This window comes from Eptesicus fuscus, chromosome 18 (assembly GCF_027574615.1).
Source record: "Eptesicus fuscus isolate TK198812 chromosome 18, DD_ASM_mEF_20220401, whole genome shotgun sequence".
Classification (NCBI taxonomy): Eukaryota; Metazoa; Chordata; class Mammalia; order Chiroptera; family Vespertilionidae; genus Eptesicus; species Eptesicus fuscus.
In genome coordinates this window covers 6,355,305-6,469,258 of record NC_072490.1, presented here as the reverse complement: position 1 = coordinate 6,469,258, position 113,954 = coordinate 6,355,305, and the positions used below count along the sequence as shown (strand labels likewise).

The following is a 113,954-nucleotide window of genomic DNA, read 5'->3' as shown; positions in this document are numbered from 1 at the left end:
CAGAGCAATGCGAACAGAGGAATTAAAACTACAAGCAATATGGATGCATCTCATGAACCTAACGCTGATCCAAAGAAGCCAGATGCGAGAGTCCATACTATGTGGTTCCATTTAAGTAAATACCAAAAAGAGGCAGAACTAACAGGGGGAATTCTATGCGAGTATAGTCGTTAACTCTGGGGAAGTGGTGGTGACAGGAAGAGGGCTGAGGGAGGGGATTTCTGGGGTGCTGGTGATGTTTGGCTTCTTGGCCCGTGTGCTGATTAGTGGGACGTGTTCAACTAGTGGCAACCCTTGAGCTGAACACGCAGGGCCTGTGCACTTTTCCACATGGAGGTTAAACTGCAATAGAAGTAAAACAAATAGAAAAGCCTGGGGCGGCGAAAACAGAAAACACAGAGGCACAAACAACATTAGTACACACTTTACAACGATGATGCGTGCAAAGTCAAAGGCCTGCTTTGCCTCTTAGAGGGGGTGCCTGTAGGGGGACGGGGGGGACATGGCAGTGAGGTCACGGTAGCAGGGGAAGAAATAAAGTGATACCAGAGAGGCGTGCTGTACGGATGCGCAACGACACTGTGTGTAACCCAGCTTTGAACCTGAGGTCGGGCCAGGGTGGAATAAAGGAAACACTGGTCTGAAAGGCCTTTGATTGCTCTCTGACTGCTGAACGCGTGCCCCCGCTTTAATTAAGTGGGGTCTGGGGAAGAGAAGGGGGTCGCCCAGATCTTGGCAAGAGCTCCTTGTAGGGGGTGCCCCATCTCAGGCCATTGCCCTTCCCTGCCTCCCTGAGGCCCCTCTGACCCCGAGGCTGACTGTCCATGGGGTCAGAACTCTGGTTCCTCCTTCTCATGGGCTTCTCATCTAAACCTCCTGCTGGTACTATCCCAGGGCTCAGCGCTGAAGCCCCCCTCTGCTGGCTGAAGATGAAGCAGGGTGCTAACGCCCACCCCCAGCTGACTCCCTTCTACCTCCGTCTCCTGCTTGGCCCAATGTCCGTTGGCAAGTTTGAGTCTTCATCCTGGGGCCCAGAAGCCAGTGGTGGAAGACCTCAGGGAGCACCCCAGTTCTACTCCCCTCTCCTCCCACCTGGGGAGGTGTGAGCTCAGGGAAGACATACCCACCAGGGTTAAAAATTTGACATTGCCTGCACTCCCTGCTTTGGCCGCTAGTGGGAGATGCTGGCCAACCCGAGGCCCGTCAGCCGGCAGGCGATTCAACTATCCAGCCTCCAGCTACCCCAGAGGCAGGGCCAGAGAGGGTTCTGGGTCCTGACCTTTCCTGTAGATGATTCAAGCCTCAGTGTCTACGTAAGGCCCCCAGCGGCCCCTGGAGCCCCACACAGGGTCCCAAAGGGCGGTGGCTCCCTGGTGACCTCTCCAAGATCCCAGCAATGGAGGGCAGGACAGAGCCTCTGAGCTCCCAAACTCAGCAATGGGCGCCCTCTAGACCTCAATGCCGTTTTACCCTCCAAGAACAACTCTTACTTCCAGGAGCCTTGAAGATGTGTCAGGAGAGAGAGAAATGCTGCTGAGAAAGAGGTGTGTGTGTGTGTGTGTGTGTGTGTGTGTGTGTGTGTGTATAGACGCGCGCGCGCACACACACACACACTCCTGGGACCAGAGTGCAGAGTAATGCATGCCATCCCTTCCGAGGATGTTACTGCTCTGTCAGCAGAAGATGGTGGTGGCCTGTTTTGGTTAGAGAAGGAGCTGTGTTCCTGGGTGTTTCCCTGCCAGTCAGCCTGGGTGTGTGAGCAGTGGTGACTGCCCGTGTCCGGATCGCCGTGTCCCTGTGTGAGAGACGGTGTCTGTCTCTCAGGGTCAGCGTGTGAGTGTCTCCAGGTGTCAAGGTGTGGGTTGCATGTAGCTCAACGGGGTGAGTGTGAGTGTGTGTGTGTGTGTGTGTGTTTCAGTGTGGGTGTCTGTGCGTGTTGGTTGCATCCTTCTTTCTGGTCAGGGTGTGTGTTTCCACAGAGCATGTGCGCCAGCCCGTGTATGTGTCAGCAGAGGTGTCTACCCTTGTGCAGACTGTGCTGTCTGTGCGTGTCTCTCTAGGAGAATGTGGGTCTCTGAGTGTGTGTGTCTGTGTCAGTGTGTCAGTGGATGTGTGTCTCTGAGTCGTGTGGGTGTCCCTGAGTTCGTCAGAGCGTCTACCTCAGTGACACTGTGTCACTGATGTGTCTGCCTGTGTGTCCCTGTGGGTGTCTGTGTTAACGTGTGTCTGTGTCAGCGTGCAGGTGTGCCTATGCCGGGTGTGTCTGCCCCAGCCTGGTTGTCTGGGTGTGTCTGGGTGCGATGTCCGTGTGTGTCCGTGTCTGCGGGGGAGGGTGTCTGGCGTAGGGTCCCCAAGTCAGTGAGGACGTGCGTGTGCGCTCTGGCCAATGTTTGTTGGCGTCCGCGTGGGTGGCTGTCTGTGGCAAAGCGTCACCAGGTCGGTGTGGATGTGCCCCACGGTGTGTGCCAGTGTCTGCTGTGTCTGTCCGTGTCCGCGTGGGCGGCTGTCTGTGGCAGGGCGCCCCCGGGTCAGTGGGGGTGCGCGCCCCGCCGGGAGCCGCGGTGTTCTCCCTCTGAGCGGGCGGAGCGCCACGTGCGGATCCCCGGGCGCGTCGCTCTGGGGCGGAGCCAGCCCGGGGCCCCGAGCCCCAGGCCGAGCCCCGGCGGGGCCCGCCCCCGACCCCGCCCCCAGCCCGAGCCCGCGCCGCCGGCTGAGTCCGGGAGCCCGAGACGAGCGGCGGAGCCGAGACGGCGGCGGCGCCCGTGGGATGCGGGGATCGCGACCCCCACGCCGCTGAGCCTGCGCCCAGTGCCTGGAGCCCCGCACCGAGCCGCGTCCGTGCCGAGCGGCAGCCCCCATCCCGGGGCCCCGGCCGGGGACCCGCAGGTGAGCGAGCGCCCCCGCGCCCGGCAGCCCCGGCCCGGCCCGGGCACCCTTCCGCCCGCCGCCACCCAACTTTCCTCCCCGAGGGTCGGAGGCGCCAGCCCTGCGCGATCCCTGCCCGGCCCCGTCCGCCCGGCGGCTGCCTCCCCCATGCTGCCCCCGAGGGTGGGAAGGGGAGATGGAGGGGCGCAGACCAGCCTGGCCGAAGGGGATCCCCGGGGGGAGGGCGGCTCGGATCGCCGCGCGCCCCCTCCCCTCCCCTTTCCTTCCGGGTTTCCCGGTGCGCTGTCGGGGGCCGGGGAGGAGGAGCTGCGGCCCCGGCTTCCCTGCCGACCCCGGCGCAGGCTCGGGGAAGGTATGGGATTGGGACCCGGATTCCCGAGGCCGGAGACCCCAAGGTCAGAGCGGCGACTAGGCGCGCAATGAGTGTGGTTCCAGGGAGCGGGGGAGCTGACGGACGGAGCAGGGCTGGGCTGGGGGAGGGGGCCAAGCACCCCCTTTCTCTGGGCCGCGCAGAGCGGTCCGCCCGGGGAGTCCACTCTGGGACGAGATCTCTGCCCGGGCTGACCCGGGACGGTTCTCTGTGCGCCCTGAGCGGGGAGAGAGATCTGTGTGTGTTCTGTCTCTGCGTGCTGCTACCACGAAGAGATCTCTGTGCCCTCTGGCGCCCTAAAGGGGCGGCCGCTGGTCTCCGTGCGCTCTGAAGGCGGAGAGATGTGCGTGTGCTCCCACCAGGGGAGATCTCTGCGCGTGGGGACTGGGGCGCGTCCTCTGCCCTCCTGGCTCTGACCCGGGCAGACCCGCGTGCCCCACGGGAGGCGGCTCCTGTCCTCTGCGTTATTTGACCATCTTGGGTGGCGCCTTGGGAGGAAGCGGAGGTGCCTTGCCTTGTGGGGGCTGGAGGTTTGGAGAGCGGGAATGGTGGGGGGAGTGCTGGGGACAAGGCCCTGGCCCGTGGCCCTGGCCCTAGGCCCGCTGCGTTGAAACACCTGTTGGAGGACAGCGCCGAGCCCAGTCAGGAAGCCATGGCTGAGGTTGTGGTAGGAGCCGATCTTGTCTCCTTAATGCCTTGAGACCAGCCCTGGGTGGTGGGATCCAGCCTCTCCTCTTGGGGTCCTGGGCCGGCATTCCCTTCCCCGAGCGGTCTCCTCGCCTCCTGCTGAGACGCCCAAGCCTCAGGGAGCCTAGACAGCACCATGAAGACAGGCACAACATATGATCCCACCATGCCAGGCACCACAGCCCTCTCCGGAATTCTCCCCATCCCCAATCTCACCATCTAGGGACCTCGAGTGGCAGGGGTGGGGCCACCGTGGCCCAGGCCCTTGCTGCTGCCTTCAACTCTATCTCCTTGCCCTCAATTCCTCCCAGTTCGCACATGCGGGGGGGGGGGGGGGGGTGTTGGTAATGAAACTAGAAGGTGGAATGAGGGTGGCACAGGCCAGTCGCCCAAGCCAAGCTGCAATCACAGGGGTGTGAGGAGGAGAGGGTCAGGGGACAGCCAGCGTGCGGAACATGGATTTGTTTTGCTAGAATGTCCAGCCCTGTACTGAAAGGAGCTTCAGGGAACTTTTCTTCTAACTCTGTCACCACCCTTTGCGTTGTACAGGGGGACATTGAGGCTGAGAGGGGGTCAAGGACGTATACAAGGTCACTTAGAGAACCAGTGGATTTGGGACACCACTCAAGGTGAAGATTCCTTGAGATCAACTTTGGGGGGCCAAACGGACCTAGGACTGACCAAAGGGGGTCTGAGCAGAAGGGAAACTGGCCCCCACGGTGCCAAGAACCAGCCTGCAGCCAGCCCAGTTGTGGCATGGGCCGCTGCTGAGCCTCTGGGGTGCTGAGCCCAGTCTCCGTGTGGTGATGGAAGGTCCCCTGGGAAAATTCCAGGGTTGACTCTCTCAGCATGAAGACTGAGCTCAGAGGAGAGGCGTGGTAGGGAGCAGCAGAGACAGCTGGGAGTGAGGGAGCAGAGGAGGCTGTGTCCAGGCAATGCGAGGAGAAGGGAGCCCTGGGGGCAGCCTGTGGTCGAGGGCATTCTCTGGTCTGTTCACAGGAGGCTAATTCCTGCTGCCCTTGGGAAGGCGATTGGAAACGTGTGCAGTGATAGAAGCGCATCTCCATGGCCCATTCAAAAGAGGAGTGATTACCTTTGGCCAAGAGATTCAAGGGTATCTATCTAACAAATACAGCCTTTCAACTGGGTTTTGAAGGATGAATAGGAGTTTTCCAGGTGAAGAAGGTACAGTCCACCCGTCAGGACTAGCATGTGCCAGCCGTACACAGAGATGTGAAACAGCACAGTTGTTAGTTCGGTGACCTGGTAGGTCCCATGGTAGGAGGGAGAGAAGAGTAGAAGCTAACGCCAAGGTCACAATCCCAGGGGCCTTTGTGAGCTCTGCCCAGGAATTGGGAATTTACCCTCAGTAATGGTACTAAAAATAGCCAACATTCACCGAGCGCCACTGTCGGCCGGCCAGGCGGAGCGGAGCACTAAGCACTTTCTGAGGCCCATCTCACTGAACCTTAGCATCAACCCCGGAGGTAGGGACCCTGCTATTGGCCATTCTGCAGGTGATGAAACTGAAGGCCCAGAAAGCTTAAGTCACTCGTTCACTGTCGCACATCCCTAAGTAGCAGGGCACGAGTGTGAGCCCAGGTGTCACCATATCTGCTCCGCGGGATCCTCCCTCTCCGGGCAGACCAGCGGTGCCACCAAGTCTTACCATTGAAGGAGAGGGGCAGGCAGATTCCCACCGCGCTAGAGCCTTCGGTGTCCCAGCTGCCTCCTCTGTGAAGGGCTATGCCACCCCTAACTTAGATTGCTCACTCAGGGGGGCACCTGCCCGCCCTGTCACCCTGGGAAAGGGGGAATGGCCCCGTGAGGTTTGGGTTGGCAAGCCTGATGAAGGATGCTTCAGGGCTCTGACGTGAAGCTGTGGTCCTTCCAGGGGCCATGTCCACACCCTGTGTCAGTTGGACGGGAGGGCCCAGCATTCAGGAAGGAGACGTGGGCCGGGGGTGGGAACTTGCAAGCATACACAGAGGCTGGTCCTTGGGGCCATGGCAACGAATGAGACTGTCCAGCCAAAGTCAGCTGGTCAGGCCTTCTCAGCCCTGGTGACATTAGCATCACCTGGAAAGGTTGAAGAAAACCAAAGCACACCTACGCCCAGGCTCCACCCCGGAGATTCGAATTCATTTGACTCAGGTGAGGGAGGCTTGGGCGGCAGCAGCTTCGAAAGCACCCAGGTGACCCTAATGGGGTGAAGGGGGTGAGAGAGAGAGAGAGGAGGGTGGAGTCCCGAGCCCTCGGGCATTCTAGCCAATGAGGCGGGAGAAGTCGGGCCAGGAGGCTGGCGGGAGCGGTTGGAGGGTGGGAAGAGAGCCAGGAGTGGAGGTGCCACCGAAAGCAAAGAGGGAGCCCGGCCCAGAGGAAGGGTGCCTCGCTCTCTTTCTGCCGAGAGAGCTAACCAAGTGCGTTCTGTGAGTTCATGGAGAGATTTTTTTTTTTTTTTGAAAGGGAAGGCATAATTTCTAAAAGAATGTCCATTAGCTACGGTCAGGGTACGGGTGACTTTGACAACAGAAATGTCCCTCTTCACACCCACAAAATGTGGTGCCCGGTACCGATTCTTGAATGAATGAATGAATGAATGAGTGAATGAATTGGTGAGAATGGAAGGCAGTGTTGGAGAGGGTTGAGGAGTGAGCGGGAGGTGAGGACGTGGAGACAGCATGTGCAGACAGCTCTTTCAAGGAGTTAGATGGTTGAAGAGGGAGGAGAGAGATAGAGGGGAGCTGGCGCGGCGGGGGGGGGGGGGAGTCAGGGAGAGTTGTAGGGAGAGCCTGGAGTGGACCCGGAGGATGTGGGTGCCCATGCAGTGCACCCGTGTGCAGGTGTTGGCAGAGAGAATGCCTCTTCCTCACAGCGAGGGGCTGGAGGGCTGGAGGTGGAAGTTGTGGGGGGGGTCTCGGGATGGGGGGGCGGTCCCGGTTGCTCTGGTTTGCCCAGGGGGTCGGTCAGGAAGGCCTGGGCTGAACTGGCTCCTGCTGTGAGGCTCTGAGGGAGGTTTGGATGGCAGAGGGTGTTTCCTGCTGGGGGTGGCGGCAGCAAGGGGAGGGAGATCCTGCTCTGAGGGGGGAAAAAGTGTCCCGGAAAGCGATGTTTGGGGACAAGATGAGGTCGTGGAGAGCAGGTATCCAGGAGTAGGGGGGCTGGGGTCCTGCGGCTAAATGCCCAGCATCAGAGAGAGGAGAAGGCAAAGGTAGCGGCAGCCTGTGGACAGAGGCCGGACACTGCAGGGAGCATGAGCAGCCTCAGGGGTGGCCGGGGCTGCAGAGGGAGCCTGGGACTGGAACCCCGCTGCCTCCTTCTGCCAGCCCAGACGGGCCTGAGGCCGAGGCCCGAGGCCGAGTGCAGCCTGGGATGGTGGGGAAGAGCCTGGGTAGGACAGGCAGCACCTACTCTGTGCCATGGAAGGTTCTAGCAGGTTTACACTGCAGATACAGTAACTGCTCTCATGAAGTCTCCTAGTCCATACTATTGGGGGAAAGACAGACTGGATACTACTAAACAGCTACAGAGGTCATTTTAGATAGTGACCCATGTGATGGAGAGAGGAGGGTCACTCTGGACTGGCTGGCCAAAGGTAGGCCTTCTTGAAGGAGGACAATGAACTGAGACCCAGATAACAAGGAAGAACCAATCCTGAAGAGGCTTGGGGAAAGAATGTCTTGTAGAGCGAGAACTGCAAGTGCAAAGGCCCTGGGGCAGGGACCAGCTCCCGAGGTAGGGTTGGCTGCTGTAGCCGGAGCAGAGGAGATGGGGGTAGGGATGGCCTGCATTTCCACCCCCACCTCTCGGGCATCTGCCCCTTCAGGCTGCCCCTTTGGTTATTCACACCACTCGACTCAGACTGGCAGCGATTCCTGGGGATGAGACTATATTTAGATACAACTCTCCTCTCTGTGGGCCTAGAACATACCGTGTCTTTTTAGGATGATCAATATGGAATGGGTGCTATTTATAGAGACTCCATGTCAATTTCTGGGGCCTGAGACCCTCAGATGGGGGAGGGAGTCCGGGACCAGGCTTTGCAGGGGTAGGGACAGAAGCTGGCACCACGCTGGAGCCATCTGACTCATGGACTCTTTGGAACTTTTGTCACCTTCCCAGCCTGCCTGGCCACCCTCACCCCTGCAGAGTCCCAGCCCTGGGCTGGGGAGCTGGGTGCCCACAGCCTCCCCACCTCCAACTTCATTTCCTTGAGGGGTATCGGGTGTGCCCCGAGCCCAACAGAAAACTTGGTTGTGATTGTGGAAGCCAGAGCCCAGTGGGACGGTTATCCATCTCTCGTGTTCGGTCCTCGCTCTGTTTACTACTCTGGGTAGGCAGAGAAGGATACCGAGGACCCTCGGGGCCTCTCAGGTTCTCTCCACGCACCAGAGAGAGATCTGCCCAGGACAGAGACAACGCCAGGTTGGAGTCAAGAGCTCATCCTCCCTGGTGGGAGGTAGTGTGTGGCCCAGAGCAGCCAGGGGAGGCTGCCTGGAGGAGGTGGGATTGGAGTCCGGCCACGGAAAATGCACATAGTCTGGAAAGGTGGAAGGGATCAGATGATGTTTGCCATCCTGTTGTGGGAAGTGAATGTTTCTGCGTTGAGGCTAGATTTCTCTCTCTCTCTCTCTCTCTCGCCTTCGTTTTCTTCTCCTGATTAAATCTCCAGGGAGGCAGTGGAAAGTTGAGTTCCCACAGGGGTACTAACCCCGTGGAAGGACCGAGCTGCTCTCCTGGCATCCGTGTGAAAGTCCCTCACCCACTCGGAGATTCCCCCTGTTGTCCTTGATCCCCTCTGACAGCCCTGGGAAGCTGAGGACCAGGGCTGGCCACCCCATAGGCTCAAGGTCACACAAGGATGCAGGTGGCCCTAAACCCAGGGCCCTGTCTGCCTGGCCCCACCCAGGTCCTGCCCAGGCAGTCCCCATGCTTTCTGGGAATGGATTTTGAGCAGTCGAAAGGCCCTTCCTGGCATCGGGAGGGTAGTAAATGCCTTTCTGGCAGGTATCGATTCCTCGAAGGCCTGTTTGAAGGAAGGACCTGGCTCAAATGGCAGTTTTCAGAGGGATAGCAGGTCAAGGAGGGGTAATGTAGTTGCAGGCACCAAACCAGTTCTCAGGCTACCCCCGGGCCAGGCTGGGAGGTGCCCTAAACCGTCTAAGATGAGGGGGAAATCAGACCGTGGGAGGGACCGGCCCAGCTCAATCAATACCTCCTGCATAGCCATCAACTCCCAGCCTCATGGACCCGGGCTGATAGCTGGCAAGTGGTCCAAACAAGCCCCTAGGCGCCCAGGTACCCACCCTCTGCTGCCCAGCGCTGCTGCCCGCCGCTCGGCCTCTTCCCAGGAAGATCTCAGTCCTGAGTCCACTCCCTCCTGGCCCAGGCCCCACCCAAAGGGACACCCAGCTGGTGTGGGGGTGCAGCAGGCCAAGGGACAGAGGCCTGCCCACCGCGCCCAGAACTGAGTGGGAGGCAGCCCAGGGCCCACCGGTGCGGGGTCAGACGCAGCACAGACCGCCGGTGAAATAAAGCAGCAGCGAGTTGCTAGCAAAATTGGAAACCCAGGGAAAGCCTCCACTCGCTCGCTTGCTGGGCCTGCGTGCCTATTAGCTGTGTCATTGCTGAGCTTCTGTTTCAGGAAATGTCTGAGGGAAGGAGAGAAAAACCTCCCGGAGGATCCCCGGGGGCCGATCATGCCCAGAGATAGCTGGACTTTGGGTCCCTTCCAGCCCTGGGCTTCATGATTGGATTAAGGACTTGGCCCCAGATGGGTCACTGGTGTCCACACGGTGCGTCGCACAGGTGACTTCGATGGCACTCGCCCACACACAAGGCACAGCTCTCCAAAGCATTATGTGGAGCAGGAACAGTTGACACACAAGAGCCCATGCATATGATCCCATGTATGTGAAGTTCTGGAACAGGCAAGACCAGCCCGTGGTGGTGGGAATCAGAAGAGCTGATTGGAAAGGGACAGCAGGGCGCTTTCTGGGATGAGGGGAAGGTTAACCATCTTAATTGGGGTAGGAGTTACATAGGTATACACATGTGTTACAACTCACCCAACGGTACACCTCAAATCTGTACATTTTCTCATATACAAATATATATATATATATATATATATATAAATATAGAGAGAGAGAGAGAGAGAGAGAGAGAGAGAGAGAGAGAGAGACAGAGAGAGAGAGAGAGAGAGAGTGTTTATATATTGTTAGATTGGCTTATCTTCCTCTGGGGGCAAAGAAACCCTGGAATGTAAGCCTCTCAGGTTTCTTCAGGGGTATTTCTCCCTCTCTCAGTGCACACAGTAGGTGCCCCGTAAACACCTCGGTTGCCATGGCATCAGCACAGTTTCCCTGCGAAGTCTTTTTTTCAGCCCAGATATTGAGAAAAGTGAGTTGGAAGAAACTGGGCTAGAGACTTAGGATGCTGATTGCTGTCTCGTGGGCACCCGTGTGCCAGGAAGGGCATTTCCTGAGCCTGCGGTGGGCACCTTTCTGGCCCCACGTGTGTACTGGGGGGGGGGGGGGGAGGGTAGATGGTCCAGGGTCCGGAGCAGGCCCTCTTATCCACAGTTTCACTCTCTGTGGTTTCAGTTACCTGTGGTCAAACACAGTCTGAAAATATTAAATGGAAAATTCCAGAAACAAACAATTCATAAGTCTTAAATTGTGCACCAAAACGAGTAGTGTGATGGAACCTCAAGCCGTGCCCTCTGTCCCACCGGGAACGTGAATCGGCCCTTCGTGCAGCCTCTCCACGCTGTGTCTGCTCCTCACCCTTCGTCACTTCGCGGCAATCGCCGTGATCAGAGCGAGAGAGACCACACGGACATCACTTGTACTGCGGTATATTGTCATAATCGTCCTATTTTATGATTAGTTCTTGTTGCTAATCTGTTGCTGTGAGTAATTTTTGGGTTAAACTTCATCATCGGTGTGTATGTTTAGGAATAATCATTGTACATACAGGGTTGGGTACTGTCTTTGGTTTCAGACTCCCACTAGGGGTCTTGGAACGGATCTCCCGAGAATAAGGGAGGACTACTGTCCATCACCCGGGCCCACACCCTGGAGTCGCAGGGCCCAGGGGCAGTGTTGGGGCTTGATGGGCAGCTCAGTGCCGCTCTGCATAGCATTATAGACCCCCCCTATGCAGGAAGACTGGAGCTTGGGGAGAAGGGGGTGCTCTGTGCCCTGTGGAGGCCTGGTGAGATGAATGAGCAGCTTCCAAGCCCCCCACCCCTGTCTTACTGTGGAAAGTGGGGGAAGGGGGATGAAAAAGCAAGGGTTTGGGCTGAATCCAGGGCTCAGGCCAAAGGTGCCCCATTCCATCTCTCCTCTCAACTTTCACTCTGGGGGTGGGGAGGGTGTCTCTGGGACCCCGTTTCATCCCTGCCTGGGAAATCACTTGGGCAGAGCCAGCCAGCGGGGTTTTCTGTCAGCTGAATTTCCCTGGGCTGCTGGAGTATTGGAATGCATGAGATGCAAATGCATGTATATGAGGGCATTCCCCAGCTTCCCGGGGTGGGCGTGAACCTCCGGCAGGGCTGGGGGTGATTCTGCAGATGCTGGGGGTGGGGACGGGGATGAGAGAAGGAAAGCCCCCTCAGGATCCCCCCCTTCACGAGGACCCAGCTCCGGCTTGGCTTGCACAGGGTTAATGCCTGTGCCGCCTCAAAGGAGTGGAGCTGCAGGGCGCTGGTTAGCCGAGGCCCCGCACAAGGACGTGCCTTTGATCTGGGAGCAAGGACCTGAATGCACAGGCCACGGGCACCAGCTGGCACCCCCGCCGAGCCTTTGTCCAAACCGTTACCCCGAGAGAGGGCCGGGACTGTGCAGATAATTGCCTGGGCGGGAGGGATGATCTGAAACTTGCTGTCAACCTCAACCCCTTCCCCCGCCCCCCACCATCCCAACCTATGTCTTGAGCCTGCGTGACCACGCACAGCCACTGCCAAAAACCCGGGTGGCCACTTTCTGGTCTGCTGAGGACAAGTCTCCTTCTGCCCATCCCCCGCCCCTCCTCCCCCGGCATTTTCCGCTCCCTCCCCTGCCCCACCCCCAGGCTAGCCGGCCATCCAGCCACAAAGCAGGTGCAATTTTTTTTTAATCTTCAGTAGCCATCTTTTACAAAGTAATAAGAACCAGATGAAATGAACTTTTAACACATTTTCTTTAATCCAGTATGTCCAACGTATCACTAGTCTAAATGGCAGTCGATATTTAAAAGTTATTCATGGAAGAGTTGACATCCTTTATCATCCTAAGCCTTCAAAGTCCGTGTGGATTTCCAACCACACATCTGGATTGTCTCTAGCCACATCCCAACTGCTCGCCAGCCGCCAGCCACACGTGGACGGGCAGGTCTGCAGCGCCTAAGCTGGAGAGAGAAACTCCTGGGGGATCCCTTCTGTCAGGGAGGCTGCTGACTCTGGGTGCGGGCAGAAATCAGGCACGTCTGTCTCCCTGGGAGCATCTGCCCATTCATGGGCACAGCCAGGCTGCCTAGCGGGAGGACCGGCCTCAGAGGAGGCCCACAGGGCTGCCCCGTAGCTTTGAGCAGGGATCTCAGACACACTTGGTCCAGGTGGGCAGGCCACAGGTAAGCTCTGCCCCTCCCTCTGCACTCCGGGTGCCCTCCGAGGTGGAAGGCAGTGTAGTGACTGGTTATTCTCCCAGGCCTGGCTGCAGACCAACGGGGTCTTCCTCCCTTAACCCCTCAGCATCAAACCTGTAAAGCGGGGGTCATAGCACCCCTCCTTCGTAGGGTTGTTGCCAGGGTAAAGGAAGTTGATCCACACTTAGTGCAACCCCTGCTGGGACGACCCACCCCCTCGCTCACGGATGAGGAACCTGAGGTCCAGAAAGCGGGGGAGGGGATATGACATTGTCCAAGGTCACAGTGTAGGTTAGTTGGCTGGGCAATCCGGCTAATCTGGCACTCATTCATTCATTCGTTCATTCCTTAGTCCACCAGTCCCATGTAGGCACTCTGCTGGCTTAGACCATGCTTGGGGAGCTCAGGACACAGCCCAAGGGAGAGGCAGGTGTGGCAATAAATGACTTGCCCTGTGATGCAGCTTGTGTGGGAATGCAGGGGTGCCAGGAACACCGAGAAGGGAGGGGCCGGCTGGCAGAGAGGGCAGCAAGGAAGGCTCTTCAGAGAAGGGTTCCCTGAGCTGGCTTTCTTAGGAGGAAAATAATGACAGTAACCTCAGCCATGATAGCAAGTGGCATTCTTTGAACACTTCCTGTGTGCCCAGCATGTACACGTACTAATACATGTATGCCTCAAAACAACCCTGTGAAAGAAGGTCTATTATAAACCGCATTTTACAAATGAGAAAAATGAGGTAGAGAAACATCAATTAACTTGCCCAAGAACGCATGGCAAATAAGTGGCCAGGAACCGGGTACACAAGCCATCTTGCTTTCAAGCCACAGATCCAACCACTTCCCTATCCCACATAGGAACAGGCATCTTCCAGACAGGGAGCTGTGTGTGAGGGGACCCGGGGGCGGCGGGGGGGGGGGCGGGGGGGGAAGAGGGAGCAGAGCTGGACACAGGGCTGGGCTCTGCGGCCCAGGGCATTTCCTCATGGCCAGTCTCAGCAGACTGAGTGGAAATTTCCTTATAAGCCACACGGAATCCCTTTGCTGATGGCTTTTCCTCATTTCCCTGTCATCACCTGTTGACTCGGGATCCATCACCTGGGGAAGAAAAGTATTCTGTGATGTCATTTGTAAGCACCCTCTCCACAGCGGGTGCTGATTACCTGTTGAATGAATCACTCGGTTAATAAGATGAGTCCACAAGTTGAGATGTTAATGAGTTCTAACGTGTTCTCCTCGAGAAAGAAATGAAGTCCCTCCTGGTGCCCTTATGTCCACCTCTCGGGGGTGAGCCCCTGCCTCAAGGGCTCCCACTCCCTCCTCTCTGAAGGTGAAGTGCAAGGCAGTGCTACAGGGCCAGGCCACAGGCGGGGGGAGTGCCCAGGGTTTTGGGTGCTCCAGCCCGAGGTCACCCCAGACTGCAGGGCAGGAGAGGGGTGCCCACGGAGGAAGCCAGCTGAGATAGTCTCGGAAGTCGGCCCAGAGATTTTCTAGGAAGCCTGGGAACCACTTCCACGGGGCGCTTTGCATAAATTTACATGGATTTCCTCGGCGTGCTGTGTTCCTGAGGCTCCGACTCCAAGGAGACCAGAATGCCAGCCGTGACTCAGGATGCAGGCCTTCACCTGCTTTCTGATAGGCAGGAAGGGGCTGCGAGGAGGGGTGAGGCTGGGGTCGCCGTCTCACGCCGAGGACGACCAGGTGTCCTGGTGTGTCCGGGACTGAAGGGTGTCTCTGGAGGCAGGAATTACATTCCCTTTCCGTGTCAGGGCATGCGACCACCATCGATTGAGCACCAGTCACCAGTGTGCCCTGTGTGTTCAGGAAAATCTCCCTTCAGGAAGAGACGAAGAGAGGAGACAGTATAGCAGAGTCCATTTTCGGGTGTGAACAGTCAACATTCTGCCCCCCTAGCTAGCATCTCTGCCCTGATGGGGATACCCATCCATCCTCAGTGACTCACAGGCTTTCAGGCTGTTTGGGGAGGCCAGACTCACCTGACTACTGTCAGAGGACAGTGGGGACCAGGAAGGGGTCAAGGGCTGCAGGCTGGGCTCAGCCTCCCGGCCCGGAGGAGGGAGGTCAGTGTGGGTGGGCAGTCAGAGAAGGGGTCCCGGAGGCAGTGGGGTACCGTCACACAGGGCAGGGGAAGAGTTTGGGGATGTCTGAGCTGGGGAGTGGTGGGAGATGCACGGGGTGGGGTTGGGGGGGACAGGAGGGAGGAGGAAAGAGGGAGCATGTAGGTAGCAGTGAGATATCTGCTGGGACCAGCTGGGACCAGGTCTGTCCCTGGGCAGTGGCCCTGGGGGTGGAGACCATGATGTTTGGTGGGGTGGGGGTGTGGCCAGTGTCAGAGGAAAGGATGGCAGTTGGAACCAGTCTGAAAGGGGAGTTCACAGTTTGCTCCTATGGATTCTTGGGAGCCAGCAGAACTTACGGAGAGATGTTCTCGCCAGCCAGAAGCTGAGGAAATTGGTTCAGGATGGAGTGGGGGCGGGGGGGGGGGTCCCTAGAGCAGGGAAGACTGGCCCGGGAGCAGGGGGAGCTGGAAGGAGCTGCCCCAGCCTGGGGAGGAGCTGATGGAGAAGCTGGCCCGGGAGAGAGAAGAGTGTCATGGAGGCTGGTATCGACAAGAGTAGCTGTGGGCTTTGGATCAGATCAGGTCCACGCTCCCCAACATGTTGGAGCAAGAGGGGCCCCCTGGTCTTCCCCAGCCGGAGGTTGGTCCCCCCCCCCCCCCCCGGAAAGCTGGGGACCTGACTGGCTGGACCTGAGCCTGGAGCGCCCTCAGACCACCTCCGACCTTCGTTGCCCTGGCATCACCGGAAACCTTGCAGCCAGGGCTCAGCCAGGCTCAGCCAGCGCTGGGCGTGGGCCCTGAGCTGCTGGAGGGAGGGCCGGGCCAGAGCCAGGTGCAGGAACAAGGGAGAGAATGGGTCCCGCCCGCCTACCACGAGCCGCCTGCGGCCCCGGAGACAAAGGACACCCCGGCTGGTTTACTTTGGAACCTGAGGCTGCCTGGCTGCTGGGGGGCAGGGAACTTGGTCTGGAATCTGGTTTCAGAAACCACTCAACCCCAAGGGCCGTTCCGGAGACCCAGGGCCCCATCCTCAGGGCCTCCTTATTAATGTATCAGACAATACGCTGCAGCAGCGGGTCGATGAGTTTTGTAGTTTTGAAGTATCGATGAGCATTAACGATAGTCGAGATGCCTGCCGTGCCTGTGATGGGCAGGGACTCAGCCTCAGTCTCTAGTGGCCGTGGGTACTGCTCTACACTTCCATTTTGCTGCCTGCATTCATAAGGGGAGGAAATGCTAAGTTTCAGGGAGAGGCTAATGAGAAGGAGATGCAGTTCCCCCCCCCCCCCCCCCGAATTCTTTCATTCTTTCCCCATCCCTGCCAGAGGTCTGTTAGGAGCTCGTGAACTACACAGACGGACGGATGGGTGAGCAAAGCTAATCTGTGCTGTTAGCGGTCAGAACAATGGTTACCCTTGGTGAGGGGGGGGGGGGGTAGTTAGTTAGTGACGGGAAGGGAACTCCAGTCTGAAGGGCTGGGAGCAATTTATTTCTTGACCTGGATGCTAGTTACCAAGAGTTCAGTTTGTGGAAATTCATCCACCTGTACACTTAGGATCCGTTCACCGATCTGCATGAATAGTTGATTTCAATACAGATTTTAAGAACACCTTCCCTGCCCTGGCCGGGTGGCTCAGTTAGTTGGAGTGTTGTCCAGGACACCAAAAAGGTCACAGGTTCAATTCCCGGTCAGGGCACATGCCTACATTGCAGGTTCGATCCTGGTCAGGGCACGTTCAGGAGGCAACCAATCAGTGTTTCTCTCTAGCATCTCTCTCTCTCTCTCTTTTTCTCCCTCCCTCTCTCTCTCTCTCTCTCTCTCTCTCTCTGCCTTTCTTTCTCTCTCTCAAAAAATCAATTAAGAAAACATCCTTGGGTGAAGATTAAAAAGAACAACAACAAAACCACCTTTACTAGAACAGATGTATATGCAGGTGTGAGCTTGCGTGTGTGTGTGTGTGTGTGTGTGTGTGTGTGTGTGTGTACCGGTGAGCCTCTGCAGGTCCATGACATATGCGTCTCTCCAGAACCGTTGCAGGCGTGTGAACACAGATGGATACAGTGAGACAGGGGCAGAGACACTATTTTTAGGAAATAATTCCAAGCAAAGAGGAGGTTTCCCGACTTACGGGTCTAGTGGTGGCTCACGGTGGCGAGGACTGCCTTGCGTCCAGGCGGGCTTGCTTTTTATGTATGTATGTATGTATGTGTGTATGTATGTATGTGTGTATGTGTGTATGTGTGTATGTAAAAAGAATACTGACTTTATTGTTCTCCTAAAAACAATACACGATCCCCACCAATAGTTCAAGCACTGAAGAAAAGCACAAAGGTGAATATTTACGATCACCCAGGTTTCCACACGCCGAGAAAAGAAGCCGCCATTCCCATTCAGGGACGAGGTAGACAGACACAGGCTTTCATCCAAGGGAAACCTCCTTCCTCACCTGCGACTCTTAACAAAGAGGCTTCTTCCACTTGACTTGCATGGCAGGAGGCTGGGGATAGGGTGGTTTCAAAGCGGGGGTCCCGGGACCTCCAGGCCCTCCTGCACCGGCCGCATACATTCCGGGTGAGGCCTGCCTGTGCTGTGTCTGCTCGCCGTTGACCTGTCACCCGGCCACGTGCCCCGTTCACAGCCACCCGCAGCGCTTGGGGCTGGGCTCCTTGGAGGGCTGCGGGCAGGGCAGCAGCTCCTTGGGGTCCTGGGTGGCATGGTTCGCAGGAGGAAGAGCCAGGCCACGCCGGCCCTTGGGTGACAGAGAGGGATTCCGCCCTGGCCGCGGTCTCCAACAGGTGTCCACCCTGCCCTCGGAGCCGGTGCCTGGCCAGTCCCCGGGCTGATGTAATTAGCGACACCGCTTCCCGGCCGTGTCCTCGTCAGGCGCTCTGCCGGCCACATCCTGTTTTGGTGGGACCGTCGGGAGCGCATTCCTTGGGCGCTGTGTCATGGGCAGAGCATGTTCACACCAGGTCCTGGATCATTGGAGGCCACCTGGGGCCACATTCTCCCGGTTTGGCGTCACATGCATGTGCCGGCTGGACGACCTAGTGGATGAGTGGCCACCACTTTCCGGTCCTGCTGTCACTTGGGATCAGCCCTGCTTTGTTCAGACTCGGGGGCGGCGGGGGGGGGGGGGGGGTGGGGGGTGGCGAGCGGAGTCTGAGGCGCCTGAGGTGCTCTGTCAGCATTTCCGTCTTCGCGAGGATGCCTCACGCTAGGGATTTCATTGCAATCTTCTCAGCGGGGCTCCTCGGCAGCTGTGTACCCCCGGGTGCCAACATCTGGATGACACCTCCGCGCTTGTTATCCAGCTGTTCCCAGAAGCCCACGGGATTTGCCTGGGTCTCTTGGCAGACACAGACGCCCCCGCCTGTTGCCAGATGTTGGCACCTCCAGGCCTCACGCGAAGCCTGGGCCCCCCTCCCCCAGGCAGGCCCATGGTGCCGTGGGGAGACCAGACAGAGTGTCCCCCACTCTGCGGCCCACCGCCCTGGCCGGAAGAGAAGCCCAGCGTGTGGGCTGTGGTCCAGGAGGCGTCTGATCACCCTCCCAGGGCCCCAGGGTTTCCTGGGGAAGGGACAACCTCGAGAGGGGGCTGCCCTGGGACCTCCTGATGCCCTGGCCCCTCCCCGGAGTGTTCTCTATCGCTCCGTCCACCACTCATTGGTTCCGGACCAGCCCCGCCAGAGAGCTGAGATAAAGGGATGACAGGCCCACCCCTGCCCCCTGGGGTGTCCCTCTCAGTCCACAGCGTGTCACACACTTGTGAGAAGTGTCTCAAAGTGCACGTGGGCCCAGCCGCGGTGGCTCGGTGGTTGGACATCGACCTATGAGCCAGGTCACATGCCTGGGTTTCGGACTTGATCCCTAGTATGGGGCATGCGGGAAGCAGCCAATCAATGATTCTCTCTCATTGATGTCTCTCTCTCTCACTCTCTCCCTTCCTCTCTGAAATCAATAAAAATACATTTTTTTAAACATTTTTAAAAAGTGCGCCTGGTGAAGGAGCCAACAAGTGCCAGTGTTTCCTCTGAGCTGAGGGGGCAGAAAGAGGAGCTTTGATGACGCCATCACTCTTGCCCACTTGCATGCAGACGTGCTCTTTGGGGTGTGAGGGGTCACCGTCCTGTGGGCCCCTGGGCACACCCACAGCCTGCAGGGCCTTACCCAGGCCAGCCACCAGGTGACCTTACCCTTCTCCCCTCCGCCAGCACAGCCACTCCCCCGCAGGCCCGGCACCCCGCCCTCTGGCCCCGGGCGCAGCGTCAGGCCTGGCGTCTGTGTCTTCCAGCTTCCCCGCCGGCAGCCGGAGGACCGCCTGGGCCCCAGAAGCAGGATGAGAAGATGGCAGACTTCCTGTTTCCTCGGGGCCCCAGCAGCTTCCACAGGTTCACCCGGGAGTCCCTGGCGGCCATCGAGAAGCGCGTGGCGGAGAAGCAGGCCCGGGGCTCGGCCACCCTGCAGGAGAGCCGCGACGGGCTGCCCGAGGAGGAGGCTCTCCAACCCCAGCTGGACCTGCAGGCCTCGAAAAAGCTGCCGGATCTCTACGGCAACCCGCCCCGAGAGCTCCTCGGGGAGCCCCTGGAGGACTTGGACCCCTACTACAGCACCCAAAAGGTGACTGCCGCCCGCCCCCGCTCCCCCTGCCCGCGCTTCCCCGCAGCAGTTGGGGACAGGGCCTGGCCGCCATGCTGGGCTCTCTGGGGCCGGCTCCACTGGGCGTTGCGGGAGTGAGTCATCAGTGATCTATATTCCAATCACCTTTCTTTTGGAGTTCCAGAATAAAAGGCCAGACATATGCAGCCCGAGATTGCTCGGTGTTAGGAAGACAGAGAGGGCAGCCACAGTGACAGTCTTGCTACCTGGGGGAGCCCCTGCTTTGGGAGTTGTCTGGGGTTAGCCTCCACCTCCGGAGCTCTGCACCCCATCCCCATGGTGTGAACTGGAGGCGGGCCCTGAGTCCTGTCCTGGGTTGAGTTTGGGCCCCAGAGCATGGCTCCCCGCTCCTAACTGGGACAGGGGGCAGCCTGGGAGGACTCGCTGGGCCTCGGCTGGCAGTGGGACCACGCTGGCCCGTGGGACGTCTGAGGGGTGGGGAGGGGCTTGTCCTGCCTTTGTCCCTCCTCAGTGTAGGAAGGGGAGGTAGCTTTACCCACTGGACAGGGTGCGTCAGGCTCCCTCCTCGTATAGATTTCTATCCAGAAGGTGAACTCCCCCGTCGGGGTCCCCACCCTGACCTCGCCTCTCAGGACTGAATGCCCAGCCCTGCACCCGGCCAGACCCCAGGCACGCAGGGCTCCTGCAGGGGCCTGGTCCCCCAGCCCGGCCACCCACACTTCAGCCTCACTGCTGGAGGAAAGTGGGTTTGACTTGGGAGACAACTTTCCCCGGAAGGCAGGGACCGAGGACAGTGGCTGCTCACAGCACGGCAGGCAGCACAGGGCCATGGCAGCAGTGAGCGCGGCCGGGACCCGTGCTCCCGGGGCGGGCACAAGTCCATGGCGGGTGTAAGCGCTGTGTGTCTGTGTCACCAGCACCTGACTGTGCTGAGATGGCATTCAGGAGACTAAGGGGCTGGGGCCGGGCGTGGTTCCAGACGGTCCCCACGCGTGAATGCTGGTGTGAGTGGGTGAGGGTGAAGGGGAAGCCACGCAGTGTGTGGGCGCACAGGTGGGCAGGGAGACCTTGAACCTGCCCCGCTTCCCCCTGGTTCACGGGACTCAGGCGGGGTTCAGGCTGGTGGCTGGGGCCACAGTTTGGGTCAGAGGGAGGCTGGACGCTGGGATTCGTCAGGGTGGGTGGGCGTAGGTCGTGGCTGGTCAGAGCTGGAAGGAAGAATTAGGGTCGGGGCAAGACCGCAGCCGGTGGCAAGTCACAGGGCGCGTCCGAGGGGCGGTTAGGTTGTAGTTCGCTGGGACAGGGACAGGCAGCGGTCGTGGCGCGGGGACCCAGCGGCCGGGCTGAGCGTTGGGGGCTGGTGGCAGCCGAGCCTGGAAGGAGTCAGGGACACTCTCTTCTGTCCCTGTGACCGGGAATACTTGAACCGAGGCCCAGGTCTGACTCCGGTCTCTGACCTCTGTCTCTCCTCTCTGACCCCTGCCACGCTGCCCGCAACCCACAGGGCGAGGCGGGCACCACAGCAGCACTTCGGGTCCTGGGATGTCTGGTCAGCTCGTCTCCCTGCCCCGAGTGAACAGAGCCTCGTCTCACCAGCGACGGCAGCCTTAGAGAAGCGAGGGCCCAGCGCCGCGCCCCCGCGGCCGCGCCACCGCACAGCTGGGCAGGGGCACGCCCGCTGGGCTCCAGGGCCGGCCCAAACACCCGCTTGATGCGCCTGAGGCTCGGCCACAATGCTCATGCCCCATCGTGCTGTGCAGACAGTGTCTTCTGGAAGCCTGGGGAAGGGTCTACCTTGGGCTGCTCACAACCCCTCCAGGGGAGACACCATGTCACCGGATGGGGCCGACGTCTGTCCTGGGCTCCGGGAGACAGGGTCACGGGCACGCTGCTCTCTGCTGGGCTAGGGTCTGCCCTTTGCTCACCCCTGCTCTTCACCCCTCAGTCTTCACCCCCCCCGTGGTCCAGTGGGGAAGCCACACCAGGCGGGGAGGGGTCCGAGGGAGAAGGAGAAGGAGGGAGCAGCAGCTGGGCCGGGGTCAGGAGCGTCCCTTCTTGTTGGGATGGCCATTTTGAAAGGGAAGGAAATCCCACCCACCCGTGACATGCTCCTAAACTTGACCTCACCCCCTCCCGGCCGTGGTGACCCCGTGAGAGTCCAGTGACCTTCAGAATATACTGCTCCCCCCTCCCTCACCCCTCCCTCAGGCCCTCTTTTCTTGCTACCCCACCCTCCTTAGCCACGGCTCTAGGGTTTTGAGTCAACACTGCCCCCCCAAACCTGTCTCCACAAGGGCCGAGGGGCTGCCACCCCGACCTAAAGCAGCTCTCTGTCCACAGACCTTCATCGTGCTGAATAAAGGCAAGACCATCTTCCGGTTCAGTGCCACCAACGCCTTGTACGTCCTCAGCCCCTTCCACCCCATCCGGAGAGCGGCCGTGAAGATCCTGGTTCATTCATATCCTTTGCGGGCAGTGCCTGTGCTGTGTGCCCTCTGGGGCCCACGTGGCGGGTGGACAGGGCGGGGCCAGTTCCTGGCCAGTCCTCAAGCCAGCAGCACGGGCATCAGCCGGGGGCCGGTTGGAAATGTAGAGTCTCCCACCCCAGCCCAGACCTGCCAGCCAGCACCTGCATTTTAACAAGGTCCCAGCGGAGTCCTGGGCCCATGGAAGTTCGGGGAACCCTGCTCTGATCTTTCAGGGGAGAAATGTCCTAGGAGCTAAGCTGCTGAGCGTGCCAGAAGGAAGGAGGCCTGTCAGTGTCCCCTGGCTCTGGTACTGTCCCCAGGTGTCCCCTCCCCCCCCCGCACCTCCCCGCCCACTCGCAGGGACCTCCAGCAGGTCACCCCGGCTCAGCCAGGGAGAAACCACTTTCCAAGAAAGAGGCCTCTGGCTGGTCGGCACATGGGCATCTTCTGAGGGGGGCAGCGCTCGCTTTTTGATTAGGTGTTGACGCGATGTTTGCACTTTCGGAGTGTCTCAGAGAGCTCGGGTCAGCGTTCAGTTATATAAACCGCAGCCTAAAAAAGCTGCGGCCGCCCAGGAGAGCTGTGGAGTATGGGGGACATGTACTGGTCTTGGACCACCCATGGGACGGGGTGCCAGCATCCAGGCACAGCTGCTCTCCAGACTTCAGGAGAGGGGCCCCACAGACAATCCTCCGAGGGGGCAGAGCTGGCTGCAGAGTCCCGGGCGTCCATGCTGCTGGGCTCAGCCATGTGAGTAGTTGTGGGTGTGGTGGGCTGGTCTGATGGAGCCCCAAAGGCCCCCCATAGTTCCCCACTCTGGAGGACCAAAGGCAGAGATCTCACCCATGAGCCTCTGGGCGGGCAAGAGGCTCAGGAAGACAGCTGCCCAGTGAGGGACGGAGTAACCAAGACCATTGCTGACCGCTCAGGGGTCTTCCTTCCCCGGGCAGGGCTGAGGATTGCTCCCCCGGGGCCTCATGCCGATCCTCACCCCAGGGGTTAGCAGGAGGGGCTCAGTGCTGCCTCTGTTCTCTGCTTGCAGGCCCTCTCTCTCCCCTCCTCCGCTCGCGCCTGCCTTTCTCAGGAGGTGGCTGAGACACGTGGAAGGCCAGGGAAATCCCACACTTGGGCTGTGGCAGCGGCATCAGCTGGGTGGGCAGACACGTCCGTGGAGAGGGGCCGCGTTCAGGGGGCAGCCTGCCATGCACAGCTACATCTTACTTGGTGGGGCGAGAGTGGTTCTAGATTTAATTTTGGGCCATTCTGCCACTGGTCCCAAGCGCCCTGTAGATGCCCGGGACTTTGCTGGGCACCCTGAGGGTATTAAGCTGAATAGGACCCTGTTCTTGCCCCCTCGGGAATGTTATAGTCCCCTAAGAGGGTGAGACAGCTACAGGAATAGCTGTCATTCCTGCAGGTGTGTGGGCACAGCCTGGCGAGAACAGTGGGGCGGGCAGCGGACAGGAGAGACGGACCGGCCGCCTCTCTTGCTCTGAGCCTGACTGCGGCCTCACTCCAAGGGCGTGGCCTCCCTGGCACCTGCTCGGGGTCCCCCCTGGGGTTTCTCCTCCTGGTATCTAACCAACCCAGCACTGCTTGGCAGCGCCAGCAGCCCCCAGAGATGCGGCGGCAGCCCCAGGGCCCCTGCACAGCCCTGGGGGGAGGGGTGGGGCTGATGAGGCCAGGGAGGAGGTGGGCCGGGGAAGCGGTAGGGACACTGGAGGTCCCAGCCTAGCCAGAGGGTCCACTGAACAGTGGTTCTGAGGCTGGGAGGTCCTGGTGCCACCCAGCAGGACTAGCTCTGAGGGCTCTGAGCCAGCCTGTATCTCCCAGGACAGCTGCCCCAGGGAAGTGGCTCAGCATGAGAGAGGCCCTGTGCTGGGCTCCTGGCGGCTGCCTTGGCACTCCACTGCCTGGGGGTGGGTGGGAGCCATGGCAGGCCCTCAACAGCGCCCCTTAGTGGGCGCAGGGGGCACTGGCCAAGAGGAAGGGGCCTAGATCTGTGAGGTTTGGGAGGAGCCCCGTGCCCTGAGCCTTGCCATTTAGAGTGTGGTACACCCACCAGTGGCATCAGCATCTCGGGGATCTTGTCGGAATTGCCAGATCTCAGGCCCAACTTGCAAACGTTTTAGCAGGTCCCAAGGATTCCTGACCAATTCCTAGGGCAGCGGTCGGCACACCGCGCCTCGCGAGCCACAGGCGGCTCTTTGGCCCCTTTGAGTGTGGCTCTTCCACAAAATACCACGGCCTGGGCGAGTCTATTTTGAGGAAGTGGCGTTAGGAGAAGTTTAAGTTTAAAACATGTGGCTCTCAAAAGAAATTTCAGTCGTTGTCCTGTTGATATTTGGCTCTGTTGACTAGTGAGTTTGCCGACCACCGTCCTAGGGCAGTTGTTTCCAAAAGCCAGTCTGTGAGGGCCGCCTCAGTCTCACCTGGAACACTTGTTAAAATCGCCTCTTCCTACCCCTTTCCAGACCTCCGTCACCTGTGTGAGGCCTAGGGCTCTGCAGCTCTTCCATGCATTAAAAAATAATAATAATAAAGATGTAACGCACGTACCAGAAACGTCACCACCCCAAGCAGCAACCCCCTGCCCGTTAGCCGTCACTGAGCATGTCTAATGCTCACCGATGTCATGTTTTGAATTATGAACTTCCTCTCTGCTTACATTTTTTTATTGCGTTAGAAAACACATGAAATGTACCTCCTTACCCATTTTTAAGTGTGCAGTACAGTGATGTCACCCATATGCACGTTGCCGTGCCACAAATCTCTAGAACTTCCTCAGCTTGCGAAACTGAAACTCTATACCCGTAGCGGGCTTAGCTCTTTCTATCCATTCAAACACCTAAGAGCTGGCTGTGCAGAGGTCCGTGCCAGGCCCTGTGGGAAGGGCGGAGGGGCAAAGACAGGCTCAGGAGGGGGCAGGAATGCAGCCCCTGCTCACTTGCAGCCACCCGGGCGTTCACAGTGCTGTGCTAGCGAGTGCACGCTGATTCAGCTCAGCCGTGCCCTGGGCGCCACGCTGGCAGTGCATGCTGGGAGGGTGCCTCAAAAGTAAATATGGGCACGTTGAATTATGTCTCCCTATGTATTTCTGCTGAAACGCTGCAGGATGTGTTCCTGCTGGGATTAAATAAAAGGAACCGACTGAACTCCCAGTCCCGCCGCAGTCACATGGAGAGGCCTCATGTTCACTCCAAGAGGCATTTGCTTTCCCGGGCGCCCAGGATCTCTTCACAGATCCTCCCACGTCTCTCCAGCAGATTCAAATGGGCAATCAAGCCGCATGTTTGTGTGTGTGTCTGTGTGTGTGTGTGTGTGCACTTAATAGCACAAATCTATGAAAACAGCCGCACCGTTCCTTCCCTTCCCTTGGGGAGTCGACTCCTTGGGATCCGAAGGCAGGCAGCCCGAGTCTCAGGCATTCCCCACAACCCTTGGAGGCGGTCCTCGCTGGCTTTTTAATCAGGAGGCCGGGCGTGGGTGTTTGGGGACAATGACATGACAGGATGGAAGATGTTCCGCTGGGCTCAGGCCTGGAGAGCTGGCCTGTGCTTCTGCCCACACGCCGGGCCAGCTCAGTCATCGGCCCGAAAGAACCAGGCAGTGCAAACAGGTGTGGCCTGGCCAGGAGTGCGCCTGACTCATCTCTCTGGTGCTGGCTCCGGGCTGGGCTCCATGGGGGGCCTGGGGACGCTTTGGGCAGAGCCCCATGGACTGGAGGCTCAGTCTAGGTAGGAAGTGGTTACACACACACACACACACACACACACACACACACACACACGAGTGGCGGAGAGTAGTGGAAGGGTCGTCCTCAAGGCCAGGAGAGCCAGCAGCGTTTTGAGCATCAAGTGGCAGAGACTAGAGTCTGCTGTGCCCAGCAGACTCTGTGGGGCCCCGGCGGCTGCAGGACCCGGGGGCTGTCTGCGCGGGCTCTTCCCTGAGTCTGGCTCTCAGAGTTCAGCTCCGCTCTGTCCGTGTCCAGGCAAGTCCTGTGGGCCAAGGCGGCCTGTCCACCCTGCTGCTTCCTGCCAAGGGCCTTCTCCACTCTAGGGAGAGCTGCGAGCGGCGCCCCCACAGCCAGGAGAGGCTTGGCTCCCCGGAGGGGGGTCTCCCCCTCCTCAGCCCACCCTGCTTTGCCATGACCGCTGGGCTGACTGATGGCTAGGGGAAGCCTAGCCAGCCCCCAGGGCCTGTCTGAATGCCTCCTCCAGGAAGCCCAGCCGGAGGCAGGGATTGTTTCTTATAACAGCCTATCTCAGAGCAGCTCCGTGGCTCCAGGGCCTCCCTGTCTCCCACAGAGGGCCGGCTCAGGTGGCAGTTCTTAAAAATGGCAAATAAGTTCACTCCTGCATGGCAGTCTGCTTACACTTTTTAAAAATAAATAAATATATGTGTGTGTGTGTATATATATATATATATATATATATATATATATACACATACTTGATTTTTTACAGAGAGGAAGGGAGAGGGATAGAGAGTTAGAAACATCAGTGAGGGAGAAACATTGATCAGCTGCCTCTTGCACACCCCCTACTGGGGATGTGCCCGAAACCAAGGTATATGCCCTTGACCAGAATCGAACCGGGACCCTTCAGTCCACAGGCTGACGCTCTATCCACTGAGCAAAACCGGTCAGGGCTGCTTACACTTTTTAAAAATACATACATATATATGTTTTTATTGTTTAGAGAGAGAGAGAGACATTGACCAGCTGCCTCCTGCATGGCCCCTACTGGGGATGGAGCCCACAACCCAGGCACGTGCCCTGACTGGGAATCGATCCAGTGACCTCTGGGTGCACGGGATGACACTCAACTATTGAGCCACACCAGCTGAGCTGCTTACTCTCAGGTGTGAGCTCTTCGTGTGTTTGGCTTTCATGCTGCTCTGTGGGTGGCAGAGGCCAAGGGTGGGATCACATTCCCCTTGCTGGGTGAGGAGGCAGGGGGTGGCCCAGGTGACTTTTGTTGTCATTGTGCAGGGACGGCGTAGCAGGGGCTCAGGTGGAGGGCAGCTGTGGCTGAGCTGGGCTCTGCCGTGGACCAGCTGTGTACCTACAGTCATTTTCTGTGGCTGCTGCATCAAATCACCACAAGCCTAGCAGCTTAAAGCAACACGAAACTACCCACTTGCCGTTCCTGGAGTCAGAAATCCACAAAGTTCTCCCAGGGCTAAAATCAAGATATCGGCAGGGCCCTAGCTGGTTTGGCTCAATGGATAGAGCATCGCCCTCTAGACTGAAAGGTCCCAGGTTCGATTCCAGCCAAGGGCACATGCCTGGGTTGTGGGCTCAGTCCCCAGTAGGGGGCGTGCAGAGGGCAGCCAATCAATGATTCTCTCTCATCATTGATGTTTCTCTCTCTCCCTCTCCCTTCCTCTCTAAAATCAATAAAATATATATATTTTTTAAAAAGACATCGGTAGGGCTGTCCCTGTGTGGAGGCTCTGGGGAGAACATTTTCTAGGCTTTTCCAGTCTGTGGTGGGTGTGTGAATTCCCGGCTCTCGGCCCATTCCGTCTTTAAGGCCGTGACAGCTGGTGGAGTGTTTCTCACACGCATCCCTCCGAGGCTGGCTCCCTGTCCCCCTCCCCACCCCCACCCCCACCCCACTCACTTGTAAGGACCCTGTGATGACCCTGGGCCCACCCAGAAAATCCAGGATAATCTCTGCATCTTAAGATCCTTAGTTTAACCACATCTGCAAAGGCCCTTTGCCATATCAACTAACAATCATAGTTTCTGGGGATTAGGTATGGTTGTCTGTGGGGGGCCGTTATTCTACTGGCTACAGTATCCTTCAGCTTAACCTCTTGGTGCCTTGCTCTCCTCTATCTGTGAAGTATCTCCTCATGGGTTGTTGGGAGAATCCAATTAGTTCATGGATACAGAGAGCAGAGCCTGGCACCCAGGACCGGCTCCATTAATGCTTGCTCTTAGCATCATTTCAGATTGCAGGACTCATCTGGGATCCTTATAGAGGGCTTAGCAGTCTGTGGGGTGCATGAAGGCTGGTCCAGGGGCTTGTGAACTGTCTGCCCAATGAGGAAAGACTCGGCATGGAGCCCAGGTGTGGGGAATGTGTGTGTGTGTGTGTGTGTGTGTGTGTGAGAGAGAGAGAGAGAGAGAGAGAGAGAGAGAGAGAGAGAGACTGAGATGGGAATCTGATCCCGCCTTTGAAAGCTGGAGAGGGAGGTAGACTTGACACAGAGATTGTTACATAGGCAGGTGGATGCAGACACCAAGCTAGGGGTAAGGGGGGACCCCAGTGCCTGGGGCGGAGGGGGGTTGTCCCCTGCCAGGGAGGAATGCAGGCTCCCTGGGAGCTGTGGCTTTCTAGCTGAGCAGCTCCAGTTTGATTAAGGGGGCTCCAAAGCCTGACCCCTCTCATCCCAGATAAGAAACTGGAGAGTTTATTGCAGCTGGGGGCCGGGGGGCGGGTTTGGCATGCTTTGCCTGGTTCCCTAGTTTCTCTAGGAGGACTGGAGGTGTAGAGAGCGGCCACCCGGATTCCTTGAGAGGCCTCAGCTCTGTCTCCAGCTGGGGCAGCCCCTCCACTCAGAGGTCAGCTCCCAGCTCAGCCCGATCTCCAGTCTGACTGCATTGGTCTCCCCATCTGCCGAGGCCGGGTCGGGCCGTGGAGAAGGTGGAGCTGCTGTAGGAGGAAGGAGGCAGGCCCCTGGAGCTCAATTACTGCAGCTCCTGGCAGCCTGTGGGAATGAGGGGCTGGGGCTGGGGCAGCGTGGGGAGCCTGGGGGCAGCCACAGGGAGTAGGAGGCCCAGCCTCTCCTCTCTGGCTGGGGAGGGGATTTGTGAGGGCAGCAGAGTATTCCTGTTCCAGGCCAGGCCTCTTGGGGGTGCCCCAGCCCACAGGGGGCCCAGGGTCTGCCCCTTGCTTCTCTGTAGGCCTTGCAGGGGTAAGGGAGGCCGTGGAGATCAGTCCAGCCTGAAGCAGCAGCTGGGACTTCTAGCCAAAGAGTCAGGGCCAGACATGGCCTGAGGCAGTTCAGTTCAAGGCCAAGGGCCCAGAAGGATGCCCAAGACAGTCCGAGCATTTGAAGAGCTCCCCTCCGGCTGGGGACAGACAGTCAGAGAGCAACCACATGCTAAGGTGCTCCTGCTGGGGAGAGCTCTATTGGGGGTGCTCCGGCTGGGGGTGCTCCTGCTCGGAGGGGGTGGGGGCACGTCTTAGAGGAGGAGAAGGTGTGTATTAGGCGGAAGAGAGGACAAGAGTGAAGTGATGTGCAAAGGCTGGAAGCAGCTGGGGAAGCAGCCCCCTGCCTCCCAGGGTCAGTGTGTCCCAACAAGGTACAGACGTTGTGTCAGCAGGACACTGCTATGGAGACGTCCTAGGCCCGTGACCGGCAAACTGCGGCTCGCGAGCCACATGCGGCTCTTTGGCCCCTTGAGTGTGGCTCTTCCACAAAATACCATGGCCTGGGCGAGTCTATTTTGAAGAAGTGGCGTTAGAAGAAGTTTAAGTTTAAAAAATGTGGCTCTCAAAAGAAATTTCAATCGTCGTGCTGTTGATATTTGGCTCTGTGGGCTAGTGAGTTTGCCGGCCACTGTCCTAGGCCACAGGTCAGCCTGGGCTGCTCCTTCAGAAGTGTGTGTGGCGGGGCGAGGGGAGAGGAGGACTCGGACCCTGCACCATGGCCTTCCTCTCCGACAGTGGCCCCTGAGGAGGTTTACAAATGCCATCTCCCTCCAAAGAGGCTGTAAAAACCTCTGAGGTCTGGGCGTGCCCTTCCCCGCTTGCCTCCAGATGGACCCTTCAGGGCACCTGCTAAAGGTGCAGGTTCCTGTGTCCTGTCCCTCTTAGGGGCTGCCGTGCCGGGGAGGGGACAGACGCCAGCCTCGGTGGGGAGGTTGGTACGGCCTGGGCACAGCTCCAGTGTGTCTTCTTGGAGCCTCTGTCTCACGGATGTGGCAGCTCTGGCCTGGGAGCGACGCCCCCCGGGCCCGGCCCCTCTGGCCGCGGTAGCCTCGCTGGCCCCCCGGCGTGGTCTTCCTTGACCCCTGGCCCACGCTCTTCAGCATGCTCATCATGTGCACCATCCTGACCAACTGCGTGTTTATGGCCCAGCACGACCCTCCGCCCTGGACCAAGTATGTCGAGTGAGTATCTTCAGGGCCTCTCCGGCTGGCCCCGCCCTCCCTTCCCTTCCCTTCTATTCTACGGCTCCTTCAGTCACCCCTGAAGAGGGCTGGGTCCAGGCTCAGGGACTCAGCCACCTAGGGCGTTCTAGGCCCAGCCCCCACCCACTTTGGCTGCTTCCACTCCCGCCAGTTTCCTTCTCTGAGTTGTGCCCTCCGGGGAGGAAGCTTCCCAGGTTGGCAAAGTAGGGGTTCCTCCCAAAGAGGCCTGAGGACCTTGGAGAAGGCTCTGAAGCAACAACAACAATAATTGATTGAGCACTTAGCGCATGGCAGACGCTGTCATCGAACAGTAGACATCATCTCTTTAAACCCTCACGGCAACCCAGGAGGGTAGGCGCAGTCATATCCCTGTTTGACAGATGAGGAGACAGAGGAGGAGAGAAGTACCTTGCCTGAAACCATGCCGCTGGGCGGTGTGGCCCCCGGGAAGAGGCACAGGGCTCTCCCCACTTCAACACCGCACTCTGCTGCCTTTTCCCTCCAAGTCCTGCCGCTGTCACCATTTGCTCAGTTTTAGGAAACCGCTTCTGGTCTGTCCTTCCCCAGGGACAGTGCCTTACCTGCGGGTGCTGAGCAGACCTGAGAGGCCCGGGGGGCATCTGGCTCCTGATTTCAGAAGATGGAAGCAGCTTGCGGGTGGCAGTCCCTGTTCACACAGGACCCCTCAGTGCTGCCCCCTCCCCGGGGCCTGCATCCAGCTGCTGAGACCTGGGAGGCATGGGGTGTGGCCCTCTCCCATTCCTGGGGGCCACAGTCCCCGCATCCAGACATTTAGGATCCTTCAGCCCACCCCAGGCAGAGAGAACAGTCCCTTCCCATCCCCAAGTGTTAGAACATGAACCCCCTTTCCAAGGTCAAGAGAGACATCTGTAGCCACCTACCTAGTAGGTGGTTGAGCGTGGACCATGCTCTCCTCACTAACTGCTGAGGACCCACAAATAAGGTGAGGGGATGTGACTTGGGTGTCCTTACTGTCCCTTGGGGCAGACCCAGTGACCACCATATGCCTGTGCCCACCATACACCTGTGCCCATGGACTCCCAGGGCGTGGTTAAGGAGGTAGGTGGAGGGTCCTCTTACATCAAGACAACCAAGAGGAGATGGAGGTACAGGGGGCACATGGCAGGCACTCTGTGTGCGTAATCACATGGGAAGATGGATTGCTCACTGGAGGTTGGAGACAAAGCTCAGCCCACAGCGCCAGCCCAGCCTTGGGGCCCTGAGAGGGGGCTGCGCAGGACTCACGCCACCTGGGGAGCCAGGGAGCCTGGCCGCAGGCTTCTCCTCCCTGAGAGACCCGTCTTCCCTCCCAGGTACACCTTCACTGCCATTTACACCTTTGAGTCTCTGGTCAAGATACTGGCCCGAGGCTTCTGCCTGCACGCGTTCACCTTCCTTCGGGACCCGTGGAACTGGCTGGACTTCAGCGTGATTATCATGGCGTAAGTACCTCGCTCCCCCTCGGCGTCGTGCGGTGCCACGCCAGGCCACACTGAGGGGCAAGCGCATCTCGCTGCACCCAGCCCTCCCGGCCTCCCTACTGCGGTCCACATTGTGGCTCTGCATGGGGCCGTATAACAGCCCACCTTCCTGCCACGGCGGGAGGGAGTCAGGATGGAGCCCTCAGCTCGTCCTGGTGGGATAGCCGGGCCCAGAGTCGCTCAGGCCACGGTGATCAGGTCCACTGCCCGACTGTAGCCTCATGGCAGCCCTGTGCTCAAGGGCCATTGCTAACATTCTGGTTGAGCACCGTCTGCCCTGTCCACCAAGGGAACCCCGTGTTGCAGCCTGAAATGCCCCAACCACTGTGAACAGTGACTGTGAATGAAACCACAGTGAAGAGAGAAGGAGTCTGGGGAAGGGGCCGGCCATCCCCAGGAACTCACGCCACGCCCACCAGCATGTCTGCTCTGCCCAGTCGTAGACTCCATGTCTGGCTCGTTTTAAGGCACGAGGTCCCTGCCATGGCCCAGGGGGTCCTCCCACTAGCCAGAGAGGTGGGCTGGGTGGGGATTCCCAACCCTGTTTTACAAATGAGAAAACGAATGCCAAGGAGCTCACCAGGAAGTGAGTGTGACCCCTGGCCTGCTGCCGCACAGGCTCAGGGCCCGCCTCCTCGCCTGGGAGGAGACCCTGGCTGAAGGGCTGGGTCAAAGCCCGCCATTCGGTGTCCCTGCCATTCGGTGTCCCTGCCATTCGGTGTCCCTGCCATTCGGTGTCCCAGGCATCGGGTGCTGTGTTCTGGTGGAGACAACCGATCAGGGCGGGCCTCCCAAGCAGGAGCTGTGGTCAGGGGCTCAGTGTAGACTTAGTGTAGCAGACTGATGCTGGGCAGAGCTGAGTGAGCGGGAGAAAGAATAGTGGGGCAGGAGGAGGCAGAGTGATGGGGCTGGGGGCAGGCTCCTCCCAGGCCACAGCAAGAGCCAAGTGCAATGGGAGCCAAAGACCGCTCTGGCTGCTGTGTGGACAGGAGACAGAGGGGAAGGGTGGAAGCAACAGGGCGGGGGGAGGGGGAGCGTAGACCAGGGTCCACATGGAGAAGTTGAGTGCCACGGTCAGATTCTGGATATACTGTGAAGATAGGGCTGACCAGAGACCCCAGGGCAGACTTTGGCTTGAGCCGCTGGGTGAATGGTGTTACCACTTGTTGAAATGGAGAATGGAGGGAGGAGCTGGCAGAGGGAGGCAGGGAACGGGCTGGTTGGGAATCTATTAAGTTTGACAACATCCAGGGTGAGATATGGAGTCAGCAGCTGGATATTGCAACCTGGAGCTTAGGCTAGAGGTCCGAGCTGGGGATGCCCGTTCAGAAGCCAACGGGGTGCAGGTGGTATTTAAAGCCTGGAGACCAGATGAGATCATCCACAGGAGGAAGTGTGGCCGGAGCAGGGAAGCCGCCCGGGGGCTGGACCGAGGGACGCGCCACATCTCGGGGTCAGGATCGAGGGGGGAAGGCGGGAGGGCACTGCCAGGGAGGGTGGAGGGAAATCAGGAGAGAGCAGGGTCCCAAAAGCCAACTGCGGGCTGGGACTCAATTTTAAAGATACCACAAGGCGGCGTGAGGAAGGCGAGAACCGAGACTGGACCATCAGCGTCAATATCGCTAATGACCTTGACAAGACAGGTCCATGAGTGGAGGACTTACGCCTGATTATAGAGAGAGGGAGGAGGGGAGGCGGAGCAAGTGGAGACATTGATGTTGTGGGATTTGCTATAAACAGGATCAAAAACGGGGTGGTGGCCAGAGGGGAGGATGGGTGCAGGGAGGATGTTTAAAGAAGGGAGGTATCTTTGCAGGGGGATGGGAAGCATTCGGGAGAGAAGGGAAGTTTGGGGGGAAGGAGGGGGAGTTGCAGGATGGAAGCTTGAGCTGGCCGAGGGGTGGGGATCCAGGGCCAGGCAGAGCGTTGGCGTTGAGTGGGGAAGGCAGAATTTCAGGTGGAGATGGAGGTGGACTCAGAGTGGATGACGAGAGAAGAAGAAATTTCTCCTCTGAGTGCTTCTATTTTCCTCAGTGATAACAAGCAGGATCATCAGCTGAGAACCTGCGGTCTGAGGAGAGTGGGCGCCGGGAGTGTGCACTGACTTGGGAAGGGGGTAGTGTGGCCGCTGTGCCCTGTGGGAAAGGGGCAGTGATCCATGGGCCCCCGAGGCCCCAGTGTCACAGGAAAGGGGTTCGGCAGGAAGGACATGGCGGCTGCCTTCCCACCCTGGAGCTTGGGCATTTCATGAGAACGATGCCCCCGACCCTGGGAAAGACCCCGTGCCCTGGGCCCTTGTCCGATGGCAGGAACCAGGCTCTGGCCTGTCTTCAGCCCATGACCCTGGGAAATGCTCTGCGTGACCTCAGGCCCCTGGCAAGTCCTCCTGTCCCGTCTCAGGAGAGAATCCCAGCCTCCATCCCCGCAGGATCCCACAGGGAACCGCGCCTTCCACTCGGAATCACAGAGCAGGTGTGCCCTGCCCGCCTTCACCCTGTACCGGAACCGGGGGTGACAGAGCAGCGCAAGGCCTCAGAGGCCACCCTCGCCCCACAGAAATAGCAGGCTCACTGCCCCGGGGACCGCGTGGACCCACTGGCTGTCCGCTCTGTGCTCTGGGCTGGGGTGGCCTGGCAGCTTTGATGGACAGCGAGTCTGTCTTCTGAAAACAATTAATTACCGCCGTGGTAATGCAGTGAGGTGCATTTTGCTCTAGCCAAGTGGTTCGATAGCGCAGGGCTCTTAGGATAATCAAAGGAGTCTTAAGTGGCAGCAAAGTTGTATTCGGTGAAACTCCCCAGCCCATCTCTGTGTTACAGAGATGGAGAAACCGAGGCTCAGAGAGAGCCTGCACTGGCCCCAAATTATAGAATGAATCCACAGCAATGTCTCCTAGCTCATAACCGTGAGAGGCACCCCAAGTCTGGTGATCCCCCCACCCCCACCTCCACCTGATTTTGAGGTGGTGGGAGGGTTGGAGGGGATGCCAGGAAGCCCGCCAGGCTCAGCCTGCAGCCCGCCAGCCAGACCTCTTCCTGAGGCCCCCTCCCAGCTGGGCATTACCTGCTAGTTAGCACAGCCTCCCACCTTCTGGGGTTGTTATGGAAACCAAACCTGGAGGGGAAGGGGGGGGGGGAAAGCAGAGAGGAGAAGGTGGCAATCATGCTAATGTGCTGAGTGTACCCTCTGCCTAGCAGCCCAGGAGGGGCCCTCTGCATTGAATGGGAGGGTGCACCGCAGGGCAGGCCGGGGCAGGGCGAAGGCCCAGGTCTGCCCTTCCTCGTGGTTCCTCAGCCCCCAGAAGGGCTCCCTCTGCACCGGGGCTGGTGTGATGGTGTGACGGGGTGGGGTTCTCACCCACACCCTCTGCGCTTTCTGTGCCAGGGCCCACGACCCCACCCCAGCCCTCTGCCCCGGCCCAGCAGCGTGCCCAGGGCAGGGAAAGGAGAATGGCTTGGAGGAGCATTTTGCCAGCCTGCAGGAGGATTGGGCTCCACCCCCAGCCGCCCACCCACCACGGCTGAAGCTGGTGCTTTGCCAGATCTGGGTCTCTCCTGCCTGGCCCCACACCCAGGCCTCGAGAGAGGCCTCACTAGGAGGCGAAGGCCCCCAACCTGGGAAGCAGCCAGGCCCCAGGCTCTGGGCGGAGTAAAAGAGGCGACAGTCCCCGTGCCCCACACGTGGTCATAGCCACGCCATGCCCTCACCCAGCCCTGTGCCCCGCCCTCCCCCCAGACTGCTCCCCCCCCCCCAGTCGTGTCCAACATCACAAACACACCACCAGCAGCCCCTCTGCTGTTCTCAGCCACTTGGCTGGCTTTGCAAGCCTGGGGTGCACACACGTCCGGTTCCTGGGGTCTTGGCTTCTCTGTGCTCAGAACTGGCTGCTGAGGGGTCAGGGGATGGATGGAGGGCAAGCGCTGTCTGCACTGGGGACCTGAGGGGGTGGGGAAGGCAGGTGCACACCAGGACAGGGCGGGGCAGGGAGAAGGGGACGGGCAGAGACAGGCAGAGTCACTCACTGGAGACGCAGGACAGACAGGTCTATAAAGGACAGGACGGGAGAAGCAGGGACCATTGGTTCCCTCTCGGATCTACCCAGTACTCCCCTCTCTCCCTGGAACCGGAAGAAAAAGGCTTGAAGCCAGTGGCCAAGCAAGGAAAGCTCTCCCCCGGCCACCCCCGTCCAGCCAGCCACAGGACACAGGGCCCAGAGAGCCCCCAGCCGGCCGTGGCTTCCATGGAGTTCCAGACTGTTTCCCACTTAACTTGACAGTCCTGGGGCAGCACCGTGTCTGGACAGAGTCCAAGCCTGAGCGAGGAACGTGGAACAGAGGCCTGAAGGTCTGACCCGTCAAAGAGATTGGAATAGCCATCGAAAGTCGAGAGGGAGCTTGGACCAAATCAGTAGGTATATATGGGCCAGAGCAAAGGAGGTGACGTCCGTTCCCCACCGGAAGATGGGGCTGCATCCGCTTGCTGCCCTGAGGAAGATGATAACTGAAGCGGGTCCCGGAGGTGGAATGGAAATGGAAACGGTCTGTGGTGTGGCCAGAAGGAAGGTTCCACGGACTTCCCGTCTCTGCAGGGATGTAGTGAGCAAGGAGGGAGCAGACGTGGTCTGCCAGGCCCCACGAGTGGCCGTGGAGGACGCTGGTGCCAGCCAGGGTCAGCGCTGGACCACACTGGGCCCTGCTGACCCCAGGACACCGAGTCCCCTGACACAGCCCGCCAAGTCCTTCTCTGTAGACACCCCCAGCCCGAGGGCCGATGTAGAAGTTCCGAGTAGAGTGGAGGGGCCTGGTTCCCCGACTGCCTGGCGGAGTGAGTCCCGCGGCACTGCCAGCCCACCCTGGGCACTGTCCCAGCGTCACTGGGCTGACGTCCTGGGTCTGACATCACTCAGACACCAAGTCAGACACACTTGGTTAAACATCAGACATCCCGAGCCCGCTGTTCTTTGTTAAACATCAGACACCTTCGGTTAAATGTCAGACACCCTGCATGCGAAGCCGCTGGTTAAATATCACAAGTCACTTGCCGTTGTCCCGATGGCCCTGGTCACACACTGTCCCTCCGTCTCTCAGACATCCTGGTCATGTGGCCCCTCCACACGTGTCCTCACACTCTGCTTGGGTAGGTCCCTGCCCCCAGAGAACACTCCTTCCTGCTCTGCCCGTGGAGGCCATGGAGGTCCAAGCTATAGGCAGGAACCCACGCCCACTTGGCTCCGCTGAGCATCCCTGGGCCCAAGCAAACCCCAATGGCTGCTCACCTCTGGAGGTCTCTCCTACTGTGGAGACCCAGGGCATCCTTGGGGGACTGTGAGGGTCTAGGGTGAGACTGGGGTGGACTTATAGAAGGGGGTTGGGGGAGTCTCCCTCAGATCCCTGGTCCTGCTTTTTTCTCTTCTTGTGTTGGCCACTGGCTGCGAGCAGTGGAGGAGCTGAATGATCAGACAACCTCCCTTCTCACCTTCCAAAGCATCATCTTGAGAACCCTGCTTCTCTGGTTACTCCTGATGGTTGGAAGGAGAAAGTGGGCAGCCCTCAGACACGCAGCCACACTTCCGGGGTGGTCTCAGCCGGGGCTTCAGGGTCCCCTGGTTTGGGGCACCCACGGATGATCCAGGCCGCAGAAGATGCAGAGGGAACCCAGGCTCAGAGCCCACCTGCGCCTCTGTCGCCTGGCCAGGGCCTCCTGGGAGACTGTCCCTCTCCGCCCCGCTGTGTCTCCATCCTCAGACCCTGCCACGTATTGCGTCACGGTCCCCAGTGTCACGGAGAATGTGGCCGAGTCCTTGCCTCCTGGCACCGGTGATTCACGGGACCTTCACCACGAAAGCCGCCAGGGGCTTGCTGTGTGGAATCCGTCAGGCACCCTCACGGAGGTCCCCGTGCAGGAGGGTTCGGATCGGGAAGAAAAATTAAGGAGAGGCCCCTGCCCGTCCCCACGCCTCCCTGTGGGGGTGGAGGGGCGGGGGGCGCTGGTCGGGAGGGCAGGCTGAGGTGCTGCTCTGTCAATCCCAATAACTGTGGTTTGATTCTGCAGGTATGTATCAGAAAACATAAAAGTAGGCAATTTGTCGGCTCTTCGAACTTTCAGAGTCCTGAGAGCTCTAAAAACTATTTCGGTTATCCCAGGTAAGACGCCAGGCGAGCCTCGCAGATCTCAGCGACAAGTGACCCTCTCTCTCTGTCTCCCCCTCCCCCGCCCACCGTGTGTCTCCTCCTGGCGTGTTGTCACTGTCTCGTGTTGTGCGTTTCCCTTGTTGCAGATACACAACTGAATTTGTGGACCTGGGCAATGTCTCAGCTTTACGCACCTTCCGAGTCCTCCGGGCCCTGAAAACTATATCGGTCATTTCAGGTGAAAACCAGGTTAAACGCCAAGGCTGGAGGGACTTCCCAGCCGCCCGAGAGCCGAGGGGGGCCCTCAGGAAGGCCCCTCGCATGTGCCTGTCAGCAGAATACCTTCCCCAGAGCTCGGGTGCGGGAGCGGGCGGCCGTGGGCACGGCTGTCTCCTCGAAGCTTCAGGACGGGCTTCACCCACCCCAGCCAAACCCACTGGCACAGACACCGGGGGACATGGAGACCCCGTGGCAGGGCCTGGATTGAACCCGGATTCTCGGCCAGATAGGAATTCCTTTCCCAAACTGACAGCTGTTTGAATAGCTGAACGCTTGTATGTGAATTGCTTCTTCCTGAAGCATCGTCCTCCTCCAGGGAGGACACCACATCCACACCCGGAACCAAACAGGGAAACTCCGGCCCTGCCAGTCTTTCCTGGCGGGGTGCCCAGCCCCTACCTGCGTCCGTCCCCTCCGGGGGTCTGTGCAGAGCCGAGCCCCAGCCCCAGCCCCACGTTGTGAAACGAGCGTACTCTGCAGACAGGCGCATCGGCCTTGGCGTCTAACGGCCCTCGCTGCATGGTGCGGTAGAGGTTTAGCAAACCGCGCATGGTAGCCGCAGGGAGAAATTCTCCTTGACAGATGTTGGCAATCCTGGCAGGAAGTCTCCCAGGCCAGACGGCTTCTCTAGAAAGTCCGTCAGCCCCGTCCACTCAGGGAAGCTCCCGAAAGACATACGATTTCAGAGCCCCGAGGGCCCTGCCCAGAGGCTTTCTAGGGCTTGTTCCGAATGCAGCTGCCCTCGGAGCGGAGCTAGAGACTGGCATGCCGCCGATCTGGAGCGTCAGGGCTGAGGAGAGGATGCCGTGAGCCGGGTGGTTGCACCTGCTCCTGATGTGAGATGCTGGTGGGCCCCGGCCCCTGGGCCTGCATCTGGCTGTTACTGCCCCCACAGAGGCAGGCGCCCTGCTCTGAGCTCCCTGGAGGGGTTCGGACTGCCCCTGGTGGGGTTCATTATCTTATGAGGAGCACCCCTTCCCCCCTTATGCGTGTTCACACCCAGCCTCAGAAGGTTCCTCCTGGCCTCTGAGCCCACCATGGGATATGCACAGGGGCCGCTTGCCCCCCACAGGTGGCCCAGATTCCTGCTAAGAGCCAGTAGCAAGGGGGACCCGCTGCCCATTGAGACATGGGTCCTTTGCCTTGACAAGCACGTACATGCTCGGAAGCCGTGGGGTCTGTCTTCTAGGGCCCCAGGGACAACCTCATAGCACACCTCACAAGAGAGGATGAGCACCCTGACCATAGCAGATAAGGACAGCCATGTTCCAGTCTATTTTGTAAGAAAGGCTGACAAAGGAAACTATTTCTCAGTCCTGGGGGGAAGCAGAGGCCTGTCAACCTGAACCGAGCCCCCTGGGGTCCCTTCAAGGTGCCGGCAACCCAGTGAAGCAGCAGAGAGCAGACCCTGAAAGTGGTCACTAGGGAAATGCTGTGGCCCTATCCTGGAAGGCCCCCTGGAGGAGGTGCCCCCTGAGCTGAGTCTTACGTATAGCCTTGGCCCTCTCCAGACCTTGGTCTCCTTTCCCATAACATGGGGATGGATGGAATAGGAATGGTCGGTTTCCGAGGGCTCTTCGCCCGCCCAGCCTGTTAGAACTTCACTGGCCAGAGAATTTTTCATTTGGTCCCCCAGGGTTCAGACCTTCCTGGGTCTTTGCAGAAAGCGTCTTGTTATTGCATTGGAATTATTCTTGCCAAAAGTGAACCCTGTCATCGACATGAGAAACATTAAAGCGGTTAGTCTGTGCTCACCAACCGATGACCAAAGACCAGGAGGTGCCTGGCTGGGCCTTGAACTGGATGCTTTAGGGCCAGTGGTCGGCACACGGCGGCTCGCGAGCCACATGCGGCTCTTTGGCCCCTTGAGTGTGGCACTTCCACAGAATACCACGGCCTGGGCGAGTCTATTTTGAAGAAGTGGCGTTAGAAGAAGTTTAAGTTTAAAAAATGTGGCTCTCCAAAGAAATTTCAGTCGTTGTCCTGTTGATATTTGGCTCTGTTGCCTAGTGAGTTTGCCGACCACTGCCTTAGGCCAAAGAGGCTTCGGCCTAGCCGTTGAGGCAGCGTCCAATTTGGGTGTGCAAGCTGCTGCCCACCACCCCTCACCGAGCCCCCCGCAGGCCCCCATGCTGTGGGCGGGGTCTCTGGGCCCAGTGGGCAGAACCAGAGTGTACCCGCTGAAGGGTCCTAGAACCTGCGCTAGAGAAGAGGGGTTCTGGACTCCACGGGGCTCATGATCCCACCACCACCACCACCACCGCATGCCCAGACCCCTGCGAGGTCCCCCCCACTGCCCAGGCGGTTGCCAGCATCTGCCAGGACGATTTCCACAGAGAGCGCTGAGTGCCTCTGAGCCCTGGGCAGGCAGCAGCGTCGGTGGCACCGCGGCTGAGAATTCCTCTCCCGTGCCTGCCCATCGCTGCCTCCCTGTCTCCGGGCCATGGACACAGCAGCCTCAGGCACAGCCGCCACGGGTGCTCCTAACACATTAACCGGCTGGACAATGGATGGATGGAGCTTAATCTGAGATCTGGCCGCTTGTCGGGGTGGGGTGGGGTGGGGTGGGGTGGGGTGGGGTGGGGTGTGGTGGGGAGGTGGACGGGGTCGTGGGGCAGGGCCCTGCTGCTGGCAAAGAAGCTCCCTCACTCCCCATGCTGTGCTCGAACTTGAACTTCTCATAAGGCAGTAGCTCAAGTGTCAGACCGACCGTGTCTACACAGGCTTTTCTGTCACCTCACTGTGTGGCGCTGGTTCTGTAGGGAGCTGGGCTGTGCAACTAACAGATCACGGCCTCTCCGCTTTGGGGAAGGGGATGCGCAGGGTTGGGTCCCAGAGGCACAGGGCAGAGGAGGAAAATGCAATACGGCCAACCCCTCCCCTGCCCCTGAACCTTCCCCAAAGGGGGACAGCGAGCCAGAACAGGCCCCTTAGGACATGACCCAGCATGGCCTTGCCAGACCTCCCCCCTGCCCAGCCCCCCAGCACATGCACTAGATCCTCCACTGAGAGTGGCTGTGTCTCTCCCCCTCACAGGATCAAGGCTGAGCCCCTCCATTGTCCTTGAATGGGCCTCACCTCCCTCGCCTGTCTGTAGGCTGTGTTTAAAGGGGCAGGCCCAGGATACCTTGGGGACAGAGCCAGAGGGGGACAGCTTTGAGTCTTTGCTTCCTCAAGCAAAAGGCATTTTCCACGCCCGATTCATGCACGAGGCTAGTGGAGAGCAAGGGAGACAGGGCGCTCTGAAAATACACCAACAGATGGCTCCTGCCCCTGGGGAATCAGGACAGCGTCTCAGCGAAGGAGAGGCCTCCTTCCCTCTGCCCCCACCTCATGATGGCCCAGCACCCCCTCGGGCCTGTCCCTGCCCAGAGGAGCAGGAGGCCCAGTGCCCGTGGGTGACACCATGCTTGTTGTCACCTCCCCCAAGGCCTGAAGACCATTGTGGGGGCGCTGATCCAGTCCATGAAGAAGCTGGCCGATGTGATGGTCCTCACCGTCTTCTGCCTCAGCGTCTTCGCCCTCATCGGCCTGCAGCTCTTCATGGGCAACCTGAGGCACAAGTGCGTGCGCAACTTCACGGAGCTCAACGGCACCAATGGCTCCGTGGAGGCCGGCGGCCAGGTCTGGGACTCGCTGGACCTCTACCTCAACGATCCAGGTATGGATTCGCCCCGGGGCCCGGGCCAGGCTTTCTGAGGCCTCCAGGGCTGGGCCACCGCCCACTGGGCAGGCCTCCCTGCAGGGCCGTCCAAACCCTGCCTGATCCCCCCGGAGATGCAGCTGCAGGCTCAGGGACCCCAGCCCCTACCCTTTGGGCTCAGAGGAAGAAGGGGAGCAGATGTAGGGCTGCCCTCCGAGTTCTCAGGCGAGGTGGGAGATGATGCTTCAAGGTTGGGAAAGAAGGGCTTCGGGCTCGATGGAGAGCCACACGGGAGCAGCATCTGCAACGTGTTGAGGAGGGACTGACCCTAGAGGGCCGGGAGCCGTGAGGAGACGGTCCTGCCTGCAGAGAGGGGAGTGTCGGCTGGGAAAGGGTGGGACACGGAGCCAGGGTAGCTTATGAGGCTTCCGAGTGGAGGCCCCACCTGCATGGCACGAGATTTTTCAGTTGACCTCGGGGTTCCTTGCCAGGATGCCAATTCCACACACGTGCGCCCCAGAGCCCCATGAAAGGGATGGGGCCAGCTTAGTGATTGCTCAGTCATGTGAGCCCCTGTGGGTTCATTGCCCCATGGGTGGCACTGCCATGCTCCGGGCTGGTGGCCAGCACATCTCGTGGCTCGTGCCATGGGTCTGGACCAAGGGAGACACTGTCCTCGGCCATCTTCCACAAGGACCCTGAGGGCCACTGTGAAGTGAGGGCCTCTCACATACACCAGCGATCACTTTGGGGAAAGGAAACGTGGACAGAACCTCAATGGGGAAGTTTGCATGTGGCTCCGCTGTGGCCGCACAGCACTGGTTCCAAGATTTCATGGGCACCAGTCACCTGGAGGACTTCGGAAAACAGACTGTGGGGCCCGCCCGGAGCTTCGGTACACTGGGGGGAGGGGCACCCAGGAAGTGACATTTCTACCCAGTTCTCAGTTGACGCTGCTGGTCCCGGGACCACACGTGGAGAACTGCTGCCTAAGACTAAGGCAGGGAGCAGTGAGTGATGGGGACTGGAGGGTGGCCACAGAGAGGAGAGGGCCTGTGTCTCACCGGGTCCCGCCCCAGCCCTGTCTGAAGAGACCACACTCTGGCCACGGCACTCTGCCCAGGCCCCTGCCTCCTAGGGCAGGGCCTCTCTTGGCCTGGTGGCCCCTGGTGTGGCGTGAGGCAGAGTGCAGATGCTCCCTGTGGGGACTGCCTGCGTCTCCGAGAGTCCTAGGGACTCTGGCAGCTGGACATCTGAGGAGGAGGAGGAGGAGGAGGAAGGCCAGGGAAGTAGCCGGAGTCGCCTCAGGCCCGGCCGGGCAGAGGGGAGCTGGGAAGACCACCACCTGTGTCTCTACCTCTGCAAAGCCCTGGGTGCAAGGCCGGAGCCCAGGAGGCTGGGCCACCTTGACCCTCACCACTGGATATGTCTCTTCCAGAAAATTACATGCTCAAGAACGGCACCACCGACGTGTTACTGTGTGGGAACAGCTCTGACGCCGGGTATGTGGCACCTGCCCCCCAGGGCTGCTCCTTCCCACTCCCTCCCTGCTGGTCTGTGCATCGGGTCAGGAGTGGGTCTGGGCTCCCCCAGCAGTCTAGACTCTCCTGCATGGCCTGGACCTGAGTGTGGTACCACAGGCCCAGTGTCATGTGCACACCGGGGCCTGGGTAGGTGATGGGCTGTAGGATGTTAGGGGAGGGGACCCACGGGCTCACCTGGTGGGGAAGGTGTCTGTGGGGCTGTGGTCCCCCATCTCTGACGATGAAGTCCCAGAGCCCTTGGTGTCACTAAGAGATTGTCTCAGGGTCTGAGGACATCAGCGAGGCACGGAGGCCCTTGGCTGACCCTCCCACTTGCTGAGCCCTCCCCCCATCCTTGCCCCTTCTCTCTCATGCACGGCAAGCACACGTCAACCCAGCCCTGTGCTCCGTCTCTGGGAGAGAGGCTGCCCTGCCAGCTCGGTGAACTGTGGGTCTGCCTCCTTGCACCCGGTGCACAGTCCTTCAAATGGGCATGTTCTGTAGACGGGGCCGGGGCCAGCACCCCTCAACCCCGTGGCCCAGCCTTTGCCCTGGGCTCCATCCTGTTCAGCTCAGCCAAGCCTCACTGCTGGCCTGCGTGTTGGCACCGTGCTCACTCCCATGGGGTGGCAGGCAGAGGAAGCAACGTGAGCCAGGCCCTTAGCGCTTCCCCTGCGAGGGGAGAGGCAGCTCCGACAGCAGCGGGGATGGTGTGGCTTGTGGGCAGAAGGGGCCTGGATTTGAGCCTAGCAGAATGCAGATGGGTAGAGAAAGGGGGAAGACAGGGTCCCAGGCAGGAGGAGGCACAGCGTGGAAAGCCATGGGGGCAGCACCGGGCAGTGGGGCATACGCTGGGCTGCCCAGAAAGACAAGCCAGGTCCAGCAAGGGTCTGGGTGGGGGGGCAGAGGACCCCTCACAGCATGAGACAGAGTCTGTGTGTCTGGCTGCAGGACGTGTCCCGAGGGCTACCGGTGCCTGAAGGCAGGCGAGAACCCTGACCACGGCTACACCAACTTCGACTCCTTCGCCTGGGCCTTCCTGGCGCTCTTCCGCCTGATGACGCAGGACTGCTGGGAGCGCCTCTACCAGCAGGTGCGTGCGTGCGTGCGTGCTCGGGCCAAGCAGAGGGACACCAGGGTCGGGCTCAGGACCCCGCACTGGGGCCCAGGCTGTCCCTGCCAGAAGTGGCCCCAGCAACTGAGGAGGGTCAGGGGACAGGGGACCTTTGCCTTTGAGGGATGGGGGCCCATCAAGCAAAGACACTCTCTTTCTGCTGATGACCAAGTACCCACCCCTTTATGTAGGACACTCTGCTCTGTGAGTGGGACTCTCCTCCACCCTATGTGATGGGATACTCCCCTCTGTAGGTACATTTCCCCTGCCGACTGTGACAGTCTGCCCGCTCTGAGGGTGGGACACCACGCCCTGTGTGTAGGTCATTCTCTGTAGGACACGTCCCTCTGTAGGTGGGACGCTCTCTAGGCCCTCCCCAGGTGTGGCCATCTGAACTCCTGGCACATCCAGACTAGGCCACTCTGAAATGCCATGACCGTGACCCAGAAGGGGGCCCAGTGAGGATGACCTCTGCCCCCCTGCTCCCCCAGACCCTGAGGTCCGCAGGGAAGATCTACATGATCTTCTTCATGCTTGTCATCTTCCTGGGCTCCTTCTACCTGGTGAACCTGATCCTGGCTGTGGTCGCCATGGCCTACGAGGAGCAAAACCAAGCCACCATCGCTGAGACGGAGGAGAAGGAAAAACGGTTCCAGGAGGCCCTGGAGATGCTCAAGAAAGAGCAGGAGGTGGGTGAGCGGTGCAGCCAGCGGGCCTCCAGACCAAGCCCTCACCTGACTGTGGGAGCCTGTAAGCATGGTGCCTGCTGGGTGTGCTGGCGCCTGGAGGTGTGGTGCCTGCTGGGTAAAGGTGGTTCCCGTGAGCACAGTGCATGCTGGATAAAAGAGATCCATGTGTCCATGGACATAGTTATCCTGGTCACTGGATGCCTTCTGGTGGGGCAGTGAGAAGGGTCCAAGGTTGGAGGCCTGAGCCAGCCTAGAAAATAACCACAGAGGCATAGGAGGTTTGGCTCAGTGGATAGAGCAGTGGCCTGTGGACTGAAGGTCCCAGGTTCGATTTCAGTCAAGGGCATGTACCTCAGGTGCAGTCTTGATCCCCAGCCTGGTGGGGGCACATGCGGGAGGCAACCAATCGATGTGTCTTTCTCCCATCGATGTTTCTCTCTCTCCCCCTCCCTTCCACTCTTCTAAAAAGTCAATGGGAAAATATCCACTGGTGAGGATTACTAAAAAAAAAAAAAAAAAGAAAAAGAAAACCACAGAGCAAGCCTGTTGGAAGCCAGGCTTTCAACTTTCTTCTCACTGCCCCACGCCGCCACCCCCGGCACCCATGTTGGCTAGCCACACCCAGAAGACCCTCTGACCTCTAGTTCTTTCACTTCTGTTCATTGACACCCCATCCATCTGTCCCCCACACTCGCCTCTTCCAAAAGCTGCCACGTCAGCCACGACGCTCCTCCTCCCTGGACTTTGTCCTTTCATAGAACATTCTGGGTCTGTCTGAGCTTATCTCTCCATGATGCCCTGATTCGGGAGTAAGTGTGCAAGTCCACCTACTGATGGGGAAAAGCAAGGCTCCGAGAGTTACCCGGTGGGTCTCAGCCTGCGGCTGCATGAAGCCTCCATGACGGAGACATCCCTTCCCCCACCCTTTTCCAGGCCCTCACCATCAGGGGTGTGGACAGCGTGTCCCGCAGCTCGTTGGAGATGTCCCCTTTGGCCCCAGTCTCCACCCATGAGAAAAGGAGCAAGAGGAGAAAACGAATGTCTTCGGGGACGGAGGAGTGTGGGGATGACAGGCTCCCCAAGTCGGACTCGGAGGACGGCCCCAGAGCAATGGTAGCCCCCCCCCCCGCCGTGGCCCTGCCCCTGTGAGGGTAGATCTGGCATCAGAAGCCCTTCATGTTAGGCCCCTGGTACAGTCACAGACGGCTGCTCCCCCAGGAGGGCATCCTGCAGCCCCTCCCCGCCCTTCCTGTTTCCCATGGCCATGTTTGGAGTCGAGGAGCCCTGGGCAGCGGGACGGGGTAGGTCTGGGTGTTATGCTACCCCAGATTTCAGCCAGGTCCCCAGCATTGGGCTGGGACTGGGAGACACCACACAGTGTCAGTTGGTAGGACACCAAGGACATGCCCATATGAGTGAGGGGCATGGCTGCTCGGGCCAGGCTGATCTGCACGGCAGGAGCCTTCCAGCCCCTCTCCCCCTGCCCAGCCTTAGCCCCACCTTCAGGCCCAGGTGAGCTTCAATCTCACAGGCTCCAGGTGAGCAAAGGTCCCAGAAGGTACAAGATTGCTCTAGCCCTGCCCCCCTTCCCTGAACACCCCTCCCCTCAGCTCAGCTCACCCAGACTGCGTGGCCAGCTAAAGCCCTCCGTACTCGGAGAAGCTGAGCTGGACCGATGCCACAAGAGATGGGCTGGGAGCACTGGAAGGGCTGTCGTGGTGATGTCCCCTCTGCCTGTGCCCTCAGAACCACCTCGGCATCGCCCAGGGCCTCACCAGGACCTCCGTGAAGTCACGCTCCCGGCGAGGGAGCATTTTCACCTTCCGCCGGCGAGATATGGGGTCAGAGACGGATTTTGCCGATGATGAAAACAGCACGGCGGGGGACAGCGAGAGCCACCGCACGTCACTGCTGGTGCCCTGGTCCCTGCGCCGGCCTAGCGCCCAGGCACAGCCCAGTCCCGGGACCTCAGCTCCCGGCCACGCCCTCAATGGCAAAAGGAACAGCACCATAGATTGCAATGGGGTGGTCTCCTTGCTGGGGGCAGGCGACCCTGAGGCCACCTCCCCGGGGAGCCACCTCCTCCGCCCCATGATGCTGGAGCGCCCCCCAGACACGGTGAGCCAGCCCCGCGATGCAGCGCCAGGGCAGAGCTGGTCTCCAGCTCATCGCCAGGGTCGGGTCGAAATATACTCACCCCGTATTCACTGAGCACCTCGTGTGTGCTGGGTTCTGGGGGTGCGTTATGATGATAAACATGGATGATAGTTAAGTATTTAATAATTGGTAAGGCCCGGGCACTAAGATGCCATGATGGCACAGAGCCAGTGTCCTGAGGACCCGTGTGTGCCAGGGGTTAGCCCTGCAGACCTGCTGGGACCTTGGCAATCCAGAGGCTCCTGGGAGAAGGGCCGGAATGGCAAGGGGACACTTCCCAGGTTTTGGCCAACAGTTATTCACCGAGTCTGAAAGGTTTCAGTGCATTAAAACGGGTGACTCGGTATTAGCCCAGTAAGTCGTGTGGAGGATGGAAGCAGAGAAGAGGGGGAAGGAACCCCCATTCACTAGGAGGCATTTAGACAAATGGAAGCAAAGGTGGGAGCCAGGCTGCTCTCTGAAACTCCCAGGGGTGGCATAGAGGAGAGGATGGCACCCCAGGGTCTGGAGACGAACTGGTTTATAATCTGGCTTAGCTTCATGGCCGTGGGAAAGTTGCTGTATGTCTCTCGTCTATAAAATGGGTTAAAAATGCCCATCTCAGGATTGTTGCGAGAATGAAGGGGCTAGTGTGGGTAAAGCAATTAGGATGAGCATACTGATGTGATGGTAACATCATAATAACGTACTGTCATTACCTCATCGGGGAAGCAAGTTCCAGGCCTAGAAGACAGCAGTGCAAAGGCCCTGAGGCAGAAACTAGCCTAGCGAGTGGAGGACATGCATGAGGTCAGTGTGGCTGGAACCCAGGGAACAAAGGGGAGAGGAGTTGGAGATATTGTCAAAAAGGTAACGAGGAGGGGCAGGCTAGGTCATGAGAGACCAGTTAGAGTTTTCATCTCTCAGTCAGCCAATCCCATGATGGATTGATGGCTGCCTGATCGGTCCTTGCTGACCCCTGACCCCCAACACAGTGCCCAGAACAGCCCACCCAGGCAAAGGGCAAACACGTGGCTCAGACCCCCATGCCTGCAGGGAGCTGGAAGAGGGCAGGCTCTCTGAGGAAGCTAGAACAGGACAGGGAAATGGCCAGGAAGGGGGAGGTGAGGCTGAAGAGGAACAGCTCACAGCCAAATGGCCTGTTTTGCTCAGACGCTTGCTCTAGCTTCGAGATTCTGCACAGATTCACACAGCTCTCTGTGCCTCCATTCCCTCGTCTGTAAAGGGAGTATCCACGCCGGCAGGTTGTGGCGAGGACTGAGTTAAAACCTGCCCCCTGCTCAGCCAGTACTTGTCTCATGTTCCAGTATTATTATAATTATTATTATTATTATTATCTGTGATTGTAATTACTGAGCAGGAAGGAATCAAGACTCCTGTAGCACAGAGTGCCCGGGGCCCTCACACTCCTCTGGGGAAGTCAAGGAGAGGGTCCTAGGGGTTGGGGGGGAGCAGACCGCAGCTTCCGGGTGAGTCCAGGGAGGCCCCAGGCCATCCCCTGCAGGGTGGGGTATCTGACTTCCCAGGAGCACCACATCCCAGTGGCTGCAGACCCCCCTTCATGCCCAGCCCGGGAGCCTCAGCCCCCTTGGCATCGGGTCAGCAGCCTGGAAGCTAATAGAATCTCCTAATCTCGTTAGGGAGAGAATCATCTCGTAGGGCACATGCCGGGAGGAATCCGAGTTCAAACACTTCATTACCGGGAATTCTGACTTCACCATTCTCACTTCGGTAGGGCCCATTTGTAACCTTAAAGGGATTAGCTTGGCCAAGGGGGTCATTTGCGAAGTTAAAGGAATTAGTGGGCCGAGATGGAGACTCTGAAAAGTTAAAGAGATTAGCAGGCTGCAGGCCCCGGGAATGCCTTCCTGCCTTCTTCTGGCCCCAGTGAGACGTGTCTACCCATTTCTCATCTGAAAACAAAGCACAGTGTCGGGCACAGAGTGGGTGCCGAATCAGCATGGGAGGCGGGGAGGAAGGGCCGCCCCAACAGACAGCTCGTGTTTCATTTATCCAGGTTGTTCACTGTCTGCCTGGGAGTCCCTGTCCCAGAGGGTCAGGTGGGGCCGGGTGAGGCACAGTGAGCAGCCACTCCTTAGATTTCATCCTCCTCCCCCCCCACCCCCCACCATCTAGCAAGTGAAAGGCAGACCTAGAGCTCTAACCCCAGCCGCCCCATTCCCAAGGATCCATCCATCCACCAGTATTGATCCAGGGCCAGCTGGCAGCCTTAAGTGCCACGCAGTGTTTGAGACTCCAGGGTTATAGCAATGAACAGAGCAGACAAGAGCCCTGCCCGGGTGGAGTTTGCCTTGTAGTCAGGAAGACAGATAGTTAACTGGTCAGTATTTCCGGGTAGCGATAAGGGCCTTGTTATAGAAAGTTGCCAGGGGGAGGGATGGGGATAGGAGCTATTGGTTAGAATAATTGGGGAAGGCCTTCCAGCAGAGGTGACATTAAAATTGACAGGCAAATGATTTAGGGAGCCAGCCACAAAGACGTGGGAGAGTAGTGTTTTAGGCAGAAGGAACAGCAATTTGAAAGGCTCTGAAGAGAAATAGGCATGACATGCAAGAGCTGGGCAAGACCCAGGGTGGTGGAACCTGCGGGAAGGGATCTGGAATGAGTTGGATGGGTTAGGATTTGGACTGTGCAGAGCCTTGTAGGTCATAAGAAAAGTTTGACTTTATCCTGAAGAAGATGGGGAGCAGTGGGCTGGGGGGAGCTGTTGATCAGAGGAATATCACGATCTGATTTTTAAGGGACTCCCTTTCTGCTGTGTCGTGGATGTAGGGAAGAGAAGAAGAGGCCAGTTAGGAGGCTATTGTGGTAGCTTTAGGAACGAGGTGATGATAACTTGCACGAGAACGGTCTATCAGCCAGCTGTTGCCACCGTCATGGTGCGTAACCAACTACCCCTAACGTCAATGGATGACAACCAGTTTTTATCCTCACGCTCGGTCCTCTGCAGGTTGACGGTGGTTCGGCTGGTCTAGGGTGGGCTTGGCTGGGCAGCTCTGCTTCGGACTCCACGTTGGCTTGGCTCCACCCTGGGTCAGACTCAGGGCTGCTCCTGCCCGTGCTGAGGCCCAGGCTGAAGGAGCGGCAGTGATGGATGGAAGCTCTTTTCTTGGAGGATGACTGGAGCACAGGGGCAAGGCCAATGGCACCGCCTGTGTAAGGCTGCTGCTCGCATCCTGTCCACTGACATTGCATTGGCCAGAGCGAGTGTGTCACCCAGAGGACAGGGAAGTTTGTTGATCCACCCTGGGAAGGGGAAAGAGTACAGACTTCATAAATGATAACTCAAACTCTACCAACCGCAGAGAGGAGGAGAGAGGTTGGGAGAATGTAAGGCAAACGGGTGAGTTCAGCTGGCCAGGAGTACCTAGGTTCTATTATTACACCAGCCACCTCAGCCCTGGCAGGTGCCTCTGCTCGAATACTTCCAATCACTGGGAGCTCACTACCTCCCTGGGCAACCTTTCAGGGCAGTCCCCCCAGGTGCAAAGGTTGACCTGAACTTGAGCCCAGATGGATTTAGCTCCCCACCCCAGGCCCTGGCCCTGCCACCCTGGGTAGCCTAGGCCCATCCTCCCTGTGACCTACAGAGCTGATAGAACCTTGCTCTTGCACACTGAACAGCCAGGTGCCTTCAGCAACGCCCAGCACCGGCCCACAGACTGGGCGATGCAGGGCTGCACTGATGGGACGCCTTCGTGGGCCGCCCGTGGTTCGGGGGCGGGCGGGGGGGGGGGGAGGGCGGGGTGCTGAGTAAGCCTAGAGAAGGCTGCTGCATCCGCCTTCATCAGGACACATCTCCACCTGCAGGCCTGGTTCCTTCGCCTGCAGCAGTGATGGGAGCACATTGCCAACAGGCCCAAGGGTGCAGAAGGACAGGGAGCAAAAGGCAACTTCTCCCTCTCCTCCGCCCCCACCCCCAGTCCCATCCCCCAGAGAGGCCCGCTTTACCAGTTCAGTGTGTGTCTGCCGGGTCTTCTTCTTGGTTTTCCATCAAAGGGTTTGGTCCTGGAGGTGCTCCCGGGGGGAACACACATGGGACTGCCTCGCTCTCTGCGTTGTCCGTATCAGAGTCCAGCGTCAGATTGTCCCCGCAGATGATTTTCAGATTCTTCCTATTGATTCGTTGTTTTGTTCCTACGGTACCAGGAACAGCGCCGCGGTGGGCATCGCTGCATGTATATTTTTGGCGCGTGTGTATAATTATTTATGAAGCTGGATTACCAGATGAGTAATTGCTGGGCCAGTTTACAATTCTCTTGGTAGACAGAGCCAAATGGACTCCACAGAAGTCCCCACCAGCCACGCGGGAGCATCGTGCTTTATGCTCCCATGACTGCCACCAGGGAGCGTGGCAGATGTTCTTTCAGCTTTGTTATGTTCTTGACTCTGGGGAGCTTGTGGTCCGTTAAGACTCCCGGATCATCTCTGCATGGACTGACATGTACGGCAGCATCTGGTTAATAGAACTGGGTTATGTAGTTCCTGTCCACACTCAAGAACCACCACTGCCTGGAGATGGCGAAGAATAGAGAATGAAGGAGATGATAATTGTTGAGAGGGGTGGGGGGAGGGGTTGTTAACTGGGAGGGAGGTGGGAGCAGAGAAGCCCAGCACCCGCTATCCCATCAAGACCCCCATCCTGTCTCCCTGTGACCTCCCCAACCTGAGTCTGGGCCAGCTGCCCCAGTCTGGACACCGATCCCCAGGCTGACCCATGTCTCCCGGTTATATGCAGACCACTCCGTCAGAGGAGCCAGGCAGGCCCCAGATGCTGACCCCCTCGACTCCGTGTGTGGATGGCTTCGAGGTGCCAGGAGAGCGGCAGCGGGCCCTCAGCGCAGTCAGTGTCCTCACCAGCGCCCTGGAAGGTCAGCACCCCTCGGCCCTGGTGTCATCCAAACACTCCCCCTTCTGGTCTGGGCACCCTCATGGTTACCCGGACCTGAGCCAGGCATCCCCCAGCTGCTAGCCTGCCTTGGACATCCCCCCGCTGTTCCAGACTTCTCCGTCTGCGTCCCCAGTCCCAGGTGTTTCCTTCGTTTCAGCTTGTTCTTTCCTGGGCATTGTCAGGAGCCATGTCTGTTTCTTTCAGACTTTCCCACAAGTGTCCTGGCCTGTCCCAGGTGCCTATCAGTCTCATCTGGTCCTCCAATGAGCATCTCCCTGTCTGCCGGGGGCCATCCTGTCCCAAGCATGCCTGCTCTGGCCTCATCCCAGCCAGTCCCACCCTCGGCAACCCACATCCGACCCAGTCTGAACCTGGCACCCCCTCATCTTGTTCCCTCCTGCCCCATATGTGTTCACAGTTTCCCCGGCCTGTCCCAGGCACCACCGTGCCCCCTGTGCTAACATGTCCACACCTATTCCTATCTATTCACTCCTGAGTGTCCTTAATATGTGAACTCGCCTGTCTCAGATGCTGCCTCCTTTTCAGTCTATCCTGATCTGTCCTGTCCCAGTTTTCCCCACATCCATCCCTGCCCCCTGTCCCTGTGGCCCTCTGCTCCCATCGTTCCAGGGTCAGGAGTCAAGACACAGCCCCCTTCCCTTCATCTTCCCTGCCCCGTTCGCGGGCCCCCTGCCATGCATCAGCCCTGTCCTCTCCCCGGCTAAGTCACACCTCTTTCCGGAGCACCCTGAGTTATGTATGAATCGGTCAACAAAAGCAAACCAGCTCCCCGGTCTCCCCCCAGAGCTGGAGGAGTCTCACCGCAAGTGCCCGCCGTGCTGGAACCACTTCGCCCAGCGCTACCTGATCTGGGATTGCTGCCCCCTGTGGATGTCCATCAAGCAGAAAGTGAAGGTCATGGTCATGGACCCCTTTGCCGACCTCACCATCACCATGTGCATCGTGCTGAACACGCTCTTCATGGCCCTGGAGCACTACAACATGACGACGGAATTCGAGGACATGCTGCAAGTCGGAAACCTGGTAAGGGCCGCTGGGAGCTGACTCCAGAGGGGGCATCCTGGTACGCACGGCTCTCGGCCAGCTGTCCCAGCCTTCCTGGCTCAGGGCACAGGGATCTGGAGGGCAGAAGGATTTTCCGATGGTGGGGTCATCGTGGAAGGCATCTTGAAGTAGGGAGTTTCAGGATCAGCATTTAAGGAACTGAGAGATGTAGTTGGGAGGGAGAGGTTGGGGATAAAGGTGAATGAAGATGCTCAGAGGTGACAAAGCAAAAGGGAGGTGGGATGAGCCTAAAATGTGTGGGGATGTGAGATTTGGCTGTAGTAGATGGAGGAGGGGAGTGGGTGCAGAAGAAGGCAATTCTCTTATAGCCAGAGTTTCCTAGGTGGACATCAATGTTTGTTGGATGGAGAAAAGGATGGATGGATGGATGGATGGATGGATGGATGGATGGATGGATTGTTGGAGGGAGAGAAGGAGGGAGAGAGGGAGAGAGAGATGGGTGAGTGGATGGACAGCTGGGTGCAGCGAGTAAATGATGCAGAGCCAGATCTGAATTCTGACTCAGCTCTTACTAACTATATGTGACCTCAAGCAAATCACTTTGGCTCAGTAATTGCACAAAACATATTTCTTGAATTTAATAAATGTAAAATTAGTATGACAATATCAGCTTCGTGGGAAGCTAATGAGGACTGAATAAGATAATAAGTGTAATGTCCTTGGCTCAGAGTCTGATAAACAATAAGCACTAAAGATAAATGATAGCTGTGGTTATTACTGTTGTTGTGGTTATTATTAAAGAGACTGTCCCTGGAAGTCAGGATGTCTGGGTTCTAATTCTGATTTCTTTCCCTTGAGATGAAATCAAGCCCTACCTCTTCACTACAAAGAGGGGAAACTGAGGCCTGAGAGGGGCCATAGTGGTGACAGAGCTGGGCATGTAGCTTCTGTCTCCTGACTCTGAGCGACAGAGCCCTATTGGCTGTGTCCAGATAAACACAGTCAGCCCTTCCCCAGGGGAGCCCCGGGAAAGGCTGGCAAAGACCCTGCTAGCTTCCAGGAGGAGCTCCTGGGATCATCCCCAAATTTGGGGAGAGGAAGGGAGTCATTTGATCACACCCCTCTCTTCCTGCAGACCCAGCCCTGTCTTGTCCAGCTGCACAGGTGCCCACCCCCAACCAGGCAGGCAGGTCTCCCACACTTTGGGGTGTGAGGATTGTCTTCTCTTACTACTTTCCACATCCAGGACGCTGGACAGCTCTCTACAGGATCTAGTCAGCTGTTTTCACAGTTGTGTGCGTTTGCTGTCATTCTAGTTTCATATGCAAACAGAAGGGAAAGCTGATTCCCAGTCTGTAGGTGCCTCATCACCCAGGGTGCCTCCCTTGCACTGGTCTTCAGGTGGCGGTGACGTAGGGTTTCCGTTGAACGCGGTTTTAGTGGAAGGTGACCCTTGGTTTGGACCGAGCTCCAAGTCAAGGTGACAGGGAGCTCTGTTGGCTTCGCCAGATCGTTAAGTAGTGACTGAATCGCAGCTGTGTTTTAACTTGTGGCTCGATTATGATTAGTAGGTCACGTAGTTGGATTATAGCTATACGTTGTTCTGTTTGGAGGGCTTTGTCGCTCGCATGTTAGGTTCTTATTGTCTTGCAGTTAACATACTTTAGATGGTTTAAGTAGTCAAGACCACAAAAGTAAACGTGGGTGAATAATCTTGGTAGGGGAAAAGCCTTTCAAAGCGTGCCACCAAAGACAAGTTCCAGAAAGGAGGAGATTTCTAGATTTGAATACCTTTTAGCCCATCACATAATCAAACATAGAAGGCCATGCTGTAAGGCGAGCCTGAGAAGTCTCTGACTGCGAAACAATTAAAGATATGGCCAACATTCTTTGACGTGCAGAGCCAAGTTCACGAGACGGTAACGCAAATGCCCGCGTGCCAAAAGCAAAGAGGGACTTAAAAACCATAGCAGTGAACGTGCAGTGGTTCTGTCGTTGCTCTGGATGGGGTGGGGGAGTCGTTGATGATTTGAGTGACCTGGGGGTTTGGATGTCAGTGGCCAGGTAGAGACAAGACGTGTCTTTGGGACAGTGTGAGTAGGGGTTGGAGCTAAGTAGCCCATAGATATATGACCCTGCATTCAGTAAAACGGTGAGCCAGAAAAACCCACACACAGACACCGGGAAATGATAAAGAAGGAAGCTTATTAGTGTCAGCCAGCAAATGCAGTCCTGAGAGGGAAATGTATAGCCTAAAGTATACAGGGTGGAACCAAAGTAGGTTTGCCGTTATTCATTCGGAAAATAATACAAAATTAATAAGTAATAATACAAGAGTAAACTCTGTGTTTCATGTCCTCACAACTGTAAACCCACTCTTGCCCTTCCCTATATACATTAAAAAAGAAAAGTTGGAAATTAATGAGCCATCCTTTGATTCAAGTAGTTAGTAAAAATGTAAAGATAAAAGCAGAAAATTAATACATAATTTTAAAAGTGTGCCAGTAATTATGGAGGTCTTTTTTTTATCAAATGAAATGTTTTATTTTTTTAATAGTTCTTTATTCAAAGTATTACGTATGTCCCCTTTCTTTCCCCATTGACCCCCTCTAGCACGCCCTCCCACCTCCCCAACCCGCCCCCCCAGGCTCTCACCACCCCATTGTCTGTGCCCATGGGCCATGCATGTATGCATACAAGGTCCTTGGTTGACTACCTCCCACCCACCCACCCCCACCTTCCCTCCGAGATTCCACACTCTGTTCCATACTGTGGAGAAGTTTTTTAAACAAACATATTCTGAAAAGACTAATAGACAAATTTTTTAGCAGGATTAAAATTTAAAAATTGAAGGTACAAATAAATTAAAGATGGAAAAGAGGCATAACTACACCAACAGTAGAGATTAAGACACAATGTAAAACATTATAAACAACTTAATGCTAGTACATTTTGAACAGACTAAGTGAAAATTTTTCTAGAAAAAAATGGAAGTTACCAAGAAGAGATTTAAGACCATAAAGAAAAGAGAGAAAAAATAAACCAAAACAAATCCAGTAGTGTATGATTAAGAAAAATCAAATAAGTAAAGAATAAACGCCTCGTAAAAAAAAAAAAAGAGAATAAACGCCTCGTGATCAAGTTGTGTTTATTCCAGGTACATATGATCTTCCCTTCAGTGTGGAAAAAATCATCTAATAAAATCAAACTCTTTGTGGTAAGAACTCTTAGCAAACTAGAAATAATCCGACCCAAATGATCTAAGGCAAGGGTCCTCAAACTTTTTAAACAGGGGGCCAGTTCACTGTCCCTCAGACCGTTGGAGGGCCGGACTATAGTTAAAAAAAACTATGAACAAATTCCTATGCACACTGCACATATCTTATTTTGAAGTAAAAAAACAAAACGGCAAAAACACCCGCATGTGGCCCGCGGGGCCGTAGTTTGAGGACGCCTGATGTATAGTATCATTCTTGTCCATGAAACATTAGCAGTCTTCCCGTTAAAAGTCAGGAACCAACATAGATGGGAAGCTGGTGGTAGTCATAGCTAATACTTGCTAAACACCTAATTTCTGATAATAGCCAGTAAGGGAGATGCTATTATTATTATCCCTGTTTTACTGGTAAGGGAACAGAGGCACAGAGTAGTAACTTAACTTAACCAAATAACTTAACCAAGGTCACACAGCCAGGAAGTGGTAGAGCCAGGATCCGCAACCGAGCCGTCTGTATCTAGAGCCCATGTTCATACCTGGGGCACTCCACTGCCATGCTCTAGCTCCAGCTGTGTGCCTACCTCCCTGCTTCCAGTCCAAATTATACTGGAGGTCCTTATCACCATGGTAACAAAAGGAAAAGAAGAAAGAAGAGGACAGATTGAACATTAGTTTTCAGATTATATTGTTGTCGATATAAATAATTTAAGAAAATCTACGCAAAGACTATCGGGACTCATAAGAGTGTTTACCAATGTTACTAGGCACAGGCTCAATTTACCCACGTTAATTCTGCTCCTAGCCACCAGGATCATTTGGAGAGAGTCATGTTTAAAAGTTGACACTCTTAAAAATAAATAGCAATAAAAACTATGAGGAATCTAGGAAGAAATGTAGCAAAAGGCCATAATTTTTATATGAAAAAATTTAAACTATTAAAAAGCACAAAAGAAGACTTAGATTAGTGGCGAGATATACCATTTTTGTGAATGAACGTCTCAATATTGTAGAGATAGCAGTTCTTCCCAAATTAGCCTAGATACTTAATGTAATTCCAGTCAAAATCCCAACACATTTTTTATGAGAGTTGACAAGGTAATACTAAAATTCATATGGAAAAGTAAAGTCTATCAAGATAAATTAGGAATAAGGTGGGGAATTCACCCTACATGTATTAAGATATATTATAAAGTTATAGTATTGGTGCAAAGATAGAACATTGGATCACTGCTACAGAATTGAGAACTCGGAAATAAAAATGCATATTTGGTGACTTGATAAATAATAAAAATGGCATTATAATTCAGTAGGAAAATGATAGACTATTTAATAATGAATAACGCTGGGCAGAATGGTTATCTATAGAGAAGAAAATACATTTAGATCCCTACCCACACCATACTCACTAATTAGTTGGGGGAATTGGATCCAACACCTAAATATGATAAAGCAAAATTTTTAAACTTTCAGAATAAAAGTGAGAAAAAAATCTTGGAGTTTGGAAGGCTATCTTCAGCAACATGAAGAGTTTATGCCATGAAAGGAAAGATTGATAAGTTTACTTACATTAAAATTTAAAATACCCATCAATTAAAGGATACAGTAAAGCCAAGTGAAGTCACTACCATAAACTAGAAATTGATACTGTGAAAAGTATTCAACTAGAAAGACATGAAATCCAGAATCAATAGTGAACGCTCACACATCAGTAAGGAAAAGAGGGACAACCCAGTGGCAAAAAGGACAGAGGTAAGCACAATGGACAGAGGGAATGACAGGCACATCCCAAAGGGGACACTCGGATGGGTATAAACAAATGAAAAGAAACACCGACGGAGGGAGGCGGTCTAGAATGGGGCGGGGGCTTGAGGGGGAGGCAGGGAAGGGGACATATGTAATACTTTCAGCAATAGAGATTTTTTTTAAAAAAAAGAAACACAGAGGAATGCAAATTAGAGCAACATGGAGATACTATTTCTCACCCCTAAGAGAATCAGAAATAAACTTCCACGTGTTGACAAGGATGTGAAACAGTGAGAAGTCTCACTTTGTAAGAGTCTGGATTTGGTTCAACCATCACAGGGAGCAATTGTACAATCAGGTAAATCACAGATGTGCATACCCTACAACTTAACAATTACACACACACACACACACACACACACACACACACACACTAGTCTCTATAAAGTCTCACATGTCCATAGAAAGAGACACATACAAGAAAGTTCTTTGCAGTGTTGTTAGGTGTAGGGAAAATTGGAATCAACATAAATGTCCCTCCATCCATTAAAAAATAGATAAGTCAATTGTGGTATATTTGTACAATGAAATACACTTAGAATGAATACATATACATGTATCGTTATGGATAAATTTCATAAACATGATGTTTAAAGTAAAAAGAACTTGCAAAAAAGAACACATATACTTGATCAAAATGAATTCTGCTTAAAATAATGCAAAGATACTATACACTGAGTGGCCAGATTATTATGATCTCTGATCGCATAATAATCTGGCCACTCAGTGTATATCCTATGTAATAAAAGGCTAATATGCAAATTTTCCCCTCGACCAGGAGTTCGACCAGCAGGCAGGCCGGCCAACTGCCCATGTCCCCTCCCCCTGGCCAGGCTGGCCTGGACCCCACCCATGCATGAATTCATGCACTGGGCCTCTAATACACACCCACACACACACACACACACACACACACACACACACACTGAGTGGCCAGATCATTATGCATTCAGAGATCATCATAATCTGGCCACTCAGTGTATATTGTTATCATATACATTAAAACTATAAAAAGCATGCATGTTTTTATATAAATGCAGATCGGGCCTAAACGGGCAGTCGGACATCCCTCGAGGGGTCCCAGATTGGAGAGGGTGCAGGCTGGGCTGAGGGATACACACACCCCCACCCCCCAACCCCCGTGCACAAATTTCATGCACTGGGCCTCTAGTTAAATTATAACAAAGCTGGAAAGTTGGTTTAATAAATGCAGAAGTCCTCAGTGCCTCCCCACTGCCCTCAGGATCACCCCCAGCTCCTCCACGTGGCCAATAAGGCCTTGTGGACTGGCCCTGCCTTCCCTCCAGCCACACGCCCCTCCTCTTGGGACCATGTCCCCGTGGTAGCAGTTGGCACACCTCGGAGCAGTTGGCCATGTTCCCGGCTGCCTGGCCCACACAGGATGGGCTCCTTGACCACGGGTCTTTGCTGGCTGAGGCCGGGCATCTCAGGACTCATGAGTCAGTGAACCAGGCGAGGCCCTGCCTCTGCCCACCTCAGGAACGTTTCTAGAGGGAGAGGCGGTCACTCTAAATCTTGAAAGACAGCACGGAGGTCATCTCTGGTTCCCAAACATACTAGCTACATGACCCGAGCGAAGTTACTTGGCCTCTCCGTGCCTCCGTGTCCTTACCTGTAAAATAGGGATAATGATAATTTCATTGTCGGCTTGTTAATGGAAAACAAACAAACAACATTTGCAAAGCATTCCAGCCCAGCTCTTAGGACAATTAAGAAATAGTGGCTGGTTATTATTCCAGTGAGAAAAGTTCAGCAGGTGGGCAAGGAGGGAGCGGGCACGGCGTGACCAAGGTCTTGAGCCAGGAGAGCCATGAGTAGCTATAGGAATGAATGCATGTATCTGGCACGTGTGAAGTGAGGGTGTGTCCTGTGGCAACACGGGCTGGAAGGAATCTAGGGCTGGGTCCCCGGCCCTCAGGTGCTTCCTGAACTGAATTTCTGCAGAGCCCTCGATGGGCCCAGCTGTTTCTGAGGGCCCATCTCATGCTTGGAGAGCAACAGAGCGGGCTGGAGGCCTCAGGGCAGAGGTATCCCTAAGGGGCTAGGCCATGGCCAGGCAGGCCCCCACTGGGAGCCTGGGTGCAGTCAGAGCTGGCAGCCCAGAAGGAAGATCCTGTGGGAACAAGCGCCCCTGACGGCCAGAGGCTCTTTCCTGCCCAATTGTGGGGAACCCCTGTTTCCCTCCCGCGCCCTCCCAGGTCTTCACAGGGATCTTCACCGCAGAGATGACCTTCAAGATCATCGCTCTCGACCCCTACTACTACTTCCAGCAGGGCTGGAACATCTTCGACAGCATCATCGTCATCCTCAGCCTCATGGAGCTGGGCCTGTCCCGCATGGGCAACCTGTCGGTGCTGCGCTCCTTCCGCCTGGTACCTGCTGGGCCTTCTGCAGGGGGGCGGGGCGGGTGCCTGGGGCACCACTCACTCACCCCAACTCTGAGCCATCATGCCTTCACCCAACAGCTATTGGCTAAGTACCCCTGGGTGCCAGGCCCAGTGCTGGTGATGTGTGGGGGGCGGGCAAGACAGAAGGAGATACCCCTCCAGAGGAGCGATTGGGGTGGCCATCGGATGATTTGCAAAGCCCTTTATGATTCACCCTTTAGTGCTCACAGGATCCCAGGAGTGGGGCTGATAGTACTATATCCCCATTGCACAGATGAGGAGACTGAGACTCGGAGAGGTTGTCACCCTGGGTGGTTGTGGGGGGAGTTCCTGCTGTCCTGTCATGAGGGATCCGGGCCTTTGCTTTCATGGTCACTTGTCTTGTCAAGGGCAAGTGCATCTTGCCTTGTGTCTTTACAATGTGGGGAATCCCAGAGTTGAGAGAGCTCAAAATCTACAATGCCAAAGAAGGATTCTTTGGAAGAACCATGGTTGAGGCAAGTCAGTGATTCAGAAAGAAGTCAGAAGCAATTTCCCAACGCCCCATGGCAAGTAACAGGTGGAGCCAGGTCTGCCGACAGCTCTTCCTTGGTTCTTCCTGCTGGTTTCAGAATCCGCATTTTGCAAACAAACGCACACACAAATCGCCTGCGGATCTTGTTAAACTGCGGATGACAGTTCAGTGAGTCTCAGGTGATGCCGGAGCTCCTGGTGGACTATGCTTTACGTTTAAGATGCCTGAGAGGTCCAGCCACGGGCTGGAGGGAGGTCAGGGAAGGCTTCCCAGGGAGGTCTGGGCGCTGTTGGTGCTCAGGAAGGCAGCATGGTGGGAGCAGGTGAGAAAGCCTAGGCAGTGAAATCTAATCCCAACTCCACTGCCAGGAGCCAAGGAACTTAGACAAGTTACTCCACGTTTAAGGGTTGTCGTCTTCATCTGTCAAAGGAGGTAGGAAGAGTGCCAGCCCCATGTGTTATTGGGAGTTCTGTATGAGTTGATGCATCCTAAGCACATGGTCTGACACAGTAGGTTTTTCATACTTGCTAAGCACTGGCTCCCTTTCTGTGTTATAACTAAGAGGAGAGAGAAATGGAGGTGGTTGGGTAAGTTAGAGATGGCTGAGCTGGCCTGGAAGGGTATCTGAGGAAGGGCCTGGCAGAAAAAGGACATCCCCTATTGGGGGGAATCTAGGAAGTTCCTTGAAGTGAGACCCAGGGGAGTAGGAGGCTAGCGTGAGGACAAAGAGAAGGGCTGTGTGGGGGAAATGAGGCTGGAGCTGCTGACCTGACTCCCGGAGCGGAGTCCACTGAAGGCACCTTCAGGCTGTGGGAAGAAACAGTAGTGTGGGCTCTTGGAGAAGCCGGAGGAACAGGTGTCAGTGACTTTTCAAGGGCTCCCTGGGTTTTCGGGCAGGAACTGTGGGAGGGAGATGAGGGTGTCCGTGGGCACTGGGAACCAGAGCCTATCACAGGACCCCTCCCTCCCCAGCTGCGGGTCTTCAAGCTGGCCAAATCATGGCCCACGCTGAACACACTCATCAAGATCATCGGGAACTCGGTGGGGGCCCTGGGGAACCTGACGCTGGTGCTGGCCATCATCGTGTTCATCTTCGCCGTGGTGGGCATGCAGCTCTTTGGCAAAAACTACTCAGAGCTGAGGCACCGCATCAGCGAGCCAGGCCTGCTGCCCCGCTGGCACATGATGGACTTCTTCCATGCCTTTCTCATCATCTTCCGCATCCTCTGTGGCGAGTGGATCGAGACCATGTGGGACTGCATGGAGGTGTCTGGGCAGTCACTGTGCCTGCTGGTCTTCTTGCTTGTTATGGTCATTGGCAACCTTGTGGTAAGTTGGCCAATGGCCTGGCACACACACATTCACCTACTCATCCATTCATCCACCAGCTACCCATCTGTCCATTCACTTACCCTTCCTCCCATCCATCCATTCATTCACTCAGCCATCTGTCTGTCAAACCACCTATCCACCCATCAGTCTCTCATCTATCCACCTATTTACACATCCATTCATCCATCTACTCATTTACTCATCTTTCCATCTGTCTTCTCATTCATTCATTCATTCATCTACCCACCAATGTACCCACTTAGGACTTTTCATCAATTCACCCATTCCCTTATCATTTATTCTTCTGTCTCTCTACTCACCTATACATCTACCTATCCAGCCATCCACCCACTCATAAATCACCCACCCACTAACTCGCCCATCCATCTGTCTTCCTCTCCATCAATCTGTCTACCTATTTACTTACTGACTGACCCATTCATTCATATCACTCTTTATTTGTTAACTCATTCTTTAATTCACCCACTTACTTGCCTGCTTATTTATTATTTCCTCATTTTACCTTCATTAATTTACTAACTTATCTACCTAATATTTTATTAGTCATTCACTGGCAATGATTTTATCGCATGTTTTTTTCGATTCAACTTAACAAACATTTGCTGAACCCCTGTTGCATGCAAAATCTTTTGCCAGAGGCTATTGGATATACAGAGGTGAATGTGGCCCTGACATTAACTCATAAACTTGGGGAGGTGGGGAGTTCAAAAAGGCATGAAATTAGAATTTTTAAGTTAGAATGATCAGAGCCATTAAGGGGGAGCTTATCGGTGCTGATCCCCTCCAGCTGGAAATCAAGGAAGGCCTCCTGGAGGAGTGTTCAGAGCTGACCTGATAGACATGTAATGCTAGAGAGGAAAGGGGCAGAGTGAGCAAAACACAGGTGCCAGCAGGTGGAGGTCCAGGTGAGGTGGGACCGTGGGAGCCTTATATGTCTCCCTGGGTAGCTGTGGTGGGAGTTCCTGCTGTCCTATCATGAGGGATCCAGACCTTTGCTACCGTGACCACCTGTCTGTCAAGGGCAAGTGCATCCTGCCTTGTGTGTTTACAGTATGGGGAACCCCGGAGTTGAGAGAGATCCAAATCTAAATGCCAAAGAAGGGGCCTTTGGAAGAGTCAGGGCTGAGGCAGGTCAGTCATTCAGTGTCCTTCGTGGACATGGAGCCCCCTTCCTGGGTACACAGGTGGCCCACACATGCTCAGACATCACACCCGCATGGCCTGGCTCCCGATGACATGGGCAGCCCAGGCTCACGTCCGTTCATAGAGAGGTTTTAGGTGGCGGGAGTACTGTGAGCTGCAGATTCTAGTGCCCTTCCTCAGACTGGTCTGTTGTCTCCTCCCATGTGCCTTCACGGGGCCAGGGCAGGCCCAGGCTGAGATGGGGTCAGCCTCCTGCAGGCCCCACAGCTGGAGGAGCGCAGAGAGGAAGAGGGCTTTGGTGCACAGAGCCCCTGGGACCCAGCCCTTTGGCCGGCCTCACAACCCTCCTCCCGTCTCCTCAAACCGGTGGACTCCATGTGCTCCAAGGAGGGCGCGAGCACAGAGCTCTCAGGAAAGGGCCAGCCTGAGCTGCCCTCAGACACACAGCCCTGCCATTTCCCAGCGCATCTGTCTGGGGATGAGAAGATTGGAGGCCGTTGGGGAGGGAAGCTGACAGCCCACGCAGGCGCCCCCCTCCCCCCGCCCCCGCCCTGGCTGCCTCAGGAATTGGGCTGCTGCCGGGCGTGGGAGGAAGCAATTGCCATTAGAATGGGAAGTGATGATCAGGCAGGGGCTGGGGAGCAGCAGCGAGATTGACAGGGAAAGCACTGGAAGGAGACAAGCTTCTGAGGCTGCCGACAAGGGAGGCCCTAGTGTCCCGTGTGGGTGGACGAACGAGGCTACCCAGGCGCCCCCTGCCTGCCCTGCCCCCAGCCTGGGCCCCAGACACCTGGAGGTCAGGGGCGGTGGGCCGGGCGTGAGTTAGGGCCGTGCGAGAGGGTCCAGGGTGGGCCACAGGAACGGAGCAGGCCAGGCCAGAGGTCTGCGTAGACAGCAGCTCTGAATCACATCCCATGCCCCGCCTCCCAAAGGCTACAGGAGTCAAAAGTGATCATTTCTCCATAGAGTTAGGATCCGGAAGTCCTACTTAACCCTCCCATGCTGTCCATGGGAGTGTGTGTTGCTCTTTTTTAAAAAAAGGCCAGTCTTGAGGGCTGGCGCTCGAACCTTCCGTCAGAGTCTCATTCCCAGCTTGCTGACAGGTGTGTCTGCAGGGCTTGTGAGAAGCCAGAGCAGGGGCTCAGCGTGAGAACTGTGCACCCGCCTTCACACAACACCCTGCTGTGGGGGCCCCCATCCAACTGAACTCCCTTCTGGGGGGACACCAAGCCCGGCGTGGGGAGGGGTGTCGCTGGCCTGTTGGCCCGGTGATGCTCCGAGCCGGGTCTGGCCTACGTGGGGGAAGGAGCCCAGCACCAGCGTCACTTAACCTTCAGGAAACTGGGCCCGTGCCCAGCCCCTGGTCGCTCAGCACACGTTTCCTTTTGTAGCAAAAGCTAAAAATTGACATTTGCAAGAAAACGTCTCGCTCGCAGGATGGTTTACCACCAAGCAGTCATCCAGACCACGCGAACACAGAGGACCATGCCAACCTCCCTTAGGGGTCAAGTCCTTAATCCCTAAATTTTAAATTTTGCCTTTACTGTTAAAAGTATAACCGATGTCCCCCTTGATCCCCCACTGACCCCCTCCACCCCGCTAATGCATAATTTAAGGAGCGTGCCTTCGAGCACCTCTGAAACCTTGGCCCCTTCCCTGACTCCCCGCAGCACCATGGGCCTTGGAGCCAGGGCTGGCCCCTGGCACCAACCCCAGGTCCCTTCACCCCATCCCATTGTCTGCTCCCGCACACAGCACCGCCTAGACACAACCCCGTCTCAGTAGCCTGACCCCGCAGTTGGTCCCAGACGCCTGAGGGCTGCCACCTGGGTGTAGTCAGACCTGGGGACACAGGTGGGGAGGGTGCTCCACAGCAGGAGCCCCAGGTGTCTGAGTGGCGAGTGGCCTCGGGGCGGGGGGGACTCGGAGACACGTCACTACCCCTCCCTCCTTCACCAACGGATGCAGAGGCCCCTCCCCGGGAACGCCCCAACCCCTCTGGGTGGGATTCTGTCTTGTCCCCCGGTGGCCCCAGATTGGACCCCACTTCCCAGAAGCAGCCCTACGCTCCCCCGAGGCAGCTGCTGACAGGGAGGCCTGGGCTTTGACCCGGACCCCTGCTTCGCCCAGGGAACCTGGGCCAAGACACAAGAGACCTAGGGCTGTGCAACCTCAGCTCCCACGTATCTGAGACCTTGGGAGGGAGGATTAGGACGTGTCTTTCCTCTCATAGCCAAGCTATGTTCGAGAGAATGGGGGTGAGGATCAGGGCCCGGGACCCAGGTTTTGACCTAGAGCTGTTGGCCTTGGGCGGTCCTTAAGGTCCCTGGGCCTCAGTTTCCCCATCATGGACCCAAGGCGGAGCACCTGGCCCGGCGCCCGCCTCACTGAGCCCGGCGTATTGTCTCCCCAGGTCCTGAACCTCTTCCTGGCGCTGCTGCTCAGCTCCTTCAGCGCAGACAACCTCACGGCCCCGGACGAGGACGGGGAGATGAACAACCTGCAGCTGGCCCTGGCCCGGATCCAGCGGGGCCTGCGCTTCCTCAAGCGGACCACCTGGGACTTCTGCTGTGGGCTCCGGCAGCGGCGGCCCCCGAAGCCTGCCCTTGCCCCCCGGGGCCAGCTGCCCAGCTGCGTGGCCGCCTCCAGCTCCCCGCCACCCGCAGAGCTAGAGAAGGCGCCCCCGGCCCGCAAGGAGACACGGTTTGAGGAAGGCAAGCGGCCAGGCCAGGGCACCCCGGGGGATCCGGAGCCCGTGTGTGTGCCCATTGCCGTGGCTGAGTCAGACACGGATGACCAAGAGGAGGACGAGGAGAATAGCCTGGGCACCGAGGAGGAGTCCAGCAAGCAGGTGAGCCCCCACCCGACCGCCTCCCCCCGGCCCAGATGCAGCACCTACTTACATAGGGCGCCGGGCTCTGCTGCCAGGGCAGCCGGCCTCACTCAGAGCCGCTGCCGCTGCCCCTGCCAGCCTGCCCCAGCCGGGCTGGGCGGTGGTGGAAGACAGGGTGTCCCGCAACAGCATGCCCCGTAGAGGGGAGCTGAGACCAGCTCTCCGCCCTCTCCCCAGCCCAGCCCAGCAGGGGATCTTGGGAGGGGTTGCTGTCCATGGTTTATCCCCTGGCTGGTCATGGGCAGCTGTTTGTATGGGAAGGGAAACTGAGGCACAGCATGAGAGAGAGAGACTGGCTAGGAGTTCCTCCTGCCTCTGGGACAGAGCCAGGACCCCGGGCCCTGCCCCCACTCTGACCACTGTCTCCCTCGGGGACTCCCCAGGCCAATGTCTTGATGAGAAAAGAGTGCATCTCCTGACCTCCCGCTGCCCCTTCCCCTCCTCCCAGGCCCGGGGCTGATTCTGAGATTTAAAAATACGCATCCCGAAGATGGCAGGTGTCAGAGACGGCACTATCTTATCTCCCAACCTGTTATTTTTAACACTTCGGGCCAGAGTCTGGACAAAAGAGGCAGTGCCCCCCACTGCTCCCTCGGCTTTCCCGTGGCCCGGGCCAGGCTCACATGGCTTCGTCTTGTGTTGGGTCTTTAGGTCCGGGAAGGCGGACGGGCTGTCTCTGTTCAGTTGGGCCCATCCTGGCCGCTTCCTCTGGGCCTGCGCCGGGTGGGTCTGGCCTGGAGAGCAGCTGCTTTCCCGCGTGGAGTTTGAGCTGAGGCTTCACACGTGGTCCCACAGCCCCCTGCCTCCCTGTGGCCCACGGCCAGCTTCAGCCCGTCCAGTCAGGCCCAGAGTGACGGTGTCCGCAGCGGGGAGGGATGCTCACAGCCTCCAGTGATCTCCGGGATGCTCCCAGCAGGAGTGGAAGTCCCACTGCCTGCCCCTCCGTTTCCCTCTCCTTTGCTTCTCTTGAGTCCGTGGGGTCTGGCTCCCTGGGGCATGTGCGTGTGCGTGTGCGTGTGTGTGTGTGTGCGTGTGTGTGTGTGTGTGTGTGTGTGTATGCAAGCTGGGGTGCCATAGGAACTCACAGGAAAAGTCATCGTGTCCTTCCAAAGTGGAGTTGCCACGTATGGGAGCTGGGCATGGCGACCCAGCTGCACCCTGCCAGGAGGGGGAGAGGGCTACCGGCCCTTTACCTGGACCTACCGGGAGCCCCCAGCCACCCGCTCAGGGCTTCCGAGGGAGGGTCCTCGGTGCGATGAGGCCCCTGAGGAGGGCAGGAGGCATGGGCGGGGCCTGAGGCAGAGTCGGGGGGGCCCTGGAGCTTAGGGCTGGGAGCTCATGGGCGGAGGTCTCTTCGGCAGGAACCCCAGCCTGTGTTCAGCGGCCCAGAGGCCCCTCCGGAGCCCGGGGCCTGGAGCCAGGTGTCAGAGACCGCCTCCTCCGAGGCCGAGGCCAGTGCGGCCCAGGCGGACGGGCGGCAGCAGCGGAAAGCGGAGCCCCGGGCCCCAGGGTGCCTCGAGGTAACGCACACCTGTGCCCCGGAAGCCCGTGGGGTGCGGCCTCTCGGGCTGGAGCCTGCATGGGCTGGTGGGACCCACAGCAGCCGTCACGGGCCGCGTGGGAGACCATCTGCAGAGGGGACCACGGGCAGCCCTGTCCACGCAGGGGAGGGTGGGATGGCGTGGGGCCCGGAGCCACGGGCAAGTTCTAGAAGCTGCCATCCCAGGACCGCGAGGCAGGACTAACCCCGAACCTCCGTGTGTTCACCCCTCCTCACCCGGTCCCTGTGCTTCGGTCCCATTTGGCAACCGCGTGCCCTGTGAGGGGCCCCACCCCAGGGAACTGGGGAGCTCTGAAAACGAGTGCCTGGCTCCTTGGTGCGCCGGCCCCCAGCTGCTTCTCACGGGGCTAAAGCGGAGGCCGCAAATGGGAGGCCTACTGGAGGGTTTTGTTCTGACCACAAAAAGGGTTTTAATCTGAATTGGCCACCAACATTTAAAACCCGGGAGCTTTTATGTAAAAAATCGGCACTTCTGGCTTCTCTTGAAAAATCGTTGGCAGCGCCGCCCTGCTGGAGGCAGGCGGTCACTACTCCCGGGGTGGAGCCCTGGTTCCCTTCAGAGCCCGCCTGCCTGGCTCCCTTTAATTGCCTGCCTGGCCCCCATGCGCATCTGCACTAACAGACTGTGGCCCTGCTAACCACCACTCCCCCCCCCCACCCTCTCCCACTCATGCCAAACTCCATGGAAGGGGGAGGTCACGTGTGGAGAGACCCTGCTGGGGGGCCATCGTCCTGCAGCCTGACCTCAGGCCTCAGGCCAGCCGTTGAGACCTGCTCCAAGGGGACGTTTCTCCTCTGCCGTGTCCGTGGCATGGGGTGGGCCTATGGGAAGCTTTGCCATCAAGACCAGTTTGGGAGCGAGAGGGCCTGGTGGGGCCGTCACCCTGCAGACGGCACCCGGGAACCGGAAGACACGGAGGGACAGACAGTCATGGGGAGCAGGACTTTCCTACTGGACTGGGGACCTTGGAACGGGTTTCGTGGCTTCTTCCTCTCTCTAAATCAGTTCGTATTGGACCCCATAAAGGGGAGGGTGAGGTGGGCAGGGGCTTTCCTGGGAGAAGGACCCCGTCATCTCACTGGATCTTGAGAACTCGGCCTCCCTGGTGACAAGCCCGCATCCTTGGGGCAGCTCCCGTGCGTGAAAGGAAAAGCAGGGGGAGACGTCCGGCCGTGCCTTTCCCAGCTCAGTGTCCAACACAGAGCTGGGAGGGGAGGGATGGCCACAAAGGCAGCGCCTCGCCCTGGGGCCTGGCTCCACCCTGCCCCGAGGAGCGGCTCTCCGTTCCCACCAGCGCTCGCCCGTCGCAGCCTAAAAGTGAAAGCTAAAAGTTAAGGCTGAGGACTTGAAGACACCAGCGGAGTCAGTCCCGGAAGGAAGGGGCGGGAAGGCAGTGGGAAGAGCAGAGGCACCAGATCTCGGACCGGCACTTCTCTACGTGGGGCCTGGGCCTGAGCAACAAGGCGGCCACCTGAGCGGAGGATTGAGACGGGATCTGAAGCCCGTGGAGGCTCCCCTTCCTTCCAGAAGCCCTGCCCGGCCTCCCTGTCCTCAGGGTGGGCTCCTGGAGGCAGAGCCTGCCTCAGGCTTCCAGTGCCAAGGACCGACGGAGGGAGCGCTCAGGAGACACCCACGGGAAGAGAGAAGCAGGCTGAGGCAGCGGCGTGGTGGGGTGCGGTCGCTGGATGCTGGCCTCCGCGTGGTTCCCTCCATATCAGTCCATCACACTGGCTTTCGTGGCAACCCCCCCCGCCCCCCCCCCCCCGAGCAATTTCCAGAGAGGGCAGCTCCCGGGCTGAAGACGGCTTTTCTGGAGCTGGAGCCAGGCAGCAGCCAGTGCTCACAGCGGCTGGCATGGGTGCCCTGGCCTAGAGGTGGGGAACCGGGCAGGGCGCCACAGAGGCCCCTACAGCCGGCACCCACACGTGACACACGCAGACACGCACAGGGCACACCGCGTGCGCACCCCTCTCTCTAATCGGGTTAAGCGAGGTCAAGGCAGCAGAGCCCTGCATGCCAGGCAGGGCACGGCCCAGCACCTTCCCGCTCTTACTCCAGACTCGGCGCCTCACGCCAGCACCCACACGGATTGGGGGGGGAGCAGGGGTGGGTGGCCGGCCTGTTCTCTGCATGCCTGACCTTGTGCTTACGTGTGCCCAGGATGCTGGTTCTGACTCGGTTCTGGGTGTGGCATGCCTGTTTTCCTCTGTGTGTGCCCGTGGGCCAGTGTGTTTCCCTGTTGCCACCCCTTGTGTGTTTTGTTCCCAGCTGGACTGATGCTTTATCCCCATATTTTCCCAGATGCCTTCGCATCCCCACAGCCCTGCCCTAGACCCCAGCAGACCAGGACCACAGACCCAGAAGCCCCGAGGCCCAGCCTCAGCTCAGCCCTGACTGGCCCTAGGTGACCTCTGGGGCAGGTTCTCTTCATCCCGGGCTCAGGCCCCCCGGGAGGGCAATGGATAGTAGTGTGGGCACCTCCCCTCCGGGAGCCCCAGACTCCCCAGGCTCTGGGCTGGAGGCTGCGACATGGCCCACACTCATGTCCTTGCCCACCCTGCCCCACGCTCCTGCCCACAGACCCACGAGGACAGTTACTCCGAGGGGAGCACAGCGGACATGACCAATACCGCTGACCTCCTGGAGCAGATCCCTGACCTCGGCGAGGACGACAAGGACCCGGAGGACTGCTTCACCGAAGGTCCGTCCCTGGGTGGCCCTTTGCCCCAGCCTCAGCCCTGCCGGGAGGGGCAGGAGGACCTGCAGCTCCTTGGGGCCCGGGGCCATATTACACCCCACCCTGGCCCGGCTGCCCCCCTCCCGGCCCCATTCATCATGGCTGCACCAAGGACTGGTGCCCCTGCGTTTGTGGGGTGGTAGCATGCCTGTACGCTCCCACAGCGGCAGGGGCTGGGGCTGGTTCACCGCTGTCCCCTCAGGCCTTGGCATGGTGACTGGCATCTGTAGCTTTTTTTTTTTTTAATATTTTTATTGATTTTTTACAGAGAGGAAGGGAGAGGGATAGAGAGCTAGAAACATCGATGAGAGAGAACCATCCATCAGCTGCCTCCTGCACACCCCCCACTGGGGATGTGCCCGCAACCAAGGTACATGCCCCTGACCGGAATCGAACCTGGGACCTTTCAGTCCGCAGGCTGACGCTCTATCCACTGAGCCACACTGGTTTCGGCATCAGCAGCTTTTATAGTGAATGGGGGGTGTATTTGGAGGGCAGCTGGGGATACAATGAGGGATTGTCCTCCACGTGGCACGTCATTTGGGGCTGCCAGTCAAGGGCCCATTCTTCCCAAGGCTCAGAAATTGCCAACGTGGAGAAGGCCCAAGGACGGAGCAGCCCAGGGAATTCTGGAACATTCTGGCAGGACGAGGGTTTCCCAGATGAGCAGAGGACAGGGTGGAGCCCACCCAGCCCCAGCCTTGCCCCTGCCCACACCTGCCCGGCCCTTCCTCCGCTCCCTGGGTGCCCGGTCCATATGGCCTTGCCACAGAGTGCCTGCTGAGTGTGGGCTGTGGCCTACAGCACCCACAGCCCTCCCTGCCCCCACGGCCCCGCCCACCCCGTCGCCCTGCTCCTCACCCACCATGGTAATCTCTGTCTCTCAGTCATTCCTTCAACCACCGAACTCTCTGCCATCAGCCATGGGCCTTCACAGCCGCTGGCCTGGGCCTGACCCCTCTCACTCCCCCGCAGGCTGTGTCCGGCGCTGTCCCTGCTGCACCGTGGACACCACGCAGGCCCCAGGGAAGGTCTGGTGGCGACTGCGCAAGACCTGCTACCGCATCGTGGAGCACAGCTGGTTCGAGACCTTCATCATCTTCATGATCCTGCTCAGCAGTGGAGCTCTGGTACCCTCCATGGGGAGGGGGATGCAGGGCTGGGCAGGGGGGGTGGCGGAGGAGGGGAGGGTGGGAAAGGAAGTCGCCAGCTGGAAAGCTGGGTCAGGAATGGGGGCAGAACCTCTGCTGAAAGTGTCCTCTCCCAGGGCCCCAGGTCAGGAATCAGCTCGCAAACTCTCACCACCTGGGAGCACAGTCGCCGGTCCGGGCAGGAAGGGCTCAGCAGCGGGCATCGGTCCAGGCCCCCTTGTTTCCTGAAAGGACAGTGATTTGCCCCAGATCGCAGGGCATAGCTGGTATAGGTCCCAGGTCCCTGGCCTCACACACCTGAGCTCTGGTGACACTCCCCCTCCCCCGCCCCCCACCATCACCACTGTGCACGGCTTCAGGCGCTCCATCAGGCGGGTCCAATGCAACTCGTGATTCTGGCTGAGACCACAGTGGTGGCTCCACTTACACCAGGTTTCCCAGGGCTGGAGGCCACGCCGTGTAGTTCACATGTTCATTTTTCATCCCACACCAAGCTTTTGCAGAAGCATTAAGTAGCTCGCCCAAGGCCCCACCACCCACAAGCAGCAGGTGTGGCATTTGAACCCAGACGGCCAGATTCCAGAGTCCTCTGTCCTGACCTTCCATTGGTTCCATAGGTCTTTTCCAAGCTCTCCTCTGTCTGCTTCTGTGAGCCAGGGAGAGCCTCAGGGGATTCCCTATCTAATTGGGGAAACCAGACTGAGCAGGTTTGAGAGAGTCAGAGATCGGTTCAAGAAAAGTTGAGCAAAACTGAGTAGATGACTCCGGGTGAAGGGAGGTCAAGGGGAACTGGAGCAATCAGGAAGGCTTCCCGGAGGAAGCAGATGGAACTGGACTGTGGAGGACAGGGCGGTTTATTGAGCCCTAGAGAAGCAGAGAGGCCTTCCAGGGATACCCTCATCTGGCCCCCAAGCACCCAACTCTGCTCTCTCAGATCCCTTGCTAGAAGAAAGGGAACAGCCCTAGAGAGGGCTCTAGAAGGTGCTGTTGAGCAGGGAGAGGGATGATCAGGACGGCAGAAGAATAGAACCTTTCCTGACCCAGAGGGAGCAAGCACCTGATAGTGTTGGGGGTGAGCAACTAACAGGGAATGCTTGGGACTACAGAGTGGGAAAGGGTCACTCCGATCCAAGACTCTGTGCCTCCAGTCTGTGATGGCCCCCGGGGGGCAGGCCAGGAGGAGGCACAGTGGCTGTCACTTCTAACCTCTGAGCCTCCCACTCCACCCTGACTGCCCCGCTCCCGTTCCCGAGTTGGCCCAGACCCATGACTTGCAGACTCTGCTGTTTTACCTTTGGCAGCTAGAGCGAAATCTCTGCAGACTTCAGAGAAGGATGACTTGGCAATACGTTAACAAGTTTTGTTTTTTAAACAACCACAAACAAGGGCAGCCAGAGCCACTTAGTCTGGGCTGTGGAGGAAAAACTCAGCCTGGCATAAGTGAGGAGGAGTTTTGGCAAGCAAAGATGCATCTAATCAGGGTAGACAGCCAAGCAGTGTTAAAAAAAAAAAAAATGTCAATGATATATTGAGAAAAGGAGTCTCAGTGTGTTATTTAAAGTTATAAACTTGTTTAACAGAAAGCAGACTATATATCCCTTCCAAATTGCTGAAAGAAAACATAGATCTTACAGTAAAAGATAGAAAAAAAAAAAAAAGCAACAAGGAAGCATTAAATCAGAAAACAGAAAGTACTATGGCAGAGGCAAGATCAAACATGTGTTTTAATAATAAATGTAACTGGATAAAATTCGTCTTTAAAAGAAAAGGACTCTGAATGGATTTTTCAAAAAGCTTCAGCTATTACTCTCAAATGACAATCCTGGAACACTGTGACTCAGAAATATTAAAAGTGAAATAATAAGATATTTCAGGCAAATGAAAACAATGACAACAAAAACCAGAGTGCTTTTGTTAATATTAAACAAGGTTGAGTTCAAGGGCTTGAGATATAAAAAAAAGAGGGTCCCCACTTATATTAAAAACATAACTGTTATGAATATATTTGCTTGGGATTGTATAGCACTTAATATAAAGCAAAATCATTGGGGAAGGGGGTCGGAATGGCAATAGTGCAATAGTACAGGGAGATTTCACCACATTCCTATTCTTTTTTTTTTTTTTAAGGGAGCCCAAGGTGAATGATGAGAAAATAAGAGAGAACTTCACGTTTTTAGATTTCTTATTAATTTTTAGAGAGAGGAAGGGAGAGGGGAAGAGAAACATCAGCGTGAGAGTGAAACATCAATTGGCTGCCTCCTACACTCCTCCTCCTGGGGATCCAGCCTGTAACCCGGGCATGTGCCCTGACCAGGAATCGAACCATCACCCTTTGGTGAACAGGACAACACCCAACCAACTGAGCCGCACCAGCCAGGGCTCCTATTATTGACAAATCAAAGAGAAAGAACAAGACAATAGGAAATCTAATGTGTGTGTGTGTGTGTGTGTGTGTGTGTGTGTGTGTGTGTGTGTATGTATATATATAACTACTAAATTTGATCTAACCCGGTGGTCGGCAAACTCATTAGTCAACAGAGCCAAATATCAACAGTACAACAATTGAAATTTCTTTTGAGAGCCAAATTTTTTAAACTTAAACTTCCTCTAACGCCACTTCTTCAAAATAGACTCGCCCAGGCCGTGGTATTTTGTGGAAGAGCCACACTCAAGGGGCCAAAGAGCTGCATGTGGCTCACGAGCCGCAGTTTGCCGACCACTGATCTAACCTAATAATAATAGCTAACACTGAAATAGTGAGTCAGACTCTGTTGTAAACATGTTACAAACATTAATTCATTTAATTCTCACAATAGGTATTATTAAGCCCATCTTACAGATAAGGAAACTGCTAGGTATAGCAAAAATAGAAAGATTAAAAACAAACCCTTAGAAATGTAAAGGTCATTTTAAAATAAACCTTGGGGTAAAGAAAAACTATTTTGCTGGTAGATTCGTGGGTGTTAATTACATTAAAAACTAGGCAAATAAATAAAATACAGAGACTATACATGGACCAGAGGTGACAGTGTGCTATAAATCACACATTGTGACTCCACCAGTTATGTCCACCTGAAATCTAGAAAAATAAGAAATGAAAAATAGAGGAAGAAAAAGAAAAACTGTGACTGGGGGGTGGGGAGGGAGACTACAAAATAAGAACATTGATAATATTGCACATGAGATTCAGCCAAAGCTGTAATACGAATAAAATTCAGAGACTTAAGCAGTTTTGTTATTCAATAGAAAGAATGTAAACTAATTACTTAACTCAATAAATTAGTTCTTAATAACAAAGTAATCTTAAGAAAAGCAAAGGAAGTAGTTAATAAAATAAAGATATAAATTAATGAATTAGCAAATAAATAAATAGTAAAACTGATAAAATTTCAGAGTAAAACAAATAAATAGGAAAGCTCACATCTCCAAGAGTGGACTCTTTCACATTCTCAAGGAAGAAAATAATTCCAGTCCTATTTAAAATATACTAGTATATGAAAACAAATGGAAAGTCTACAAATTCTTTTTATGAAAACTAAATAATGCTGATTTTTAACAGCCTAAGCATACCACAAGGAAAATTATAGACCAGTTTTCATATTCCATACTTATAGAGATGCAAAAATCTTAAGATATATGCAAATAGGATCCAGCAGTATATTTAAAAGATTAAGTATATCATAGTTAGATATATATCAAAATGATGCCACATTAGAAAATCTATTTATACAATTAGGACAAAGATAAGAAATTATCTCAACAAATTCCTGATTTTTGAAACTGTCAAGAACAGAAATAAAATATATTTCCTTAATTTAGTGAAAAACACTCTCAAATTAACTTCTGTCATCATCATTAGTAGTAAAACACTTGAACATTTTTATTAAAGTCAGAAATAAGAAAGACTATGATTTAATTACTTCTTAGTTGTTGTTCATTACTTAATAGTAATCTTGAAGTACTAGCCAGTGCAAATAGTGAGGAAAATTAAGCATACAGTAAAAATAAATAGAAATATATCATTACTTTTAGATAATGATTGCCTAGAAAAATGTTAAAACTTATTAAAAGCGTTCTATGGCCAATCATAAAATATATAAAGAATTGTTGCTATTGTTGTTTTATACTAACACACCTTTTAGTCACAGGTAAAATTTCTCAAATATTCCTAACACACCAGGCATTGTAAACAAAATAACTTGGAATAAATATAACATAATATGTATACTAGTAAGAGGCACATGAAGAAAACTTCAGAACTTTGCTAAGGATTGTAGAAGGAGACAAATAGGTAAATATGCTATAAATATATGCTCGTGTTGGGTAGGAAGGCTGTGTATTAGTTCTTAAAACAGTTAATAAATTTAATGCAATAACAATAAATTTCCAACGTCTTTCAGGGAATTTGCAAAAATGTTGCCAAATTTTATCTTGAAAATTACTAAAAATGACCAGGAAAATTTATATAATACAAATTCAAGTACAGGTAGAGAATAGAATCGCATAGATAGGTCTGAAATTAAGGGTAGTATATGATAAAGGTGACTTCTGTGGATTTTGAAGTGGATTCTTAAATAAAGTATTGGGGCAGTTGACCAATCACTCCGAAAAATATATTAAAATGTTTGCTCTTTACCAGAATTAGATTTTTTAAATTGTAATATAATAAACCCTCAATTTTGCGGACCTCGATTTAACAGACTTTCGATTTAATGAAAAAAATTTCCAGTCCATATGTCATGTGTGAAAATTAATACCCTGTTCACTTTTACATGCTTTTAACCAATATTTGTTTATAATTAAGTTAACAGGTTATTTTTTGTTGTTGTTGTTATTAATTCACTGCTATTTTTAACAAATTTTAGCTAATAGGCCATATGTTGGAAAAAACACTGTAGTAATTTCACCAACATAAATAAATATTACATATCGACAACTATAGTCTACATAGTTAAAGCCAAGAGTCACCCACCGCTGGTAAGCGAATGACTAGCACGTGGTCAAACCACCTGGAGCGCGGGGATCGGTTCTGTGGTCACGTGGTGTGACTTCCTGCAGCAGTTCTAACTGTGCCACGTGCTAAGCCACGCCTCAGCCGTGTGCATTTGTTTACTCTTGGTGACCGGGGAATGCAGGCATTTACTAGACCTATTCTGTACACATTTTAAATTACTGTGATAAATATAGAAAACTTTCCTGTGAAATTTAACTTTTCACGTGTACTTAATTTTAAGTATGGCCTATTCGCGATTTGGTGCATGGGAGGATACTCAAGCATCTTCATTCATTACTAGTAGCCCATTTGCAGGAAGAATCCTGCAAGCGGCCACTGTGGCCGAGTGCGCAGCCGCTGCTGCCGCCATTGTGGCCGCAGCGCCTGCTCCCGAGCGCTGCTGCTGCTGCTGCCGCCCGCCCCACCCGGGCTTTCCCTCTGGCAGCCACCTTGCTTTCCGCTTTTCCTCCCTCTTCCTTCTTCTAAGTTGTCTTTAGTCTTCACTCCTCCCTCCCTCAGTGTATGCAAATTAACCGCCATCTTGGTTTGGGTAATTTGCATACTCACCCTGATTGGCTGGTGGGCGTGGCTTGGGCGTGGCGAAGGTGTAGTCACTTTGCATATTTGTCTATTATTAGGTAGGATATCCTTTAATATAATTAGATCATCTGTTATGATTTTCATTTAGTGGTGTGTGGGTGGAGTGGCGAGGAAAGAGCCACCTTCATGCATTGTGGAGGGGGTCTCACTAGATGTTCCCTTCTGAGGCCCTAGTCCCAATCTGTACCAAAGTATACCTTTGACCCTCACCCCAAGTCTAGAAAGTTACCCTCAATTGATAACCAGACACGTTGTTCATGGCAGTGTTGTTTCTACTGGAAATAAATTGGAAACAATGGAAATGTTCCTTCTTGACTAAACGGTAGTATATGCAAATAATGAAATATTATGCAGCCTTTTAAAAGAATGATATTGTACGTATTCACCTCATTGAGTTGATAAGTGTTTACAGAAGACTGTTTAGTGGAAAAAGACGTTTCAAAGCAAAGACATTTAGTATATCTTATAGTAAAATTGTGCACTTACACACACACACACACAAATAGTGCCTAAAAGAATGTTCGCCTAAATGTTAGCAGTGGCTACTCTAGTGTCATGAAATTGGAGGTGCCTTTTATTTTCTTCTTTATAATTTCTAGATTATTTTTAAATAATATGTTTTCATTGATTTTAGAGAGGAAGGGAGAGGGAGAGAGACAGAAACATCGATGTGAGAGGGGCACACATCGGCTGCCTCCCGCACACCCCATACTGGGGATCCAGCCTGCAGCCCAGGCATGTGCCCTGACCGGGAATCGAACCAGCGACCTTTTGGTGCATGGGAGGTCGCTCAAGCAATGAGCCACACCGGCCAGGGCTCTATGTTATTTTTTTATAAAAAGCATACAGTTTTATAATCAGAGAAAACTCTTTCTTGGACAACTCCCCAAGTCCATATTGGGACCTAAATTTCCTGTTGTCCTGTGTACATGGGCCGGATTAGCCACGTGTAGGGCTCAGCAGCGCAGGCTCGGGCACTGCGGACAGCGCTGGCCCCTGGACCACGGCCACTCACAGTGGCCCTGCAGTCGGGCAGGGCGGCCCCGAGCCACAGGTGGAGGCCGCGCCCAGGGCTCTCGGTGACGCGTTCAGTTGCCTGGACTGGGAGGCTCAGAGCACTTCCTGGACGGGGAGCAGTCACTGAGGGGAGCAGGTGCAGGGCAGAGGCCAGAGGAGGGGAGGGCAGCGGGTAGCCCCGGGGGGGTATCTCCATCAGCCCAGGACTATGAGTTGAGGCAGGAATGAGGAGGGGCAGAAAAACCACCTGGAGCGTTTTAGAAACGTTGACACTAGATTCCGTAGATTCCGGATTGCAGGAGGTTTGGCTGTATCTGGTCCTGTGTTTCCTAACTTCGTAGTTACAAACTGCCTCTGCCATCATTTACTTAAAGGTTCCCCAACTCTCAGCGTTTTTGTTCGGGTTAATGTATTTATTCTAAAGGGAAACTTCTAATGATTGTTGCAACCAGAAACCAATATTATTTCCTATGGAAAGTAGGTAACGGCATAAAGGAGAGTGAAAACAAAACCAGTTTTATGTTGTTTCCTGCAGAGGGCTGTGAGCTGAGCCTGCACGCCCTCCCTCGTTAAAATGGGAGCTCAGCAAGTTCTAGAAAGGTCTTTAAAATGCCCTAGCCCCCCCCCCAAAAAATGAATTAATTAGTTAGTTAATTAAACAAAATGCCCTGGCCCAGGACTGAGACTTGCTCTGTAATGTGAGGGAAGGAGTGTTCTCACTACACGCTGCCCTGCTGTCCGCTCACCACGTCAGGTCATTTCCTGGCCCGCCATCGGCCCACGCTCCTGGGAGAGCTTGCTGGCCTGTCCGAGGCCGACCCTGGAGGAGTCCCCTCCACTAGCGTCTCAGCTATGCCCCCCCCCCTGCCCCAACCCTGCCCTCCTGGGTGGCAGTTACTGTGAGAGTTGATGCCTCGGGCAGGGTGGGATTGGCCATGGTGGGGTCGCCATGTCCCCTTGTCCCCCCTTTTCTGCAGGCCTTCGAGGACATCTACCTGGAGGAGCGGAAGACCATCAAGGTTCTGCTCGAATATGCCGACAAGATGTTCACCTACGTCTTCGTGCTGGAGATGCTGCTCAAGTGGGTGGCCTACGGCTTCAAGAAGTACTTCACCAACGCCTGGTGCTGGCTCGACTTCCTCATCGTGGACGTGAGTGTGGCCCTGGAGGGAAGGGGCGGGGAGACCATCGCCAGTGCAGCAGGAGCTGAGACAGAGCCGAGCGACAGAAGGACCGGGCTGCCGGGAGTCAGGCTAAAGTGGAGGCACTTGGCTGTGCCCTGGCGCGGGCAGAGGGCAAGGAGGCCGGGGTCCCGGAGAGAGACCCAGGCCTTGCAATCTGGGCAGAAGAAGAGAAGTAGGATACCTGGGCCCTGCCACAAGAACCCCTAACTTGGGGAGACAGAGGAGCAGGGAGAACCTAGGCCCGGTCCTCAGTAGCCCCCTGGCTTCGGGGGGAGGCTAGCCTCGCCATAGGAATCGGTGAAGAGCATTGCAGGCTGGGTGTGAGCCAGGGCAGGAGTGGGGGCTCCCCCTCTCGGCATGGCCGGAGGGCGGAGTGCTGTGAGGGCCTGTCAGGCCCACTAGCCACGGGGCCGGTTAAGAGCGTCTGTGCCCGCACGCGGAGGAGGCCGTCTGCCCTGGGGATAGAGTGAGCCAAAGGCCAGAGGGGGCAGGGTTGGTGCAGAGGTGCTGGCCAGACAGGCAGGAGAGGACCTCCTGGCTCAGGGAAATCGGACCACCTGGGGAGCAGGAGCTGGGGGGGAGGGGTGGTGGGAGGGGGTCACCTGTGAGAAGAAGGAAAGCCATGAACGCTGACCCAGGGGTTCTGGGTGGCTGCCCTGGCCCATCAGGTAGCTGGCAGGGCTTGCCTGCCCAGGCTGTGTCCAGGGAGGGCCTGGAGCAGGAGGCTGCACCCAGTTGGCAAAGGATTAGGAGGCGCCTACCCCACAGCTACCCAGGCCCAGGACACTGCTGGGTGCCACGCAGGGTGCGTGCAGGGTCCCACGGGGGGTCCTGAACCTGGTCAAGCCGGGGAGTGGCCAGAGGCGGGAACTGAGCCGGGTGTGGAGAGCTTGGGTCTGCGCTCCGAGGGCAGAGGGACCCGGGCGAAGGCCAAGGGCTCGGGTGAGGGCTCACCATGGGGTTGGCAGGACCTGCAGGCTGGGAAGCGCTCTCCAGAAGTGGCCCGCGGCTTCTGCGGTTGGCCTGGGGCCCTGCCCACCAGCGGGGCCTGTCCTTCCTGCGGTTGCCGAAGAGGCTCAGGCCTGTGCTCCGGCCCACACCCTCTCAGAGGCCCCAGAGGCCGGGCCCAGGCTGGGCGGAGGTCAAGCCTTGAGTGGCTGTGGCGGGAGAGGCTGCGTGGGTTAGAGTGCATGTGGAGATAAGATCGGGTCGCTGGACCTGCAGTCCAGACCTCTTTCTGTCACCCTGTCTGTAGCTGAGAGGGTGCTGATGCTGGGGTGAGGGGAGCTCCGGGGGGAGTGAGGGGAGGGGGGGGGCAGGTCTAGGTGCCCTTGCAGCCTGGAGCCCTCAGGGCCTCTGAGATGAAGGCGAGGACCCTGAGGCCTCCCTGCCGAGACCCGGGCAGCTCTGCCTGGAGGCCAGTCACCCAGCCCCTCACCCAGAGGTCAGGCCTGCTTTGGGACTGTCCCCGGGCAGCCCGAGGAGTCTGCAGACTTCTGGAGGGGCCCACCCACACCCCACCACCTGCCACCTTGGGGAACTCAGCTGAGGCCCGGCACAGGGGCCTGTCAGTGCTTTGGGCCCGGTCCCAAGACTGGCCAGGCAGCCGGTGGAGGAGGAAGCCGGGGCTCACCGCAGGGAGGGGCTTGCCCAAGGTCGGGCAGAAGGTCGTGAGGGTTGGAATCCAGCTTTCCTGACATGGGCCCCACTGCCCCCACCCCACACCCCCACAGCTGGAGGGAAAGGCGGGCTCCAGGCCTCAGGGTCAGGAGAAGGATGTTTTCAGGGCAACTCATGCATTTTTTCAATAAACACTATTGAGCATCTGTGGGCAAGGGCTAGTGTAGGCGCTGGGGATCTCGGGGAAGAAAACAGACAAAAACCCTGCCTTACTTACTAATAAGTGAGTCAGTTTTATGTTTTGTCAGAAGGTGATGTGGACCATGAAGAAACAGGAAGTAGGGAAGGGGTTGGGTAGACACGGGGGTGGGAGTGGGGGAGGAGGGTACATCACAACTTTAAATAGGCTGGCGGGAGTGGGCCCACTGAGGGGACATTGGAGCAGATTTGAAGGAAGTTGGGGTGAGCCAGGCAGATGTCCCCAGAACATTACAAGCACAGGTTGGAATGGCAGTGCCAAGGTCCTGTGGTCAGTGCCTCCCTAGCACACTTGAGGAGCTACAGGGATGTCCAGCCGGCGTGGCTCAGTGGTTGAGCGTCTACCTATGAACCAGGAGGTCACGGTTCGGTTCCAGGTCAGGGCACATGCCCGGGTTGTGGGCTCGATCCGCAGTGTGGGGCGGGCAGGAGGCAGCCAATCAGTGGTTCTTTCTCATCACTGATGTTTCCATCTCTCTCTCCATCTCCCTTCCTCTCTGAAATCAATAAAAATATTTTTTTTAAATTAAAAAAAGAGGAGCTACAGGGAGGCCAGAGCAACAGGAGCAGAGTGAGTGGGGGAGGGGTGCAGGAGACGAGGCCAGCTGCATGGGCCTTTGGGAGACAGGGGCTTTTATTGGGAATGAAACGGGGAGACCTTGCAGGCCTCTGACCTGACTCATGTTATACAAAGGTCACCCTGTGGGCGGGGGGAGGGGGCCCGAGTGGAAGCAGGGAGAAGACTTGGGAGGCCGTGGCAGTCACCCAGGGGAGAGGTCACGGCGGCCCGGCCGCCCTGGTGGAGTGAGAGTGGTGAGAAATAGCTGAACTTCTGATGCATTTTGAAGACGGAGCCAACAGGAAATCCTGACGGGCTGGAAGTGAGGTGTGAGACACAGAGAGGAGGCAGGGATGACGCCAAGGCTGTGGCCCGAGCAGCTGGAAGGATGGAGTTGCCATCATCCGAGTTGGGGGTGGGGGCGGGGGGGACCATGGGTGGGGCAGGTGGGGCAAGAACAGACGTCAGGGGTGGCCTGCTGGGAAGGAGGCAGGCCGGCTGGCCCCGGGGCCCTGCCCGCAGGAGGCGGTTCCTGGAAGATGCCCCTCTGCCTCTCCAGGCGTGCCCACCTAAAGCTGGGCATCCTCAGTGCTTCCAAGCCTGGGAGGAGGCTGTGGCAGTCGGGCCCTTGCCCGCGGCTCCTCTCCACCCCCAGGCTGCCCTGAATGCCAAGGTGCTATTACTGGTGATTGCATGCGAGGAAAGGCAGCCGGCCATTCCTAAGCTGTGTTCCAGGCCAGCAGCGAAGTAAGAGGAGCTGGATGCCCGTGGAGCTTTAGAAGGATGAAGTCCACGGGAAGGAAATGCCGTGGTGGGGGCGGGGCGGAGGGGACAGAGCTGGGGCTCTCATTGCCCCCAATCTCCACGTGAGCCTCCCTTCTTTGAAGATGTCAGAATGCTGCCAAGTCTGGCTTTAGGGAAAGGCCCCAGGAGAGTGTCTGCTCATACTCAACCCAGGGCAGTCCTTCCCTCCCCAAAAGGGTTTGGCTTCAAGGAGAACACACAGGGACCCAACGCCCGGGCTTTGTGTCCCTGCTCCTCCACACCGACGGGCGGCTTCGGAGGCTCTCGGTAAAGGGGTGTCTCAGCCAGGACCCGCTTGGGCTTTGCCCCCAGCCTCTGGGGCCCCGGGAAGGCTCGCCCTGTGCCCGAGACGTCGTGCCAGTCGGGAATAATCAAGACTGGGCCTCTGACGCCCAGCCCTGTTTTAGGGGGGCCGGGAGCGCTCCCCCTGCCTGTCGCCAGGGCTGTCTCCACGTCTCCCGCCGTGCCTCCACAGGTCTCGCTGATCAGCCTGGTGGCCAACACCCTGGGCTTCTCGGAGATGGGCCCCATCAAGTCGCTGCGGACACTGCGGGCGCTGCGGCCCCTGCGAGCCCTGTCCCGATTCGAGGGCATGAGGGTAAGAGGAGTGGCTGCCTTCCCGGGACACACTTCCGGGGAGAATACCCCCCAACCCAGGAGCAGCAACCCCCCAATAAACCAGAAACTTAGCTCAGACAGTGTGTCCCCAGAGGCCCTCTCCCATCAGTCTGTGGCATCGTCCGCTCCCCTGTTGAAAAGTCAGTTTCCAGGTCATGGATCGGGGAAGGGAGAGGCAGGTGTTGTGGCGTTGCATCAGACTTTAGGGTGCAGAGAAAAGGGTGTGTGTTCTTCCCCACCCCCCTCCCTCCCCACCTGGGCTTCCAGCGATGGGTTGCCCTTCCTGGGGGACAGGAAATGTTCTGCGCCCCCCTCCCCGACAGGGACCTGTGGCCAGGGGCGCTCAGTGGGTTGGGGGTGGAGGGAAGGGGTCTTGAACATTCCCAAGCCTCTCCGGACCGGCGAGGGCCTCGTGGCATCAGGGGCTGAGTCTCTCCTCTGTCCACCTGAGGTGGTGGTCAATGCCCTGGTGGGCGCCATCCCGTCCATCATGAACGTCCTCCTCGTCTGCCTCATCTTCTGGCTCATCTTCAGCATCATGGGCGTGAACCTCTTCGCGGGGAAGTTTGGGAGGTGCATCAACCAGACCGAGGGGGACACGCCTCTAAACTACACCCTCGTGAACAACAAGAGTGACTGTGAGTCGTTCAACATGACCGGCGAGTTGTACTGGACCAAGGTGAAAGTCAACTTTGACAACGTGGGGGCCGGCTACCTGGCCCTGCTGCAGGTGGTGAGTCCCCGGGAGGCGCCGTCCCGCGTGGTGTGGGCAGGAGGGGGACAGAGGGGCCCCCCTGAGTCCTCACAGTCGGCTCACATTGCCCAAAGGGGGCCAAGGTTCCCCAGCGACTTCTGGGCTCCTTGGGGAGTCCCCCGACTTTCCTTTCCAGAGCAGATGCCACATCCTCCGAGATCTGTGGCGTGGGGTTGGGCACTAAGGCAGAACCACCTTCCCAGCCAGCAGCCAGTCTGGCAGTGGGATGGCACAGGTTGAAAATGAAAGACCACATGCCCTGGCTGGTTTGGCTCCGTGGATGGAGCGTCAGCCTGTGGACTGAAGGGTCCCGGGTTCGATTCCGGCCAGGGGCACATGCCTGAGTTGCGGGCTCGGTCCCCAGTAGGGGGCGTGCGGGAGGCAGCCGATCGATGATTCTCTCTCATCATTGATGTTTCTATCTCTCTCCCTCTTCCTTCTTCTCTAAAATCAATAAAATATATTTTTAAAAATATTTAAAAAAAGAAAGAAAGACCACAGACACCCAGGGCTGAACGGTTAGCAACACTGTGGCTCTGGCCACCCCGCCCCCCGTGACAAAAAGTAGGGATATCTCCTGCGTTGTGTGAAAGAATAGATCTACTGTCGTCTCCGATGTTCAAGATGCGTGAGGTTTAAACACACACAGCTCTGCCCAGTCTTTCCAGAGCTTTCATTGGCATGCCGTAAAATTAACCTGCGCATTGCCTTAACAACGGAAATGCAAACAGAACCATGACTCGTGAAACGGCAGCTTGCTTTTCTTGCGATCCCAGTCTTACTCTGACACCTGCCTCTAACCCCCAAAGCAGAGGAAAACTCAGCGGGACTCCCACCTGGAAGCAAACCTCCACGCACCCCTTAAGTCCATGTAGTAGTGCTCGCCAAGGACTCCCCTGGAAATACCTCACGGAGAGCAGGCCGAGAGCCTCCGATCCCACGACCATCCCTCTGAATGCCAGAACCTGGCAGGGCAGGCCCCTGGTGTAGACTGAGAACCGCCTACCATGCCAGGCAGAACCACTCAGTGGTGGGAAAGCATTTAGTTGCGGGCAGCTCCTCACCTGGGGTGCTTCTCAGCAGTTTCCAAAGCAATCCCAGGCTTCTCCGGAAGGTGAGGGCCTCGTGGCATAAGGGCCTGAAATAGCTTGCCTTTCCGTGGAGCGGCCTCAGTTTCCCCATCTGCCCTGCCTGCCTCATAAAAACTCTCAGACATGCACCAATTGTGTGGACAAATTTGCCAGGGACGCGCGTGAGACCCTCTGGGCGGTTGGTCTCGCCACCAAGCCCGTCTTTCGGATTCTTTCTGAACCTTCCTAGCAGCCTAGCCTGGGGCAGACAGTGCACCGGCACCACGCCCCATCTTATTGCCATGGTGTGCTCCAGCCAGATATTTGCAAGCTGTTACTTAAAATTGTATTTTAGAAACTTATAACTCACGAAATGATATTAAAGCAAAACGAAACCTCACCATCACCGCGTAGTATCGTCTGTGCTCTGCTCTTGAGGTGAATACCTCGGTTATATCCCGGCAGTGGGAATCCTGCAATGCACTATTCCTGTGCATCTCTTCGCAACTCTGTTCAGCAGCCGCCCCTCGGCAACTTGCAGTCAGCCATGGTGGGAGGACTTTCACAGGGAAATGGACAAACCCAACCATCAGGGCTTTTGGTTCCTTCTAGAAAGTCATTTGTTAGCCATTTACCCACACGCCACTGGCAGAGGACTCCCCTTAAGCACGAGGGAAGGTTGGGATTCTTTAGGGACGTCCTTTGAACGGCCACGGAGCGGAAGCCACAAGGTTCTCTGAGGTGCATGACAAAGGGGACCAGGTCAGCACTGGGGTCCACCGTAAGCCAGACAGAGAGCCCAAGCCCCGCCTCTCTGTCCCTGACACCTGCTGTAGGACTCTGTGTCGTTTTAGAATCTAGAACGAATGTGGATCTGAATGAAGGGCCACTCTCCTTCAGGCCTCATTTGTCTCTTGGCCAACATCAAGAAGCTTATTTCCCCCACTGTGTGGCCTTCGTGGGGGTGTCTGCTCAGCTGGCTTCCCCTCCACAACCAGCTCTGAACTACAAGTTCTTTGCCTGACCACCTAGCCATTTGGACACGGCTGCAGGGGTGGACTGGGCTGCGAGCTTCTTGCAGGAGGCTACTTCCTGGCCTCGCCTATCCAGTCAGGAGCCCTCGTAGCTCAGTCGATGCAGAGTTAAATGATTTTCTTACTCTTGTCTTTTCCTTTCAGGCAACATTTAAAGGCTGGATGGACATTATGTATGCGGCTGTGGACTCCAGGGGGGTAGGTTGGCCTCTCCCACAAAGTCAGGCACGTAAGGCTCCCAGCTGCTTGGCCACCGGAGAATCGGGGTCCACGTCTGAAAGCCCACCCCCCTATAAGGGCCAGATCTCGTGCATCAACCCGCCGTTGAACCTCTCTGGAATGCCCAAGCCTGGCCCTGGCGAAATGGCCTCCCAAGGAGTCCCACAATTCCCAAATACCTTCCAAATTGAATTCACTGTAGTTGACTTGAATCTTAAAGTCTTACCCCAGGAAGATCAAGCTTCTCCTTTGTCCTTGGACCCACCCCTTCACACTGACAGGTCACAGGAGACTAAGAGATGCCCCATATTCTCAAACCTCCCAGTGGCCTAGGGACAGAAGCCATGCAGTGACACTGTGCCAGCCCTGAGCCCGGCATGCCTGCTCTCCTCACCTGCCACCATCCGCTTCTCGGCTCCACCCCTCCACCTCCACCCACACCTATGCTGGTGACCTTCCTCGGTTCAGCCCTCTCTCCCACAGAGTGGACACCCCCAGCCAGCCCACCTCCTGCCTGTCTGATCTCCCTGTCTGACTTCTCCCCCTTAGTATGAAGAGCAGCCCCAGTGGGAATACAACCTCTACATGTACATCTACTTTGTCGTGTTCATCATCTTCGGGTCCTTCTTCACCCTGAACCTCTTCATCGGCGTCATCATTGACAACTTCAACCAACAGAAGAAAAAGATACGTAGAGCACAGGCTCCCCGCTGGGCTGGCAGGGCTGGGTGCCAAGGGTCCTGGCTGCTGGCCCCATTTGGGCTTTCTGTCGAGGATGGTCCTCTGCTTGCTCCTGCTGGATGGAATGGGATGACAGGGATCTGTGTCCATGAGGTCATATGCCTAGGCCAGTGGTCGGCAAACTCATTAGTCAACAGAGCCAAATATCAACAGTACAACGATTGAAACTTCTTTGGAGAGCCACATTTTTTAAACTTAAACTTCTTCTAACGCCACTTCTTCAAAATAGACTCGCCCAGGCCGTGGCATTTTGTGGAAGAGCCACACTCAAGGGGCCAAAGAGCCGCATGTGGCTCGCGAGCCGCAGTTTGCCGACCACTGGCCTAGGCCTACAAGAGTGTAACAAGGGGCCCCAGGCCTGCCTTAGTCTACCTGAGAGATGAGGCACCTCAAAGAAGCTGGGTGAGGCTGGGGACTCGTCACCTGGTCCCTGATCAGGGATAATGGGTGGGGCCTGTGCAGAGGGCCAGGATCTGCCTGGAGCTCCATCAGAGGGCCATGATTGGTTTACAGGTAAACCAAGTGAGCAGAGAGAACCTCCAACCTGGCTGTGCTGGGCAGGTGAGAGGGTGGGGGGTAGGGACAGGATTTGCAGGTCACAAAGCCAGAGAAATCTCAAGGTGAATGGGGACAGGCCCCTGGAAAAGCAACTTCGGGGAGGAATCTGTGGTGCAGGATAGGGACATACTTTAGAGGGACAGGAAGTGAGGGGGAGACTGGTCCTGGCACCTCATTATTGAAGCAAGATCCCTGTGCTGTCCATGCTGGACCCTCTGTGAACCCCAAAATGAGTCCTGTGCTTGTCTCTCTGCACTTAGGGGGCCAGGACATCTTCATGACAGAGGAGCAGAAGAAGTACTACAACGCCATGAAGAAGCTGGGCTCCAAGAAGCCCCAGAAGCCCATCCCCCGGCCTCTGGTGAGCCTGCTCCCAATTTGGCAAGAGTGGGAAGGATCTTCTGGGGAGGAGGGAGCCTGGGAGCTCCCATACCACACCACCAACTATCACGGCCTCTTCAGGGTCTTTGGCCCAGCCTGGGGCCCTCAGCCAGTCCAGTGTAGTCAGGCGTCTGACTACACACAGAGGTCTCAGTCTCATAGAGGTAGTAAGGCAGGCATGAGAAGGCTGTGGCAACCAGGGGACACTCCCCTCCTATAGAAGCTCATCTGCCTCTGAGTGAGCCCCTCCTCCCCTGCAAGGGCTCAAGCTTTCCCCCGGGGAGAGCAGGGCAGTCGTTGCAGCCTCCACTGCATTCATCGCCTCATTATTACAACCCCTGAATGGTAGATCCCCTGGTGCATGGGGCCAGGAGGCGTGTTGGGTCCTCCATAGGCTGACTCCCTTGCCTGACGAAGCCATTCTCCAAAAAAGTGTGTGTATGTTGGAGCAGGGTTGCGGGGCAGTACTCAAAGTAATGAGTTGGCATAGCCTAAATCACCAGCTGGTAAGTGACAGCCCCAATTTTTTTATCTAATTCATCCATTTCATCTGATTCTTTTCACCATACTCTGTTGTGCATTTCTGTGTGTATGTGTGTGTGTGTGTGTGTGTGAGAGAGAGAGAGAGAGAGAGAGAGAGAGAGAGAGAGAGATCTAAAGTGACTTACAAATAAAGACACACATAAATGTAGTAGAAGAGTAAATAAAATCAATTCCTTAAAAAGAGTGGGGAATATTAACCTGAGAGTGAATAAAATTACTAGGATTGACCTTTAAATTTGACCTTGAGCTTTCAGACAGTGGGAACAAAAGGAGAAGCTCAAAGAATGTCTGCTAAGGAAACTCAGAGTAGGAGAAATCCCTTCCTGAAGACCCATCAGAGAAGGGAGAGGAAGCCTCAGGGCTGGGCCTTGGAGCCCAGGTAGCGCTTCAGCAGGAGGGCCAGGCTGTTCCAGAGCTCCTGACTCCTTCCTCTCACCGTGACGGTCTGGTGGGGTGTTGGCCTCACCAGATAGGACACGAAGAGTGTGGGTGATCTGGGCAAAGTCAGCAACGGGGCCTGCTGGCCTGCAAAATCCCTGCTGAGCCCATCCTTTGCCCCTCCTTTCAGAACAAGTACCAGGGCTTCGTATTCGACATTGTGACCAAGCAGGCCTTTGACGTCACCATCATGTTTCTCATCTGCTTGAACATGGTGACCATGATGGTGGAGACAGATGACCAGAGCTTGGAGAAGATCAACATCTTGGGCAAGGTCAACCTGCTCTTCGTAGTCATCTTCACGAGCGAGTGTATCATCAAGATGGGTGCCTTGCGGCACTATTACTTCACCAACAGCTGGAACATCTTCGACTTCGTGGTTGTCATCCTCTCCATTGTGGGTGGGTATATCAGTTGTCTGGACAGAGATGCCCTCCCCAGGCCAGGTCTCTCCTCCAGTCTGAGGTCTGTACTTAAAGCCAAGTACACTTAGGCTCCTTCATTCTTTTCTCTCTGCATTCCTCACCTCTCCCCCATCACTCAATCACACACACACACACACACACACACACACACACACACACTTAAACTCTTGACCCTCCCCCCACGGAACTCTGCCTTGGAGTGACTGACTTTCATCTTTCTGCTGTGGACAGTCCCAGCATTTGGTGAACTTGGAGGGAAATGCAGGGGCTAAGGCAGCTGTGGTGATGGGCAGATGGTTAGAAGCTGGGAGAAGGGTCAGTAAATGCTCAGGGAGGTCCCAGGCAGGGGTGAGGGCTAGAGTGTGCCAAGGGGGGCTAGACTATGTAGGACATTGGCAGTAGGAATGGAGCTGATGATGGGCAGTCTCAGAGTCTTCAGGAGGTGCAGCATGTACCTCGGAACACCTCCTGGTCCCAGTGCTTGGCCATACCGGAGAGGCACGGCTAACAGGTCAACTTGGAGCCAGAGTGTCTGAGTCAAATTCCAGCTTCTCACTGACTAGGTGGCCAGTTGGGTAAGTTACCTCACCTCTCAGCTTCCTCTTCTGGAAAATGAGGGTGAGGGTATCAGCTTACTTCCTAGGGTGACTGGAAGGGCTTAATGGATGATATGAAGTGCTCAGTTCAGTGCTTGATTGACAGTAAACACTGGACACATGTCAACCAGTGACATCATTATTATATGAGGACTTGGGAAAAATCACTTGGGCCAATATGAGGCAAGTCAGTTTCACTCTTTCTCCCATAAGTTATACCCCTGCTCTTAAAAATCCCAACCCAGAGCAGTCAATAGAAACCAAGGGCTGGGTAAACCCTGGAAGCTAGAAGAGTTGTGAGGATGCTAGGAACCATCTCAGGGAGCCTGCGATGTAACTGGTGTGACATCGAGTGACATGGAGTGGCATGGCATGGCATGGCATGGCATAGGGGAGAGTGCTGACTTCCAGGCTAGTGCCTCTTGCTCTCCTGGGCTTGTGCACAGGCAGTGGGCCTGGGGCAGAGCTGAGGTCCTGCATTTGTGATACGTGCCCAGGAGATCCCAAGGCTGCTGGTCCTCAGACCACACTTTGAGTAAAAGGCCCGAGTTCTGGTCCAAGTTAGGCCACCAGAACGCTGAGCAAGTCCCCTCAGGACTCAGAGCCCATGATCTAGATGATAGGCCCAGGACAGCTCTACTTTGTAGTGTTCTCAGAAGACTAAGAAACAAAGGGGCTGAGAAGGCACTTTGCAAAAGTCGTGAGTCCTCATTTCCTGGATCCTATGCAGAAATGGAGATTCATGGAGGCAGCGGGGAGCAGGGCCTTGCAGTGAACCCAATCCTCCTGGAAGGGCCTCCTCTTCCTGGCTCCTTGCTGTAGAGATCCCACCCAGCAACACTGGGCTGGAGGGAGGACAGAGATGCCATGGGTGGCCACAGTCTCTGCTGTTTCCCACAGGCACTGTGCTCTCGGACATCATCCAGCAGTACTTCTTCTCCCCAACACTCTTCCGAGTCATCCGCCTGGCCCGAATCGGCCGCATCCTCAGGCTGATCCGCGGGGCCAAGGGGATCCGCACGCTGCTCTTTGCCCTCATGATGTCCCTGCCTGCCCTCTTCAACATCGGGCTGCTGCTCTTCCTCGTCATGTTCATCTACTCCATCTTCGGCATGGCCAACTTCGCTTACGTCAAGTGGGAGGCTGGCATCGACGACATGTTCAACTTCCAGACCTTCGCCAACAGCATGCTGTGCCTCTTCCAGATCACCACGTCGGCTGGCTGGGATGGTCTCCTCAACCCCATCCTCAACACGGGGCCCCCCTTCTGCGACCCCAATCTGCCCAACAGCAATGGCTCCCGGGGGAACTGTGGGAGCCCAGCCGTGGGCATCATCTTCTTCACCACCTACATCATCATCTCCTTCCTCATCGTGGTCAACATGTACATCGCCATCATCCTGGAGAACTTCAGCGTGGCCACAGAGGAGAGCACCGAGCCCCTGAGCGAGGACGACTTTGACATGTTCTATGAGATCTGGGAGAAGTTCGACCCGGAGGCCACCCAGTTCATTGAGTACACAGCCCTGTCCGACTTCGCCGACGCCCTGTCCGAGCCGCTGCGTATCGCCAAGCCCAACCAGATCAGCCTCATCAATATGGACCTGCCCATGGTGAGCGGGGACCGTATCCACTGCATGGACATCCTCTTTGCCTTCACCAAGAGGGTCCTGGGGGAGTCCGGGGAGATGGACGCCCTGAAGATCCAGATGGAGGAGAAGTTTATGGCGGCCAACCCGTCCAAGATCTCCTACGAGCCCATCACTACCACGCTCCGGCGCAAGCACGAGGAGGTGTCGGCCACCGTCATCCAGCGGGCCTTCCGGAGGCACCTGCTGCAGCGCTCCATGAAGCACGCCTCCTTCCTCTTCCGCCAGCAGGCGGGCAGCAGCGGCCTCTCCGAGGAGGATGCCCCTGAGCAAGAGGGCCTCCTCGCCTACAAGATGAACGAGAACTTCTCCCAGCGCCTGGGCCCGCCCTCCAGCTCCTCCATCTCTTCCACATCCTTCCCCCCTTCCTATGACAGTGTCACCAGGGCCACCAGTGACAACCTCCAGGTGCGGGTGTCTGACTACAGCCGCAGTGAAGATCTCGCGGACTTCCCCGCATCCTCCGACAGGGACCGAGAGTCTATCGTGTGAGCCTCGCCCAGGCTGGCCAAGACACCCCGAAAGGCAGCCGGTTGCCTCGAGGCAAACCCGTGTGCAGCCACAAGCCAGCACCAGCTGGGCCTTCCTTGCTTGGGGCTTCAGGAGTGAGAGATGAGCCTCAGCCCCGTGGGCCGACAAGGCAGCGTTTGATGGCACCCGCGTTGATGGCCGGGAGCAGTTGGCCACGCCAACCACTCGGGGCGGCCTGTCCCTGGAGACCCCCGCTCATACCAGTGGCCTGGTCCGGTCAGGCAACACCCTGGGGCTCTGAAAAGCAACCCCACCCCCAGCTGCTGCGGCAAAAGAGAAAACGAAGACTCTAGATGTTGTGAATGAATGGCTTTCATAAATTTATTATATTTGATATTTTTTTACTTGAGCAAAGAACTAACGTTGTTTCCGTGGACCTGGGCGGCAACTCACACTGCTCTCCCAAACTCTGAGCAGGTGTGCGCGGCTGCCGGGACTCTGTTCTCAAAGCAGAAGTGGGATCGGTGTGGCTCCCACGAGCCTTCACTGCAGCAAGGGGGGGTCCCCCTGCCGCTCGGGCTGCAGAACCAGGAGGGCGGAACCCCTCTTCTCACACACATGTGCACACACGGGCCACACACCAGCTGCTCTCAGACGAGGGCCAGGGAGCCCCCCCTGGCCCAGCCCAAAGGAGACAGACCTTTCCTCCCAGCCCCAGGGTGGGCGTCTTGTCAGCGGGGACTCGCTCCGGCCTTCCATTGTCCCCAAGGCCCCGTTTTCCCGTTTTTTAGGCAGGACCTAGTAGGACACACGGAAAAGCAGCTTACGAGGGCCAGTTCTACAAAAGCAAAAGGCTGCCGGAAGGGAGTTGCCTGGGTCCCAGGGCTGGTCCTGGGGGCTGACGCGTGGCCTCTGTACGAGTATTAACATAAAACTGACCGGCCTGAGGGAAAGCCGGCCCACCCTCGGCCTGGCACCCAGCTGTTCTTGCTCCCGAGCCTGGCAGACCCTGCCCACAGGCTGGGTACAGAGGCGGAGCCCCGTGGGGTTGGGGCTAAGGAGCTCAACAGCCCTTCGCCCATGTGAAGAGGGGAACCTGTTATCATGGCCAGAGGTCCCTTTCCGGACTTCCTCCCTCTGTCCATGGGGGTGAGGTGATGCCCGTGTGGTCCCAGCCCCTCTCCAAACGCAGCCGCGTGGGAGTGGGGAGGGCAGCCTGGGTCCTCTGCAGGGGTGAGCAGGCCTGTTCCCGTGCCCCGGGAGGGGAATGAACCAGGGGACCCCTTGGGAAGGGAACAGCGTGGCCTTGGCCCAGCCCCTCCGGCTCAGCTTGGGGTCCTGGTGGCACCTGCACGCAGGACCTCCTGGGGGAGGGTCCAGGCTGTCCCACAGGTCTTGTCCGAAGGCTTTTTCAGGGAAAAACACTTTTTCTAACCCAGTAACCCCCTGGGGGCCTCTTCAGCTGCTGACAATCCTATTTAGCATATGCAAATCTTTTCCTGTAGGGAGCTGTCACCCTGAGAGGGACAGCGTTGGCGGGTGGGCGGAGCCTGAGCAGGCAGGAGCTCGGCTGCCCCCTTCCAGCTCTCCAGCAAGGCCGCCCACCCTCCGCGGGGCATCCAACCTCACAGGCCACCTCTCGGCCGCCCGGGAAGCCCAACCTACCTCTCCGAGCTGTCAGAGGGCTGGACGTTCTGAGCTCATGGCACTGCCGGTGGCGTTGCCAGGGAGTCAAGTATTACAATTCCCCTTGTCACCCCAGCCCCAGCCCCACTCCACTCCAGTGATTTCCCTCCTCCCCCCGTTCCCTTTGCGTCCAGCGCGGGACCAGGTTTGAACTGTCCCAGCGGCACTCCTCCGGGTGGAAATCTTATTTTTGTAGATCTCTGTGCTTGGCTCTCAGCCTTGGAGAGGGAGGTCCCGCCCTGCACTCCGCACCCTGCACGGGCGGGAATGCGGCTGGGGCGGCGCCGGCTGCCAGCCCAGCTGCCGGAAGGAGCCTGTGGTGTTGGGTGGCCAGCCCGGAGCCTGAGACAGGTGCCTGGTGCCCGGGGCTGGCCGCTGGCAGCGCCAGGAGCCGCGGACGGTGTGGTCACGGGCAGGGACGGGCGAGGCCTGACTCCTTAGCTTTTAGTGTGGCTCTTTTTTTTTTTTTTTTTTTCTAGAACTGTACAATGGCTGGCAGGAGGGGAGAAGAGGGTAGGAAAAGGGAGGGAGGGACGAGCGTCGGGTGCCAGCTGTTGTCTGAACTAACCGAGCACTTCTCACCAAACTTTGTGTGTAAATAAGATACATATTTTTAAAACAAACCAATAAATGGCTTCCATGACCTGGTCTGGCTCTGTTCCTGCGCAGGGATTTGATGAGGCCCGAGGAGCCTGGTCCTGCACCCCTCCCACCCCCATCCCCACCCCACCCCCCCCCAAACACACCGGACACAGAGGGGTTTGGGGAGAGCGGGCGGGGTCCGAGAACCATGCAGGACTCCCAGGTGTCTTCCTGGGAAGGAGGCTGGGGAAAGTGTGCAGTGGGCGGAGCAGTCTGCCCCACCAGGGGACCCCGGGCCGGGCCGGGCCTCCCAGGATTCTGGGCTGGGGCCTGGCAGAGCGGGAGGACCGGGATTGGGGGCTCACACCATAGGAAGGATCTGGAAAGGTGGATGTAGGAAGGGGCAGCTGCCGTGGAGAACAGCCAGATGGTGGCACCTGTGCCTCGAGCCAGGCTTGGACCCTGGCTTCCTCTCCGCCCCTCCACCCCTCTCCTCTCTGCTGCCCCCCAGCGCCCCACCAAAAGCAGGGCCTCCTTGTGGCTGGATGCAGCAGAGCCTTCTCCGTCCTCCATCCTCCTCTGTGGGTCCCGTCCATCCCAGCATTGAACTCGGGGGACAGCAGCTGCTTCTGGAAATCCTCAGTGCTTCAGGCACCCGAGGCGCCACCCCCTCCAGGGTTCCCTCCAGTCCTTGGATTGCCTCTCCTGGGGGCATATTTTCCAGTGTCTGACTGAATGAGCAAGGTCTTTAGGCCCTGGGCCCTCTTGCAGGAAGAGCGGGAAACCCCTCACCCCCTGCCATGCTTTAAGGAAGCCCAACCCGCCCAGCCCTGAGCTCCTCCATCTCGCCCCTACGCCTGTTGGTGAAGGTACCCCCTCAGAGGCCCCTACCACTGCAGGCTTTCCCGCGCCCACTCGCCCAGTCCACGCCCTGTTGGCACTACCTTCTCAGCGTCTTTAAAACCCCACCCTGGTCTGCCTTGCTGCTGCTTCCCCGGTGGAGGCCAGCACCTCCCTCATGGCTTCCCTTCCTCTGACCTCCGCCATTCCAAACGACTCGGCTACCAGAATATTTTAATCCCAGATCATCGCCTCCTGGATAAAACCCTCCAGTGGCTTCCTGTTGCTTCGGGATCAAGGCACACCCCTCCCAGAGCCTCCGGCTCTGCCAACTCGTAACCACATTTCTCTCCTCGGCCTCTCGGCCTCTCCAGCTCCCGCAGGCTGCTGCCCTGTGTTTGTTTCTGTGCTTTAGGTGGAGCTGCTATGTCTCCTGGAGTTGGGAGAGTGGCCTGGTGTCCCGTAGGGCCCAGCGGCTCAGCCTCCCCAGTCCCCGACACTATTCTCCTTTCCACGCGGCCTTCAGGGCTCATGGGTTTGGTTTTGTTTTGCTTTTTAAACTTTATTGTTGAGAGTAACATACATGTCCCTCTCCCCCCCCCCCATTGCTTCCCTCCACCTGGTTCCCGCCCCACTGCAGGCCTTCCCCACCCTATGGTCTGTGTCCATAGGTGAGATCTTTGTTAATCTCTTCCCACCCCCTTCCCCTCTTCCCTCTGAGATTCCTCAGTCTGTTCCACGCTTCCATGCCTCTGATTCTGTTTTATTCACCAGTTTATTTTGTTCGTTAGATTTCTTGCTCATTTATTTTGATTTTTAGATCCGATTGCTGATAGAGATGGATTTGAATGCTTAATTTCTGGTTGGTCCTTTTTCGTGTCTTTGACATTCTCACTCAGATCTTTGAAAGCCTCCTGAAGACCCTTGAGTAACCTGATAACCATGGTTTTGAGCATGTACCCAGTAGTGTGCTTGCTTCCATTTCTTTCATTTGTAACATGTTTTCTTGTTTTAGCATTTTGGCGGCTTCCCTGTATTTGTTTCTATGTATTGGGTAGAGCTGCTATGTCTCCTGGTAGAGTGGCCTTGTGTAGTAGGTGTCCTGTAGGGCCCAGAGGCTCAGCCCCCCCCTGACCCCTGTCACCTGAGCTGGGCCCTCTGGGTGTGCCCCTGTGTGGGCTGTGTGCACAGTCTTGTAGTTGATCCTTGATTGCTGTTGGCATCTCTGGGAGGAGTTGACCTCCAGGCCAATTGGCTGTGAGGCCCAGCTGTGAAGCAAGGCCCGCTGGTGCTGGAGCCGGGTCTCGGGCCTTTTATTGATAGGTTTGGGGCACGTGATCACCAGCTGCAGCTTGTTTGAGAGATTGAATTGGGAAGATGGCGGCGCAGGTAAACGCCTGTACTCGCCGCCTCCCCGCAACCACATCAAAATTACAACTAAAATACAGAACAACCATCATTCAGAACCGCCTGAAAGCTGGCTGAATGGAAGTCCTGCAACGAGAGAAGTGAAGAAGAAAGCACGTTGAGAATAGTAGGACGGCAGAGGCACAAAACGGGCGGAGCGCAGGGTCCCAGCAAAAACCTGCGGGATTTGGGCTGAGTGACACGGAGGCTGCTGGAATCCCAGGTGTTCCTCTTAAGGGGCCCGCGCACAAACTTACACGGTCCCGCTTCTTCTGAGCTCCAGCGCCGGGGACCCAGACACAGTGAGGTGAGGAACTGGATTGTCTGGCATCGGGGCAGGAACTCGGGGGCAGCTTTCTCCCAGGCAGGGGTGCTCGCAAGAGTCATTGTTCCTTGCTGGGGCCTCCCCTGTTGCAGGGCTGACTGGCAGCCAGGTCTGAGTGTGCATTACCCCGGGCACACTGCTCCGCCCTGGGGATTCCCTGAGACCCCTGCCCCACCCTATTTGCAGCTCCCCCCCCCCCCACCCAAGCTGTTTGCAGCAGCTTTTCTCCTACGAATGGCCTGCCCTGGCTCAGGCTTCAGACGTTGCTAAAATCTCTCAAAGAGGCCTCATTTTAATGTCTCCTCCGGGAGTCCTCCCTCGGTGACCAGCACCCAACCCCCGCCCCCATCACTCGCCCCCACTCCTGGTACTGCCCTTGTCACAGCTCTCTCCCTTCCCCTTGCGAACGCCAGCGAAGCCCACAGTAAGCAAGCATGAGCCCCAGCGTCCTGGAACCCAGCCCTTGCTTCTGTCCCTCGGGCCCTCCGGGTTTGATTCGCGCAGGTCATCTTCCTGGCCCTGGATGAGCCGGGCTGGTCCTGTGGCCCTTGGCTCCGTCTTGGGTAAAAGAACAGCAGCCCACACGCCCCGGGCCTTGTAACTAGCCTCAGCCGCTTCCTGAGGGCGTCCAGTCCCTGCGCAGTCCCGGCTAAGGGGGCAGGGCAGCTCCTCCTCCCCGGCCAGGCAGGGGCGTCTTCGAGGAACTCTCTTCGGGGTGACCCCCCGCACGTCTCTCAGCCCAGGAGATGCACTCCTTTCCGGGGGCCCCTGTGACCCCTTCCTTTGCCCCTGGGCACCTGAGGGTCCATCCCCAGCCTCTTCCTGCCAAGGCCGCAACCTTCTCAGTGGCCCTGTCATGGTGCACACACGGGCCCTCTCTCCACCTGCCACCTCTGCCCACAGGAAGCACCCGGAGCGTTTGCCCCGGCCGCAGCGTGTTCCACGCACCCCCAGAGCAGCTGGCCAAGACCCTCTCTGCAGGACCCCGGCTCCTATCCACTTGAGCTCCTTCTCAGCCAAGCGAGGCCCGGTCCTCCACGTCTCCGACAAGTCAAAGTGCTCCCAGAAGGCCCTGGAAGGCCCTCGCAGGCCTGGGTTCAAAGGTAACATCCTCCCCACCCTCACCCCCGGCTCTTCCCCAAGGGAAGGCCACAGGGTCCTGGAATCTCTGGACAGTTTTCTCCAAAGAAACCAGCCAACAGATTTCCAGGCCCTCCGCTTCCTTGGCCCCCTTTTTACAGGGGACCTGATGTGACTGCAGGCCCGTGTCTGGCCCCACTTCCCTTATTAACAAGCCCCATAGGACAGACTCGTGTGGCACCCCGAAACCCTTGGTTTCAGTTCTTGGGTCAAAACCGGAGCAGGGACAGTCCGTTGCAACCCCCTGTGGCGCTGTCTAATCATCTTTTCCCAACGACGACGGGGGCCTTGCAAAGGGCAGGCCACGTCCTGGGTCGTGGGCCAAGCCCAGCTCTTCATTGTTTTCTTTGTTAAATCTTTATTGTTGAAAGTGTTGCAGGGATCCTCCTTTTCAAGCCCCGCTCTTTAAAAAGAATATCGGACTTGTCAGTAGCGGCGTCTCCATGTGGCCAGGAGGAGGCTGTTTTGTGAACCTGTTGCTTCGGCTGCATAGAAACCTTGGGGAGTGCCTGTGTGTGCCTGGATGGTGATGGGAAATCTATTTCTTACTAGAAATCCCGGTGAAAGAGCGAAAGCAACATGAGGACAGGGGCGTGTCTGTTTCGCTCCCGTTGCAGCCGGGACTCAGGAGCTCTGCAGGGAGCCTTGAGGGGGGCGGGAAGGAAGCTGCGCCCACCATGAGCTGTGAGGGGGTCAGGCCTCTTCTCTCACAAGCTCCCGGACGTGACGGCCCTGCTCAGGGTCAGCGCGGTGGCTTCCCCATCGATCGTTCTGGGAACCGAGGGTTGAGGTCTGGGGTTCTCTGTTCTGTGGGGTCTGCCCCTGGCCTGGGGTGCGGCGGGCTCATCTGGAGGGAGGCAGGAGCGGGGCCTTGTGCTGGGAGCAATGCCACAGCTGTCGCCGGCCGCTCCGGGGTGAGGCCGGGGTCCAGGCGGCGGGCAGCTCTGAGGGATGGACGTGGGTCCTGTGTCAGCGGGAAGGCATGCGGCCAGGCCGCTCAGCCCTTGGCAGGGAGATAGATGCTCCTGGACAGACGTCAGCTGTCACCCTGGGGCCGCGGCACTGGCAGCTCCCTAACCCCGTGCCAGCAGCTCGTCCGCCCGCCAGCCCTGAGCCACGAGACTCAGCAGAGGCCAGGGGGGGCAGGGGGAGGGCACAGGCCTCCTACAGGCGGGCATGGGACGGGCAGCCACAGAGAGCAAAGCCCTGCTGCTGGCTCAGGGAGCCCAGGCCTGGGGCCGATGCCCCAGCCACCTCCTGGAGCATCTGTGCCAGCAGCGCCTCCACGCCTAAGGGCTCTGAGCCCACGGCATTGCATGGGGGTCCCCAAATCTGAGAGCTGGGCCAGGCCTGGCCAGACGGGCCCCTGGACTCCAGGCTCTCAAACCCACCCCAGTGCGTAGCACAGATCAGGAGAAGAGACAACCCAGTCAAGTTCACGGTCTCTGCACCGAATTCACCTGGATCCTCTCCTCTACGTGATTCTTCCTGTCCTCAGAGGCCCCGCCCCTTTTCTCACCAGCCCTCCCACCTCCCACACTTCTTTCTTCTGGAAGGAGGTCAGACACAGGGCTACTTGAGATCCTCACTACATACATGGAGACATGCTCGGATGCATGTGCGTGTACACACTCAAGGCTCAGGAATGAGGGTCCCTGGTAAGTGGGGGAGGGGCGTGCCTGGAACCCAGGCATGTACCTCAAGCTTCCTTTCCCAACCCCCCATGTACCAGGTTCCTCAGGACATTCCCAGGGACAGAGGCAGGCAGACAGGCCAGAGGGGACTTGATTCAGAAATGACACTCAGGGGCTGGCAGCTGCCCAGCTCTGGGGCGAGGGGCATCTGTATCAGTGGGACCCTGGGAGCCCCGCGGGGGGGGGCACCACTCCCCTGCCGTGTCCCAAGGCAGAGGTGGGGCCGGGCCAGCTTGAGCCCGGCACGTGTAATGACCACCCTGACAAGCACTTCCTCCCGTGCCAGCTCACAGAGCTGGCATCCCTGGGCAGCTGCCAGGCACCTGCTGCCGGAGAGAAAAGCCCCGTCATCCCCGCCTTGTGGAGAGACAGGCCGGCGGCGAGGATTCCAGACATGCGTGGTACGGGTCCAAGCAGCGCCCCTCGCCCTGATGTGGGCTGACCGGCAGGCGGTACGTCCCGGCTCCCTCCCTGCTCGGTGCCCGGCCTCTGGGGCCAGCGCCTCGGAGAGCAGGTGCTGGGGTTTTAGGTGTGACCGGCCAGGGGGCTGAGCCGGCTCCAGCAGTTATCCTTGGAGCTGTGTCTCCCGGGGCACCAGCTGTCTGCCACTCACCCTCTCAGGTTGCACTCCCTCTTCCTGGAAGGCCAGGGACGGGGCTGCTACTATGTGCAGGGCTGGGGGAGGGGCGCGGGGACGGTGGAGTGATGGGAGGCTTGACCAAGAAGAGAGGCCGGCTTAACAGCAATAATTGGGCCTCCTGCATCCTGTGTCAATCCATCACATTTATAGTCTCTCCGGACAGGAGACGATGAGGAAATGACCACAGCCAATAAGGCCAATAAATAAAAGGTAATGGAATAACCAGCATGTGCAGCCCATTCCCTGAGCCCCCGAGCCGGGAGCAGGCGGAGCCCCGCCCTTCTGACTCTGTCCTGACTTCAGCCGCAGGCCCCCAAGGACAGTGAAACGGGTCCACAGCCCCCTCGGGGGTGCCTGGCTGCGTTTCCAGCGGCTCAGGCCAGAAACCTTGGCGTCATCCCTGCCTCCTCTCTCTCTCACACACACCCCACATCCAATCCGGCAGGAAATCCTGTTGGCTCTGCCTTCAGAATATATTCCAAGTCCAACCACTTCTCAACACCTCTGCTGCCTCCATGCTGGTCTGAGCCACCATCCTCTCTTGCCTGGATTCTCGCAAAGGCCTCTTAACAGGTCCTGCCCAGACTGTTTTCAACACAGCAGCCGCTCGGTGGTCTGTTCAAAGGCACCATGTCACTGCTCTGCTCAGAATTTGTCCCATGATCTGCCCCAGCCCCCAGCCCTGCCTAAGTCCTGCAGCCATCTGGTACCCCCCACTAAGCCCCACCAGCTCTTGGCTGGTCCCCGCCCAGACTGAGCCCCACCGGCCTCGGGACTTCAGCACCCACTATTCCCTTTGCCGGACACACTCTTCCCAGAGATGACACCTCCTTTCTCTTTCAAGTCTTCTCTCAAATGTCACCTGGGCAATGAGACAACCACGACCATGCTATTTTCAACCCTCTCCGACCCACTGTTTCCGTACTTCAAGCAGGCTCAGTGAGGTGTAATTTACTTAAAGCAAAATTCACCCTTTTTAAATGCACGTGTGATGAGTTTTGACAAATGTATAAGCAGAACAGCCACACCGAAGTCAAGATAGTAGACATTCCCATCGCGCCAAGAGGTTCCCTCACGTTCCTTTATAGGCAGCCCCTTCCCCAGCCCCAGGCCCTGGCAGCCACGGAGCTGTTTTCTGCGCCCACAGACTTGCTTTTTCCGGAGAGTTCATAGACATGAGTGAATATGCACGCAGCCTCTTGGGCCTGGCTGCTGTCACGCAGCATAATGCACTTGAGACTCCCCCGTGTTGTTGGGTGTGTTGGTTTGCTCCTTTGCATTGCTGCGTGGTATTCCATCATGTGGACATACCACGATTTATTTTCCATTTAGTAGTTGAGGGACATGTGTTGCTCTCATGAATATAGCTGCTATGGACATTTGTGTTCAGGTAGGTGCACGGACGTATGTTTTTATCTGTTGGGTAAATACCTGGGAGGTGAATCTCGGGGTCAGAGGATGAGTGTCTGTTTAACTGTACAAGACATTGTGAGATGTTTTCCAAAGTGGTGGTTTGTTTTTTATTCCCACCCGCGATGGGAGTTCCAGTTGCGCCATGTCCATGCCAACGTTTGGTGTTGTCGATCTTTTTATTTGTTCTTTAGTTTTAGCCACACGAACGGGTGGATAATATAATTTTAATTTGCATTTCCCTGATGACTGAGGCTGTTGAGAACCTTCTCATGCGATTATTGGCCATTCTTCTATCTTCTTTGGTGAAAGGGCTGCCGTTGTTCTTAAGGAGCTCGAAACAAATGCTTTCCCTACTTAGATCCTCATCCGAAGGAGCAAGGCTCCCTGAGCAGTGGGACCACATCCCACGGCTCGCGGGCTCTCCGTATGAGCTAGAGAAAGTGCCGTCACTGTGCTGCTGGCCTCCGTTTCCTCGTCTGGGGAATGGGCATAAACATACTTACCTCCTAGGGTAGTGCGAGCATTGGATAAAGCGAGACATCGTTTACATAATGGAGAGCATTTACAGTTACCCTGGTACCTGGTAAGCACTCAGTGAATGTCCAGCAGGATCATGACCATTATTATTCCTAACCCCTACGTTGTTCTCGTCTATCCCAGTTCCCTCTGCGGAGCCCTGTGTTTGCGTCTGTTAATTGTTGGGGACAATCTCTAAGTCCCTTCTACAGTGACACCCCCTGGTGTCCAGCATCGCTCTCTGTTTACTGACACATTCCTTACAGGTCTATCTCTTCCTCTACCAGGGGCACCCCCACAGCCACCCAGGGGCACCCCCACAGCCACCCAGGGGCACCCCCACAGCCACTCAGAAGCACCCCCACAGCCACCCTGGCAGTTACACAGCATTGAAAAGCTTCCCAAACTCCTGTCCCACAGAATGGCCCAGGCCCAGCTCCTCAGGCACCAGCGAGAGGGGCCATGAGAAGCTAGAAGGACTGGGGAGACGGAGGAAGAACTGGGGAGGGCAGGTGACACCAGGCAAGACCGATAGACCTGGGAGGCTGAGAAAGGTGGCATAGCCTTTGTAGGGACACCCCCTGCCCCATAGTGGCTCAGTATGTCCTCCCCGCCCTCCCTTCCCCCCACTTTCCAGCTCAGCTCCACAGCTCGAGATGGGCCAGACCCCCATCATCCCCACCCTCACCCCGCCTGACCTCTGGAGGAAAGCTGGATCCCAAGGGAGGGATCCAGTGAGGCGGGAGGAGGGCAGGAGTGTTGGGCAATCAGTCCACACAGATCTGGGCCGGGGCCAGGGTGCCACAGGGAGTGAGGAGGAGGTGATGAGAGAAGGGCAGGCCAGCGGGGCCCAGGCCACTGGCAGGACGGGCCGGGGTGGGGACTGGGGAGCTGAGGGCCTGGAAGCTGGGAGAGCTCAGGGGGTGAGGGAGGCTGGAGGCCGGAGGTTCCAGAAGTCCAGAGCAGGGAGAATGGGAGGCACTGAGGGGCGGAGATCAGGAGGGTGAGGAAGGTCAGAGCAAGGAGCCTGGCTGGGTCGGGAGGTGGAGGGTGGGGGACATGAAGCTGGGCCCTTCCCACCCCCCAGTCCTTCACTCCCATAAGCATGTACTTCACCCTCCTTGTCACCTCCTCAGCTGTGGGCAGCCCCGCCCAGCCCGCCCTGCCACCAGCCCTTGGCACCCTGGCCGCCCAGGAACTCTTCTCCTCAGGGGCAGCCACCACCCTCACCACCCACCTGCTGCCAGGCCCCAGCCACAGAGCCCCCAAGTCCATTTCTCTGCTCCTATGCCCCAGCTAGGGACCCCCCGCCGGCCCCAAGGATAGGCCCACGGGAAGCCCGGCGTCTGCCCCCACCCGCCCCCTGCCGCATGACCCATTCCCCCTCGCTCCTGTGGAGACCGTGACCTTTGCAGGAGCAATGAACGCTGAGCAGTGGGGCCAACGCCCGGCCGTCAGGGCTGATGCCCGCGGTGCACCCAGGACCCATGGCAGTGGCAGCACACCCGGAGCCAGAGGTCCCCTTCCTCACTCACGCCCACTAGGTGATGGGGCCAGCGGGGAAACGGAGGCGCCTGTTCCTTCTGTTAGCAAACACACCTGGGCATCGGAAACTGGGTTATACCGATGAGCCAACGCAGACAAGGCCGCCCTCATGTAACTCAGTCAAGTTCTGGAAAGACATTGACCTCGGAATCCACTAACAAAGGCTGTTTCCGGTTACAAAACTGTGGGGGCCAAGAACAACATGTAGGGAGCAGGAATACCCAGGCCACGGGCCGGAAAGGCCTCGATGGAAGAGAGAGAGAGAGAGAGAAAGAGAGAGAGAGAGAGAGAGAGAAACAGAGAGAGAGACAGACAGACACACACACACACACACACACACACACACGCGCGCACGCGCGCACACACACACACACACACGTTTGCTGACCTGAGGGCGCGTGTCCAGGCAAAGGGAAGAGCAGATGGAAGGGTCCTGAGGCGGGAGGGGCGTGGCCCAAGCCCCAATAGGAAGGGGGCCCACGTGGCTGGACCCAGCCCTGAAGGAGAGTGACCCGAAGGCCGGGGAGCTGCCCGAGGGGTTCGTTGTTGTAGGTACGTATGATTTGGAGGGAGGGGTGTGTGTGCTGACTGGCTTGTACTTTAGAAAGATCCCACCTCCTGCTCAAGGGAAAGGTTGGTGGGGGACAAGAATGAAGAAAGGAACAGGCCTCTGTCGGGACAGATGATGGTGGCCTGGACCCGGATGGGGACAGGAAGGAAACCGGGAGCTATCAGGCTACTAACGTGGTAGGCAGGGCACCCAGAGGTGCGGCGGCTCCTCTGGCCTCTGGCCCCCCACATCTGCCTTAGTGAGCACTTGGCAAGCAGGGCAGACAATTCAATGGGGCTCCTCTATCCAAGAATTAGCTCCAGGTCCCATGCCCCCTGAGGCTGCCTCCTACGTCTACCGTGAACAGCACAAGCGCCTACAGGTAGAGGTCCCAGGACCTCGCTGGCGATGGGGAACGCGGCCTCTCGTGGCTGTGAGTGCAGCGGTGGGCTCTGCCCCGGAGCTCAGAGCCGCCAGGTGGCCTCGAGTCACGCTTAACTTCTCTTCGCCACCCAGGAGTTGGCCTGGTCCACCCCGTACCTCCCTGAGGAAGCGCCACCTTCTGCTGGAATTGTTTAAAAAACAGAATAGGGGCCGGCGTCCAGGGTCCGAACAGCACTGCCACGTCACTGCTGAGGACACTTTGATGCCTCCCAGGGCCCAGCACCGTTCCTCAAAGTCCGGGGGAGCCCCTGGGGGTCCCCGCTTTACCTCATCTGTGGGTGACAGTCCTGTGGACGAATAACCCCAGTCCCCAGCCCAGAGCACAAGCACCATCTCAGCCAGGCAGTCTCCAGAATCCCAACAGCAGCCTCACTCCATGCTAAAGCCACGCCAAAGCCACACTAAAGCCACGCCAAAGCCAGGCTAAAGTCACCTGACTGCAGGAAACACGGGCAGCCCCTGTTGTAAACCTCGGTCACCACCAGACTCCTGCTTTTCTCAAGATAATTTCATTTCAGAAGCCTCTGGCCCAGGGCCCTCATTTCCCCTCCCAGGGGCTCTGGGCTCCTTCTGTAAATGGGGCCAGCTTTGTGCACCAGGGGTCTTAGGGAGAGGAGGCCTTGAATCTGACTGTACGTGCTTCCTATAGACCCGGCAAGAGGGCCGTCCTGGGCGCCTCCTCCTCCCTGCTGGTCCCCGAGCCCCCCGAGGCTGACTTGGAGAGCAGGCCCCCCAGCGGCACCCCAGCCGCGGCCTCAGCACCGGCTCTGGTCTGAGTGCTTCTCCTGCGGGGAGAGGAACGCTTCCAGGTGGAAACCTTCCAAATGTGTCTTCCCCCATCACCTTGTCACCGGGCTGCTCTAAGCAAAAACTTTCTCGTAAATTATCTCTGCCTTTGGCTGCTCACACACGAAGGTCACATAGTTCTCTGCCTCTGATACCACGCACGGAGCTGGGGAAATGGTCCCCGAGGTTCCCACAGCTGGCGTCTGCGGAGGAGCTCTGGCCAAGAAAGAGGAGATGAGGTCATGAGGAAGAGGGGAAGGAAGGAGAGAGAAGGCGGGAAAGACCTCTGGGCCACCTCGCTCCTTCCCCCTCCCGTCTCTGCGCTGCCGTGTCTCAGTGCTTCGCCCCCCCCCCCCCCAGCATCACACCCACGTGGACAGATAAGAAGGACGGTCAACAAGAAGCAATACAACACCGGTCTCCATGAGCACACGCGGCACGCAGATCGTGGTTTCTAAAGGCCATTCTCCAGGAAAAGGTCCTGGGACTCCTTGGTGGAGCGGCTGACTCAAGGCCAGAGCAAACACAAGATGAGCCTGGGACGGCTTGTTGTGCTAGAGAGCGAGCGAGGGCTCAGAAAGGGTGGAGACGGGTGGAAAGACACCGGAGCCGGTTTGAATGAGCCAATGAGTACGTTTAGAAGGAGACGGAGCAGAAAACCCCAACAGGTGAAAGCTAGTGGGCACAACTTTGATGAGGAGCATAGCATTTCCCCAGAGTTACTTTTTAAAAAAATATGGTTTCATTGATTTTTTTTAGAGAGAGGGGGAGGGAGGGGGACAGAGAGATAGAAACATGGATGAGAAACATCGATTTGCTGCCTCCTGCACGCCCCCTACTGAGGATTGAGCCCAGAACCCCATGGGTAGAACCTATGTAATACAGGGTACAGGGTATATTATACACACATGTGGAAAGAGAGGATTATAAAATGTAAATAATTGGCGAGTCTGCATAAAGGACATGTGGGAATTGCTTGCAACTTTTCTATAAGTTTGAAGTTACATGAAGATAAATTTACAAGAATAATAATAATGGCCCAAACCGGTGCGGGCCGCCCCTGTGCCCGGCACTGCTCAAAATACGTCACACGAATCAAGTCACTGGATGCTTGCAACCATCCTACCAGGTCATTTCACCGGCATCCGTGCTGTCATCGTCAGTTTACGGATGGGGAAACTGAGACACGGAGCAGTTACGCAACTTGCCCAGACCCCCAGCCTGGCACCATGCCGCGCTGGCACGTGACTCCAGGCCCGGCTGTGCTCCTAGCCAGGGCGCTCTGCGGCCTCAGACGCCGGGCAGGGCTGAGAGCGGAACCGTGGATGGGAACTCACACAGAGGATGAGCACACGCCGAGACCCAGACACTCACGGATGGGCTGCCTGGCGCAGAATGGTTGCAGCCTGAGAGCCCACATAATCTTGAGATCTGGACGGCAGGCCGAAGAGAGCCTTTGAGAAAGTGGAAGGAAGTCCGATTCAGGGCCTTCGGGCTCGGGGCCTGGACAAAGCCCCTCCCTCGGGAGGAGGCCTCCTGCAGACCCCCCCAGTCCTGTGGGCCTCCCTGCCCTGCCCTGGGCCTCCGAGCTCTGTCTCCCTCCCTCCCAGCCTTCTCTGCTTCCCTCACCCTTTGCCCACAAACCAAAGAGTAAGGTGTTTCTGGCCTGGGCCTTCTGGGGGACAGTGGCTGGGCCTTCGAGGAAAGAAGGGAGCCCAGGTGGAGCAGTGGCCCCAAAGCCAGAGTGGAGGGCGGATGACTGAAAGCCGGGGGCCGCAGGGAGGAGAGGAGACAAGACCAGCCTCGAGGTGGGCTCAGGGCGAGGCACTGGAGTGCCAGCCCAGCACCACGCCAGCAGGAGCAAGCTTGGCAGGGAGGCCCTCCTCCATGTGAGAGGCCTGTCCCCTACCACCCCTGAGGAGGCAGGGCGGAGGGGCGGCTGGGATGCCTGCCGGGTTGGGCCTGTGCGGCCTGGCAGGGAAGTGGGGGTGGGGAGGCAGACGCTGACGTCTGAATTCAGAAGTGGCGCGGACCCCCGCATCCCCTCCCTGCTGGAGGGCCTGTCACAAGGCAGCGTGTCTCACACCCGCTTATCGGGGCCGGGGTGTGGAGAGGGTGCCGCAGACGGGAGATAGGGCTGGGACAGGGCTGTCTGCACTGGCCTGCTCTGCCTCCCTCATTCACACCTCCTCAGAGGCCCCTCAGCCCACTTATCCCCTGCGGCCTCCCGCTCCCAGCATGCCTCCCAGCAGCCACCCCGGCTGCCTTTCTCTGCCCTGGGCACCAGGCACCACACCGGGAGGGACCCCGGAGGCGGTCTAGCCTGACCCTCACTGCACCGGGAGCCACGTTCCAAGGAAGGAGACGCCGCTCACCGAGCAGCATACTGCAAGGACGCTTGGAGCGGGCGAGGCTCGCACCCGGGCCCAGAGCATGTAGGAGTCTAAGCCTCGGCCTGGGGGCCCCTGAGGCAGGGTCCCAGGGCCACAGGGGGAACAAGGGACACATTATCCCTGGGAAGCACCAGTCTGTTCAGATGTCAGCCTCCTGGAGGGAGAGGGCACAAACGCGTCATTCTGTCCCGGAGTCTGAGCCAGCAGGGCCAAGCTTGGCAGCGGGTGGCCATCCTGGACAAGGCCCGAATGGCAGTGGGTGGCCAGGGGTTAAAGGCTCCCTGTGAGGTGGTGGTTAGGGGCGCAGAGGTGAGAGGGACATATCCATTAGGAGGCCGCGGGGCAGTCGGGCCCATCCTGGGTGGTGATAGGGACCCAAGCATTTGTCACGTCTGGTGGCCGAGGAGGGAGCCTCTTGGGCCCAGCTGTACCAAAGCCTCAGAGCTGCTGCCTGCTGCTGTCCCGCCTGCAGCCTCAGAGGACCTTCTGGTGGGAAGGAGCCCCAGCATCACCAGAGGCAGGACAGTGCTTCGCATGCCGGCGGGGGCCTGGGCGGGGGGAGGGAGGGAGAGAACGAATAATTCCAACCTCCTGGTTGGGGGCAGGGAGAGGGCGGGGCTCCACACCTGCACACAGCTGGAAGACCTAATTCTGTCTCTTCCTCCAGGACCAAACACACAAGCCCCTCCCTGCTCAGCACACTCGGCTGCCTCCTGGCTCCCATCTTCCCACCAGGGCAGGGCGGGCTGCTCAGACTCCATGAAGGGCCTGGGGAAAGGGCTCAGGGAACTCACGCCCTCCAGATGCCATGCTCAGGGGTTATCCCGACACAGGGCCCCTGCGCCCCTCTACTGACACCTGCCTGCCTACAAGCACATAGCCGGTGCCCTGGTGGGAGACTTACCAGTGCACCTGCCTTCCTGCCTCCTGAGCTGCCTCCCCCACGGCCCTTCTCACTCTGCCCCGGCTGCTAACTGGTGCCTGCCGCCCCTACCCTTCCCGGGTCCTCTGAGCACAGTGGGGCTCAAGCAGGTTAAGCTCGCTGTTTCTGACTTGCTGCCGATTCCCAAACATTTTGTGAGTGTGTACTGTTTACAGAGCCCTCTGGAGGCCCCAGAAAGGAGTCCACTCATTATTTGCCGGCCTCCAGGAGTTAGCAGGGCTAAGATGAGTAAATGCATGAACGACGGAGTTACAAAGCAAATTAAAATAGCCAACAACCTTGCGGGGTGGAGGGCAAGCGTCAGCGTGGGAGTCGGAAAACCTTCCTGAGGAATGCATTCCTGGGGTTTCTTGTGAATCGGGGGGACGAGCAGCTGCCTGAGTGGGAGACTGAATAAACTCTGATGGCCCACGGTTGGCAGCAACACACTGTACAGTCCTAGGATTGGGGACAGACAGAATTGCTTCCACCTGGTCCAGAGCTTAACCCCATGCCAAGGTCCGGCTCGGTCCCGCCCTCACAGGACAAGATGACCTCCATCAGCCTGTCTTAGTCCATGTGAGCTGCTATAACAAAATGCCATAGACAGGGTGGCTTATAAACAGAAATGTCTTTCTCTCCGCTCTGGATGTGGAGAAGCCAAAATCAAGGTGCTGGCAGACTTGGTGTCTGGTGAGGACCTGCTTTCTGGTTCCGCTGTCCTCCCGCCATGTCCCCCCACACGATGGAAGGCGCGAAGGAGCTCCCTGGGCATCTGTTTTATAAGAGCACTAATTCCATTCATGAGAGCAGAGCTAATCACTTCCCAAAGCTCCACTTCCCAATACCATTGCACTGGGGATTAGGTTTCAACATACAAATGCTGCGGAGGGACACATGGTCTATGGTCGTAACTGATAATCATTCCCAAGAATCCTATGTAATAAAAGGCTAATATGCAAATTATCCCCACAGGCAGGAGTTCAACCGACCAGGAGTTAGATGTGCGCTGACCACCGGGAGGCAATGCGGAACATGGTAGGTGTCAGAGATGCGGCACTGGCAGCAGGCAACAATGGAGGCAATACCGGCCCTGATGGGCCCCAATGAGAGCAGGACTGGGGTGGGATGGTGGACCAGGTGAGCGGGCGGCGCCAGGCCAAGGCGGGTGTGAGTGGGGGCCCCAATCACCTCACCAGTCACCCCACAGATCAGCCCTGATCACCAGCCAGCCCTAGGGACCCTACCCGTGCATGAATTTCGTGCACCGGGCCTCTAGTTCACAATAACCGGCTACCATTTATCAGAGGCCTTGCCAGACTCCATGTCCTCTTAATCCTCACCTGTCCCCAGATGAGGAGCTTGACTCAGATGGAGTCCGTTGCCCAAGGCCGCCCCGCTGGTGCATGCGCCTTCCCACAGACCACAGGGGTCCAGGCGCAGGCCCAGCCATGCTGTGTGTACCCAGAGATGCGGCAGGCACGCTCTCTGCCCCACAGTGACTCACAGGTCCACTGTGATGGAGACATATTTCTACATCGTGCAATCAATTTAGTGTTTTTCTTTTCAAAGAAATAGAAGAGAATTGAGCTTAAAGAAAATATCAGAGCAAATTATTATACCATGAAGGCTGCTGGGTGTGTGAAACAGGTCGCTCTGTAAAATGAATTTTTTACCAAAGGGATCTTCCTTGGCTCTGTCTTGTTCGATGTTTTTAACGGACACATTGAAGGCTTGTTTATCCAATCTGAAGTCTCAACTCTGGGAGGCATAGCTAACAGTCAGGTGGCCAAATCGGGGTCATCAGGAATGTGAATTTGCTTGACGATGAGTAGAAACTGCAATAAAATGAAATCTTAACAGCTGGGCCACACATAATCCCTTATTTGTGTTCCAAAAACTGACTATGTAAGTGCATAATGGGAAAGTAATTTGAAAGTAGATGATGTGAAAAAGGCCCGAGGCGGTTGGTTAGCAGGAACAGGTTCCATGGGAAGCAATGGCATAGTGAGAAGAGTGGTGTCATTACAATGGATGGAGATATGCTCAGTTCCGTGTGAGGCGCTGCTTTGATCGACACGTCATGCTAAGGAGATTCCCACGGATCTGTGCATCTGAGGTGACGAAGAGGCCCAGGGGGGTCTGTGCATCCGAGGCCACGAGGCTATGGAGAGGCCCAGGGGGGTCTGTGCATCCGAGGCCACGAGGCTATAGAGAGACTCAGGGGGTCTGTGCATCCGAGGCCATGAGGCTATGGAGAGGCCCAGGGGGTCTGTGCATCCGAGGCCACGAGGCTATGGAGAGGCCCAGGGGGTCTGTGCATCAGAGGCCATGAGGCTATGGAGAGGCCCAGGGGGTCTGTGCATCCGAGGTCAGGAAGCTATGGAGAGGCCCAGGGGATTTGAGCATCTGAGGCCATGAGGCTATGGAGAGGCCAGGGGGTGTGAGCATTCGAGGCCATGAGGCTATGGAGAGGCCCAGGGGGTCTGTACATCTGAGGACATGAGGCTATGGGAGACCCAGGGGATTTGAGCATCTGAGGACATGAGGCTATGGAGAGACCCTGGGGTTTGAGCATCTACGGCCATGAGGCTATGGAGAGGCCAGGGGTTCTGAGGATCTGAGACCATGAGGGTATGGATAGGCACAGGGCGTCTGTGCATCAGAGGCCAAGAGGCTATGGAGAGGCCCAGGGGGTCTGTACATCTGAGGACATGAGGCTATGGGAGACCCAGAATGTCTGTGCATCCAAGGCCATGAGGGTATGGATAGGCACAGGACGTCGGTGCATCCGAAGACATGAGACCATGGAGAGGCCCAGGGGGTCTGAGCATCCGAGGCCATGAGGCTATGGAGAGGCCCAGGTTTTCTGTTCATCCGAGGCCATGAGGTTATGAAGAGGCCCAGGGTGTCTGTGCATCCGAGGCCATGAGGTTATGGAGAGGCCCAGTGGGTCTGATCATCTGAGGCCATGAGGCTATGGAGAGTCCAAGGGAGTCTATGCATCCGAGGCCATGAGGCTATGGAGAGGCCCAGGGGGTCTGTGCATCTGAGGCCACGAGGCTATGGAGAGACCCAGGGGGTTGTGCATCTGAGGCCATGAGGCTATGGAGAGGCCCAGGGGGTTGTGCATCTGAGGCCATGAGGCTATGGAGAGGCCCAGGGGGTCTGTGCATCTGAGGCCATGAGGCTATGGAGAGACCCAGGGGGTTGTGCATCTGAGGCCATGAGGCTATGGAGAGGCCCAGGGGGTCTGTGCATCCGAGGCCATGAGGCTATGGAGAGACCCAGGGGGTTGTGCATCTGAGGCCATGAGGCTATGGGGAGGCCTATGGGGTCGGTGCATCTGAGGCCATGAGGCTATGGAGAGGCCCAGGGGGTTGTGCATCTGAGGCCATGAGGCTATGGAGAGGCCCAGGGGGTTGTGCATCTGAGGCCATGAGGCTATGGAGAGGCCCTGGGGGTCTGTGCATCCGAGGCCATGAGGCTATGGAGAGGCCCAGGGGGTCTGATCATCCGAGGCCATGAGGTTATGGAGAGGCCCTGGGGGTCTGTGCATCCGAGGCCACGAGGCTATGGAGAGGCCCAATGGGTCTGATCATCCGGGGCCGTGAGGGTATGGATAGTCCCAGGGGGTCTGATCATCCGAGGCCATGAGGTTATGGAGAGGCCCTGGGGGTCTGTGCATCCGAGGCCACGAGGCTATGGAGAGGCCCAGGGGGTCTGTGCATCCGAAGCCATGAGGCTATGGAGAGGCCCAGGGGGTCTGTGCATCTGAGGCCATGAGGCTATGGAGAGGCCCAAGGGGTCTGTGCATCCGAAGCCATGAGGCTATGGAGAGGCCCAGGGGGTCTGTGCATCTGAGTTTTATCATCCACAGTCCCACTGGGGGAAGCTGAAGTGATCTGATCCAGAGCAATTCTAAGCTCTGCCCAGTATTTACATATTAAAGTTTGTTTTGCTGGGATTCTTATTCTTATACAATTCAAACATCACCATTGTATACCAACAAAACTTCTACATGTAAAAATGATAGGGCAACTGCATTTTTTAAATCAGTTATCTCTGTTTTCCCCAATGATTAGGTAGTATATTTCAAAGTAACTAAAAACTTAAGATGCTATCATTTAGTGATTTAAAAATCACGAGTCTCTGCACAGCAAGGAAAGAAACTCGGAGGCTGTGGAAATTCGGGTCAGAAGAGCACGGTGACAGGCCGGGCAGTAGGCACCCAGGACGTCTTCCCCAGAGCCCCTGCTCAGGCTCCTGGAGAAACACCGGGACCCACTGTCACCTCGCCAACAAGGCAAGTAACAGATGTTTTGGTCACAGTGACATGCTGGTTCTTTATCCCTGAGAGGCTGGCACAGCTAAGGGGAACAATGTGATATGAGGATGGTATGAATCAGACTAACCTGTTCTGACCACCCCCCCAACTTCTTTAGTCAAAAAAAAAAAAAAAAAAAAGGCAGAACAAGGTTCATCACTGTCATCTTGCCTTTACCTTAAAGCCTTGGCATTTTTGTTAGACATTTCTGTTCTGGTGACGCCACCTGGAAAGACAGCAGTGATGTGGCGCGTTTAGACAAGTTCCTGGGTCCTGATTTGACGTCTGACTGCCTATACTTAGGACGGCCCATGAAAGGTTCCTCACAAACCCAAGTCTAGGGATCGGGCCCAGAAAACACGATCCCCCAGCGGGAACTGCCTTTGGGCCACTGGCTCAAAGCCCACCTGCCCTGCGCTGCCCAGGCCCAGGCCCAAAGGTGAGCCCATCATGAGCAGGTGAATGGGTGCGCAGAGCCCTCCTGGCTCCCTTCATCTGTGGAACCAAGGGGCGCCGCAACTGGGCCCGGTGGAGTGCCTGAAGGAACTGCATTTCCGGAGGCCAGGGGGA

General features: G+C 56.9%; 1 protein-coding gene across 6 annotated transcripts; it reads left to right on the top strand.

Moving 5' to 3' along the window:
- Positions 1-18,995: 18,995 nt before the first annotated feature.
- On the top strand, positions 18,996-92,514 carry SCN5A (sodium voltage-gated channel alpha subunit 5). Of its 6 annotated transcripts, none has more exons than XM_008154841.3 (27): positions 18,996-19,268; positions 21,609-21,727; positions 29,775-29,864; positions 31,220-31,348; positions 37,665-37,756; positions 41,228-41,458; positions 42,879-42,942; positions 43,915-44,056; positions 44,569-44,766; positions 45,700-45,879; positions 46,513-46,884; positions 51,683-51,815; positions 52,641-52,879; positions 60,101-60,274; positions 61,776-62,132; positions 65,713-66,150; positions 67,554-67,712; positions 70,335-70,455; positions 71,467-71,621; positions 79,230-79,403; positions 83,153-83,275; positions 83,747-84,028; positions 86,298-86,351; positions 86,922-87,059; positions 87,928-88,032; positions 89,164-89,434; positions 90,955-92,514. In XM_008154841.3, exons 1-27 carry the CDS (start codon positions 18,996-18,998, stop codon positions 92,193-92,195), a joined length of 6,054 nt encoding a protein of 2,017 aa, XP_008153063.2. In that variant the 3' UTR covers positions 92,196-92,514. The 6 variants fall into 6 exon arrangements, with proteins under 6 accessions (XP_008153063.2, XP_054585444.1, XP_054585446.1 ...); XM_054729469.1 differs by having other exon boundaries at positions 86,922-87,063; positions 87,932-88,032; XM_054729471.1 differs by lacking the exon at positions 37,665-37,756 and adding an exon at positions 37,439-37,530 and having other exon boundaries at positions 89,164-89,338.
- The last annotated feature ends 21,440 nt before the right edge of the window (positions 92,515-113,954 follow it).

What these genes read in the sequence shown, in the direction of transcription:
- SCN5A (XM_008154841.3), top strand. Translation starts at nt 18,996, where the DNA reads ATGGCAGACTTCCTGTTTCCTCGGGGCCCCAGCAGCTTCCACAGGTTC. An exon ending in GGGAGCGCCTCTACCAGCAG is followed by an intron (nt 44,057 to 44,568) that starts GTGCGTGCGTGC and finishes CTGCTCCCCCAG; the next exon opens with ACCCTGAGGTCCGCAGGGAA. An exon ending in TGGTCATTGGCAACCTTGTG is followed by an intron (nt 62,133 to 65,712) that starts GTAAGTTGGCCA and finishes TTGTCTCCCCAG; the next exon opens with GTCCTGAACCTCTTCCTGGC.